Raw genomic sequence first — 144,179 nt, 5'->3', positions numbered from 1 at the left:
CATGGTGCTGTTGTTGACCACCATGAGTTTGTCTCTCGCTTGAAACATGACCTGTCTGAAGCTGCACGAATTGCCCGGCTGAACAGTCGGACAGAACAGGCTCGACAGGCGAAGAACTACAACCGCAAAGCAAAAGGGTCACCCCTCACTGTTGGCGACAGAGTCTTGCTTGCAAATCGCGGCGAGAGAGGCAAGAGGAAAATTGCAGACAAATGGGAGTCCACAGTTTATGAAGTGGCATCTGTGAGGCCTGGAATCAATGTGTACAGCATCAAAGATCCTGCGACATCAAGAGAAAAAGTTGTTCATAGAAACCTCCTACTCCCTGTGAGTTTTCTCCCGATGGAAGGTGACGACGCCTTGGAGTCAAGCTGCTCTTCAGTTGCTGGAAGTGGACAATGTGATCCAGTGGTTCCTGTTGCTGTACAGGACGGTGTGGCAAAGACAATTGACTGGCTCCTACAAATGGATGATGCAAGTGATGGGGACACTACAGCCAGCCAACCCGATTGTTCTCTTGTTGTGGCTGTGAGCGCTCCGCCCTCGGAGACTGGAGTGACTGTGGTCCCACATACTGTGTGTGAGGTTTTGAATACCTCGGATCCTTCAGTTCAAGCTGCACAGTTGCCTTCCCCTGGTCCACCTGCTGGATGTGTGGTGTCCCAGGAAGTACCTTCCCAGCCTTCAGCAGAGGAAGCTCTACATATCCCCTCCCCTAAACAGGCAACTGACACACAGCTAGGTGCACTCACGCAGGACCATGTAGTTTGCGCACAGCCACCTCCACTTTGCACTAGGGCAGGTAGACCTGTAAAACCTCCAGTTCGACTCATTTGTGAAGTGAATGAACAGATTGTAGATGACTCAGTGTCATCAGTTGATTCTTTGGTTTCTTTTGTGAGGAACATGTTTTCTGGTTAGAATGCTGACTATTTTGAGTTTTTTTTTGCACTTAACTGAGGTATCTTACAGTTGCCTATGTCATAGAGCAGGGTTTACAAAATGAGAGGTGTACACGGCATCTTTTTGTGTCTATGTTGGTAGGGGGATTGGCCAATCCCTTGCTGACTTAATTCCAAGTGAAAAGTTTCTAACTGACTGAACTGGTTATGCTCTTATGACTACGCAATTGGAGTTTTGTCAATTGTATCTTTTTTTTTTTCTCTCATTCAATGTGCCCCAATTTAGTAGGATTTAAGGGGGGTGTATGTAACATAGTTGAAGAGGTTCAGGTTAAATCCCGCTAAATGGGAAAAGTCCGCCACCTGCTGTTATAAATGTGTACCTGCACTGAATATCCCCAAAGGACTATGAGGTAATCTAGACGCAAAGGACTATGGGTAATCCTGAACGTGACGGAGGATTTACTGAAGACAGAGCATGCGCAGTTGTCCGCAAGATGACCCATTCTTCCATGTTGTCCTTTGTCATAAATGCAGATGTGGAATAAACCTGCTGTTACCACAAGCCTGACCAGCCCCGAGAGATTCATTTAGCCAGGAGACATCTTCACAGAGGTTACACTCGGGTCATGTTCAATGGCGCCTTATGGATTGCTACCAAAGAGAGTAAAATAGGAGTCCCACAGGGCTCTGTTCTTGGCCCATTTCTCGTCAGTTTATATATTCATGACTTACCAGAACCATGTCTCGCAGCATATGTATCCGGTAGCTATTCTGTCAGCCAACTGTCAGCAGTTGCGATCAATAGCAGCACGGTTTGAAAACTCAAGTTTCAGACAACAACTGTGTTCGTACCTTTATTCCAGGACCCAGCCCTCCAGAGAAGTTATGAACTTACATTTAAATAGTTAATGGACAAAGCATTGAACACGTTTTAGAAGTAAAAACATGTGTTCTTCTGTTAGATTCACACCTAAAATGTGGTAAACATGTTCAATTAGTGAGCAAGGTAGCAAAAGTAACTGATTAGAGAATGTTTACCTTATTATGCAGCATGCATTCAATGTCATTTACACATTTAATTTATTGTAGTACCTCTTGATCACACACAGATACCAAAACAATGAAACACAGTTTCTAAAGAGAAATCAGTCATGAATGATCTGGTGCTTGTCAGTTATTGTGTCATTGTTGTGATTATTTCTGTCTTGTGCTATTTTGTATGTGATTTATAGTTGAGCTCTGTGTTTTGTAGAGGACGAATAATACTATGCCCAACATTAAATTAATAAACATCAGACAATTCTGTGAAATCCAATGTCCAATATGGACATAATTCTTCGGGATATGGGCTGTTCTATGTAAGGATAATGTTTCAGTGGGTTTCATCTGCCTAACACAACCTAACTCTGACAATATTTGTTTAGAAAACTTCAGAAGTTATGTTAATGCCAAAGAGCATTAAAAAAGAGCGAGAATGCTCTGAACGATGAAAAAAATATGAAAAGAAAACAGCACCTGACATCTGTGCTGCTACTGTGTAACACACATGGGTGTGAAGATACATGAAAGCCTTATTCAAATTGTGTGTCTATGCAAATGTGGACGTTAAGCTCATGTTAATGTATCTCTGCCATATTGGAAATCCATTCTTCCACTCTTACAGCTTGTTCTCTAACAAGCTCTGCTTTCATATTTTTCTACATTGCTTATGTGATGCATCTGGTGCACTGTAGCATGAACCACTGCTGATGATGATCGCTGCACTTGTTTGACCATGCATTTCAGTTATCTCTTTCATTTTGGTGTTGTGTTTTATTAGTACAGAACCCATTGAGACCTTTGCAATGTTGTTTTGTGGCAGAACACATGTGACACTGTCACAGCTAATTATTCACACCAGTCTGTCTCCAATGAGCTTATTCTTTATTGAACCAGAATTACAGTTTAATTAACGGTGCAGTATGAGGCTCAACTGTTTCCCTGTGGTTTTGGTTCTGTGTACTTAAGTCAGGCCTACACCATCCCATTCAGGATTATGTATTTATTTATTTTTTTAATATACTGAGTGCATGATGTTTGCATTGATCTTAGAAATACTGTATAATGGTGAGTGCCTCTGGTCCTGCAAGTCGGAGAATACAGGCATTATTTAGCCTGTGAGCTGAGAGCTGAATCTCCATTACATATCTCTCAAGATTATCAGCACCTATGGCAACGCAGAGGGACCTAGATAGTGTTGCTGAGTTAAGTAACACTGCCGAACAGATGTTGCTGGCAAACATTTTCACTGGAACAATTTATTTCCGGTAGAAAGTACGGTAGTTCCAATAAAACCTGTAAAGAGTGGATTTTCCATGGGAACCAAGGCATCATTTCTAGAAATGTTATTTTTCAATACTCCATCTGCCTTCAATATATTGGGGTGTCAAGCTGAAATCTCAGAGGCTGATACCTCAAAACCTGGCCAAATAAAAGCGAAATTACCTACATGGTAAGTGACTACAAAAAATATCTTTCTGTTATTTGATTGGAAAGACCCTTAAAGTATTGTTGTATGTGTTTGTATACTTAGTGAAAGAGGGGTGTGTAAAGCAATGCAATTCGCACATGCACTGCTGCTTTTTGATGTTAAAATAATTCTTGAAAAGTCCTCCTATTGTTGAATGTTGGTGGTTTGTTTTAGTCCAGCACCGATCACTACATAGCTGTAATTTCAATAGACTTATCATGGCACGATAGTGATAACTTTTGAATAATCCTGCTTCAGAAAGGTGAACATTTGCATAAAGTTGGATGTGGAAGGCTTATTACTAGTTTATGGTTCAAAACAGTGAATAGCTGTTTACAATTTTAATGAATGAGGATCCGACGTTTCACTATAATACATTTAATGTAAATGTCAAGCGCTCCACAGGAGCTGATCATGCCAGTAAAGACATTGAACTGGTCAGATATATGGGTTAATGAGACTGTCCTCATTAACACCGTCAAGTTGTTTCAGCAAATGGCCCAAAACATGTTCACAATTATATTATGACTTTTGTTTGATCGGATCAAAAGGAAATAGTGTGTTATTATAGAATGATAAAGTGTGCCGATGGAGGAGGTTGGTGTGCTTGTTTCCATTTTCTTGTCGTCAACAAATACTTTTTGTGACTAAACCTAACAACAGCTATTCAGAAAAACAGCGGCACCACTGCTTCTTCAGTGGCACCTGGTGAGCCCATCTTGTGACCACTGTTTCTCTGTCCTTATGCAGGTGTAGTTGCCCATTCTTAGCTAGCTAGCTATATATATATATATATATATATATATATATATATATATATATATATATATATATATATATATATATATATATATATATATATATATATATGGTTAAGACTCATCACTTTTGGCTTTTGCACATTTTCCATTTTTACAAAGATTGGACCAAAAACAACATTTTGTTCAAACCAAACAGCCAGATATTACTGTCTGTCTCCACTCATCCTAATGCTGTGTCATAATAACTTAGGTTCAAAATTTAACATAGTTCAATATTATCATGTGAAATATATGAGGCAGCCTTCCTGCCTGCATGTTGAAAGGTGCAAGAAAAACCTTTCTGAAAGGAAACGGGGGAAGAGAAAAGAGAGTTTATGGTATTTATTCCATAATCTCGAAGCACTGACTCCACATTATTTGACAGCTGAAAGTTTGCGGGCAGGCAGACAGATTGTCATTCTGAGACAATTTGTCACGCAGGGCCTGGCGGGTCTCCATTCAGCTTCACACACTCTGGCCCAATGCTTGCACCACTGACAGGATTGTCACAGCTCTGTTTAGTGATCAGATTGGTTGTACCCTCTACGGCCTCTTTTTCTCCGATCCACAATAACTGGCACCAGTTAAACCATTGGCTCTTAATCAAATGATCTGCTCTCTGAACGGATGTTTGTTTTCCTTCTTTTCCAACTTCAATGACATACGGAGACAGAGGTCCACATGCACGTAGCGTTTGAAACCAAACTGACCAAATCAGAATGTCACAGTTGCCGTGCACAGTGAGAGCAATCATTACCCTGAATAAAAGAAATGGTAAATGGACTGTACTTGTATAGCGCTTTACCACATTCACACACATGCGTACAGTGAGCAGGGGCTACCTTGCAAGGTGCCACCTGCCCATCAGGACCATCTAATCATTCATACAACGTCCACACACCGTGTGACAGCTACGGGAGCAATTGTAGGGTTAAGTGTCTTGCCCAAGGACAGATCTCCACTGGATGGATTGTTATCTGGTATGGACATTCTCACTCTTCTTTTAGGTCAGAGCGTTTTTGATTTAAAAAAAAGCCTACCTTGTGTGGCTGTACACTACATTGATGAGAGGCGTGAGACTGAACCAAAACAGTGAAAACAAAATGATGAGCCGAAACACACTAAAATAATTGAGTGGAGTAATGTCTCCCTGAGCAGAAAATGAAGTTACTCTCCGTCTTTGTGTGTTGTTTTCAGAGCTTCTCCTTGCTTTGCTGACAAAGTGCATTTTCATATATAATGGTGGTCGACAATACAATTTGGATCACTTTCAAATATTTGCCATTCGTTGCATTTTACACAAATAGTTGTAGTGGAAAAAAAGCATATACATTTAGAGAGGGCTCGTAAGGATTTCAGGAAGTTAGTGAACAAAGAAGATGTAATATTGATTTAATTTGTCTCTTCACTCATGTAAAACTCCATCGGGATTTGTTGCCTCCTGGTTCCTCCCACTCCTTCTGTGATCCAGGCAGTCAGGTAACTGGATCGAGCAGCTTGTTGGCTTGGGATTCTTCAGGTCTGATTTTATTATCCAATTGTTTTATCTCCTTCTTCTTGGACCACAACTCCTGACAGTACGTCTGAACAAATGATACATCCATTTTTGAAGTATGCTCACCTTTGCATCATTCATGATCTTAAATCAAACTGAGAGCTAAATGCCTGATTCATTGTCAGACAACCATTTCCATCCGGCCTGTGCCATTTTGACAATACGACACATTTCTCAAAAATATCAATGTGTGTGAAAGGAAGTCTGAATTATATCAAACTAGCAGTGGTTGCCATCAAATGCACAGTGTGTTACTGGAAAACCACAGTGTAGGTTGTTTTTTCCTCTCTCCATTTCATTCCCGTTCTTTCTCTCTCTTCCTGTCTCTCACTTCAGAAAATGAGCTGTTATAAATGAACTGTGTTGGCATCCATGGGGAAATATACAGACAAAGAGGGTGTGACTGTTCAACTTCAAGGATTGTATAACGTCACTGTTCCAAAGGATTTTTTCTTGCCATTGAATAGAGGAAAGTTAGATTGCTTGTATGGGATTTCAAACCTGTTCTCATCATAACGCTTCCCATACTGATGCTTGTCCAGGACCCTTGGCGTCACTTTCTAACGCAGTGGGTAGCCCAGCGCCGCAAACTATGGTCGCAGTAAACACGTGGTTAACACTGTGAATTCATAGCACTTTGTTTGGAAGGAAAGATGATGGGTTGGGTTACAATTACTAGGTTTGTAAAGTGAAAGTTAACTTTGTGAACACAAAGACAGACAGCACTGTGTTGCTTTCACACAGGACAAGAACAGGTGTCTCCAGGGTGAGAGTTCTGTGTTTGTTCGACCCATTGGCCTTTATTCTAGGTCATCACACTCCCGGAGCATTAACTCTGCGTGTCGAATGATAACGTGGATAGTTTACATTGTAGTAACTTTAAAGACAGGTGTGTCTCAAACAAACGCTAAAGGGTGCCTTGGCGTCGGTATCTGATGCAGTCGGAATAAGATAGCCTTGGATTTTTTACTTCTTAATATTTCTTTTTTCTACATAGATCAAATTAATGGGTATGAAAATGTGAGGATGAGATACAAAAAAGAAAATATCACACACACACACAGCGTTGTTCTAGGCATCAGGGTAATGTGATGTGGAATGCAGCACAAACCCACAGCACTGTTGTAGCTCCATCACAAATGGATGAACTGCAGCATTTTACATGATGCAGGAATCTGTTGCATGACATACGGTGAGATAATCTCTGTGAAGACAATATGATGCTGCTCACTCTTATCTAAATGACCATAATGCTTGTGTTTTGGCCCATTTACTTTGTTGCTTTTCATGTTACAAGTCTAATGGCTTTGAAAAATATGGTCCATAATAGTGTACGGTACAGTATTTGATCAGTGGAGCAAAGAAATATGTATGATCCTGGACCTTGTGAGGATTTTTTGTTCTTTATATCTTTAGGAAAGAGAAATTTATTTGCAATGTTAAATATGTTTAATAATTGACTTCAACCTTGAATAGATCAGAGATCTGATACCTCAAATGGGTTTGCAACAGGAATGTACTTAGCTACTGGGTCTCTGATGCACTTCTTCAAACCATTCTCCTTAAAAAATATCCTCACTTATTCAAATATTGTCTAACATTTTGAATGAGATATAAATATTGTTCACCCACAGTCTTTCCCATTTAAATGCTGTTCATTAATCGCACAGATGTTGCTGGGAGGTGATTGGACAGGATGGTGGGCGTCCAGGATCCCTTGTGTGAACTGCAAAGGAAAGATGGAGGCTTTGGTTAAATAGTGTAAACGGTAAACATGTCCAATCTTATGACACCACTTCAATCCTTAACCAACAGATCCCTGACATTGAAAATGCTTTAGTTTAGTAGGAATATTGTAGGAAAACAAAAAATAAGAGCCAACGTTTGTAGATGTGTTCAGTATGAACCATCATAGGCTATAGTGGGGCTGTCATTCAAATTTGAAAGTCACATGATCCCCAAAGTTATAGAGGGGAACATGAATGCCCAAATGTATCAAATTCAATCTCAAAACAAATATCAAATAGCTGTTGAAACCTCTCCATTAAAAACCTAAAATGTCAAACTCTTGGTGACAGAAGCGAAAAAAGAAGTCAGGATATCATCCAAGTCTTTTAATTTCTTTTCAAAATATTGTGCCGATCCATCAAGCAGATGTTGAGATATTTCACCAAAGTCACTATAGGTTGCATCCTCTGGGCAACATCAACATCCATGCCAAATTTCACAGGAATTGTTCCAATAGTTTTTGAGATCATACCAGTTCAGTAAAAGCCAACAGTGTCTGGTGGCGCAAGAGGAAAAGTCAGGGGATCGTCAGGGGATCACCGAAAGTAGGATTCATCCTCTGGCAACTGTAAATGTCTTTACAAAATTGGCCTTTAATCCATCCTGTAGGTTTTTCAGATATCTCTGTCTGGACCAGAGTGGTAGACCGACCGACTGACAATGCCATTCCTAGAGTGATGGATAAAAGCGTGATCCAGGTAGAATTGTGTTTCTTTCTAAATGTGTTTGCCTGTCAAATTAGTCATGTACAGTACAAACAATTGTAAGGGACCAGGGTTGTTCTATACTGTAGCAGAAATGCATGTTTACAAGTTCATCGAACGAACACAGGACTTTCACCCAGGAGACAGCTGTTTGCGTCCCGTGTGAAGTCAAAGTCAACTAATTGAAGTTGCGTAAGTGGGCCACATTACGTTACATTCTTGATTCATGTAACATAATCTAATTTACGTATTTTACCTAACCCAGAAGGGGGTTAGGTAAAAGGCACGCTCATGATTGTTAAACTCTTCTTCACAGAAGTTATTACTGTACTCTTTTCTGGTAAACTTGATAAAAAAAAAAGTTTGCTTTTAAAAGTCAATACCGGTAAATGCTTTCAAATGTTTTTACAAGTCTTGATGGACAGCATTTTGATTAATGTTCTGAAAAAGCACTCCTTATTAGTAAATAAAAAATGACATGCACGTTAATCTGGTTCCTAACATTTAAAACTGCAGCCTGTTACAAGAATCAGAGGCTTAAGGGATTGTGGCACTATTCAGCCATCAAAGCCTGAATTCAGAGCCGTTTTGCAGGCTTATTATGCAGGAGCACCATCACAGGAAGACAAATGGAGGAGTTAATGATGTCACTCCCTCCAAGAAACAAATGTATGATGTCATGTTGTGATGGATTTCCTTTGGTGGACCTGGTTCAGGTGATTTGTGATTGTTGTAAGTGCCAGAGAGGAGACAGAAAGGCAGCCAGGCTTTCCAATGGAATTGTTGTGGATTTCCATCATGGCCTCAATTTTACCTCAACATTGATCTCAGTAGTCTGCTGTGCTACGAGAGCAACATATTTGAAGCTTCTCTTCATATCATTAATTCAGTACAGCACTGTGAACGAAGAACATGGGCTAGAATCATATGGCATCAAAGCAATGCCCTCCTCAAAAGGTGACAAGACATTTGCGTAATTCAGCTGGAAGCTACAATACTTCTCCGTGCCCGGAGTGCATAAATATCCACGGCCATCAGCTTTACCAAACTGACTGTTGACCCACAGCATGTGGGTTCAAAGCTCCGCTCCGCGTGACCAGGATGTCTACTGAATACGTGCCTGCCTACTTAGTGTCAGATGAAAATTAATAGACACAGATGTACTCCACAGCTTAGGATAATCACATAGCCCTCGGGGCAGCGGGGAAAGAAAACCTCAGTCTAAATATCTCATTAATTCAAATTCAGGGAGGTCACGGCGAGGTTTTGCCTTTGCGACACTGACATTTTAATCAGAAGTCCGCCAAAGTCTCCATTAATAGAATAATGGAGATTATGACAGCGGGCATTGTGTGATAATACCTTTGCACATCGGGAGAGAGGCATTCGCTGTTTCCGTTCTCTTCTGGAATCCACCTGTGAGATACTTTGCTGATACCGAGGAGATATTTTTCCCTGCATGTGAGGGGTCCCCCAGGTCCTGCTAAATGACACACTTATACATTTGATCTGTAAAGGAGGTGTGTTGCACAGACAGGTAGTGTGATTCAATAATCCAGATTCTTTATGGGGACCACTTTTATTTTGATCTCTCTCTCTCTCTCTCTGTGCAGAAACACAGTGTTCAGTGTCTTACTTCCATAGAGTGCCGCTCACTAACAGCATAACGGCTGTTGATACAATTTGTTGCAACACAGGGTATGAGAGGCATGTAAAACAACATTATTAGGATTAGTTTGTGGCATTTTTAATTCATGATAAATTTCACAGTTTCAAAAGTAATTAGCGAGGACTGCTTAGCGACTGCAGCAACCTTTACTGATGGGAACAGATTCAAAAGCTGTAACTATAACAGAAGACCAGGAATAAATGAAGCCATTCTCCGTGTTTCATCTACGAGCTGCAAAGTCAATACCTAAATACACAAATAGGTTTCCTGCAAAGCTTAAAAACCAATGAGAATCAGGTGAAATTCGGCTTCACAGAGCGTGAACCGTGGTGGTTTTCTGAGTACATGCATTGTCTAGTGCTGGCGTGTGTGTGCTGACGCGCGTGCAGAGGCGTGTGTGTTTTTAATTAACTGCTTTAAACACACTCGTGCTGACTTTGTGAATTGGACCTAAGGTGCATAAAGGAGAAGATGTGTCTCGCATACATCCAAATAGAGTCAGCGCAGATAAGACGGAGATTAGAATAAAATTCATTTTGCTATCGCGGATGGATTATCCCAGCAGGAGACCCGGAGGTGTCTGTTGCCTCCGGGTCTCCGGGTTAACCTTTAGAATGATAATTAATTTAAAAGACACAATAACTTTGCTAATGCTGGCCCTTAAGTAAAATAAAAATATATAAACAAGAATAATTCATTTTACAAAAGTCAATGAGTATAGCATGATAATACAGTACACTGGTATATTTAAAAGTACCTTTTTTTCTTTTAAAGCTTCCTGTCTCTCTTGAGTCTGACTGCCTACAGTCAGGACCGGTGATTGGAGAAGCTGTCTGACCTCATTAGGTTGTGCTGAGTCAACGTGTTCTACAGTATGAGGAGAATCAGCAATCCAGGTAAAAGAAAGGGATATATCGGGTTGTAGCTTTCAAATTATATTGAATCTATTTGACAATATGAAGGAGTAATTGTTTTATAAAAACTTCAAGGAAAACAAATCATTTGAACGACACAATCCTGACACCATGAATGAAAGCCTTTGTTTTGTAGGTCTTTGAACAATCTGGCAGCCAGAGATTCTTAATGTTGTCAATCGGTTGACAAAATAATCTCGTCACAGATCTACAATGGATGGTGCTTTGCATCATTTCACATTATCTTCAGGAAACTGCTCCTTCCAACGTCAGGGACGCACTTTGAAGCTCAGCTTTGAAGCCAACGTAAACGAGAAGTTCTTTAAATGCTCAGAAAAAAAATGGTAATTTGAAGATAAACAATTCCATGAAGGCACCATCTGCTAAGGACGATTATGTGACATGACTGAAAGCTCCAGAACGGCTCATCTATAGGCCTTGTGGTGAGAGTATTCTGTCAGCATTAATAAATTGGTTTATGAAATATATAAACATATGTTCAATTCTGCTTTGGACACAATGTGGCTATATTTTCATTCCAACTAAACCACATTAGCGACTTCAACTTTACATTGTGTTACTGCTAGAATATCTAGTATGAAGACTGAGCAACATTCAGTCAGACGAGGGAAAGAAATTCTGTTCATTGATTGATTCAATTGGTAATACAGACACTCAATAATAGGGTTTCAAAAGTTCACATACACAGCTTAACCTTAAGAAGACCTTAACTGGAGTGAAGCCAGTAGTCAAGTTCCTGTGAGCATGTAAACATTATTTCCCTCAGCAGGTAAACAACAACTCACACAAATAGATATTTTCTTTCCATTGACCGACTCCAACACACAACATCCAGACTTATACAGTATTTTAAACTCTTCAAAGCAGATTATAATGTGGCAGCAAAAGGAATAAGTCTGGAATAAGTCATTAAAGCCCAGCTGCAGGCAAAAGCATTTTCATAAATCAATGCATTGTCGGAGGTTATTGATTACAAATGTTAAAATCGGATGAAGAGTCTCTCGCAGATATCGTGCTGAATTTAAAACGTGAACAGAAATAGAGGTGAGAGATGATATGGCTTCTATTCATAGAGCAGCTCTACAGTAGCTTGTCATTTTGAAAAATATGGACTGTAATAGCTGCTGAACTGAGAAGCCTATAAAAGTTCCCTCCTAAAAGTTGTAAATTATTGACATCATGATATGAAATGTAATTTAACAAGACTAGGAATCTAAAGCTGCAATGCTGGTGGTATGTTACAATGTTCAAGACAACACAAAGGTATTACACAGAACTAAATGCTGATTTTAGGCTATTTTAAGCAGAAAGCCTTGGTAGGGGTCAACAACAGCATGCAGCTCAAAAATCACACATCGAGAAGCGTCGTTGGAAATTTAAAGCTGCACAAAAAGTGGTGAGTTGAGGCTATAGTGTGGCCTGCTACCCTGTGGCACAAGGTAATAATTCAACTTTGCAAACATCATCGAGCTCTTGACACAATCTGCGTGGCAAAGGAATCTTTCATTGGTAGCGGTAGAGTCCGTCCTACTCCCTGTTTACTGTGTTTTCCCTGATGGGGGCCCTATATGCAAGACTATTAAGTCACTATAGTGAATAGAGTTTACCCCCTAGTTTACAGGGTCACAGTTCGACACAGGAGCAATATGGTTCATCCTCTGGGGTCCATGGATATTCACAGCATATTTAATGGGAACACATCCATTCATTTTTTAAATACTGTGCCTTGTCGTGGACCAAATGTCAGCAGGAACAATACTTATTCTTTCCAAATTCATTTTTTCTACTCAATTGAGAGTTATCAAACCCACCAACCAATATCATGATGCTTACAATTAAGTGTGGAACTCTCATTTCCCATTAGCTTGACATTTGGTGATTGAGTATAGAGCTGTTTGGATCCTATTTGCCCCTTAGCCCAAGGCAACGTAACACAAAACCCATTCGACTGCGCCTCTTCCTACCTTTTGTCGTTTACATTGATCTCTGAAGTGGCAACCTGGTGTGTCGGAATGGAAGGAAATAGCTCGCTCCTAAGCAGGGCACATATTTTGATATTGATTGCAGCCTATCGTCGCTTTTCGAGGAGATTAGCTAAATTACCCTCCCCATAATTGGGACTTGCACTTAAGTAGAACTCCACTGTGAGGGAAGATTTAAAATTCCATTAGTGCCAATGACAGCTCGGCAGTGGGTTTAAGACGGGTCTCGTCTGATCAGCGTCCAAAATGTTCAAGGTAATTGATGATGAAACAATGAGCCTGCCACTGCAGGGTGATTGATACCAGTGACTCTCTAATTACAGAGCAGCGCCCATTTGAGAGGCACTCGCACTTTGCACCTCTCAATGTAGGGAAATATCTACCCTTTTCCTCTCGATTCAAAGAATAAATGATAAGGGGTTCATCATTTTCATTTACAGTGAACGTATGTTGTCTTATCACATAATGGCTTCTGAGTCATCATTACACGTAGTTTCTTTGAATTTCCACCCCCGCTATTCACTATAATGAGATCGACTTTGAGCTTATTGTATAAGAAATACAGGAAATCATTTTTTAACTGCTCCTTATACAGTATATATATATATATATATATATATATATATATATATATATATATATATATATATATATATATATATATATATATATATATATGGTTCCCTCCTCAATTCAACTCTTATCAACAAGGACATCAGACAAGTAAACTAATACAAAACAATGGGCTCCATAAATAAATAAAACTCAAATTAATTCATTGGAAATATGCAAAGCTTTATACTTTTCTTTCACCTCAAACTTTAGTGAAATATAAGTCTCTGCTATAGAGCACAGTAATGGTTCCAAACGGGTTCTTCTTAAAGGGCTGAGGTTCTTCCCACACCCTTTTGCTTTTAAAGAACCCTTTTTTGAAGACATTTTTTCAAGGGTTCTTGCATGACTAAGAATTCCATTAATGAACCCTTTCTATGAGTTCTTCATGAGTTCTTCAATGAGTTCTTCAAGGACTGTTGATGGCATGGGTGTTAATGGAGCACCTAACAAGCCCACACACTCCTAAATACTGTGATTGGTGTGTTTGCTCTGCACCACATCTGCTTGAATAAAACTAACTTTCTTTATAAAACTACAACAGTGTGAAAAATATGGGTCAACCTTATGCTGTGGAGACCTACTTCAGCCTCACTGTATTACGTATTAAAGCAGTCGTTAAATCATTTTAGCATGCAAGCTAAAGCTAACAAAATTAGCTGGCTGACACCATTTAAGTTTAGTTAAGTTGACATTAAAAAGGAGACATTAAATCACAAACATCGAAATGACGAGTAAAGTCTCGAGACTAAGATGATTTGAGACATGCACATGACGATGAATATGATGTTGTAAAGATAGAGGCATAAAGGTGTAGTGGAGTTTGTTTAGCGGGTAGTTGCTGGTTTGATAAATGAGCGATTAAAAATGATCTTTCAGTGTGAATCATAGAGACAAGACCACAAAGTGAACCACGCTGAGATATCACATTTCCCTAATGACTTGAGTTTGTCAAGCAGCATCTCTGCAAACCTTTATGAAAAATGTGAACATTTATTAATTTCCTTTTATTACAAGGCTCCACTCGGTGATTACAATGTGATCACCTATTAAATTCAAACTTCCCAGTTATTGTTTGCTCCTACAACACACGCTTGATGATATTCTATCATCTCTAAAGGATAATAAATTGTTTCAAAGAGAGAAATTCGTATTCCAGATACGACAGCCACAACATCTTCGTCCCCCTCTGTTCGCCATCTCCGTCTGCCTTCTTCACCACCTCGAGAAAACAAGGTCTCATCTGCTGCTTTATTTCACACTTCACTTGTCATATTCTACACCGAGCAGGACCTGCGACTCATCAGAGCCCCACGCCGGCTCGAGAAATGTTATGCAAATGTTCCAGTGGTCTGTGAAAAGTGGAGAGGAGGGGAAACATGAGCAGAACCACCACCCACTCCCTGCATTCGTTGGTCTTTTTAAAGGGCAAATGATTTCCTATAGCCGTAATGAAAAATCTTCAGCTAAGTGAATTTGAGTTTCTGGAATGGAAAATACCAGCAGGCCAGCAAGGTGAAGTGAGAAACAAAGAAGTTAAATCAACCCCAGCTATGGAAATAAAAGAAAGAAAACTGAAGTGAAATAAGGTCTGTCTGTACGACCTGAGAAGTAAATGAAATTAATTAGATAAATAATGAATATATTTTTCTGCAAAAAAACATTTCTCCCCGACTGCCCTGGTGAACTCCGTTTCACCCCAATGTCTCTATATGCCCCGTTTTAAAATCAACCGTTGCACAACTTTAACCACTTTTGCGTCAATAAAATATTGACAGTAAGAGCAAACTGCGTGATTAAATATGTACGGGTGAAGTGTTGCGCATGGTGTGAGGTTAACATTGTGTCAGGGAGTACTGATGAGGGCCTGAGAGACCAGTGCATGCCACGACATCCTGATGCGCCTGCCTGAATATGTGTTTCAGAGGAAGATTTGTATCACCTGCGACATGATATTACACATAAATGTCACTCCATGCCATATGTGATGTCACTTAGTGCCTGTCCTTTGTTCCCAGTTGATATTGTGCTGGTTAACAGCGCTTCTCTTGTGCTCTGAGACACTTGCCACTGTACTGATCTGATCCTTTTTATGCCCTTGGCATCCAGACACCGGGAAATGAGAGTAAATTGAATCAGCGGGGTGAGTGACAGAGGCATTATGGTCCGAGGGCTGGCCGTCAGCAGCCAAACTCCCAACAGAAGGAAAGGAAGGAAAGAAGATGAATCACAGGGGCTTGGCAGCCCTAAGGTGTAAGGATGTAAATTAATTCCAGTACATTGTATGAAAATATACATATAATGCGCTCTGAAACGTAAAAGCAATCAAATTGTATTGACACAATTTGAAACTTGCTGAAAAAAGCGAAATTTCCCCTTTACAGTGAATAATGTCATCCATAAATCCACCTAGAAATCATCTTCAAAACCACAATGATACAGGTGATCACAGTGCTAACAGTCACCACTAGTGGCTTAAGAAGAATGAGCATTAAAAACAACTTTTAATATAACAGTATTGCCAATAAAATAAAGCATTGATAGCATGTTAATAATACACATAAGGTTATATTGTGTAAATAATTCACACTTCTCTACAGTTACGGTTGCAGACTCTCTCTCTCTCCACCTCCATACACTTGCATTTGTTTGTAATTCATTCGTCAAAAAAAGAGAGATAAAAAGCATGGTGAACACAGTTAAAGATGAATTTGACTGTTAGCATTATTATCAGTCTCGCATTTTCTATAAATACCACGACAATATCATTGTTGTGAATCCTTCCATCCACAACAAACATATAGTGAATACATGATGTGGTGACAGCCCTAAACACATGTGTGTAAACCTCTGAAAGATTTCCTTGCGATAAGACTGATTTCACTGTACTGGGAAGGGGAAGCGAAAGAAACAGAGGATATCATCCAAAGGTTAGCTATAAATTCACTTTTCCCTGGGGACACAACTGCCAAGGCCATTCAGCACCACGGCCCGGAGTATTTCTCACCTCTCAAGCAAATGAGCACCGTGTCATCTTACATCTGGATGTGATGGCTTTTATTTTCTCATCGGCCCCATCCGGCAGTCAGAATCGACACTCTGAGTAAAGCAGTTCATCCGTGCAGCGTCACAGGATCTGCTGTGTAGCCTACAAGGGTAAATGACAAAGAGAATAAAAACAATTCACACATTTGATGGGGACTCATGCTCTCCGAGGGTGTTGCTTGGGCTTTGTTTACTTCTTATTTTAATAAGAAAAAATGTGTTTCCATTTTTTAGTTGTTGTAGTAACACACACACACACACACACACACACCTCACTTTTAGGAGAACTACTGTTCAAGCTCATAATACTTTAGGTATTCCAACTATCAAAACAAAACATTGGATTGGCTTGTAAGGAATGGTTGTTATTTATCATAGCGCTTTACTTTATTTGTTTTGGCTCAGATTTGAAAGGAAATGCCAATAACTTTGTAACGTCATGCAGAACAAAGCAACACCACTTTACCACAGTTTTTCACTTTGGTATTTGAAGGGAAGATTAGAAGCTATTTCTCACTGATGACTTTCACATGCATGTGTTAATATAGCAGGTTACCAAACATACATTTATAAATATTTAAAAAGGTGCAATCATTATAATCCATGTATCCACAAAATGACCATAATACAGAAGGAACAGCAGATACAGCAACTAGTTGAACGTAGCTAACTCGTGTTTGGGCCTAAATGGACATTCTTTTTTGGTATTTTATTATTTATAATAATGCTGTGTGTTTCGCACAATGCTAATCATGTTTAGTTTAGCATGTTACAATGTTACAATGATAATCCATCCAGTGGATGACGAGACATGACAATCTGATGAAAGTGGCGGACAAACAACTGAAAAACAGAACTCTCCGTGTTATAACAACTTAATTCACAACCACATGAGCATCTTATCAGCAGCAAAAGTAAAATATCACTTTTAATGGTCAATGTGTTTTTCATTGCAATGTGGTTTCCTTCTCTGCTCATATATCCATCACTCCATTATATATTTACATTGAAAATAGTTGTTTGCTGCTATATTAATGCTCTGAATTTCAAATTGAGCACCTCGTCTACACAACATGTAATCACAGCTGGAACTTATTTAGCAAATGACTACCAAAGCTACCTCAGTAATTCAAGCAGCATGATGTACTTAATATGTAACTTAAGAGACATATTAGCAGTGACAAGCTATAAGTTGCACTATTTACAGGCCAGCAGGAGTCCTGATTCAGACTCATCTTTCGTGTGTTGGTGTACCTGTAAATAAGCAGAATGTGTGTCTGTCTGTGCCCTCTGCCAATGACTACGCCTGCGCAGTAATCTTGCAGTGAAAAATGCTGGAATGGAACGACTTGTACAATGTTGAGTCTTGGCTGCAGAACATGATCTTCTCAGAACTTTCCACTGCAGCCGCCTTGATCAGCAGCTTAGTTGTAGAGGGGAAAGAAATTCACAGCAAACTTTAATAAATTGCATTTTAGCGTCTGTCAGAGGACTTTACAGCTTCACTGGCTTCACTGTTGTGGTTCACTGCTCTTCTCGCGTTATTTTGTTTTCAGCATTAAAAGCTCTAAAATCCTACAGTACACTGCCCATGACCAAACTTAGCATTGTTAAAAGAATTGTGATAAAAACATCATAACAGCGTACCCTTTGCATTTTGTGTCGCATCACTCGATTTATTACGTTCTGGATCTGGTTTACGACGTCTTCTTGGTAAACATGACATGATAATAAAAACATTTTGATCACCAGCTGAATAGCTTCTCAGGTTTCCTGACTGCTACACCACGTCACCCTTCCTGGAGCTGCTGTTTTTTCAGTGCGGTTGACGTTATTGTTGCGTGTGACATTATCTTGTTGCGTGCCACTAAGCCCTCGTAAGTTGATTTGTCAACACATTGTAACGTGCCAAACATAAAAGCATGAAGCCTGCGATGACATGTATGAGATGGCCAAGGGGGACATTAAGTCGCCCGTCTATTAATTGTTGACTGTTGTCTGGAGGCTGACATCATGAAAGAGAGAGCTGGTGCACACGGCTTGCCAACCACGACCCAACTGAATAAAGTGCATTTGATTGGAAAAGAGGAGGCTTTAGGTAACATTCAGTGTGATACGGAAAGCAGTGACATGTCACAGTTGTACTGCATCACACAGGGAAAAAAGGGCTGATCTCTAAATGCTTTTGATTGAAGCCAAACAGACTAGAGTAGTCACACAGGGTCAATGTGACGCACTTATGAGACATTCAAGCCGAATTCAATCCATTACTCACGATTTACATAATTGATCAGACTGTCTGCAGGCTGTATTAATGGAAAGTGACAGTTGTAAAGATGAGAGCTTTGACAGGGCGACGCGGAGAGTTCTAAAAGTCAAGCTGCTGATTTAACACGCAGGGTTTTTGGCCCCAGAGTCGGATGGTGTCGAGGCCCTCGGAGGGTCTTAACGAGCAAATCGAGTTCGGTCAATCACCACCTGTACCCCATCAAACAAGACGATTTCAGCCTCAGAGCGAGCGCCGGCGTCGTTTGTCTACCCGAGACGACTGGGATTATATGGGCCATATTTATCATCAGTGACAAATGTAAGGGATGTGGTCTGCCTGTCACAGCGGGAGACACTTTGCCGAAGTCAGACCAAACAAGCGCTACGCTTTAGCCTCGCTTGGACTGTCAGCGATTCGCATTTCACCATTAATAATCCATGACAAACAAAGTGGTTACACATGCCACAAAAGCCCAATAAACCTGTCATGATTTCATCAGTTTACAGTTTACCATCCTGTCTTGTGTTTCTGTCAGACTCCCTGACTCCCGGCTGTGGTTTATATTTGATTTTAAATGACAATCAAATCAAATATCATCACAGGGTGTTTTATTTTGCCTTTACCTACATCAGGAGACACAAACGCCGACATGCAAACGCGCTCTGACAGCAGCAGTGGTACTGAACGGGTGTTGGTGGAAGAGGGAGACCTTTGATGGCTAATTAGCGCAGGCAGCTGTCAGAACAGTACGGGCAGAGATTTGAAAGTTTTCATACTACGGTTATATTTATGCTTTCACGGCTCGCTTTGTTCTCTCGGGGATTATTGGGTTGCCGCTGGAGAGGAGGAGAAGAGGAGAGGGGAACATCAGATTTCCTGTTGCCGCGCTGGATGTGACCACATTAATTATAGATCTTGGGAAGCAGCAGTTACTTTCAATCGGCATATTTTTAGAATATCAGAGGCTGATTTATTTGTCTAATCAAGACGACAGGTGTCAGCTCGGTTCGGGAAAAAAAATACTGAAAGCTGCTTAAAGTTGTCAGACATTTTGAGCGAGCTGAGGTGTGAGGCGTTTATTCGTGAATTCTTGCCTGAGGCTAAAAGGTGCAGGTGAAGACCTCAAAGTGCATCTTTTATAAAGGATTTAAAGTTGCTATATATATTTAAACATAGAGTATAGTCCGCAACCTAAATACCTCTCCACCGGTCATGACCAGGCCTGGACAGAAGTCTAAAGTACTAGTAAAATATACTAGAAGTGATATGAAAATAAAAACTTGCTACTTCTTTAATATGCAAATGTGTTCCGCAGTAACAGTGAGTACAAATCCCCAGCACAGAACCCCCCCCCCCCCCCCCCCCCCATCAAAGCAAGATGGAAATTGTCCCACAGAGGAAAAAGCTCAAGAACATTCTCTCCTACCTGTTTTATTTTTTCATTAGCCGGGTATCCTTAATGTCTTTTAATTATTAAATCATGAATATCCAGCTGGGGTGGAAAGAGGATCTGAATAAAGTTAACTCATCTTCATGTGCACGGCTCAGTTTAATCCAGTAGAGAGTGGTGCGCAGAGTCCACCGCAGTAAAACCACATGAGATAAAAGAGTCGGAACCAAAGTTTGAGCGCTGTGGTGAGTGCTTTGATACAAATTATTTGTATTCAGATTTTTAATCAGTCCTCCCTTGCATATTATATTGTTATATATATTGTTTGGTTAAATGTTGCTTAAAACCTCGGTATTCCTAGGGTCCCCTTTTAAGGGGACCCTAGGAATACCGAGGGTGAAGACATCTACTTATTGCATGAGGTGTGATGTCCCCCTCTGCCTCACCCCCAAAAACAACTGCTTCTACCTGTGGCACATTGGGCAATAACTCCCCCCCCCCCCCCCCCCCCCCAAGACCTTCAGGGATACTAGAGTGCATTGACGGCTCAGTATCGTGTAAATAGTTTTTTGTTTTTTTGTAGTTTTTTGGTTTTTACACGTAGTTTTTTTGGTTTTTACACGTTTGTTTCAAATGTTTACTGTAAAAATAAATGTTTCATTTGGATTCAGTTGAGTTGTGTGCTATTTTGAATGGGAAAATATATATTATATTTTTTTCCAAAAAAAGCCAGAAATTGCTGCATTTGGATGTATTTAACACCAGTAGTAATTTATAAGTGAAATATGTAGTTTAGTACATGAGGAAATTCAAATGGCACACATGGTGCCCAAATGCACATTTTGGAAATCTCGCCTAAATTTTCTGTACTAAAACATCTCATTTTGTTCTGCTTCACTTTATCAAAGTAAAACTTTGCAGAGAGACTGTTCACATATATGTGCTATGATTTGGGAGATGTTTTAGGCTGGGGGCTGCATCATTTCAATGAAATAATAACAATAAAGGGGCTTTTTTTTCAGGCGAACCTGAAACTTTTCAATTTGAGCTGTGTGCCATGTTCATTTACTCTTAACCAGTAACTTATACACTGATATTTACACAGCTGAACAAACCTCACAAGTATTATTATTGCAACACACCAATTATTCAAATAGACCTTGTGCTTGCAAAGATGCACTCTTTTGAGTATGGGTATGCAATTTTCGAGCAGAGGCCTAAAAATAGGGCTAGGGCTTAAAGGAGTTGAGATGTAAAGTAAAATCTGGTGATGTTGATCATATAGAGCCTTTTACTTCTTAATATAATGAACGTTTTCCACTTTTAGCTCTTTTTTTTTTAGCTCTTAGTGATTTTGTCCATGTCCAGTACATCCTCAGCAGACCCTTTTGCAAATTTTTACAAATTTTACAAATCTAAAATTTTACAAATCTACTCAGCCATATTTACAGTGAGGATACTCTCACTGCTACAGAGGGTGACAGCGTTGTGTTCACTATTTGTTTTTTTTCTCAGAGCTCCAGCATGTTAAAGCACTTATCAGGGATTTTAGAGCACTTGTGACTGTCTGAGTGCTCTGAAGTGCTTCCGAGTACTTTTGGGAGAGTACTGAGGCTGTTTTCCCTTTCAGTGGGTTAAACACTGCATATAGGTCTCTAACCAAACACAGGGCCCCAATATGGGAAGGACCCGTAAGGAGCCTGCAATTAAAAGTTACGAGATATTCTTGAATTGCTATTCAACATAAAATAAAATATCAATGCTGTGAGTACATCATAAAAGCTGACTCTCGATGGCCCTCCCCTGATGAAAGGTGCCCATGGTTTATCCTAATTAACCCCAGTAGACTGGGATCAAAATAGATTGCATTGTGGGTAATGTAGGCACCAGGTTTTGATAAAGAACAAGAAAGCACAGAAAAAAGGAAATCTCTGGTTCGGTTTTGATCCCATTATTTTCAACTGTCCAGTACACGAGTACGATGCTAAATCAGTGCAGCACTCTTGAAGCGGGTAAGAGGCCCACTAAGACTGCAAATGCACAGGGCGTAGATTTTTGCACAACACCCCTTCTTGTCAGAGTCACTTTTCACACACTAACCAGCAGAGGAAGTCTCGGAATAATATTAATACAAACACACATACATGTTCTACTTGTGTAGAAGCACATATATGCTTGGTGAAGATGTAGATTTAGGTCTGGTATGGGTAAAAACGCTCAGGGAAGTCATTTTTCTGGTTTTTCAATTCCACATTAATGCGCCATTTCGGGCAGACATTTCAATCAATTTGTATATTTAAACTGTATTTCCATCTGGACTTCTGAAAGAATGACAAATAAAATGTCGGTATGGAAAGCACAGTAAGCCACAGTCATTTAAGAAAGGGAAGTCAGTCTCCAAAGTAAAATCTTCATGTCGATTCTCATTAGATAAACAAGTATCAAGTGTGCTTACTCTCAGACACCGGTTGCCAGTCTATTCATAGCGTATCCATGAGATAGAGCTGTGTGACTAATGGATGAGAGAGCACCTCAACTGTCTGTGGATGCGCTTTATGAGGCAGTGCTGAGGGACTCTCCCATTCTCACATGGCGCTTCAGAAGCGATGAGGCCATTAGGACTTGGCAGAGAACATGATACATCCTAACTCTAATTTGTTTAGTCCAGGGATTAAATTAACTCATCTAAGAGCTCATTTGCAAAGGAGAAGAAGATGTCTCTCTCTCTCTCTCTCTCGCCCTCGCCCTCTCTGGTGTTTTCTGGCGTCACCTTGGGTGGAATTTCCTCTCAATGTGGTGCAAAATGATCAATACCCTGAGCAGCGTAAAATGGCAGGTGACATCCTCTGAAGGGGAGATGTGATAATGGATCCCACACCACGTCTGATACCAGCGGCACGTCAGCAGCCTCTTCCTCCGATCTCTCCTGCGGTCTGCTCGAGGTGTATCATATCAGCTGATTGTTTTCAATGTGACTTTGATTGATATCAGATCCACGCTGTTGTCTCTTTTACAGACCAGAAGCCGGCTCTCATGGAGTATCAGTTACCGGCGAGTCGCCACATTTGCTGCGACTGGACTTTGGTACATGTGATGGCACCGCGATACCCCACATCTGCTCCATCTGCTCGTCCTGGATGTGTCACGTTCTGTTGATCAACGGGAGTGAACAGAATCACTCAGCTTTGACAGATCAATACAGCCCTGGAATGTGCCCTGCCGTGTGACAGCTCAAGTCGCTGTTTCTCTCTATTATACACTTTCATGTCTTTGCTTTCTCTACAAACGTCTGTAACTGGCTCTGCTGAGGCTTGATTTGCTTCAATGACGTAATGGATAAGGCCACTGCTAGTGCTGTGATTGTAGACTATTTTGAAAAAAGGGGAATACAGTTAATGGCTTCAGGAAACTTGGAGTCGATCACAATTCACTGCGAAATGGAGCACAAGTTGAAGAAAGATACTGCAAAATATGTGCCTTTTTTAAGACCAAATCTTAAAAGCAATTTCGCAACTCAATGTAAAAGGTGTTTACTGACAGCGAGAGCTTAGTCTGTGTTTGCTGCCCATAGATGTTGATGCTGTGCACCGTTAATGGGCGCCAGCATGGTGCTGGTTACCAGCTACGTCTGTGCAGAGCCACCTTTTATCGTTCTGCTTTCTCAGCCCAATGTCCCCAGAGATTGTGTTCAGTGCCGTCGCATGAAGTGTTGTGTGCCGTGTGTGGCGAGGCAGCATTTACGGACGTGTTGGTTGAGGTCAACACGTTTTTTTTTCAGCCCTGTTGTCCCGATTACGTTCAGAAAACGAAGGTTAGGTTAAGGGAAAAAAGGAAAATGTGAATCAGTTGGCTTAATTTAAAGCAGCACTCGGTAATACATTTTGACTGAAGCTGAGCCAATGGTGAAGGAGCAGGGCTGAGAGAGGGAAGCGGAGTGTCTCTCTGTCATAGTGACTCATTGGCAGCGGGTCGCCACATCACAGAGGCCGCCTGGATATTTTGTGCTGCTCAGAAAACTTTACATATTGACACACTTTTCAAATTTTCAAATTTCATACAACCCAAAAGTGGGTTAACACTCTCACAGTTGATTGGTGAAGTTAAGTCTGGCCTACATTTGGATCATGTCCCACAGTAAATGTAAACCAGTTTGTATTTTAATTATAACCCCAAAATGTCACAACTGTAATGGACTTTACCTGTACTCCTTATCTACCGAACCAAAATGCTTTACAAATTGCCTCACACACACACACACACACACACACCGGTTGGTATGATGTCTTTTGGTTTAAATAACCATGGAAGTGCCGTTAATTAATGAAGTGCTCAAATTACATGACAAAAACATCAGCACTGACTTCTTGTTTGTTGGAACCATTCTTCTCCCCTCCCCGGTGATTTAATGGGTATATCTTATTATGGCTATGTGCTATTTTCGGTATGTTTTGCTGCAAATGCTGGATGAGATTGGCCTGCTTGTGGACTTGTGGACAGGAGGAGCAAAGGGTCAAACCGCCACGTCTACAATTTGCGGCGACCCTGTCTCTACCTCCTGTATCGTGTCCTGTTTTGTGGTTTAACAAGCAACCACCCAACGGTTCGATTAGCATCTGTAACTGCTCCAGCTGTGCAGAAGTCCCGACCTCAGCTGCACACTTCATACATCTCTCAACTCTGAGCAGTCGGACCAGTATCGCCACTGAACGCAGGGAGCCACGAACAAGTCGACACCCAAATGTCATCGTAACAAAGTAAAGTTTTACTGGAATTAGTCACTGATTGAATTGTAATCCCTGATGCTGCTCTTTAGTGGAAAAAGTGATCACATTACTACTAAGTGATGCCAACACTAAACCTAGACGGAGGGCTTTGTGGTACATATTGCATTGGTTGATATGGTGTTACACACTTGAGATAGAAAATGCTGATACATATCAACTCAGCTGTTTCCATGGAAACGTCACTACTCTGTTCCCAAACTGGAAGCAACTGAAGATTGCTGGAGATTGACATCAGGTTGGTGTTCTTTCAGGACAGATGTAGTGATGTATACTGTAGGGAAGGAATATGTAGACAGTGTAAAGACAGTGACAGCACTGTTCAAGGTTTAATGCACTGAAGGGGAAGAAGCAGCTGATTATGAACAGGTAATCCATGTTTACAGGTTATGCTCAAACCACGATGCTCCATATTTAAGAGCAACGTAGCTCCTCGTATCTACACGCTACTGAAACCAATTAGGCAACCACGACAATCATTTTTGCAAAGAACATGCCACACTGTGTCCCTGTACTGTATAGCTGCAGTGTATGCAAAAGCGTCAATGATGATACAAGCATGTGATTCACAGGTGACACATGTATTTCTGTCACATTGCTGCCCGCTGATGTACTCTTCTGGTCAACTGAACTACACATGTCCCCGCTTTGCATCAGCGTTTCTGTAGAAAAAGCACAAGTGGCGCATCAGCCTAATGCTATTCAGCTAGAGGCAATCACAGAATGAGCAATGCTGACTAAGCCAATGCATTGTTACCAACCGCATTTGGGTTCTTTTCATAAACATACAAAATACCCGTTCTTTTACTGGTGGGAGAATGTAAGAGGGGAAAGAAGTAACTCAGGTATTAGGGCGCATATATATATATCGCAGCATGTTAAAATGAACAACCATGGTCAACGAAAACATGCTGTGATTCTTATCAAAGGGAAATGCAGGCAATTTTTGTAGAGGCAGCCGTTTTTTTTTGTCAGCTCCATTTGCTAGATTTCCATCATACCCCCCCCTGCTGTTCCAACAGCCCCCGCTCGCATCGGCCGGCAGGAAATAGGCTTTCAATGCTTTCTAGATGACTTCCTGAAAGAAATGAATCTCTCACGGAGAATGAGAACAATGAATCATGAAACGCTGGATGGGATGTGCCTGACCCATGCTATTCATACAACCTGTGCCGTCGCAGAGAGCCATGTATGAAATTGAAGGTTGTGATCACAGGGCTGGAAAGAGCCATGGAAAGGAGGGGGATACAAATCGGTTTTCTTAGTGCTCATATAATCATTTGATTTAGGCTATGCAGACCATAGTGCGCTTCAGTCAGGATAAATCTTGCATTCTGCAACTGTACGATAGATTATATATTTGTCTTACACACTCATGATGTCCTGTATTTCTTCTGGGAACAGTGACATTTTCAATCACAGCCATTTGACAACTCTTTGGGGCTGCGTAGAATTGAAGAATTGATATTAAACTTTACCTGCAGAATATATGCCTTGAGTGTTCCCGAACCCAACATTCCTCAGGGAGGAATAATACAATGAGCAGACTACTTCCAATGAGCACAGCCACTTTACGGCAGGAAAAGTGTCTTAACAACATCATAACCCCACAGAGAAAAGAATCCACCAATGAGAGTGAATACAGTTGTATCGTGCCGGAAGAATGCCAGGGCCCAGAGCTATTCAGCCTTTTGACAGGCTGCCTCTCTGCCTCACATTAGCCTCAGCAGGACGGCCAAAAAAAGCAAGTTGAGAAAAAAAAAAAGTTGCTTGCGCCATTTTAAATAACGAGTCCGACTGCAGCCCTCCAGCTGCTGCTGCAATCCTGACATGAAGGAGTCAACTTGAGCACTTACAAATCTTTCTAATCCCTTTCAACATAGAGCAGCATTTGCCAGACCCCTGCTCCTCCAGGGTCTTAGAGGGAGCGAGAGAGAGAATGTGTGTGTGTGTGTGTGTGTGTGTGTGTGTGTGTGTGTGTGTGTGTGTGTGTGCGTGTGTGTGTGCATAGGTCTGTCAGTTAGGGTACGTTAGGACGTACGAAGGACTTTTGAGAGGCACTAGGAGAGATGAAGCACAGCGGCTGCTCAGTGTGAAACTCCACACTGTGCTGTGGAGTTATCGTTTACCCTATGGATGTCTGGCTGGCTTACCGCCTGTGTGTTACCAAAGGCTGTGAGCTGCAAGATCAAGTAATTACTGAACACTGTCAAAGGCTCCTGAGTGTGTGTGTGTGTGCGCGCGTGTCATGTCGCACGTTTTCATTGAAGTGAACGACTTCGGTGTTGATTTGGCTGTGTATAATCACATTGAGCGCAGTGGCAGGGGTGCCTATCTGACACCCAGCGCCGACTGCAGTGTTCCGGGTCACCGAGCGCTGCTTACGAATCATTGATTTTGTTGTACGACAGCGAAAGACACAAGGCAAGGCTTCGCCTCATCACGGACATTCCCAGTGAGGCACCGACAAACCACCGGGGGGGCCACCGTGAAGTGTCAAAGGAGCCCAATTATGTTTTTGTAATAAGCCAGTGTTGCCAGGACAATCGCAGGACACCTCCCCCCCCCCCCCCCCCCCGCCCCCCGGGGACCATCAACGCTCGCTAATTCTACCGGAGTCGCCAATTCCAATCTTCACTGCGTTATTTTCATCTTGAGATTATTGGAATGGGTAATGAGATGATTGATCGAGGAGAACTGCCATTCTGACAGATTACTGACACGGACACAGCTGGCTGCCTGTCAGAGGGAGATGGCTGAATGATATATGAGGCGCCTCGCTCAAAACAAAGCAAAAAGCGCCCACATGTGCAAGGTGATACTGTAGCCCTCTCGCAAGTATCGGTGTTCACTCATTAGCCGAGCATGCCAAGCATATCCATGTGACCTTTTTGCCTCACGACTGTTGATCTCATCCACGCATTTGTTTTGCTCCTCCGAAAAAAAGCTTGACAGTGAAGTTAAAGCAAAGGAAGTGCCTCTGCTACTCAGTAAGCAGCCATATAGCAGAGGATAAATGCACCTCAACATCGAATCGCAGTCTATTCCCTCCCTTATTCCAATGAATGCAGCGCAGCAGAGTGATAATGAAATGCAAGAATACTCCCACACATACGACCTCATAGCTCATTTTAAGCAGGGACACAGTCATTAGAGGGAGACCACTCTATAGAGCTGCACTCCATTAAAGGTTAGCACTGTAGATAGCTGCTGCTGGGTGATAATACAAGATAGTGTCTTATAATTTGTTTGTGATGTAAAAACACTATGCCCAATTTGCAATGTGGGGTAATATAACAACTGCAACAAAAAAAACTGAAAACACTGAACACTTTGTGTCCACCCCATTTGTTAAATGTTTAAGAATGAGAAAATCTATTGGGGGAAAAAAAATCAAAAATCCATAAAATACTACCAGTATGATCCGATTGATGCCGAGGGACAAGTGGTATTGATTGATTTAAGTCTCTTTATCATGCGTATCGATTGGGTTTCAGTGGGCTGCGGATTACAGCCACATGTCCATACTCTCGCTTTCAGTGAGGAGAAAGAACAAAGTGTCGCTTCAGGTTATGAAATATGAGGATCTATTGAATTTGAAAAATAAATGCTTTCGAAAATATTGCTCTACAAAGCTAAATTGACGGGCTTCTCAAATGGTCATTATTTATGGAGAGGGGGGGGGGACGAGCCGGAGAAGGTGACATGGCTCATCCCGTTCAGCATTTTTCATGCAACAAGATACAATACGGCGGCGAGCCTGTCTCCACACAAAAGACTGGGCTAAGAGACAAAGTGCATGTGGCAATATGCGTGAAGAAAGCGGGATCAATAAGCAATCTAGGGAGCAGAGAGGGTCAGGTTGAGCATGGGGAGGTTATCATACACTGCACCTCAACTCGGATAATGGAGGACCACTATGTGTTGGGCTCTGCTTTAAGACACACTGCGGGTTTGGGTGATACTATACAAAGTGGAAAGGGCTTTTTTCATGGCTTGCACAAGAGTAACCACGCAGAGGTTCATTACACCTGGAGCAGATTACCTTTCAAGTGCTAGAACAAACACACAACTTGACACACTGCTCGTGTGTGTGTGTGTGTGTGTGTGTGTTACTTTCCAACGAAGCCAAGCCAGCTGTTTTTTCTCATTTTGCAGTCTTAATGCTAAGCTAGGAACATCGACTCCCCTTCCCTTGCTTTACAGTTAATACATAGACTCAATCTCCTCTTTTAACTCCGTGCAAGAATCAAAATATCATAATAATAATAAGATAGTAATCATTAAAGTCATATTCATAGCTACAGTATGGAGTGACTTTATCCTGCTTTATCTTTTCTATTTTGAAGCAGGTGTGTAAATATGGACAATTCAGGCAGTGTGGTTGTCCTCATGTGTTATCAGAAGTCATATTTAGAAAATGTATAATCTCAATAAAATCACGTTGTCACCTTTACAATTGCATTGAAAGGTTCGCAACACATCTCCATCATGGTTTATTATTATAAAGTAATAATATATAACAAATGATATTCTTATTCCACAAACTATGAATTCTAAAAAATATATATATTCTATGAAATAAACACTATCTTGTTTTCTTTGGTAATTGTATCATGTACAGATATAGAGTGATGATTGCTGGGTAAAATGTCTGTTGATGTTGTCCAATATCAAGTCTCTATTTGATCATGTGACAAGACCATACCATACGTCTGATCAAATCTCTCAAGACTGAAGAGCTGAGCACATCTGCAAGGCGAGCCAGCTGAGCACATCTGCAAGGCGAGCCAGCTGAGCACATCTGCAAGGCGAGCCAGCAGTCCTGTCTTTCAAACATAGCAGCGGCAGAAGGAAAAGACCAGAGAAAACCACAGAGGGCGGAGGTAGCAAAGCTCTCTGGATGAGATTCCTTTGGCTTTTTGTTTTTTTTACAAATAGCGTTTGCGCTTCATAGCTAGAAAGCAGCCTGCACTAGGACCCATCATAACAGCATGGGAGCTTTTACAGCAATGCTTTCTGATCAAACTCTCTTTGCATATTTTAGTGTGCTGTGTTTGAACAAGAGATCCTCCAAATGAAGGAGAAGAGAAGTGTTTGCCGTTTGGCTGCTATGTTTGCTAATACACGAATGCACGAGTTACATTGGAACATCAACATGCAAACGGTTTTATTACAGCTTCGGGGGAAACATGATGCAGTCGCATCAACTAATTAACTGCACCAACTAAACGAACTTGGGCTTACTGCTGTATCGAGACTTGTGGATGTCCACAATGTCAGCAGTCTGAGGCTGGGAGGTTTGTAATGCTTCTGCAAAGTAAGTATTATATCATTAACCCGGGACATTTCTCACACTTGTTTGTGAATGACAACATGGTCTTCATTAAGCCACAGTATTTACTCTATAGTGTGCCCAATTAAATGGCAAAAACAAACAAACCTATGCAGTTGTAAACTCATTATACCATATCCCATAAAATAAGAAAATATGAGCAAGAAATGAGTCAAATAAGAAGTGACCTAGATCTGAATGGTGTGTTCCCTATTGAAGCAGGCTGGTTGAAAACATTCACACATTCGCAAATAAATGCAAAGCTTGAATTAGTCATGCAGATGATGACCCACATCAATGGAGTCTCTTGCAGTGTGGTGTGGTTGTTGGAAACTGGGTTTGTAAATCACATCGCACAGGGACCCATTATGATGCTGATCAATGAGTAAACCAGATTCTCTTGTCATGGTTCGTCACTACAAGCAACTCCTTTGTTCATCTGTGGCAGTGTTCATGTAAAATATCTGTTGTAGCAGATGTAATGTGCTGAAAGATAATCTTAAACACTGTTTATTGTAGCCTCAGCTTCATCGCCATGCGTTTGAGTAAACACAAGTATGAGAATTACGTCCGGCTACGAGCTGAATCGCCATCACATGAAAAGCTTGGTCCACAGAGGACCCCCATGGCCTGCCCTGTTCTGACCCTGTCACCAGCAGCTCATAGTTTCTACTTGTACAGTAAACGAGAAATGTCAACATTTCATTGTCAGATTGGCATTAATACTCGCCAGAAAATAAAGCGTTTTCCCTCTGGACTCCTCCTGAGCGCTTCATCACACCTGCATGTGCATTCACACACAAGATGGAGCATTTGATGATCAAACAGGCAATTTAACGTTTTAAGGGATGAGCCCTGTTGAATTTTATGTTCACTGGACTAAAAAAGGTTTGTTAAATGTCTCCATTTAAAATGTGTGCTGAGATGCCGACTCGTATTCACTGACTGATGCACTAAATGACAGTTTACTCCTTTGTTTTATTTACACAAAGCCCCAAAAATAATAGAGATGTAGAAGGAGAGTCATTGGCATTCTAACCCCTTATAGAGCCCGGCTTAGCGGTTCTGCTTTAACAAAGATCTCAGCAGGCCGGCTCCTGACACAGCAGGGACAACTCTGCAGCAGCGACAGGATGAACATGAGCACAAATGCAGTTTCAGCCTAAAATTCCCTTTCTTCGAAAAGCTCGCTCCACCTGAATGATATTTTCATAACTGTTCTGCATCACCTCATTGCTATCAATCACTCTGTGTTGTGTATATATATATATATATATATATATATATATATATATATATATATATATATATATATATATCAGTGTTTAAAAAGCACCTATTATGAAGAATATTATGGGAGAATCTGCCTGCAGGATGTCTTCTGATATTGTTCTGCACTATTTTTCCAAATCCGTAAAGACCGAAACAAACAATAAATGTATCCGACTAACAAACAGTGTACGCGTATCCAAAACCTGATATATTTCCCTCCTCTGCATCATACAGCTCCATTGTTATCCAAAAAAAAACATAATGAGCCACATTATTGCACTTAGTGACATGTTCCTGTCGTACACACTGGTGCAACAAAGACGCATCAGTTCTAAAAAAAAAGGAGTGAAAGTACCCGACAAACACGATTCACTGCTGTTTGAGTGTGTTCTCCAGAAGTGCCCACCTGTTGTCACCAATTACAGAGACATTCACGAGCCCCTCGGGATAGATTGTAATAAATGGGGATTTCTGACTTTTCATCGAGTGCCATCATCAAAACAAACTATTTTTCCAACACAGAACACAATAGGAAATACTTTGTACATCCATTCGGATATGCAGTTGAACTCAACAACCAGATTTGTAGCAGGTGTACGATATGTTTAAGCTGCTTTAAGTAACACAGCAGCCTTAATAACTCACTTAGTTAATTGAAACTGGTAAAAGATCAATAAAGCTCCTGGTCCCTCTCCCTTAATTCTCCAGTATTAATTAATCGATACTCACTTTGAAGGTGTTTTTTTTCTTCTGTATCTCGTCAATTAAAAACGTTGAAGCAGTAAAAAGGGTTCTAAACTAGATGAAGGAAACAATCGAATTAAGCCACAAGGATCTTAATCAGAATTCCAAACAGTGAGGCCTCTTGCAGTGGATTGACTACAAATTCATATCACGGTGTCATCGTCAGCTGAATCCGTCAGTGTCGCCCCACGCCGTTGTGGCTTCAGCAGCTTTCGACTGGTTTCACAGTCAGAATTTAAATGACATGTTAAGGGTCCCGGACAAAGCGGCACTGCCCCTCAAATTGTTCCACAGTGGCTGAAAGCGCAGGGACATGAGGCAAATGGCTTTCAGTGCATCATAACCTTGACCGCAGCGGCTGCTCTGCTTTGAGCTTTGGCCATTGATGTGCTCTTGGGCCCCTTTGTGCCAGTATTACCCCTCCATGTCGTCCTGCCATCACAGTGCAGAAAGCCCGGTGGCCAAAAAATAATAAAATGAAATGTCAAATCAAAGAGAGGACGGGGAATGGTCTGTACCACAGGGCTTACATTTTTTTGAGTCAAATGGAAAAGTCTATTTGCTGCCACCATTCTCTGTGTTGGGTGGATATACTGCAAATTGAGTCAATGAAATATGGAATGAGCTAAATTGCCACAAAGCTACTCAGTGAGATGTTCATCCTGTGGCAATAATTGTGATCTTAAAGTGCTGTATCAGGAATTTTAACATGAATAAGGAAGTTAAACATGTTGGGACGATGGCATTATTACTGTAACTCTTACAGCATCTATACTTCATCTTTCAATGCGTAGACTAGTAACACAATAACAGACACTACATGCTGAAACACCACTCATGTAGCAAAGAATACCATTCCTCAGTAATTAAAAAAACACTTCAATCTTTATTTATTCATCATGAATATTCAATACATCAACCTGTTCCTAATACCGCTGTGTCGGATCACAGGGAGCTGCACTGGGTCAGATGCAGGCTGAACCCGAGCGTAGCGGCTTGTCTATCGCAGCTGTAACACACATATGGACATAAGAAACATGATCACACTAATGCACCACTGTGCCAAAGTCATAAATACATATATTTCCCTTTTGAATGTACTGCTGTGATAACAGCTTATTAATTGGTGTTTTTTCACAATTTCCACTGAGATGTATCCTGTGATGTTTTTGACCACTATTAGTTGTACAAAGCAATGTTTTTAAAAGTGGGCAACCCGCCCCCCCTCCCCCGTTTTTACATAGCAAACGAGGAGCCATGTGCACGAGCCACTCAATACACATTCCTGTTGATGGTTTCACACTATTCCGCTGAGTGACAGTTGGCAGTGACAGCAAAGGAAGAAGACAGCGAAGCAAACATTGATGTTAACAATGTAGGATTTAAAACAATAAAAAGATCTTTTACTCACCTATTTGTGATCTGCACGTAAGCGCTGCTTGGTTAAGTGTACCAGGCCCTAGATGTATTGAGGTCTTATCTAAGATAACTTGGTAGAATTATGTGCTGCAATCCCTCAACAGCACAATGAAGTGTCTAGAGTTTGTGAAAACCCAATAATTCCAGATTGGTGGGTGAAACCAGTCTTGAAACCAGCCAAATATGTTAAAGGCTTTTGCCGTGGCATTGTGCACCCATGGCCACCGCTCTGACCAAAGTAATCATGTCACTGAGTCAGTGTCATTGATCTCAACTGTTATCGAGTCATGTTGCGCAATCAAGAAACAAATCAATAAACATTATCTTTCATAAAAGACTTGAATAAAATGCACGTTATTAGAGAAACGTTCCCCTCCAGCATGATGCAGAGACCTTCTGTCGTGAGGCAGATTTCGATGCATGTTGGCGCAGCTCTCTTCGCTCATGCAGCAACATTATCAGCATTCCATGGATCAAGCCGTTATGCAGCCTCTTGAGAGTCCAGATGCTGCAGGGGGGGGACCTCCGTTGACCTCCCAGCAGACCTGGGACCAGTGTACTGTGGGGCTGCAATGATCATCCTAGGGCCCTTTTAGATGAGGTGTGCATAACGGGGAGGTTTCTCTCACTGAAGGATGAATCAATGTGGCATGAAGAAGAGAATTTCCACCCCATTTCCCCCCCTGATTACCCCACCACATACAGCTCCTTAATAGCTTGTTGTGTGTCATAAATCTCTTTTTACCACCACAGTATCACAGATGTATTACAGTGTGTGCCTTACATATTAAACCAAAAGGTGTCATTGGGATCTGGTGATGGTGGCATGTTGAGACAGTACTGTAAGGATTCTGGCAACGTGTATCATTTGTCAGGATGTCGGGGACATCTTAGCCAGCGCACGGAGCCATGGTGTGCAGCCGGCCTGCTTATCTTCAAACAGCTCTCTGGCTTACGATAAAGCTGTCCCTGTATGGGAGGATGAGAAGGATGCTGCTTCTCTCACCTGGCAGGTGGGACATACTACTGTGGATGTCCAAGTCCACAGGCAGTCCAGACAGCACAGACCGTGGGTGTGCAGGGGCTCAGGGTTCACTAGGATCTGATCAGGTAACAGTGGAAATCATGTTAATCTAATTTAGTTATTAGATTTATAACCATTCATCAACAGAAATTGACTAAACTTGCATATATACCGACATATGTTTGCAGTTGTTTTCTTGCAGTTGGAAGTAATACGTTCTAAACATAGTATTGACATATTATTATCGTTTGGAATTGTGTTTTTGACCACCTGATGACTTTGTGTTCAGTGTTCACTCTCCTTATAGCTCTAGTTTTGGTCTCCACCAACTCCTGAGAAATATCTGACTCTTCAGCGGCTTCATGCTTCACTCTGCTCATCAGTTATTAACTGTGTCTGCGTGCTGCTTGGAGCTGGGCAGGTGGTGTACAGCGGGTTTATGTGAGCTCGTTGCACTGAACAGCAAAGCGTCAGTATTGAATGAACAGGCACACGGAAACCAAACCCTCAACCACACACGGCGGTGCAATGATAACGCTGGAAAGGGAAATAGATGAAAAAATGAATCCTCTCTCTCTCTCCGTCCCCCTTTCTGACTCTCTTCCCTCAGAAAATGACTACAACTAGGACAACCATCAGCCATCTCCCCCAATAAATACTTTAGGACCCCACAGCTGGCAAAATATAGAAACACCCTCGATAGTTGGAGGCCTCAAAGCAAACCATGTGTGATGATCTCTGTCCATTACTGTCTCATGAGTCACAACCACTGGAAGGGGCAACAGGTTGATATTGTTCTTTAAATTGTCATGGGAAGGGAAAACATTTTAAATATAGTTAGAATATAAATATATAGATCTACCGGTAATACACTGACTGTGGATAAGTACTTCATACGATCCACTTCAAATACTTGGCACTATCCCTTTATCTGTTCCTATAGCAACCACTAGTACAGCACGATGTCATCTGAAAGTAATGCAGCAACATTGATAAATCACTCGCTGTACTGATTGGTTAGGACAAAACAAAATCAAATTACCATCCAAACACTTAAAATGAATGAACAAAATTACACAAAATGAGTATCAGGCTTGTCAGAATCAACTTTTAAGCAAACTTTTCATAACACCTCTAGTCTGTGGTGCGCTGCAAACAGCTTGCGTCACAGTATGGTAAGTAATTCCTTGATAAATAGTGCAAAGACGTTGAGCGGATACAAGCCTTTCCTGCGAGCGGAATGCTGCATGCATCTATCTTAGAAGCTTGTCCTTGCAAGCTGAGAACGCCCAGCTATGGTTTGCTTCCAAAAAACTGCCATGTTTACACCAATCACAGTCCAGCTTCTCCAAAAAAAGTCAGTTTTCTGTGTGCCGGTTGTACATTATTGTTGAATAATCGACATATATTTGCACAGCGGACCGTGATTAGCTTCCATTTATGCTGTCACACATCACGCCTGGCACCAGCTCTGATTTCAGGGAGGTGTGGAGAAGCCTTCAATCTTCAGCAGAGAGATGTGGAAAATTGCACATATTTAGAAACATCCAAGAAAAGAAGAAAAAACATTTGGAGTCGAGGGGGGTCTTTGAGGCAAAGTCAAAGCTTTGAGCGAAAAAACAAAAAGGTATCAATTAAAACACTTTGCAGATCTGAAATAAATGACAGCAGCAGTGTATTGATCTTGCCTGTGAAGTTATTCTACATGAGATATCTGGCGAGCGTGGTTCTGTAAGCTTAAGCGGTGTTTCCACCGGGCCTCGGCATGGAAGCACCGTCTCACAAACCCTCTCGGACTCATAATTTAGCTGATGGTGTCAGGATCCAGGATCCCTGTCTGACCTGACGCCTCCCATGGCCACACCCTTGAGTGTGCACAGCTGAGGACACTCCAGCTGATCACCTCCTGCTGCCTGACACACCAGACTCAGGGCCCACTAATGAGGCTGCTGGCACTACATAAGCTCTGGCCCTGCAGTCTGGGGTTGTCAGGTCGTACCGTCTTTCACCCGCGTCAACCCCGTGGCGTCCTCTGCCCTCCTTGTGTGTACGGATTACACTCCGCCGCTCTGCCCTCCTTGTGTGACACGGACTACTCTCGCCGTCAAGCTGCCAGCCCTCCGGTGTCGAGCCACGGGCCTCACACCGTCGCTCTGCCACTCTGGTGTCGGACCACGGGCTCCACACCTTCACACATTTGAAATAAAACCTGTTCATAGTAACTTCTGTCTCCTGTGGTCTTGCGTTTGGGTCCTACCTGCGAACTCCCACATAACAGATGGGGTCCAGAGGGAAATGTTTATTTGTGAGAAAGGATAAGAAGCCGACTATGTTTCAACCTTCAATTCAATCTAAATTGAGATTGATGCAACACTTGGGGTGCCTCGGTGTAGCAGCGGAGGAGCAAATGGCCATATTCAGACTATTCAGCACAGGTGTGTTTGCAGAACGTACTGTAATTCGCTTTACAGTCAAGCAATTACTGATGAAAGGTGTGCTATCCTGTTGTCCTCATATGTCATCTTCTTTCAGAGGGAGACGTGCAAAATCTGTACTGCACGCAGAACTCCAGCTACATTATTTGGCGATGGGATTTTTCTTTGCTGTCAGAGCCACATATGCAAATGTGACAGAAATGTACCAACTGGTCATGAAGAGCAGTGGGAGAGCTCTACGCATTAGTCATCCTTGCAGCATGAACCGCAGTGACAGAACCACGAATTAATGGTTTAAAAAAAGATTCAGGAGTGATTTCCATCCAGCTCTCCTCCACCTAATCAGTTTATAATAGTGTCTTCGTCCTCCGGGATGGTAATGTCTCCTCTCACATGTCTGCTTGCTCTGTCATTAAGCCCTTGCAGGAGTTGAAGTGGATTATAGGTGTTTTGTAGAAATTGTGTTTTTTTTTCTGTACGGACCATAAATAAGACAAAAAAAGGAGCGAGTGTACAAACACCCTTGTGTGCTGACTGTGTCTGACACTTATTTGAATGCAGACTTCATCCACCGGCCTTTTCTCTCCAGACAAATTGGGCGAATCACACCAACAATCTATGGTTAACAATGTAACTTCAGCTCGCTCACATGTTTTCATTTGTAGCCAATTATGTTCACCTTTGTCGAGCTTATGTTGTCAACTGCCAGCAATAATATGTCCGTTACAGTGTTGTAACCGGGCAGCATTTACAAAAATGATACTGCTGGCAACAGCAAGGGGAGTGGGCATAATAGTTGTAATATATCTGAAACATGATATTCTTTACTCTTCATGGTGAATATACTACGGAGCCAATGGGCTTGGTGTTTAACACCGGAGTCAAACACCCCTGTAACCAGCAAAGAAGACCGCTTACATGATCGAACACTATTTCAACAATCGCACAATTCATGCCGATATCCAGATAAATGTTCATAATCACCCCCGTTTTTAAGCATGTGTGCTGCTTGGCAGCTGTTCTGTGAAATGTCGCTGAATAACTACAATGCTTATTTGTTATCAGTTAATCGTGACATAAAGACAACAACAAACAATAAAGAACGTGAGGCCGTGATCTAACAGCACGACACAGAGCGTGCCATCACCACTATCACTTCCTCATCTGACCCACACCGGAGTGGCTTTCAGAAGATTCAAAGTAAAAGAAAAAATGAAATAAAAGTTGGTCCTGAAGCTAATCCAGTATTTTGCAGACTGGCTTTGATAATCCTATCGTCACAAGTTTAGTCAGTAAATCAGAGACAACGGTTTGTAATGTAATAAGATAAGAGTTTGTAAATCTATTCAACATAATCCCCAGAAATGGCATAAACCAGTGATGAAATAAATCTCCCACAAAACCCAATAGTTGCTTTCCCACCGTCTATAAATGATTGTGTTGCATGTGTTTATAAATTGACAACACATTCTAGTTCCTGTCCCCGTGGACTTGTTTTTATCCATTTTCTCTTGCAGGAGGAAATGCATTTAGTTTCACAGCTGAAATGTAGAGTCGATAACATCACAGAGTAAAATCCTTGTGTCCTGCTGCTGAGTTGAATCCTTGAATTATACTGTCCACATCTTAAGACTTTGCCCAGAGGTCAGAGAAGTGTAAACCACAATTGGTAAATAAATGGGAAATATGTAAATGACAGTGACTTCAGAGCAGCGTAGGATGTCTTTTGAGGGCATCATTTATTTTCTTTATTCACAGGATATTGCTAAACCGACACTAATATAAATGTCACTTTGACATATTTGTTATAGACGGGCTGTGTGAGAATTGCATATACAGTAGATGCAATGACAGGTTGTGCATATAGACCATTGGCTGGATAATTCCAGTGTTCACGCCGTTACATTCTCCCCACATGAAAAGAATGGATTGAGAAAGCAGCCGTTGTCGGGGTGACTCTGAGTTCATTCGTACCTTTGCTATGGAAATGAAGTCACTGCGACGCTTGATATTTGTTTTCCAAGCCTCATTTAAAAAAAGGTGTCTGAGCAATAACTTGTTTATCACAATAGCAATTCAATTCTGTGTTTGTCATAGACCGCTGCACTGACACGGTTTATTTAAATCAACAAAAATACATCACCCCCCCATCCCCACACATGCAGTGAGTACAATAATCATGCTCTGTAGACTCCATGGAAAAAAACATTGACAGTTAAGCAGAGTAATAAATCAATTTGAGTCAAACATCTATTCCAGTTTGATGTTTCATTGATTGTTGGTTTCGGTGGATCCATGTCGTTCACAAAGACAAATGTTTCCCAGTTATTGCCTGACTGTCCTGAACAACAGCAGATTTTTCTTTTTGAAAGGTGTGCAGGATTATGATGCATGTTGTCACTGGTCTATATTGATCCAGCACATACTTAACCTGTAAACCTAATAATCAATACGGCAAGAAGCAGCCGATGTTTGTACCTGGTATGAACGACTGTGTTTGTTTGTAGCATTTATAAAAACAGTATAAACAATTATTAAATGGTTCATAAGACACCGTATTGAAGTCATAAATAGACATAAGTACATTTCAAAGTGTTCGTTACATGAAACATGTATTTATTTTATTTAAATCGGTCCATACAGCCGTTACTGAATGGTGGATAACAGTATGATATGTACTGTGTATCGATATAAATCATTCACAGACAAGTTGAAAATGTTTCACAAATATTTTCAAATTTAATGAAGACATTTTGATATCAAATTAATTAATTTGGCCCAAATAAAATGAATACATACGATTCACTTGCTAGCAGGGAGCTTTCAGACACATAATACTTAAAGCAATAACATCAACACTAAAGTAACGGACGTTAGTGATTTATTTTGAGCACATCAGGTCAGAGATGCTGAAAACAAGAAATCACTCTTTCACTTAGTTTCTCGAGCGCTCTCCAGATATGATGGAAGAGATCCTCTGAAGCTCGAGTCTCATGCTGGAACTTCTACCTCTGTTCAAACCATGAGCAAACTGATGTGAGGCTGATCATCTACATCGAGTACGTCCAGACCAAAATGCCTCACGTCAACACTGTCTGTCAGAGCAAACCATTCAGACAGTTTCCTCATTCTCCTCCATTACAACAAATCATTCACAGCTGACATATTTGACACGGGAGACAAGCTGATCAATCAACCAGTTGGCTAGAGAGTAGAACAAGAACACATTTCAGCTCTGCTGGCCTCGCGTGCCTTCACTGGTGCAGACTGGACTTCCACGACCTCTGACCCCTGGCAAGTCACAGGGTTTTGATCCCACCGTCAGCCAGCGGCAGCACAGCTGTAGCAGCAGAGGGAGGCGTCCTCGGGCCCCAATTAGACTCGTGAGTCCCAGCCGGCCCGCCGCGGCAGCCCTGCCCCAGGGAGCCCAGGCCTGACACTGATGCGGCTGTACAGCTGCTGAAGGGGAGGGCAGCGGGAGGTGCTACCTTTGAGGCAATGCCAATAAGTGGTTTGAAAATGTATGGCACCCCTGTCAAACTTTCTTCATTTCACGGTGCTATGGCAACCGACTTGGTGCTTGTGGCATGGTTGGCGGTAAGAGAAAAGGAGGGTAGCATTTGTTCTCTTTGTCTTGGTCTTACTTACACACACACACACACACACTCACACACACACACACACACACACACACACACACACACACACACACACACACACACACACACACACACACACACACACACACACAATTCACATGTCAGTGACTGTGGTTGTTCCAGTGAGATGATGTTGTAAATCCCAAAAACAAACAATACTGTTATGGATAAAGAAGGCTAAATTAAAAGCGACATCATTGCCTCTTATATAAAAAAATAAAGTGTGGCTCAACTCCTACAAATGAAAAGTAGGGCACTCAAATGTGTGCATACAGTAAACAGCAAAACAATAAAAGCGATATTTCACGAATCACGTTATTAATCAATAAAAAAGGGAAGGCTACATAAATGTGTCACGACAAGCTGCAGCTTACAGGCTTTAAATGTAACTTCAATTGACCTTTAGAAGCAGCAGCACGGTTTAAACGTTTCACATTCAGTTCAACAGTTTATATACTCAGTCAAGCTCACTATACTTTCAAGTATACACAGTTAAGAGGAGAGCAGTGGATGATTCCTGGGTGACTTCAGCTTGTTTTACTGGGCACACTGTCCAACTATCCTACAAAAAATGACTCCTTGCTTTTCTTTCCGTTTTCCTACAGAAGCCAGCAACACATGTCTATTTCTTGTATACGTTTCCACAAACATACCACCACTCTTTGTCCAATGTTGCTTTCATTTACAACAAAATAACGACAAGACCTGGAAGGCTTTTCCAGCATTCCCCAGACGACTTCAGTCCCTGCATGAGCTATAGCTACATCCAGAGGCTAACAAGATTAGCATCGCTAACGGACCACAACTGACCCACTGCCACAGCTGTCTAGGTGGAACTCTTAAAATGTAGAATAGATCTGTCCATCTGTCTTTCTATGCTGTGCACTGAATGTATATCAACATGTTCACATTGTCGAACATAAAAACGCAGACTTGGCTGACAGCGCCATCTCAACTTATGTTAATGAGCATCTCCCTTGTTGATTTGTGGCCAGCAGCCTGGTCGTGCGAGGGAGTGAGAATCTGTGCTGTCAATTAGCCAACGTGAAAGTCGGCCGGTAGGGACAGCTTGTAGCCCCGCCGCTCATCGACCAAATATAGTCCCACCAATGCTGCCTCTCCATCAGCTGCTTTTAACTGCTTGTTTAAAGCACATCAAATCCTCTCTGCATTTATGACAAACAGTTGGTTCAAAGCAAAACGTGCTCTGATTTAAGGAGGCAGCACGTGAGGGTGGCCTGCCCCGCCGTCATGCGTCCACGAGAGGTTTCTGATCAATACAAAATGACTGCGTAATTGTTTGGCCTGGAGCTGAGGTTTGTGTTTTGGAGCGGGTCACAAGATGCAGAAGATCCTCCAGAGTTGTGCAAATCATGGAGGGAAAGATCGATGAAAGGAACATGCTAACAGGGGATCTGTGTTTGAGTGGTGAAGGCCATGTGTTCACTGATTTAAGAGAAAATAGCTTTCCTATTCTATACACATCACAAAAGACAGCTAGCCTATATACTTGCTGCATCACTGTGCATTTTCTTCATCATAGGTGTTTATAACAGCCTTTATCCATCTTCAGTCTAAATAGTAAAACAAATGAAAATAATCTTAATTTTAAGCTTCATTCTTTTAAAATCCATTTCTTAATCTGTGTAACTTTGCCCATGTGACAGCTTTGAAGGCATATTTGCCAAAAAGCATTCCACAAAGCATCAAACCCTGCTCGCCTCCCAGTCCAGTGAAGGAGGGAGAACAAATGAAAGGGTGGAGGTCAAACATGAGAGAATTTAGATGTCATTTACCAAACAAAATAATAAGATGTGAACAATTAGTACATCAGCGGTGTATGTGAGTGCCGGGATGAGTGAAAAATAAGGTATCAAGGTGTTTGCGTGCTAAAAGAAAAGCCAAAGCAACCTAAGACCATGTGGGAGCGGAGAGGCATGACGCAGACTGAACTTGCAGCTTTAAAGGCTTGAGAGCTCATCAGCCCAGGTGAGCTAGCTCACTAACGACCCGCACTGCTAGCCGCAATATGTATATATTTGCAGTATTACAAACTGGGTGTCTGGTGACATTCACAGAAAAAATGTTGTTCCTCATAACATGACATGCAGCAGCAAAAAGCTGCACAAAATTCTGAAAACTTGAAGCTCGTGTATCAACAAATGCACTCCAGACTGCTAAGCAATTTCATAGTTTGCACTCAAAAAGAAATTGCCACTTTAAAGATTACAAATGCCACATTCATCACAGTGCTCTTCAGATCTCTCTGTGCGTTTGACCTTTATCTGACAGCAATCAGTGCTGACCTGTTCAGACTGTTACAAAGATTGCTGTCATGACCTCGATGTAAAAGTGGTTTATTCCCACGTGAGACCAACATGTAAATGACTGTCACATTTACGTAACAAGGTGCATGTCTGAAAGGGGCTTTTTGCCTATTGATTTGAGCGGAGGATGATTGACAGGAGGCGGGACCTAAAATTACCACAGAAAATGTTAGGTATCGCTTGAAAGGGTTATTTTGGAGGAAATCAAAAAATAACTCAGAGAGAAGGAAACAGGAAGGAAAAGTAAGACGATCCCCTTCGTCCCATCTCCTGTGGTGTTCTTGAATCACACCATGAGCTTCTTTGAGAGTGAGAACTGGAGAGCCTCATGCTCATGTTGTGAAGCCAGTTTTCAAAATGTCGTTGTTGCGCTTCCCATTCACAGTGATGGATTACTACCGATTGCATTTGACGTCTCCAGTTGCTTTGTGTGCTGTTAGGAAGTGAATAGGAGCGAATAAGCCGAAGGCATTTGGAAAAGTTAAAGAAGTTTTTACTCCAAGAGCATGCGTGTGGAGGCTGCCGGCTGGGAGAAAATAAAATAAAAAACAGGAGAAACTGAAATTAGGATCGAGCCGTCCTTTACAAAAGACAGTAACACAGCGTACCCTTGAGCATCGCTAGGGGAAGACATTCCAAGAAGCCCAGTTTGGTTTCCTGTGAAGAATTGCTTGGATAAAGACAAACAATGCTAATTCCACTAGCTCGTGTACGAACGTGACCCTGCTGGAACTCCAGGGGAGGATTTCTTGTCTGGGGTACCCGAGAGATGTGATCATTTTCCCCAAGTGATTTATTAAATGGGGCCGGCTATAGAAAAGTGTGGGACTGTGATTGGGGGGGGGAGGCCCGCTATCATTGTCCCTCGGGATGTGTTCACACTCAGCTATGTGACAAATTAACATCAAAAAGCGCCTCTTGTTTCTAGAAGCGAGGAGGGAAACTTCCTTGTGGTTGATTTATGTCCTCTCACCGCTCCCACAGACGGCAGCCACCCTGACCATTTAGACAGCTCTCGCATTAAACGGAGCCATTTCATTAAATGTAAAACCAAATCACCTCATTGCGTTTGCCCTAAATATGACCCACCGTAACATGCACTGATCTCTCAGGATGACCTAAAATCAGTACTGTCCCTGAACGCATCCTTTGTAGAGATGGGGGCTGAAGCTGCTGCAACAATGTAAAGCGATTGTCTTTGTATGTGGGTGGGAAGCCAGTGGGGGGTGACATATTCAATTATATAATATTTAGAAGTATTATTCCTGATGCAGGGGTTCCAAACATGTGGGGCATACGATAGATCTTATCGTTGCATGTTTATAAGTTAAAGAAAAGTAAATCGTCCAAAGCTAAATCAACAAATCTTCAAAATTATGCGGGAAAAAATACATAATTAAGTTTGATTAGGTTAAGGCACAGAAACACCTTGGTTATGTTTAGCACTCTAAAATAATATTTGCCACATACAGTCAAATTCTCGCCAAAGCCAGTTGAGAGGAGAGCGAAAACATCTTTTCCACCAAGAAAGGCCGTGAGTATTGTTCTTTGCTGAGATAATCTTCAATTCCGATGTAACTGATGATATTGCAGCATCTACGCTAACCTCTTCAGGAGCCACCATTGTTTGTTGTTTAGAATGAAATAAACACCGAGTCGCCTCTCTGTGTTGCCTCTCAAACATCTAAACCACACCTGATTGGTCCGTGCACACAAACGCATTAGTTGAAGCCTGCCAAGATGGATTTTTTGTGTGATTTGTGATCCCAAGATTCTCCCGTAATCTACGAATCCAGCTGACACACGCGGTAAACTCATCTTCTTGTTCCTCTTGCATTCAACCCCGCATAATGTGCATCTGAAGATGCAAAGGTCCCCATGCCCGCAGTAGAGGTATAGCAGCAATTTGCCTCATCTCGCCTGTGGTCAGACACTCAGGATTACATTTCTGCTGCTGTGAGACCAATCAACATGATCAGGCTGACCTCGAGCAACAAAGAGAATGCATGAGAGAATGACACTAGAAATAAAAATGGATGAAGGACAGTGAGCAGAACAGAGAGAGCAGTCTGAAACACAGGATGAAAGTACACAAAATCCTCCACGCCACTGTGGAAAAACAAAAAGGCACACAGATGGGCAATCCCAGAGGTCAAGAAGTCCATCTCTGTATCTTTATTTTGAGGGCACACGGAGAAGGAAGCGCTGACAGTTTCATCATCCCATCCAACACTGATGTAACGCTAAAGCTGAGTCGTGTTCACCCGGCTGCCCAGGTGATTGCCCCCGAAAACCTGAGACGAAATCAAACCAGCAGAGATGACTGACGCAGACAAAGATAGAAGCCATAGGTTCTGCTGGTACCACTCTCTGATAAGGCAGCCTGTATAATGGTGTTGTGAGTTATAACCAGCGGTTTTAACAACTGCTGATAAAACCAAATGACGCTTTATATCTTTTTATCAGCCATGATTTAGAAGATCTTTAATTTAAGTAATTGACAAAGGAATTTTAACAAAATCCTGATTGTCTGCAGTTGTAAATGTTAAGAAGCTGACAATATTCTACTGTACAAGTTATCAACAACACAACCCAACACACAAACATTGATCACTTGTGTCCAGTTATTCATCACATTAACCGTCTGCTCTTTGCAACATGAACAGCAGTATTACTGTGACTTTACACCAAATCCACACAAACACACAAACTCTTTTTCGGTTCTTTTACTTCCCTACTTAACTGATTGACATTTTCATTCATTTTACTTTATTAGTTGTCACGACTTTCCTTTTCTTAATCTTCTCGATTATTTGAATACCTGTTCTTTTGGCCCTTTTCCAGAGGGTAAGATGTCAAACGGTCTCTTCTGATTAATGTCACGTGTCATTTCTTTCCAACCTGGCAACCCATAAGCATTCTTTGTAATGGCTCATAACTGATATATGAAGCGAAGGATGAGAAAGCATTTTTAATATGCATTATAGTTGTGCATTTAGAATAACGCACAAGCTAAATGTGTTGCACCTTTTGACGGTGTCTTTGCACTTTACAATATACCTCTTCCTAATATCAATATGTCACACATTCACATATTCTTGCAAGATTTTGGCCAGGCAATTTGGGGTAAATCTGAGCTTCAGTGTCTTGCACAAGGACACTTCAACACGTGGACAGGAGGAGCCGGGGGTGGAACCACCAACCGATGAATGGATGCCCTGCTCTCCCCTCCCATCATCAACTCCTTGGCTCGGCATTAAACCACTCGCACTAATTAACTGTCACCTTCAGAATGACTGAGCAAAATCACAGCATGACTTTGCCAATAACAGAGAGCTGCAGTCATATGTTTACGCTGCAGTTTTACTGCACATTGCATGTTTTCACGTCGTACATTACAAGTGCTCTCTGTCGTTACGCTATGATGTTGTTGCACCTCTGGAAGAACACTGCGCATTAGCGTGATAAGTCTATCATTTTTGACTTACAGTAATAAAGTAAATACACTACAATTAAAGCACTGTGAAGCGTAATCACACTTTTCCTCTGGAATAAGAGGCAGCGCATTGATTCTCCATTATTCACCGTGTTCCTCGGCAGAGTTAAGGTGTTTTAAATGCCCAACACGCTCAGCTTACCAGGAAGCAAATACCATTGAGAAGGTCAATGTTCAATGAGTGGAAATGGGTGTTAAAGTAAACAGTGTAGGTGATGGGCTTTTAACCTTCCTCATATTGGTGTCTCTGCAATATCCCCGTACCCTACGAGTCTATTCACATTGTGCCCGCAAATATAACAGCATAAGTTCTGTGTTATTTCATTCTGAGCACTCTCTCTCTCTCTGCTTATATTGCTTCCATCTCCGCGCGTGTATCGTGAAAGAAAAAACAATTGCTTTAATCTCCCGGCCCTGCTAGCACTGTTGGTTTACAGAGAATATTTGCGCTGAGGGCTCTCCCCCACGCTGCTGGAATGGAAAGCCAACAATACAGTAGAGGTGGGACCGGATATCATCTGAACGCATCAGTTTATGAACCGGGCTGACCAGCAGAGAAGCCAACAACTGCTGCAGCCTCACACTGGGTTTATTGGGGAAGAATGCCCTGAAAGAAAAAAAAGAAAAAAAGGAAATACATTTGTTTGTTATGCACTAACACGCACACACACACACACACACACACACACACACACACACACACACACACACACACACACACACACACACACACACACACACACGCACACACACCACACACACACACCTTTATGGGTCTTGAGGACTGCACAGTCCTTTTAAAGATTCTGGCCTCAGTCCATTTTTTCAGCGCTGATGAATAAAGAAAAATTAGATTAGAAATGATTTGTCTGCAATGGTCGGTGTCGGGTGTAATTGATCCAGTGAGGCTGAACGCGCGGCTCAGTGCGATATTACGGCTGCTTTTACCTGTTGAAAAACAGCAGCTGCTTCTTGTCTGGCTTTGTTTTTGTTTATATCTGTGTATGTATTGATGGGAGGGGCCATGAACAGATGGATTTTAATCTCAAATTTCACAGAGCTAAGAGACAACTTCAAAGTGGATCAGCCTGAAGGATGGAAACGGGGGGGGGGGAGGGGGGGGAAAGAAGCTCAAGGATTAAAGAAAGGCAGCATTTACATGAGGGGAGAGATGCATCCAAGGCAGCGGCGGAGGGAAACATACAATATTTAAAAGGTTGGAGACGGAGACAGCCTTTGCAACACAGTTATTTGATCTGAAACTATTATTTCAAGGGTGTATCAAGGTAAACAATATCCCTGCAGTGGTGGAGTTTAAGTTAGAAAAACAAGCCGACCGCCAATACTCAGAGCTTTCCCCTCTGAGTTATTAAAACTACATTTAGTTCAGACTTCTTCACAGAGCGTCGGTCCTCAACAGTCGGGACGTGGAAATTGCCTCCGTGATTTGTTCCCCAACATGACACAGTGCAGCGTTCATATGTACTGACTTTGAAGTGTGGTATCAAAGGGAGAGAAGCTTCACATTCAGAACTGCACAAACACAACGCATTGGGAAAACTTCATCAGTAGGATATCTACAAACTACTAACTTATTGAATCAGTGATAACTGCGTAACAGCACTTGAAAATTTCACCTCTTGTTCATTGATTCAAATGGTAATCACAAAAATAAGCACGAGCATGAGAAAGACGTTTATTGGGTATGTTGTAATTGAAAAGGTTTCCATTGCTCAACATAATGCCGGTACATTCTCTGTGTTGCTGCTACTGTGTAACGATTGATCCTTCATAATCTGAGGTTCCAGAGATGAAGGAGCACCTCAACATTGATCAGGGTGTTTTGATCTCAGTAAGATGAGGAGCCCTCCAGTTAATGACAGAACTAAAGGCAGGAGACAGCCAGTTTAGACCCTGGACATGATTAAGAGGAATACAGGTGGATAAGCACACTTTACACAATCAAAAAGCCATTGTTATAAAAAAATTATATACACAACTGACCAAAATCAGTTATAAATAGGGTATGCAATATTGAAAGTTGCTGGTAGTCGTGAACTATCTCTTCCTGTATTTGCTTTGAATGGAACTTTAAAATGTCTGACTTTGGCAGTTTGTAGACACTCTCCCTCCTGACCACACAAATGTGACCTGAGGACATTGAGGAAAAAAAAGTGCCGAAAGCGACACATGAACTGCAACAATTCATAATAGACCAATTGTCTAATTTTCCAACGACGCTTACGTCAGATAAGCCTCTCGTGAAGCCACCTCAGAGGGGGAATCAGCCCCCGGAGGTGATGAGCCCGAGATGCAAGCTTCAGGTCGCCGTGTTATTGTCTGAGGCTTGGCCCGAAGCGCCGGAGAGAATCACTTCCTCTAATGGAAAACTATTGTCAGCCACTGAGGACATACAACTGTGTGGAATACGGATCAGCCTATCTGGACTTATGCACAAGGCAGAATGGAGCTCTCTATCCGTTAGAGAGCTATTTTGGAATTGTAATATCCACTGAAGTCGATTCTGATTAAGCAATACATCTGGAATAGACTGTACTCTAGTGTGGGGCTGGCTGGTGCTTTCCAGTTCCGTGGTAATGCATACAGAAAACCAAAAAACAGCATAAAAGGAGGAAAGAAAGCTACATTTTCTATTGTACTGCCCCATATTGTAATTCTGGGAACAGGACTAAACATCTAAAGCTGTCATCATGCAACAATGTAACAATAAGGCACTTGGTGAATTATTTATTCATTGGAGTGGATGAGATATTGGTTAATGAGCACAACATTATGAGATTAGAAGTGTCTTTGCTATAAATATGGCATACCCTTAGCATACTGCATTATTGATTTACTCATCCTCCCTAGTGGGCATTGTCTCATGTAAATGGTGGACACATCCTCTCAACAACAGTCTAAATCAAGAGAGACGCAGGGCAGGTTCAGAGTCAGTTTAGAGTGTGTGTGTGTGTGTCAAATGTATACAGAACCGGGGAAGCTCTCAAGGAAATGTTCTCAGACAGATCGTCCCAGAGGATGAGGAACTCCATTTGCCTCACGGGTTCCCGCCGCTCCTTCCTTTCACGGAGAACGACGACCTGTGATACACGCGTTATCTTTTTCCGCCTTTTTCTGCATCTCAACAGGTCACTCTATCTCGTCCCCCGCTGAATTCACCTCAGTCCAGACCGTGAAAATGTGAAAGTCCGTCGAGGAGATCCTTTGTGATGTCGCTTGACACCGTGTGGGCTTGAATATGTGGACGGAAGCTCGAGTGCGGTTGGTCAAATCTATTAAGAGAGGAAAGGAGAGAGAGACGAACAATATGAGCTTCAAAAAAAAGACAAAAGCACGGTGTGTCATTTTCAAAGTGCAGCAACAGGGACACCCCGTTGTGATTGAGATGACGCAGAGTGCTCTTATACACTAATTGCAGAGGTACAAAGTGAGGCAGGGAGTCCAGCAGAACAGCCATCCCCCTGGGGGGGGGGGGGGGGGGGGGGGGGGGGGGTTGTGAAAGGGTATAACAGGAGAGCTGAGGGTCGAGCCTCCAAACTATAGGGCCAATTCGGAAGGATTCTTTTGAGACCTCATGCTTTCAGAATATTTGAATGTTTTGCATGCAACACACCATCATGAACATGTGACAGGTAATGCAGAAAACAACATACCTTTAGCACCCATGAGATAATTGGACGGGTGGCCTGGTCTAGCCGGGCAATCGGCCTAAAAAAGGAGCATAAAAACACCATGACCATGCAAGTTCACAACATAAACACATTTTACAACTAATATTATGAAAACAAATGCCAAGACACAACACATTTTATGTTTCAATTATTGTAGCAGAGGATATATTTGATCAAAGTCTTAGGATAAAGTTATTTCACTATACAGTTCGTTGAAATATTACTGCGATTTATCATACTTTTTTACAGTTTTTTGTTACAGATATCTAATTATTCCCAGGTTTGCGGCTAGATTACGGACTTAACAGAGACAGGAAAACATGTTACATTTAAGTTTAGAGAGGGTTTATGTTCAACTACGTTAGGGGAGAGGTTAAACTGGGTCAGGTTGTTTACCTTGTGGGACGGAGGTCTTTTTAAACAGCTACTGCCATCCTCTCTCTGCGGAGGTCAGCTGGGGCTCATTTAGAGTCTCTTTAATGGACGGGGCAAAGGCAGGCTCTTTAAACGACTGGGAGAGGGTCACATGACCGAAGGAGAACAGAAAGAGCAAAACAAGAAGAGAGAGCAATCCCACCCCCTGCACTGAACCCGACAGGGCCTAGAGGTGAAGGAGGCTCTGGTGCAGCGCTGCCGGCCGCTTCTGTCGGGGTAAACACTCACAGAGTTAATGTGTGTTTACTGATGACGCTCGACGCGATCAGCCGTTCGCTTCACATCGAATTATGTGAACAAACAGAGCGGATTGGGTTTCAGGAGTGGCAAAGTCGTTATCGCTAAATCCTCTACATCTCGGTTGGAGAGATTTCCAGCAAAATGCATCACATGGCGCTGAAATACCAACAGGAGACGGTTCTTATGTGCAAGGCCACAAACTGCCATTTGCTGTTTGTGCTCTTTGTAAGCAGTTTTTTCGGGGTAATGCCATCTTGCTACCACTTCGGATTTTATGCCACGGCATGTGTTGTTTTTCCCTTACTTAGTTATGAGGATATACATTGTGTTTAAATTCATTGCAGGCCTCTACCTATTGGGTAGAAATCCCCAACGTGTCCAGCTCTTTTCATTTGGGTTAGTTTAAATTATGAGTGGTATTTATGAGTCCATAATTATTCTCTCGAACACAAGTGGTTTCTTTCAAAATGTTTATTGAGCATCAACAAAGAAGAAAATATTAAAGGGCTTACATAAGCTGAAAATCATAATCGTTGAACAGATCTCGAGATGGACATGATCACAAATTCACCAGCATGTGATGTAGCATCTTAAAATTGATTAGTATGCCTACAAAGTCATCTTGTATCAAATCAAAAAATTACATCAAAATTACTTATGGTGAGCATCTTAAAAAAATCACAAAAAATGAAAAAGCCTGTGGATTGTTTTGCTGCTCTGGTTGTTTCGGTGTACAGGAAGTATGAGTGGCTATTTATACATGTTGGTGTGCATAAGGTATGAGTGACTATTTATATATGTATTTCATTTTGGGGGGGGGGGCATAATTATGAACAACTACATGGGCTTTTCAGAATAAAACAGCTGACATATCCACAGATGCACACAATGCTTTTATAAGCCCTTTAACACTAATTAACTATTAATTTACAAAAAGGAGGAAACAGCAAAGCATTGTGTATACAGTATGACCTTTTCTCTTTTTTTCAGTTTGTAAACGTTTCATTTACAAGGGACACAATTTCACCCGTTACCCCTCAGAAAAATAATATCTACAATAGACTGCACTTCCCTAGAACTAAGCTACGACATTTTAAAGTGACCAACCACGCAGATCAATGTTATCTGAATAGAGGGTCATACATTAAGTTGCACTGGCAGCTGTGTTTAGTTGTTGTATTGACAGCCGATAGTGAATCATCACCAAGTGAAGTAGCTTGGTGCAATGTCATTCTTCACAATCACAAAGCTGAGAGAGAAACTTAATGGGCTGTGGAGTCTTTCTTAATCTCAACGTCCAGTCACTTTCTCCTGGAGGAGAGGGTAGATTACCGGAATTGCTTTACACATTTTACCCAGTGGGAGCCTGTTTTTATAGTCAGGGGGATGCCATTTTTGGAAACTCATTCAGTGTCTCACGATCACCATTTCTTTTGTGTTATTTAGCTGTTTAGTTTTCAATTCTAAAAAGGGGGGAGCGTCCATAAAAAATCCATTACTTGGGTTGAAACAGCCACGAGGACTCAGGTGCAGGTTGTATAAACAGTTCAATATCTGGTGTACGGCTGATCTCTGTACACTCCCTTGGTTGTCCGTGCTGGCGGTGCCTTGGCACGATTGTTTGTCCACTCTTCCAGTCCTGGTTAATAAGAAAAGAGCAGAAACAGATGGGGGGACAGAGGCGTTATTTTTAAATCATGTATTCGTAACAACCCCGATGCAAGTCTTTCAAGCTGTACACAAACTGTAAAAATGCACCCTCCGATGAACATGCAGCTGGAAGTTGTGAACACTTTGATCTTTGGTATCGTTGGTGCTCGTCTCAGAACAAAAGCACCGTTTCAAGCCGGGAACACAAACGGTGACTCACGCCAAGAAGCTTGACAACCTGGAAGGATGCGTCTCAGATAATTGAATGTGAGGATCAAATCGCTACTTGAAAAGGACCCGTTTAGTGGCTCCCAGCAAAAAAAAGGTCACAATTACCATTAGCCCAAATCAGCCCCTGTTCACCCCCCTGGTACTGTCAATGTGAAAGCGCCACTATCGATGGCACCCTTTGTCCGATCTTCAGCCAGCGCTGATACTTCCCCAGAGCGGAGGCTCACAAAGGGTTGTTTTTTTTTCCGCGTACAGGCTCTCTGTTGGCAGCACATAGCCAATACCCCTTAATTAAACCTGTCTCCCTTTCACTGACAGTCACTTTGAAGAAATAGACCAAGGTAACCTTGTGTTTCGAAAACAAGGGTGCACTTCAACGCTGTTTATCCGTTTCCTTTGAACCGCCGCCCTCTCTCTGTGTGACCCAAGGGGCAGCGCTTTTCATTTCATGTGGAAACACGCAGCGCTCGAATGAGTTGAAGGTGCTCAGTTCTTCTACTTGGTTATGACTTTCGAAAACACATTCAAATCTCTAAAAGCATGAGATGAACAATACATTCAATAATGCGGAAGAGATTTATGATGATGAATATGTTATCCATTTGCAGTCACAAAAAAGTCTCTAAGTAAAAACAATACAAAATAATATGAATCAGTTTTTATATCAATTATATTACATTAAAAAAATCTTGGATTTTATTTAAAGCTTGTAGCTCAGCAGATATAAATATACCAACTCATCCAACACAATCCAAATCAACACTGTAATCCTACATCTGCATCTACAACATCATTGACATTGTCAAACTATATTTTGTTTTAAATAATTAAATCGGTCACCTGAACCTGAATCTAGATACATGTTTCATACAGTTCATCTTGTATTTTCTACAAATACACTATTGGAGGTAGATCAACCCTCAGCTCGGCCTGCTGCGCCGAACTCCAGTTAGCTCTGCTATCATTCAGGTGCGCTCTGCAGCAAATATGTCCTTGGCCCACTTTGTACTGTACCTTGTTGAAGGTCGACACTATTGTTGAAAATTAGAGGCGTAAACTGTGTCTGACTTCTGTGGGAACTGGAGTCATTCACAGCTCGTTCCAGACACGATAATCAGCCTCTACAGCAGAGACAAGTCATTGGGAGTGGCCTTAAACAGAGTTAGTCTGTTCAGCTGACATTAAGCAGGCACACAGCATCCGTTTGGGTTGAAAACAGGGCCTGAACTTGTGAAACTATATAGTTTAAATAGGTTAAACATTGTGCTAGCTGGTGACAGGATTACAGGGATCAACCAATATCCGCCCTGTATTGGCTTTAGCGGAGGACAATGAACGTAATGATGTGAAAGAAAATACAAAGACATATCTTCATGTCAGCATCCTAATATACTGTGCTAATGAGGTGCTGGCTATGACTGTTTTAATACCTTTTTTATTTGCTTCCTAAACACACACACACACACACACACACACACACACACACACACAGACACGCATGCAAATACAAGAGCAGTGAAATTGAGGGCTGACCGCTCGTACCATGGAGTCATATGGAGCTAGCGCGGAAGTCTAGACCGCCGCTTTGAGTGCCAACAAATATTCATTAAAACAGAATATTGGGTGGTTAAAAGCACGTGTCAAAATAACAAGTTTGTCATGTTGGTGTAATTGTTTAATTATATAGGCTATATAAGGCAAATTAGTATTAATACTGTAAAATAAGTGTACAAGTTATATCACCAGGAAGTTAAGGTCTTCCCGTCCGCAGGCCCAGAGGCCCACTGCGAGCTCAAGACATCCCAATCAGCTGAAAGAGGCCTGCGATCGATCTTGGAAAAACTTCTGAAGGAACCTCTTCCACATGGGTTCTAACAGGCAACTACACAGACTGACTAACTTTGAATCCTACACGCCCTCAGAGCTCTGCCATGTCTGCCTCTGCCCGCCTCGTGCTGAAGGTGCTGCTCAAGTAGCCTGACTATAAAGGAAAAGAGACTTTTACAGCTGAGTGCATGTTTCGGCTCCTCGTGTTGTATACCCCGAGACAAGACCTGACAGGATGCTAAATAATTAGATTTCCCACAATGCCAAAATGCAGGGGTGTATTCCAGAGAGGTCTCCTTCAAAATAAACATCCATTTTTATGAATGTCAGAAAATCAGCTGGCAAAAGAAGCCATTATGACCCACTGCAGCCAAAGGGGGGGGGGGGGGCGAGAGGCAGAGAGAGACAGAGAGAGACAGAGAGAGAGAGAAAGAGAGAGCGAGAGAGAGCGAGAGACAGAGAGAAAACCGACTCAAGCTGAGTTCGCCTCAAGGGAGCCGACAATGTCAGAAGAAAGAGCTAAAAGAAGCTGTTAACAGAACGAGTGACTTAATGATCACGTGTCATCCGACAATGCTCAAAAACGTCAGAGAGCTGAAAGAGAGACACTCTGTCCGGCTTCACTTCTCTCCTTCCCGTCAGAACCCTCAGGTGAAAGTGCATTCATGTTTGTTCAATAAGTTGATGTTCGATGACACACTAATTAAAGGTAGGGTTTGTCATTTTCTTCAAAAATGATATGGATATTATTTTTTATTTTTTTATGTTGTGACAATTGACAGAAGGTATATTGGAGAAAGAAAGGTCTGCAACTCACCATACGAATCATACGACTCCTCACTTTGTCCGTATTCGTAGTAGTCATCTGAGCTGTAAACAGACAAAGCAGAAAGGTGAATATCAGAATATGAAACAAGAAAACAACGCGTTCTGTGTCGATGTAACTTATGGCAGAACATCAAAGTAACATTTATCATGACAAATACCATCATTTCTGCAGTGGCAATGAAGAAAAACACACGGAAAGACGTTTCTATATACTAAAGGCAGCTTTCAATCACTCAGAAGTTCTGCCACATTTGTGGCTTTACAAGGCAATTGCCTCCAACGTACTTCTGCACAAACTTCCAGTTCCATATCACTGCATATGGAGATCTATGAGAGGTGGCAACTTTAATGAAAAATAAAAAGATGGGGAGGCGAGTTGCAGAGCGGGTTCATTCTTCGCTTATTTATTTATTTTTTATTTGCGGTCGCCGTCGAGATGCTGACAGAACAATCCTGCGTCGGTATCATTCAGTAACCGCGCTATCATTCAAGAGAGGTAATTCATCATAAGGCTGCCACTGAGCCGACACCAGCCATCACAGCTGGGTCCTCTCCGCCCTGCCTGTCAGTCAGTCTGTCAGCGACAGCAGCACCTCTCTGCTCGCCGGATTAGGGAGCTGAAGGCACCATCGAAAACCCCCGACACACCACATCAACACCGCCCAACTGCTGAGGGCAAAGAGGTGACAGTGATGACACGCCGCGGTGGAAGTAACGGAGTACATTTCACTCCAGTTACCGCGATAGAGTAGCCTTTTTTTTTGTTTTTGCGGTGTGATCTTAAAAAGCCCAACTGAGGTCTGAGAGGTTGAGACACTCCACTCCTCCAATTACACCACAGTTTGCACTCCAGGAAATCAATCTCTACTAACTCTGTCTGCTATTAAGTCTGCTCTGACTGAGCAGTATCTGCTTCATAAAAAGAAGCTGCGCAGTGATTACACCTTTTCCTAATCATTGTCGTCATTTTCATTTTCATTCATAATTCGCTGTCAAACTGAACTTCTCAGTGTCACCTCTGATTCTGAGAGGTGCTACTATCACTGTGACTGTGTGGTGCCGTTAACCCTTAAAGGTGTTTTGAGGATAACCAGAGTAATGGCGACATTTGAGAACTTTGTTTTTGGTTTGTTGAAAATGTAAATATGGCGTGATCCCCACATACACAACCGTATTCACCTGCATTGTGTTGGCATTGAGAAAGAAACAAAAACACATTTACGTTACATTTTCTGCATTACTAAATACCAGAGAAAGAAAGTGAGGAAATATGTCTTCTTGTATTGTATTCTGATAACGCCCCTCTGATAATGTTTGATTGTTTTCTGCAGTCATTTCTTGGTACGCATGGACAGGACAACAGTCTAAATTGAGGACAGCGAGAGGAATCGTTTGAAGAGTACTGCGGCGGCTCAATGAGACATGAAACAAGCTCCCTACAGAGGCTTGAGCCTCAAGTCAGGCTGAGCATCAATTGTACACAGTTCATAATTCAACTACAAACAATGCTAAGCCAGCAGCAGCAAACAAGGCTTCCCGGCCGTGCTAACGTAGTCTCCGTCCAAGAAGCGAGGCCAGCTGCTCTGGGCGAGAGGCTTCCAGTCAGCTCTTGCGGGAGAGGAGCCACCATGCGCTCTGCCACGGGTGTCAAGTCGCTGCCGTGGCAGCTGAGTGCATGTTTCGGCTCGTCGTGTTGTGTAACCCGAGACAAGACCTGACAGGATGCTAAATAATTAGATTTCCCACAATGCCAAAATGCAGGGGTGTATTCCAGAGAGGTCTCCTTCAAAAAAAACATCCATTTTTATGAATGTCAGAAAATCAATTTGCCACAATTCACAGGTGCCTATAGACATATTAGGAAGCGTGTGAAATATCGGGCAATCTCGGGCTTTACTGTCCGACTCTGGGTCATATATTCAACAATAAAAAATAGCATCCAAATAAAACAAACAAGGTTGCTGCACAGCAATGCTCGCACTATGTCAGAGGCTTGCTTACATGCTGTCCAGCTTTTTTCACTGCATTCATTTTCACTGTTTACCTCACAAAAAAAACTGCTTAAAAGAACAGCTCTTTTGACTTAACTCTTGAGGTTTCTCTGTTGCTGAAGGCAGAGAGGACCAATAATAGTCCGTCGCTGTGCTGAGAGCTGCCACTGCAGACCTTCTCTCTTCACAAAGGAGACGAGTGCAGCAAAAGCTGCTCGGCGCCTCTAATTTCTGAGGTGACATTTTATCAATAACGCTACACAACTTCTCTCTGTAGTTACTTTCTCTTCTCAATTACAGAGACACATCCCGAAGGTCAAAGATTCCGGTAAAATCCTGCTTTGTGTGGCCAAAGGTTGGACAGCCCCTGCTGTCCTTCAGCACATTCATCATCAACCAGCAGTGTGCGCTGCACACATCAAGAATTTGAGCATGCCAACTGAAAAAGAGCTTTATTTTTTAATGCCAGAACACAGATAACACATGCAGTGTAAAGTACGGTACTATCACAGAAAGGGACTCTAGGGGAGAACATCTATATTTGTTATTTGGCAATTTAAGTAGAGGAGCAGTTGCTTTGTAGATCATTATTATCCCCGCCAGGAGAATCGTGATCAACGCTTGTGTGTGCGTGGGACCGTGCGTGAGCGAATGTGCACCTCTGTGTCTGTCCACGGCTGATCTTGCATTTTGCTGCAGTGATGACACCGCTTGTATTGCTAACAGCTAACTGCTACACATGCAGACAGCTTGGTTAGTTTAATTGTTTTTTTGTTTTGGAAAGATTGCATGACTTCAAGCCGATTGCCTGCATACACGCTGCTTGTTTTGTTCAAATATGAAGTTAACGCACAGCTTGATGTAGGCATGCTCCATACAAAGCTGTATCATCATGTACAGGAAACATTGAAGGCACATCCTCCAGCCACTGGCTTTATTTGAAGTTTTCAGGTTCCTTTAATTAAGCAATTAATGCCTCGTACATTCGACATTCATCATCATTGACTCCGAATCACAGCGTCTCCTTGTCAGAAGTGCACAGCTGGTTGCATGAACACAAACATGAGCTCGGGTGACTGGCGTGGTTAGATCTCACTCCAGACGTAGCCCTGTCATAGGTGTGAAAATGCTCTGGCTTTCTAAATAGGTCAGCCGCTGATTTGACATTCATTAGCAGAAGGCGTCCGCTGGTTTCCCCAAACTTCATCCGTCTAAAGCGCAGGCGTGGACCACGAGAGGCAAACACAACAGAGGAGGGTCGTCTCTTTCATCAGGCGCCTGATTCCAGATCTACTTTTCCACAGGTAAAGACACTGCCTCTCCAGAGTATCTGTCATCTCTGCAAATGCTTCGTCTTAAGCACTGGTGTTGCCGTTCCTGGGCAACACGAAACAGATGGCGGTGTTAAATCTGAATGATGTAGTACACGTCCCTCGTGGACTTTGTTTTCTTACATCGCCATTACTCTTCCCGTCCTCTGTGATAAATTTGATGAAATCTAGAAGTGCATTACGAGGGGCTGCAGAGGTAATAGGCTACAGCGTCGGCGTGATGTGGAAGGAAGCGGCTGTTCTTCTATTAGCCTATTTAATGCACATTGTACACTTTAACTTAACTTGTTGAGAGTGCACTTTACTTGAATGGGAGACGCGGTTGTACTGTGAATCCTTCAGCAAAAATACTTCCCTGTGTAACAGTGCTTTTCATATTTTCTTTGCACAAGATTGAAAAAAGTAAAATGTGGATGAAAATGTCCCACTGAATGCTCGGAATACGCCGACTCAGCGGTGATTTCTACAGACAACAATGCAATGTAAAAATGGCTGAAAAAAAAAAAAAGTAGCACTTCCCTTTTTTTTCAAACATTTAGTCTGAAATGAAACTCACATAATTCCAAATGGAAATCCTCTTTATGGATGCACTGGTGATTGCTCAATGTGGTGGCTGATTGCAAAGCTATCTCCAATGCTGACCCCCTGCTGTAGTCACAAAGAGTGAAAGAATGGCCTACAGCAAAGATCTGCCTCTACAAATGAGTCTTATCTCTGCTTTTAACAGACCTTACTTTCCTCTTTCTTTTTTTCTGGGGGGGGGGGGGGGGGTAAAACATAAAGTCCTTCTTCAGGGAAAATACTGCGTCTTGGAAACATGTTTGAGTTGTTACACTGTGACCATCTGGCATCTGTGAAAGACGTTATGTCTTGTTGAAGGAACATTACATTTACAATTTATAATACACCTTTTGTCTCCAGACAGAGTGAGAGGTGTAAATCCCGCCCTCCCTTCCCTCAGATGGTCTAATTCCCGCCACAGCACCTGTCACTCATCCAGACAAGCCGTCTACCTTGAAAGCAGCACCCAGGTACCCAGCAACTGTGGAGCGCCGTAGGCATTCCAGAGGCAGACAGCTAACACAACCAATCTGTTCGCAGAGAAAAACACAATCCGGATATTCCCATTGTACTAAATGGGTGTTGTCTGCCTCAGGGCCCCGACACAACAAGCACACCTCAAAGAAGTAGCATCGACTACGGCAAGCTGATCATCCGCTGCAGGTGAACGCAACACAAAGACTGTAGGGGACACAACAAGTCGCTGCTATGCATCTGCAATCAGACACCCAGCATTTACTGACATTAGCATTTAGCTCACTACTGTGCCTAATACAACTGGAGCTTTGTGTGCGTATGTGTTGCTGATTTCAAAACGACTGACTTCAGTCGTTTTGGGGCTCTTTCAAGGAATTTGATTCTAAGCTGCTACATGATGAAACTCTTCTCCTCTGTTGCCCATCTCTTGTACTAAGAGGTACAGCCATTCCTCAAGGGGGTGTGACTGCCCTTTAAAACACTGTCACACAGCGTTCCTCGTGCCCTCGGGCCTCCGGGATCCAGCCTACGATGTGGCGTACCAAAGCGAGATGCCAGGGAAGGTGCGAGGTGTCAGCAGCCGGCTGTCTCTGAGGTGTCAGGTATGAAATAACGCTTTGATCGCACCCCGAGCTGCGAGAGACGACCACGCCGTGACCTCTCCAAAGCGTCCGGCCAGGGCCGTGCCACAGCTGTCATCCCTCTTATTTCCCTGCAGAGACGTCACCTTCGCTCTGCTGATGAAATTAAAGACGCTCTCCACACAAGCAGCCTCCTTGACCTTAGCACTCGATTGGTGCTGCAGCTTCCGATAACTCTCCTGAGATGAAACTCTCTGCTGCTTCTCCGGGACAAAAACAAGATGATGGCTCGGTGCTCTGTGTTGGATAAACACGGTAACGGGACGCTGTGATCTGGGAGCTGGCGGACCCGACTGCCACGGCTGTCACGCTGCGGTAACGTTCCACAAGGTTCCCCCAGGCGTCAGCTCTCTTCTGAAAGATGTAAATGTCGCTAAATGTCTTCACGGCGTCTGAAAAGAGCTTTTTAGCTGAAGTCGCATGTCTTTTGGTTGTGAGCGACAAATTCTCCCTTCAAATTGAATTATGTCTAAACGACTCAATTCTGGCTGTCCTGTGTGTACAGTGTAGGGACACAGGTTGTCTTCTCTTTGTCAGTGGTTACTGTGTTTTTCCTCTGTTGGCGGTAATGTGCAGTAAAATCCAGTACCATTCAGTACCACTGCCCAACAGTGACAGTAGCATACAATAGATGTATAATAAAGTAAAACATTACAGCCAGTATGTGTGTTTGCCTTATGCAACTATATCATTGAAAAAATGATGCGATTCACAGTTTTTCTTGGCTGTAATTCAGAAAAATATATCTAATTGTTGACTTTAAAAACACCTGTCTGACAGCTTTGGTACGACTTACAGAATGTCTCTGCTCAAACTCTAATCTCACTCTCAGGGCGTCAAATACCAATGCTTTGTAGCGCCTCTCTGAGTCTGATACCAGCACATAAGGCACCGTTTATCGTCTGTATGAGATGCACTGGGCATTAAACTGACTCCAAAGTAAACCCATCTGTGTCATTATTTAACACAGAGACACAGACATAGCATCCTCCCTATGATTGACACCTGAAGAAGACAAGGCAAAACGTTGGTAAATCATTGAATTCGTTTTTGCATCATGTGTGCGACTGTATTCGTTTACACATCAATGGGTCAAACCGACACAGGACTTTTAAGTCAGAGGGCCGGCGTTCGTGTCCCATCTTTCATCAGAAGTTGAGTGATCTTCCCTGACGAAGTTATGTCACAGGACTCGATGCCACCGAGTCACATTACGTAACATCCGTAGCTTGTGTTACATTGCAAGCGTACTTCATTTAAGCCAAACCATGTTTTTACGAACTAACACGACCGCTTCAGGGTCAAGATGATGTGCAAAAGCCTGCCACCGGTGGCAAAATATGACGAGTAGGGATGTGATCTTGTTGTGAAACGAAGGATCTGCCTTAATATTTGCTTTTAATTATTGATAGTTAAGCACATTTTGCTGAGAAGAATACTTTTGACCATTTTACTTCGTCAACTGTCCCGTACTTCTTTCATGCTCGGCACCATGTGGGCTCTCTGACTACTGGTAGTGCTGTGGTGGGTGTCTGTTTCTATCTCGTTCATGTTTTTAAGTCCCGCAAATCCCGTTGCCAAGGGTCTCAAAAATATTTGTTTGCCAATTATGATAATCAATTATCACAATCTTCTGATGGCGGACCAACTAATTCATAGAGTCCTCTCTATGGTGATGCTGTGTCCAATGTGGAACGTGAGGACAAACCCACATTACCTCGGATAGCAAGATAGCTGTGTTTAATCACGAGTAGCTAAATGTATTTCATGTTTTATGGACACATATTTCAAGATAATTAAGGCATCAGTGAATCCACTGATGCAGCATAACAATCTTTTTATGAGCAAAAGCCTTTTTTAAACCCTCCTCTTCCTTTCCCTTCCTGTTCACAAATGGCAGGCCTGTTTCTAACATAAGCCACCGGGGTAATACCATGACAGAGAGACTGTAAATTGTTCTGCTTGTTATCCTCCGGCAGCTGAAATCCTGCCACGCAGTCGGAGCTCAGATTGGTGACTGGGAGCTCCTTAGGCGCGAGAAACATTGTTAGGAGACTTCTAGTCCACATTCACGCACAAACACACTCACCGGCACACTCTCCTCGAGGCCCTGCTGCAGCTGGGACCTGCTATGGCTTTTCCTCGGGCTCGGGGTGAAAATAATGCACCGTTGTCCATCAAAAAGCTAAATAGGCTTGTGACTGTGAAGAGGGAACTATGGCGGGACGGGATTGTGTTCCAGTATTGATTGCAGAAGCTAAAAAGCAATAATTAAAAGGTACTAAATGGATAACCCGTCTATTATGTACATCATTTCTTATGTTCTGACTGTAGGAGCAAACAAAGGGAAAACAAAGAGAACATGCCAAACAATACATCTTGTATTTTCAGACAAATTCAAAGGTTGGTCAAATGACAAATATTGCATGAAGCTTATGTTGTACAGATGCACAATGTCAGCCGGCAGTACCACTAACTTTTAAACTAAATCCAGGACGCAGAAATAAGAGAAGAAGTAAGTGAATCAGCTGTCTCTGGAGGCAAAGGCTTCCATGTCTGGGCCCTATTAGCTGCTTTGTTTCCCACCAGATAACAGACATGAAAATCTCTCGGAGTCGACCCAGCCTCCAGCCTTCATATGATGGACTTCAGCCACCCGCCACCTTTACCGAGACACCCCCACCATTATTCACGAGGATGCTTATAAAACAAAAAGCTGCAGATTCCTGAGGCGGACCTGCGTTTCCCCCAGCGAGCACAACCACCGACACTTCAAGATACAACCCTCAGTGTGGTAGAGAGGAAGAGGAGTGTGTGTGTGTGTGTGTGTGTGATCTGGCCCCAGAAAAAGAGATCGCACAAAAGATGGATGAAGCCTGGATGACATACATCCTGACACCTCAACAAAAGACAACATCGACCACCGTGCTCCACAAAAGCCAAAGGACAGAATAATGTTATTTTTTTTTTCTCTGTCTGTTTTCATCTTTTCCAGCTGCTGCCAATACAATCCAATTTTTTTTGACAGACTAAATGTTGCAACTTCACATTTTCTTTGAAGTGGCACAGACATAAATGTCGCACATTGTGTGCTGATGAAACAGAGTTGGCACCAACACACCGAAGAGAAAGCCTTTGACTCTGTGCGGCTTGTAGAGTGTTATCGCTCCCTGGATATAAGAAAATCAATATTTTGCATTTAGCTGTGTTTAACTCTTTGTTAAATGGAGCAACGCATCACTAAGGCTGTTTATTTTGCGTCGACATAAAATGACATTGAGCAAAATACACCTTTAGCTATATATTTAGAGGGTGATGAAAACAAAGGATACTATGTTTAACGTAATGTGCTGGCACGTCGCTGAGTCTGGTGCGGTTGGTTTATTCCCAAAACAAAGTTAGAGATTTTGCCGTGCACCCAACCTTTTCGACTCTTCTAAATGTACCGCATCGGTTTTTAAGTGGAATTCAAGGTGAAAGTTATCTTTTTATGAGTTGATCTTAAAAGACAACTTAAAGGTCAGTTAAAACATTTCACACTTCACAAAGTACTTCATTAACGCAGACTGTTCTTTCCCGTTTCAAGCAGGGCAGAAAATGAGCATAAATGACTCCTAACAGCTCAAGCACCATTATCCAGCTGTTCGCAAATCTCAAGTTTACCGCATGTTCTCCCACATTTACTCCAGCCCAAATGGCCAGACTGCAGCGGATGTTCTTCCCTCAGATGCTGCTCATCAATTTGTATGAATATAACTCATATTATTTTTATTCAGTGCTCTCACTCAAGCTGTAAGGAGTCCTGCCATTGTCATGTTTTTGCTCTGGTATGGACTCTAAAGGGTACTATGATGATAACGCAGTTCAATTGGAGTCATTTATTCTTCATTAGTGCACTCAGTTTACGAGGTACACCTATCTAAAGATAATGCATTCTAATACAACGCACCTGCAATAACTTCCCCTTCCAGAAGCTTATTGTGTTCAGTTGTTGTTGAAACTGTTTCTGAGAGGTGTTGGTTGAACTTCATGTTCATTTGGGAGGATTTTTCTCGTGCTGCTGTTGAGTTGAGTTGAATTGCGTGAAGAGGTGTTTCTGGTAATCAGCCTACCCTCATTGATGGAAACAGGGTGTTGTTACAATCATTAAAAAGCAATATGTGCTTACGTGCAGTAGCTAGAGCAGCATTGAAGTGCTAATGCGAGTTAATAATGTGCTGACCTACTCTACTTATGTTAGCTCCACAGGTTTGTACGTATAAATGTAACGTTTTAGAAACGCTTATCTCCTTCCAACCTCTCCCGGTAACGAGTATCACCATGACCAGCTCCAAATCCACGAAACAAGCTTAGACGTGAGGGAAATCTGGAAACCATTGCATTGAGAGTCTACAGAGCAGAGCTGGATACTTGTCCGGACCTGGACGATGCGACGCTATGATTGGCCAGTCTGTGTTCAAGGGGCGGGACTTGGCAAAAGGTCACAAAAGCCTTAAAGAAAGGGGGATGTGGCAATAAGAGCAGAACTCACTTTTGTCCTTGATTGCTGTAGTTGTTGTCATACGATTCATATCCTTGGTCATCATAAGTCGTTCCGTAGTCCTCGTCATATTCCTGAAGTAACACAGACAAAATGCAATCAGTTAGACGTGGTGCAGATGTGGTACAGATGTGGTGCAACCTGTTGTAGAGCGATGAGGTTGAGAAGGCATGTGTTGGATAAGAGCTGCTGTGTGCTGCACCGTTTGGTTAAATGACTTCAGAACAATTTCAGCATCATTTTACCAAACCATTGTATTCTACTTTGGACATTTTCTTCACCATCAAATGCTTACGGGGTAGTACGTTTCTACAACACATTGCAATACACGGAAGCCTTCAACTGAGCACAGATGTAGGTCAAACTGCTTGATGTGCTGCTGTTGGTATAACAGCCCATATGCAGCACCATTAAAAGCAGCCTGACTGACAGTGGGATGCAAAGAGTCTCACCGTGGCAACGTTTCAACACCACCTCAAAGGATGAGCCTTGAACATCTGTTTGTGTTCCAGCAATCTGCCCCGTCCCCCCTCTGCACTCCACCCAGGCTCCCGCCAAGAGGAACATCAAAGCGAACCAGTGCCGCACCCGTCCTAATTTGGGATAAATGGGACTTATGTTCCACAAAAGGCGTCGACCCCTAGCGACACATCTCTCATCCCCCCGCACACTTCTTGGCTAATTCCATCTGCCCCTGATTTGCATGCTTGAAATGAATGTCTGTGAGATTTAGCACCAGAAGAAAATGCTCATCACGTCCATATTATTATTGAGGCCCTAATTCCTGATTAGAAACATGCATTTGCCAAATGACAGCATTTGAATTGACTCTTTCATCTTTAATCCTCCAGCAACGAAGTACATGTGAAGATGTGAAGTAGAACTCCTCTCAACAAAGAGGCCCGGATGTTGTAATACATCAATGCTTTGTGGGTAAAACACAGCACATGTTTTATTTCACTATGGGGGAAAAACCTGGCAGGTACATTTTAGGGATCACTTTCATACGCTCAAACCTCTCCTTGGTCATCCCTTTGGGTGGCTTTCAAGAGTTGTTAGTATTTCCTTTGTTGTTTGCATGTGAGTGGGAGGTTTGTTTGTTTTTGTGGAAAAACTCCATCTATTTGTCTAGAGGTAGCTCAAGGGGAATTTAAATCCCTCCTCGCGTTTGTAACTCTGCAGTTACGGGAGCTTTTCCAAAGTCAGCAATTCCCCATGCTAATGCAAGGACTAAGTTTAGTCACCAACTGTACGTTTGAAAATATTAAACCCCTTGAACGTTTTTATAATCGGCAGGAAAAGTAGTACTGAAAAAATGTGCAATTTTCTCCAAAGGGATGTAATTAATAAAAACACTTATTAACAGGCAGATTAACTTTGATTTGCTCTTTCCAATCCGAACCTTTTACTGCTCAATGGAACATCAAGGAGGATTGTGGACGGGATTTCTGGAGGGAAGAGGCTCGAACAAGGCAATCTAAAAAACAATAGGCGGAGGAATTATGAAACTTTGAAACACGCAGTAGTAATGCTGCTTGTAGTCATAGAATAATACATATCTAAAAAAATCATGTTACTGCTCAACTTAATGCAATCAAGCTGTACAATAAAAACTACCATTGTGAAGGTAAAAGTTTATACTTCATTACTCTGAAGGGTGGGCTAACTAAACACATGTATGCATTTGTGTGTAAAGGTTGTGTGCACAGGGATATCACACCTAGAGGTACATTAAATATATTTACACATACACTGCACAGTAACAGTTCTGGATTCAAAATGTTTCATTCAAGTGACATTTTCCCACATATATACAGGATGGGCATCAGATTACCATCAGCTGTACTTTATCTATGCATTTTGAATACTTTAGCATTTCAAAGTGTTGAAAATACCCAGTGCAACGTACACTGTCTGCGCAAAGCCACAGCTTAAGTTTTTGAAGCTAGGAAATGTCACCTCATTTGAAATTGAAATGACGTCTTTGTTTTTGTCAGAAACACGCATGTTTTTGTCACAAAACTCTAGGGATCATCTATATTTCACTATATTTAAATCTAATAGTCTCTGTTATAACTATTGCAGAGTGGAATAAATGAGCAGGGTTATGAATATAGAATGATAAGAATCTCGACAGGAGCAAAAGCATGCAGCTGTGATCGTGCAGGCCGCCTCAGTTGCCAAGTAAAATATTTTCTTTGAGTGTAAAAACACGAGGACAGTCAAAAAAAGGCTTAATTAATTCAATTTCCTTCTGCATAAGAAATAACTAATTAAATGTGTTTTTCACACATTTCTGATGTTCCTATGTTCAGGAGGCGGCAAGGAGACAATTAAGGTGTTAATGCAATTTAAAATCTAGTTTTCCAAACTATCAGAAACCTGCAGCTCTGATACTCTTGGTACTCAAGGATTACGCAGGGCAGAAATGTTATTATTGTTAATATGTTTCTATTCCTGTCGTAACTTCAAAAATCTCTGGTTAATTACTTTATATAATTCATACTGTACACATGATATAAAGATAAGCTGTTGGAACCTTATTTGTCTTAATTGAGTTTATGCTTTGTGACCTATGACCTACTCAACAGTGAAGCTGTACTTGTCACAGTACTCAAGTGAAATCACCAACAGTTGATGTTGCCAGGAGAACCACCGCGAGTCACTCAATTAAAAAATGTTCATCCCCTCAACCAGCAAAATCAATGAGAGAAAATCTCTGCACATTTGACAATTTGGCCAGGTGATCATCAGGTGACCAAAATGAAAAAAGGTTCATCCTCTGGGGAGCATGAACGTGAAGTAATTAATGACAATCTGACATTGTGAAAAATTGTGAAGTGTGGCATGAAAGTTGGAGTAGAGGACATTGGGGGGGGGGGGGGGGGTTGGTTAAACATTGAAATGAATCCTCTGGGACCATGAATATCAAATACTAATTCCACAGAAACCCACCCAAGTAGATATCTAGGTAGCAAGGAAGTGTGAAAATGTTTACTGAAGTTTTGGGGAACTGTTCTCTTGGTGGTTAAAACACATTTCATTATAAGTAGCTGCTGAAATATCTGGACTAAAGCATCCTTCTCACATTACTGACATCAGCATTGTTCTGGGCCAACTGAACCTGAACAGATATCAGGCTGAACACAGCAGAACAGGCACTAGATACCCTGCTTAGTTTTCAGCACGAGCCATGTGCCATTAGTGCTAAGTGAGTCCTCCTCTCGTCTCAAAGACAACTCTCTCAAGGTGCTGTCCACTCACATTGGACTACACTGCCTGGCATTAAGGACCATATTAAACTTTAACAATGCCATGTTAGTTCCATTTGTTAGAGCAGCTACTCTTTAATTGAGTTACAAGCAAGCTGAGAGCAGACACATGCTCTGTTTATAAATCACACTGGCACATTGAAAATGGCTCTTTTCTTTGGTGTCTGACACAAAGAACAACAGCTTTAAAATGGGAAGCGGTCGGTGATGGTGGTGTGAGTGAAGCTATTTTAACATCTGATGTGTTTGTATTGATATACCATTTACCCAAAATATCTTGGAGAGCACAATAGCACGACAATACTGCGACAGCGCTGTGTTTCCAACACTAAACAGGATTAGTGTGACAGCGAGAGGTTGGGGGGGGGCAGCTCCTAAGTGAGTCTTTCATTTGTATGCCAGTGGATGGCTGAGAGGCGTGTTGTTAAAAGATAAGGACTGGCCTCTGAGGCCACTGCAGACTAACAGAGGGCCTGGCACTGCATGTTACAACAGCGGTATCACAGCCGCTCCACTGTGCTCTACAATACCAGTGTAACAGATAGGAAGCCACTGTCACCCAGAGCAGGCTTGTCAGGCGCTGGATTTGTTCCCTGCACACTGTACTGAATCCAAATGGGTTTAGCAACACGCTGTACTCACATTATGAACTTTGCCGACAACCGCGAATGCTGCGTGGCCCGCGTTTAAACCCGTATGGTGTCACAAATGCAAAACAGCAAAGCGAGAACATTAAGCAAATCAAAAGAAGAAGAAAAGCCCTGTTCTTCCCGGATGACTTCAGCACAATACCATCTGGTCAAAGACAAAAGTCTTGTCTCTGCACAGCTGTGCCACACATTCCTCCTATAACGTCTTAGCAATAAAAGCAAAATAAGACCACGTGATGTTGCTCAAAGAAAACAAAGAACGCAGTATCTGTAACCCTCGGTCATCCGTCTTGCTCTCAAAATTTCTCAAAGCTACGTGTCATTTATTCTGCTCTTCCTGCCAGCATATTTCAGAACGCTGACAAGGCTGGAATTTGCTGAAGCTTTTTCCGCTGCAGGGGAAGAAATACGACTCAAGCTATCAGATTGAGGACGGCAAAAAAGTTGGCCCATGCATCAAGTTGAAGTATCACAAACCTGTGCACACTTGACAAATGTCGTAGCGTTCCTCAGTCTTACTTTACCACCTTTTGTTTTTGATCTTTTGGCTACGTTTTAAATAAAGCTTATTCACACCTGTCAAGTAGTATCAGGGGCATCAGGGGCTTTTTGTAGTGAGGTGGTTCTATGAAGGGATTCTACAAAACCATCATGTGAGATATTCATAATGTATTGTCGTTGTTTTACTCCAACTGTTATAACAGTAATGTAAGAGTCTACAGCCACTCTGTAACGTCAGCATGCTAACATGCTCCCAATGACAGTGTTACACTGATGCTGAGCAGGTGAAATGTTTCACATCTTCATTTAGCGTGTTAGCATGCTAACATTTGCCGATTAGCCCTAAGCTGGAAGTACAGCCCAGGCTGAATGACATGCCATTCGTTTTGCAGGTGTTTGCTCATAAACCAAAGTATTCTACAGAGTTAAAATATGACCTACTGGTGGCAGGGGACCGCCAGAGTCATTGTAATTCACCCTCTGCTTGCCATGAATACCTCTACAAAATTTCATTGCCATATTTCTTGGAGATGTTTAAAAGTATTTCACTGCATAGTTGAAAAATGTAAGCTGCTGGTGGCGCTACATGACACATTAAGATTCATCCTCTGGGCACCATGAATATTTGTACCACTTTTCATGGCAAATCACCAAGTGGTGGGCTGACCCACCAAGCAACATTGCCATCTCATACTGCTGGCATTGCTAATACAATTGTGAGAATAAAAAATGAGATGTGCATAGATGTGCCTGTAATGTGTGGAAATCGAAGCAATTATTACAAATCACAGGTTGTGTCCCACGTGGATGGGTTTCAATCGTCTCTTCATGACTGGTCTCGCCTGCCACAGCAGTTGGATGCAGCTTCTTTATGACTATATCTGAAATATTTTCCATATAGAACATGATTCAATTAACAATGCCTGGCTCTGAAAAGGACTGGACATGCGGAGAGGGGGATGCTTTTTTTTAATGCCACAACACTCAGCGAGGACCCACAGTGCTGTGAACGGATTACTGTATCTGGAGGATTTAACATAAACGACACCAACCCACGTGCATTGCACATTTCTTTGTCTTCTCACCCAGGAGAATTAAGCTTCTGTGTGAACAAAAACAAACACACTTACATACAGCTCGAGATTTAAGCATGAAACTGAAGTTCTGCTACCTCAATTAGCCTCCTTCATGCTGGCAGAGATGATATAGAACAAAAAAAGACGACATGCAGCCTCGTTTCTGTCATGAGAATTACATCATGTCTAATTGTTCTCCAACGGGATTAGCAGCAGGTAAGAAAGAGCTCTCAATGCACCTAATGAATTACATGAAATGAGATTTGGCTGCAATCATAGTAACCATTCAAGACTGATGGGCCTGCCTGCAGGACCGGATCACGGGATAATAGCATTTCTGTGATTTTGACTTGGTAACAATTGGATTTGGAGTCATTTGATGCGGATACAAACAGCTTTAACAGAGGGAGATTATGTCGAACAAAAAACATCCAGACAAAGATACTGTGTATCCATGCGTCATCATGACAAATGCACCAAAAGGTAACCTAGGTCTGGTGCTTTCAACGTGAACAAGAGAGACGAAGACAACGCCTCCAGCTGAACAAATGTTTTGGCCCGTGGCAATGCCTCGCAGCAAAAAGAGAACGATGGCAACATGCATAAGATTCAAATGTAAAAAAAAAAAAAAAACTTGCTTGGCATTTCATTGATGAACACAAGAGCCTATTTGTCAGAGCCTGATGGAGAACACTTGTCCTGGGATGGTGATGTATTCTGATGATACAGAGTCAAACTCATTCAGCTTCTAATTTGCAGCGATGTGGTTAGATTCATCATCCGGCAGATGTTGGGGGTCTTTTTTTCTCCACCCGAACACACAGGTGCGGGTGTCGGGGGACGCGGTTTACAACTGTGACAATGATGGGAAACAGCTGGTGCAGGAGTCATTCTCTACGACCTCCACGCATTTAAATTGCAACCTCCGAATAAACCTGTCAGATGTGGTTAGGTATGGGCTGCTGGGGCAATTTCCCAACGCAGGCCACCTCCTCGCTCCTTCTATCTGCTAAATATGCGGTGTTGATGCTGAAGTCCCTGGGGAACTTGCCTTGACAGTGCGGCGGGGGACTCTCTTGGCAAATGCACAAAGAGTCGACTCTAAGCCTAATATATTCATCTCTGGCAGCTGTTGATATTACAGACAGGTTCCCATAAGACTGTGCAGGTAAGCTAAAAGAACAAACCGCAATAATTCACACTCTGCTAACTCCTCATGTCGACAACACAAAAAACTTAATATGGCGGCGAACGACTCCTACAGGCTGATGTTTAAGCAGCTGTGCATATTTTGTGCTGAAATGGACATCTTTAGTTCACCCAACTGATGAAACAACATACTTTCTCACATGTCATGGTATGAAGTGATGCCACCCCAATACAATGGAGATAGGTGCAATTCCATCTGTGATGCTGACACCATTGAAATGAATACGTTTGAGAAAAGAACAGTCTCCCTGCTATTGTGGATAATTCAAAAATATTGCAGATAAGCTGTTTTCATTGGTTAGTACTACTTTCTAGAGGTGTACCGAGATGTCATTATCTGTGTCTCTGTGTCCAACCAACAACGCAATATGTCTCAAAGTGACTGAACATGGGTGTCGTTTATACGGGAGGTTGTGTTAAATCCGGCAAATGTCGTATTTTCCAACCTAATATTCATTGGCAGTGCACTTTCTGTAGCTTCAAAGCATCAAATTGATTTCATATTGGTAGATAATTAATGACGAAATATATTTCTACATCATCATACTCTCTCTTTTTTATGAACCCCACCTCCTACAGAACAACCACAGAATATTGCGATCACGTTTCAATAATGCAAATGAAATGACGAGTGAACTCAAACTCCTATGCGAGGATCTTATCTTGTGATATCGGATATCAGTCTGATGCCGACTCAACAAGCAGGATTGGGTGTCTTGTCAATAGGCTGATCTGGTATCAGATACCATTATTTATAATAAATAACAATTCAGCACATTTACATCGTTTTACAAAGTTAAGAACGCAATGTTTAAGCCAAGCGAGATGTTGCCTTGCACATAAAAGAATGCTCTCAGTCACTTCCACACAGTCAGGCATACAGCTTATTGGTTAAACACTGGTGTCTGATCGGTAAGCTGTATCGGCTGACACCTGAATCACAGGTAGCGACCACTGCTGCAGCAGCTCTGCCGTATTGATTTCATCCTGAAACGTATGCATTGTTGAGTCCTAATTATACGTCTTAACACTGTGGATAATAAAGGGGCACAGATTGTTTAGTCTATAAGAATGCCACAAAAGAATGAAAAATGGCTTGCACAAGCTCCCACAGCCCAAAAACAAGTTCTGATTTGCTTGTTTCGTCAGATATCCAGACATAAAACACAGAAAAGCAGCAGATTCCCACAACTGAAACACTGGATTAAGGTGTTTGTTTGTTATACTCACATATTCGCCATATGTGTCCTGAACTATGGGAGGAGCCGGCCGGTACCCAGCGGTTGGCGGGGCCCCTCTGGCTCTCTGAACCCCCCTCCCTCTGGAAGACGGAGCCCGGATGGGTGGGGCTCCTCTGGGTGCTGCTCCCCGGGGCACCGCTGCATGCAGTGGAGGAACTCCTCCTCGAGTCCTGACAAACGACACAAAACATCCGCTCAGGATTCGAGGAAAGAGCACAAAGTTAAATGCATTTCCGATCTCCCTTTTCTGAGGGGAGTGTGATGAGTTCTGTGAATTATTGGAGGGAGAAATAAATGTGTGTACATAGATGGGATGGATCAGGTAACATGCAGTATATCCTCTTTCTACACATGTTGATTTTGAAGCATTAAAAGATACTGTTACAAGTATAGTATTATCTATCATAAATATGAGACGCCAATGCACCCCAGGTCTTTATGATGAGGCGCTGTAATTTATTATGTTTGCAGTCAAGCTGCCTCGTCTACTTTCACTCCGGTTCGTGATTTCCGACATCCTCCGGAATGACTTGATAAAACCACAGCGGTGCATCTGATACATTCAGCGGCAGGTTACATGTGTAGGTGGAGAGACTGAGGAAAAGTGAGGGTGGAGGGCAAGTACCTCCAGTCGAGAAAAAGTGAGTCACGTCCATTACTCAAAACACAGCACGTCTTATGGCTGAATTGCTTTCCTGTCTGTTCAGTAAAAGGCAGATGACAAAACGGTGATGGACGTGTTCTTGTCTTGAAATGAAGCCCAACATTTTGACTGTGGGGAAGTGGAACACTAACCCAATTTTCCCCATTAATGTTTTACATACTGTGGTGCCAGTTTGGGGGTTTGGTTTTACCTTAACTGTTTCGGTAAACAGACATAATTCCCATCAAGCTCTGCTGCAAAATAGCGAGACACTGATGTATGTGCAGCCATGCAGATGAACTAACACAGAACCCAGAGTCTAAACTGCACTGTAATCATGATGGAAGCAGAGTCAAGCTGCTCTGTTGGAAACCAAAGGCAGCCTGACCTTGTGGTTTGGTAATGTGTTGTTTGAGCTTTTTACACCGACTGAGCTTCCTTTTAAAAGCCGTCAACTGATCTGAAGCAGCAGCAGAAAACCACCAAGGTCGCTTTTGTGATTATATTTCTGTGCTTTTTTCTTTTTTTTCGTTATTATTGGCAAAACATCACAGATTTGGGTCAGGAGGAGAAAAAAAAAGAAGGGAAGTCTCTCTTAATTCCCTGACTAAAGGGGAGGATGTTTACTTGATAGAAATGTGGACCACCCCTCAAGCGCAGCACTGAGAGTTGGTTCCTCTTTAATTCACTTCCAGCAACAGCGGCAATGAAAGACAAAGAGGAATATGTGAAAGCTACAATGAGTCACTCCAGAGCAGCGGCAACAATCAAAATCACATGTGAGTGAGAATATGTAGAGAAGTGACTTCCTGGTCAGGAGCCTATAGGACGTCCGTCTTATCACACAGGCATGCTAAATTGTAATTAGAGTGTCATTTAAAACGTAGCCAATGATATTGCGACTCAGAGCAATACAAACAGCCCGTCTCGGTGACCTTGTTTATCTGAGAATCTGATGAAAGAAGCGTTTTCTTTTGTAAACACAAAGAACTAACAACACGGCTCTTTGTGTTTGACGCAGAGAGACTTAACGTTTTCTAATGGCCACGAGTATTTTTTATTTGTAGTCTTGTGAGGTCTCAGAGGAGCTGGAATTAGTTTGTGTTCACAGGGAGCGTAGACGGGAGAGCATCTCCTGGAGACCATTTGCATAGACATAAAGGCTTTCATGCAAATGTGGCATTGCATCACTACCAAGCACTATTTACTATCATTTCTGTTTTTCTATTAAAGCTACTTGCTCACTTAATGGCCCCTCCGACCTATTTCAGCACACATGAACACTAGTCTCAGCTAAAATATGGCAGCATAGAAGAAACTATTATATTCACCAAATGTAAACTGCCTAAATCACAGTGTGTCAGTGAGAGTCCCTTGCCTCAGAAGCTCCAAATTAATTGATGTCACCTAAAACCAGTTCAATCAGGAGGCAGTTTAATGGCATCAAGTGCTGATGATGAGTAGATATGTACAGTATATCAGTGGCGGGCCGTGCATTTTATACCTGGGCTTCTGTGCTGTCCTACTGAGCTACGGTTATTTGTTTCTATTGGTGTAATAACACACATATTCGCATTAAACCGTTTGGTAAATAACCCCGCGACGACGGGATGCTTCGTCATTAACAGACGAGTCAGAATCAATGTAATTAACACAATGATAAGAACCAGTCACATAAAATATCAAGCATGACAAATCAATCCAGCAACACTGCAGCGCTAGAGCGCGAGCCATTCGTATTATTCATAAAAACAACACGATACACAAATGAACAGTTACTGCAGATGTAAAAAACAGCGGCCGGCGTCCGTTCGTAGCGCGTTCTGATAAATCTTATAAGTCCGTTCTTATAAATAGGTGTCAATTAATATGGATTATCCAGTATTGAATAATAGGCAAGGAGTAAAACATATGAATGGATGGAAGCCAAGAGGTGTGGCTGGGAATAAGTGATCATGAAAGAAAATGGGAGAGAACGAGTGAGATCGTCCCTTTGATTGAATTTTCTCCAAACTTTATTGACTGCGTCGTCCAGAGAACGCAGCACTCGCCAGCGGCAGAGCAGATGTTTTGTCTCTCTTGTACGGTTGGTTTCTTTTTGTGCACAGAAACCAGCCTGGCACGTTCAGTAGATAAGCAGCCATTTGCACAGGGCAACTTTACATGAAAGCAGCAGTGCTTTGGTCTTCTTTGTAGTTCCTGCTGAGGTCGGCGCATAGTCAGCAGGGCTCATTTGTCTGCATTCTGAAAAAAAGCTATTTGCTGCCATTCATTCTTGTAGAATATGAGACACAAGTTCAACAGGGAGAGATAAGCTATCACATTAAACAGGACACCTTTGTTTGGCTTCTTCATCTGAATGACGTTGTATCAGTATGTGCCTGTACATCATGACACACTGTGCCTGCTGCCAGTGAGCCAACAGCTCGAAATGATGAAACAGGTTGTTTGTCAGTGCCTTCCAAAATGACCCATTCAACCATATAGGTAAGGCAAACAAAACGTCTTCGGATCAGATTGTGGACATTGTTAAAATAAATCACCACAGCATTATCTGTTTGGTAGGTAATTGGAAAAAAAAGAATAATGGTCTCCATTGTCGCAATTTGGCCCAATTTAAACAATCTATTTTGAAGCCCATGGTATAAAGTGCATGGCACATTGATGGCGTGTCCAACTCCCAAGGGGCAAAGAGGTTGTATGTGGTCTCTTAATTACCAAACCAATCAGTGTGTCATCTCCCATTCCCTTTGAAAGGCAATTGGTTATTTTAACAGCAGTGAAAATATCGTTGAATATTTGTTGTTGTCCAATGACAGGGGGGGGGGGGGTGGTGAATTAATGCTGCTCTGGCATAATGTGAAGGGAGTGAGAGTGTGCAGCCATCCCACCACTGGTTATGTTGAATTATGTGTAATTTGTGCCTATTATTAATTTGTCAAAAAGATTGGAATATTAGAATTGTATGAAAAACATGCATTTAGTTTCTCATATAAAGTTTGAGCACTGTCACAGTAAACGTCGTGTGGTCTAGATCAATACGTTATCCTTTATTTTATAGAACATAATGAACTCAAACATCCTGCCAATTATTGAGCATATGAGCTCAGTACCAGGATCAGTCCAGAAGCCGACTGTGTGTTGGGATGCTGGCCTCGTAAATCAGTGTTGAAACATGCACTTTGCAGCCAACATGTGCACTGACAATCTAGTACACTGAGCAAATCTGGCCAAGTTCTCAAGACATTACAAAGCTGTAATGTGACATCAATGTCTTGCATTCATAAAACAACACAAAAGGACGACGTTGTCGGTTCCAAACAGAGGCAGTCGTAAATGTTCTGTAACTCTAAATGGCACCATTAACTGGATACTGTACAAATACTGCCTTCCAGAAGCTCCTGAACTGTAAATAATACCCGTTCCCCAGCTGCACCAAAGTGCACATATACACAACAACTTGCATACACATGTGCACACACTTGGAGGCAGGTTACCTTGGAGGCCCTGGAACAGGTGTCCCTCTTCCACGGGCAGCTGACTTGCCCCTCACCGATGGCACCTTGGCATCCTCCGAGCCACCATTCAGGTATGTGAGCTCCTGCAGCTGGGCCTGTCTGATCTCATCATTGTAATCCTGCACACAGAGAGGCAAGCGTGATCACGCACAAACACACCGACAGCAATAGACTCGCTTTCAATTACGCCGTATTAAATTCCGTCCTCAATCTCCAGGGCTACAACCCCGGGAATATCGAATTAATGTACTTCATAGTACTGCCGTGACCGCTGTTCCTGAGGCTGCAAAGCATTTCAGATCGCCCGTTGATAAATCCTCACGACCCCGTTTGCCTTCACCTTCTCACACGGTTGCTTTTTGCCACTAACTTAAAATAGACACTTAACGAGGAAATAGGTCTTTAATCATAAAAACGATGATATGATTGTCATGTGTCCGCTCTATCGATAAATATGTTTTATGGCGACGGTGGGAAGAGGTAACACGGAGGGGTTTGGGGGAGGAGTCTGCTGATAATTAATGGGGAGATGTAAATCATCATAGCTCTCAGCACTGGAGAGATCATCCATAATGAATGGAGGGAGAGTAAATAAGCTCCCTCCTGCATGCTGCTGCCAAGAAGAGTTTGGCCCATGCAGAACTCCCCTCCTGCGCTCTTTTATTCCTGTTGTACCCACGACTTTCCATTCAGCATCGCACACACGGATCTCCAGACGCTTTATACAAACACTTCGCCGTGAAGAAAGAAAGTGAAGGCCAGAGAAAGTGTGTGTATGTGGAGAAAGAAGGGAACCTACTGGTATCAGAAACTTCTTGATCTCCTCCAGAGCGTGACCCATCCTGGCGTAGGCCTCAGCCGGTGGGGCGAACACCTCGATGAGGACGTGCAGGTCTTCATTCAGGTGGTGGTATTTGGACTCGTTGCTCTGCCGTAGCTCTTCTTCCTGATGGTCCAATAAAAACGAGCAAAAAAACCAGTTTGTATCATATATACCGTCTCGGGAACGAGCACGAGTTAGCTGTCACAGTCAGCAACATTTATCTTGTTTTTCTTCTTCTGTATTTTGTCAAGGATTTACTGCAGGGAGTTTTCACACAAAGAGGTTTGATGCTTCGGTGCTGGAGAGTTAAAAAAAAGACAGACAGGATATATTTACGTGGGTTCCTTTAAACGTATATATTCGCAAACAGGGAATCCCTACAATCTTTTCTGCCGCGTCTTGTCACATTTAACTGATTACCTTTGTCGTCACACAGCCGCCTGTCCTTGTAACAAATGCACGGATAAAGTATGTGCTCTCATGCACTTAATCATGATCTCTTATTGCATCTTTCTCATCGATGTGAGCTCTGCTAAAATAAATTAAGCACCGTTGGGAGGCAAGAATATATTTGATAGAGTGAAATGAGTTATTTTAACAATGGTTTTTTTTTTTAAAGAAAAGAACATCCTTAATGTGGTCGAAGATATGTTCACATTAGTCGTGTCAAGAGTAGTGAAATGTGATTCTGCAACAATTGACTAATGTAGCAAATGACTTATTTAATGATCTACAACAGTGAAAAGAAAAACATATTTGGCATTCGAATGTCTAAAGAAAGAGACTGAGAATTGATTCATGGGAAATGAAGTGAACAAAGACCTCAGCAATCACCACACTGCACCAAAGAGACTAATCAAAAGTAAGGATCTAAAGGATGATTCACTTAAAAACAAGATAATATTCCTAAAATAAATAGATGGGATTAATGGAACCCTCCCTTCTACAAACAATGCCAAATACATTTTAGGAGAAAACGTAATTTGGAACGGCTACAGATGCTGTGTCGAGGATTGACCCCCGTGACTTTCATTGATCCCCTAGCCTTTCCTTTTGCACCACCGCATGTCAACATGTTCCATTTATCAGTGAAATATCTCTACTTCTACAACATGGATTGAGGCTAGTGTTGGTAAAGTCATTCATGTCCTTCGGGGGATGAATTGTAATGCCTTTGGTAAACCCCTGACGTTTGACGGATTACCGTGCAGTTTGGTTTTGACCTTAGTGAAGTGGGAAACATGTGACTTTGTATCGGGCGCCATCATTGGTCGAATTTTGACCAATACTTTGGTGTATCAATCTGACATTTTGCTTCCCTTTACTACGATTACAGCCTCACAGATCTACAAGTATGGCTGAGGCTGATGGGGGATGTCATGAAAAGAAGATCAAGGGGATGCTCAGGAAAAAGTCAGGGGGCAACCAAAGTTGTTCGGGTACATCCTCTGGGGACCACATATGTCTGTCGAAAAGTTTCATGACAACCCATCCAACATTTGCTGAGTTATCTCAGTCTAGAGCAAAGTGATGAACTGACGAACCAACATGGAGCCGCACTGCTGGCACGGCAGAACGCGTCATTCGGACAGAGGACATTATGTTTGGAACCAGCCGTCTATAGCTGATCCTTGGTGCCCTGATTTCAAAATACTCTCTTGATTACGAGTTCCACAAAACATAATGTGGATACCAAGATGCCGATCAGCTGGTCAGGTCAGACATGTTGTGGCTGTCACCGCCAATGAAGTCTGTTCAAAACAACTGCTGCACCAGACTTGCATTTCGAATGACATCGTTATTTTCATGCATTGCATTAAACAACTCAAACTCAGTAGTATCTCACTTCACTAGATGGAGAAAGTGTCAAGTAGTTACAACATCAATCCAATCACCTGTCGATGCCACAGAGGGCGTCAACATGTCGAAGTTACAGATTATTTAGCCTTAAACAGGTGTTGTTATACAATAAAAGAGCATGTATTTGTTGTTTAGTTACTGTATAAACCACTAAAAGTTGAGCAAATGCCATAACGTTTGTCTGCAGAAGCACATGTAATTTAGACTGCAACAGAAAAATATACCCTGAAACAGTGAGGGGTTGCACAGGCCGTTCAGGCCCGACAGAAGCAGGCCAGTATAATGTTATTGATGGCAAGAAATAGGACAGTAAAAACCCCAATGTCTCCCACCACATCACACAAAGGAAACAACAGGTTTGGTCGTCCCAGTTTCTTGTTTTCAACAAAAAAAAAAAAGAGAAAGTCTTCTCCGGGGCCTCTCTCCAGCGGCTGCAGCTTCCTCCTCACTTTCTCCCTCTGCAGCACTATGCAAGCCAGTGTCTCTGATGTCACCTAATTATAAATAACCTTCTTTTAAGAGTGCCTGTGGTATGTTAATGATATGTTAATTTCCTCGATAAATCTGCGCTTTTACGAGCAGAGGGTTCCTTAGCGCATGGCACCAGCGCTGACGGAGCTGCAGGAGCTGCAGGAGCTGCCGGTGTCGAGCGGGGAGTGTAAGCACGGCGTTAGAGAGAGACGACTGCTTGCAGACCTGGCTCTCTCTTTCCCTTTCATGTGCTCCTTGGCTTATTTGCATGAAGAAAAAAAAAGATTTAAAAAAACAATCACGATTAATAACAGACGACCAAGCATGTGTCATCTGAGGAATTTCTTCTATTTAATATAAAATATTTGTTCTTTTACTCCGTCTTTCCATCTATAAGGTCTATTCGACATGTGCAGCAATCTGTATGTGTGACCAAATCATTTGCATATGATATTATGATAGCAGTTTTCATACACGAGGACTCCTCCCCCAGCGCTGATAAGAAGCATCAGTGATCCAGCAGAGTCCTATAGCAGCTAAGCAGCCCACGGTGGGAGATTACAGCTGTCTGTTTTTCATATCTACTGGCAGAATCTTCCTCCCACTTTCTTCCCCTGTAAATCTGCTTATGAAAAGCCGTTCGCCCTGGAAACAGAGGGCCAGAACGCTGTGGACGCAGGCGCTCCGGCAGACGCAGAGAATAGTGTCGAGCTCGGAGCGTTCACATTCAAGCGAAATTCAGGAGAAATGTTGGAAAAATGGGTCAAGTTCTAACAATCTGGGATATGAACTGCACAGCTTTGATCATCAACACTGATGCTTACAATCTGAAGAAATCCACCAGCTTGTCCTCACCAGTCCCAAGAGAGGTGGTGCTGTTTTTGCTCTTTACTGGCCTCCCTTCACTGGTTACCAGTAACATACAGAATTGGTTTATATATCCTTTCATTTGTCTTTAAAGCACTGAATGGACCGAAACCAGTTTATATGTCCAATCTCCTCAACCGCAGCTTTTCTGAAATGGTGATCGAGCCTTTGATGTCTACAGAGCTACGACCACTGTTCAACGGTAAATGGACTGTACTTGTAAAGTACTTTCACACTCTTTGTCATCATTCACCCATTCACACACTGATGGCAGGGGCTAGGTGCCCCCTGCCATCGGACTATTCAGACTAGGCACAGTTACGGGAGCAATTTTGGGGTTAAGTGTCTTGCTCAAGGACACGTCGACATGCGACTAGCGGCGCTTGGGATCGAACCGCCGATCCTCTGATTGAAGGACGGCCCTGCTCTCCACTTAGCCACAGTTACATCATTTAATCCAAATAAATCACACATGCACAAAGGCAGGCGTACAATCCTACATAGTCTGCTGTACACGGCTTTGGCAAATCTAACTAACACCACCAGCACCTTCAGGGAAGATGACAATGCAATCCTGAGAAAGGAAAAGAGAAGACGGCGCCCCCACCAGAATGCTTGAGTTTGCAAAAGACGACGGGACAGAGACAGAGCAACAAGAGCGATTAAGACACAGGCAATGACGAAACAATAAAACAATGAGGAAAAATAACAACTGAAGAGCTACTGACAATGTCAATCGATTGACTTAGTGCGCCTGTAAACCGGTGAGCATAATAAAATATCACCCTGAACTTTATACCGTAATTTAAAGGCTTGTTAGGGTGGTTTAAATGATATCATTCCTAGCTCGTCAAATAATAATAGACTCAAATGAAATGTATTCGCAAGCTAGGTTCATTCTTTTGGTGCCGGACTTCTTACACATACAGAGCAGTCCTCTCAGTCAACGAAGGTTTTTCAGCTCGCAATTAAACCCGATGCAGGACCAAAAGTGAATGAAAGTAATTGTTATGTCTATCCGGAAAATTAAAGTGGGACTACAAGTCCCAGGGAGGAAAATGGATGAGTTAATCACGGCGCTAACGAGGAGGGGGGCGCGGAAACGCCGCTGCCTTTACGTCATCCTGCTCTGAAAGCGGCGGGACAACCGAGGTGCCACAACCAGACGGCGGGGACTCTGACTCCGACAGCTCGGTGCCTTTCAGCCTCTCCGCCCTCCCATTCTTGTCGACGCAAGATCAAGCAAATATTTGAGCAATTATCTCAGCTCTTTGCAGCGCCGCCGCCAAATGTAAGAGCTTTAAAGGGAAAGTACTGAACATTGCACAGTTTCACGACATGTCCACGATACTGTATTTTTCTGAGCAGCAAGAAATGCATTTGCACCTGATGTCTTCCGCAGGGCGGCGTGTGTTTCATCGTTGTGCATAGAAACAGTGCCTCACATGGTGCCTCGGGAATGGAAAGACAGCTTTGTTTCACTTTGACTTGAAAAAGTCTTGAAAGTAGATCTGTCTCTTTGCTCTGCAGTGAACCAGCCCCATGACCTACACCAGGAATTTCAAGTGCTACAAAATATGATGACAAATGCTGCGCAGCTGAAAACCGAAAGTCAGCAACCGGCTGAAGATAAAGCAGTAGTTTTGTAGCGAAGGTGTATCCTTCTTCCCTCCTCCTAAAAAAAAGAGGAAGCAGCGCCGCGCGGAGCGTCCCCGACAGGAAGCTGTCAGTCATAAATCCTGCAGTGGGCTGGCGCAGACCGGTAAGGGCTGCCGAGGTCAGCACATCTCCGTGACAGATCTTTTCTTCGGGTACTCGAGAGGGGTTGGACCATCAAAGCCGACACAGTAATCAAACAGAATGTGCTGTATGATAGCGCCACTCATCGCCACCAACAAATCAACCCTGACAAACAGAAGGAAAGATGCAGACAGGCCAAGAGAACAAGAGGAGTGCATTTATTCTCTGCTAGCCAGTCCAGTCTGCAATCAATTATGCTGCTAAAGAGCCGCCGTTGGAGACATTTATATCCTTTTCTGATGACATGAGTTTGAAATTGAAAGTCTTTTCATAAAATCCATCCTTTTTTGCCACACAGTTTTCATTCAGGTTCAAATCATTATGACGCATTCTTTTTATTATCTTGGGACCGAGCGTATATGAAAACAAAGCCATAAAGTCAGAGTGTTGTCATTTGTGCAGTCTGCAGTCTGTACTTTGTTTACTATGAGAGAACAGGCTTTGAACGTGTCAGGCGTGTTTGGTGATCCCCAAGATCCTTCCCGTTTCCACACACTTTTGAATTTTGTTTTTCAAAGCTGCATGTGACCCACGAGCTGTCAATCAACTGTAGTATGGTGATCTGCTCACAGCTTTAAATTATTCAATTCAAATAGAGCTAAAGTTAAAGTGAAGAGTACAGAAATCTAAATGATAGAAGTTTCAGATTTCAACAAAGATATGGCTTTAGGAAATGACACTTAACAAAACAAATAAAGCAATACAAATATGATGAATACATTATAGTCCAGTAAAAAATCAGATGCAACAATTTTGAAAGTCTCCTATAAAGGTTAATAACTAAAGCAATTATTTGTGCAAAAACTGTAAACAAATAAATAAAATCACTGGTTTCAGACTCTAAAATGTGAATATTTTCTTGTTCACTCAATTTTCTATGACAGCAAACTGAATATTCGACATTTAAATGACCAAACAATGAATCTAATTCCTTGTTAACAGTTTTCATGATTTATTAATGGAGCATGGTTATAAATCAGATGCAACTTCATATGTATGGTCCAAAGCAACCTGGAAAGTTAATGTTTTGGATATTTGAGGACAGCTGGAACAAGAGTCACTTTGTGTCAACGCATTAGTTTGTCAGATAATCCAAATGTTTAGTTGGATTTTCATTGGACCTCTTGCATGAAAATTCTATTCTATTGCATTTCTAAACTTTAAAGGTAACTTCTACCTTCACTTTGAACCGTGTGGAAGACTAACAGCAGCAGGCCAAAGTAAAATGATGTGGAGGTAGAAGAGTGAAAGGAAAAGAAATTCAATAACAGTCAAGAAGAAGAAGAAGAAAGAAGAAAGAAAGAAAGGTAGGTCAGGGGCGTTACCTTTTCTTTGTCTCTCATGGATCCTTTTCCGAGAATTGACATCTTTGTGAGAGTGTCCTCCTGTAGTCTCTTTAACGAGTTCCCGCGTGGCCCGAGGAGTTTGCCGACAAAGTTAAACTGCAACAGAGAGTGAGAGCGCGGATCAGTCAGAATCTGTGTGTTTGAGATAAAGTGCAAAGACATGTCTTCTGCTCAAGCAGCGACTGAAGCCAATGGAAACTTATCAGCAGTGTCTTCCTGTCGCGTCTTGGTAGGATCAGTGTGGAAGCATTGCTGCGAGACGTCTTATCCCAGGTTCACTCTGTTCACCTTTTCATGGCTCATGGCTTTATAGTGCAGGAAGATGCCCGGCGATTGACTCAGGTAAGGAAGGCTTCGCATTAAATAAGCTTTCAATTCACAAGTATGTGCAGTGGACAGCTGTGTTTCAGAAGTAGGGAGGACACAACGAAATCAGAGGTTCTTCAACCCCAAAAAAGAATCCTATTTCCTGCATTTACACACATTCATATCCTTCTTACATGTTTCATTTTGTTTCATTTTGTTAAAATTCACTGTCATCATCTTTCCAACAAGGGGTAGAGTCCTTTAGGTTTTTACTGTCACCAACCGAGGCACCAACTTGTAACAGACAAAAAGACTATGAATAGAATAAAATGTGCAATACAGTTAAGTAACATGAATAAACATATCTACTGCATCCATTCTAGTGTATTGTTTCGGAAAGATAGACTGTGAATAAAAGCATGGATTAAATGCCTGCAGTCCGCCCCAACAGCCTCCACTGGTGACGTGGAGACGTCTGCACCTGCTTGTTGCCTGAGTCCAGGGCGAAGAAAACTCTCCTGTTCCTAGAATTGAATTACCCGGAGTCCAACGACTAAAGGTGATGAACTCTTCTCTTCCCTCTGAATTTTGGCAGCTGGACACTTTTTTTTTATTTGACTGATTTAGTCAAAGCGGGGTGAGGGATGGGGAGCAGACCATAATCTACATCCCCAGTGGAAATGATGCCCTTGCAAAGTGTTTTTCCTGTGTAATTTCTAGGGCATGTGCAATACGTCTCATTCATCAGATTACTTCACAATATGCAGCCAGCCTACATGTGTTTTGTCATGTCATAGACAGATGACAGTAAACACATGATGGGAAACATATGGAACAACATTTCCTGGCCAGATGTTGCAATTCATGCACTATGCTTTGACCCCTATAGGCCATATTATTCAATGGTCACAGACAACAACACAAATGGTCAAAATTGATGCAGCAGCCAAGATATCCTGAGTTTTAGCACCAAGGTCAAGCTTCTGGAGACTTCCCACAATGCAACAGTTTATGCTGATTTATGCAGATTATTTTATGAAATCAGAACTTTACTGATATCAGTTGAAAACATTCCCTGAATCTGTCGAACTGCATGTTCCTGAATGTTTGAATATAAATGTGCAACATTATCATAATGCGCATGTTTGAGCTAACATTGAACTTGAGCGCCTCTGGCGTGTCTCCATCTATCAAAGGCTTCCTGCCTTAGATTACTTCACAAGGTCAAGGTTTTATATAAAAAAAACCCCAAAATGTTATGCATTACTGTGTCGAGGTACGTTGTGCGCAGACACCCGTCAAAGTCGTACCTCCTTTACACGGGCTAAACGCAATTCCACCAGCAGCTGGAGATGATCAGGGAGACAAAAGGAGAGCGATGCTTTTCTCCCCCTCCCCATGTTTTCCTTTACCAGTGAGTTATACAGCTGTCTCCCTCAACTATCTAGGTCATCAATTAGCTAGCAGGAGGTAAAAAGAAAAAGGTTCTACGCCGCACCTATATCTCTCCTGCCTTTTGTTCAGGAACCAAGTGCTTATTAGGGGGCTCCTGCCAATTCCTGGGTGAGGGATTTGGGATTTGAGAGGCGAGCTTTAGTGATTCGCTCGAATGCAGTAAGTGACTGTTGGTTTTCATTCTGGCCGGGCTGAACTCCAGCAGCTCTCAGCTACTGTATGTTCCTTCAACTTTTATAATTACCCCAAGTCCTGTGGCTGGATGTGATCTTACAAGGGCCTATTCCACCCGTGCCTCTGAAAGAACCGTGTCCCACTGTGCTAATTCCAACCCTGGACTCAATGGGCAAGGTAGCCTCCTGCAAAGCTCTAACCTTGACTTAATGAATATGTAAGACATGTCCACCTTCACATTAGAGTGTGTGGACTTTGATAACTTCCATCCTGTGTACGCCACCTGAAACATTTCAATGCCTCCACTTCTTCAATTTGCACACCAAATTAACTCCATATGTGGGACACGAATTGTTGGTTTAGGAAAATTCCATTTGAAAGTTATCAAAGCAAACACTGCCTCTAATGCATTCAAATTTAAGGTTCATCAAAGGAGACGGCGCTAGCACCGGGGCAAACAGAGGTTGTCAGGAAATTGTTTTAAATGTGCTGAGTTTAACCGATGTCATCCATCATTTCCACCTGGATAGAGCCTTGGTCACTGAGCATGTGCCATCTCTTGAACAATGATTTGCAGGGCCAGATCACAAAGCCGACTTCTCGCCGCGCTACTCCAGCTCTTTGCGTATCCGTTCCATCCTCCTGACAGGTTGTGCATCGCACGCGGTGTCCAGGACGTTAGTGTGGATGTCCCGGTCCTCCGTCTACCAACAGTGTTACACTGATGGATAAAAACAATGCTTGAGCAAGGAGAAACGCTGGCGTTCTGATCAAGAACAAACCGCTACTGCGTTGCTTTCAATATTTGAGTGTCGGAGACATATCGACTGCATGGGCACACACGGGCATCAGGCAGAGAGCAGAAAAGGAGCAAATTCACAGAAATGAGACTGTGCAACAGCACACTGCAGCATTAAAATGTGCTCACCAACCGATCTATCAGAACAGCCTGAGAAACTCCTCCTCTGACATCGCCTGAAAACATACTTTTAATTCCCAAAGATTTGATTCATTTCAGAATGTGTTTGAATTGTTGTCAGATTTCGTAAACAATGTTTACTTACAAAGCATGTCCTGCAGGATCGTTTTCAATTGAATCGTTCCGTCCTGGCCGAGTTTCAACTGTTTTGGTCCAGCTTATTACATAAACTCGTTACGTTCTTTTGTACTTTGATTCGGGCATGAAAGGCTCGATGACTATCTCCAAGATGTTGGAAAAGATTCAAAGTGTCGGACCTCTTTGCAGTCACTATTCCACCTCATGCTTTGCACATTGGATATCCATCTTCTACAACATGTTTTAACACGTAAACTGAGTGTTTCCTGTCTGTTAATTCATGTTCCTAAATTTTTTATTCATATTTGGGGGAGGTGCACGATATGAACCCATGGCTTCTTGATCTCTCCTGCCACACCTGTTTCATCAAATGATCTCTTATTATCTTAATACCGCTAAAAACGTGACGGCCCGGATTATCGACTGAGCAAAGCGGGAAAATGCCTCAGATTCCCAAAGGGCCCCCACAAGCTCCAATTCTGCAATTTGATTTGTAGTGATTTAGATTCAGAGCATGTTGAAAGGCACAATTTAAAATAGCTGACATGGTACGGGCCTCAATCAGGTTTTCACCATATTACTTGATCTGTCTGGCTCCTAAATGCAGAGGTCAAATCCCACGTATGTTCCCGTTTGTATGTGCTTACTGTAATAAAGTTTACATATCATGCAGATTTGCTTCGCATTAGTTTGAGTAACGCCAGTAAATGTCACAGTGAAGTCTAAATCTGGACATTGGGACGCGTCACCGCCCAGTCGATGCGTTTGCAGAGGCACAATCCTCCCAATATGAGAGTCTTACCCGAACACATAACTGTAATCCCTGCTGTTTATCAGAAATCAAAATCTGTCTGACTCCTACTGTGATTGATGCGCTGGGGGTTAGCTAATGCTTTAGTTATCACAAGGGATTATGTGATTTACAATAAAACCTGCCTGGGCTCCTGCACTGGCTCGTGCCATTAAACTGTGTGAGGGGATTGTGCTGCTGCTGCTGCTGCTGTCTATAATCACCACAATAAAAGCTGATGTGTTTAATCACAGGTTGTGGCCTGCTGCTCTGTTGTGGTGTTAGTTGCACACAACAAAAATAGAAAAAAGAAAATAAATATGACTGAATATGTAAAACTGAATTGGAATTGTTGCACCATATTCAGCTGAAACAAAAAAATAGTCATGCGTATGATTGAAAAGACAGCGGACACAAGTAGAGAAAGGATGTATGATTAATCGCACTAAACATGAAGGGGGTGCAGGGGGAGGGTGGCCGAGGGGAGGGGGGGGGGGGGGGGGGCAGCACATCTGAGATCTTTTCATCATTTGCTGAATGTAATACTGCGAGCCCGGCGAAAGGTGGGCTCACAGAGAGCCAGCGCAGAGTGATTGTGCTGAGGACAGCAGGACGGGAGCTACAGCAGAAGGATGGATCACCGCTCCCAGCACAGAGAAGAGCCACAGTCTGAACTGGAAATAAACCAGTGGGACTCCTTACGCCTCGCTCATGGCCTGCGGTGCTTTCTGCCAAAAGACACTCTCTGAGAGAGGGCCCACGGATCGGGCAAAATGCACAGATGAGCGCTGATAGCGCATCCTTGTTCAGAAGGAGGGGTATTTTTAGCTGCCGGGTAGGTGTGACATTATGTGTCATACTGGTTAAATCATGATTTAAAATCTTAGGCTCTCTGTTTATGGCGCCAATGTTTCAATTCTATCTTGTTTTGTCGTAAAATAACAATACAAAAAGCTACTGTGTGGGCTTCTACAAAGCAATGGGCCTCATTCACCAAATTTATTCTTAAGAAGATTTATTACATGTTCTAAAACCGCAAAATCCCTTTGTTCTCGAAAATTGAAAACGTGCGCCGGTTGATCCTAATTAGCAGGTAAATGCCCCGCCCATGCCCATAACAGGGCATCAGACTTCAAGGCCGTGTTCACGCACAGAAATTGAAAAGAAAAATTGAGAGGATTACAATAAACTCAAGCCTAGAGAGGCTGGAACACCAGACTGGAGACAAAAACAAGCTGTCTCATTTAGTAGCAGCAATAAGCCGATACAGGATCAATCACTGATGATTGGATGGTTTGCTTCCCAAATCAAATAAGAAGAACGCTCTCCTTCAGTGAACGAGGCCAATTGTTTGCTGCGGAGCTTCCACTATTGCAGTGTCCATTACACAACAGAACTACACCATACAGCACTTCAATCTCAGAAAGTTGAAAAAATGCATCATTGTTGGGTGTTAAAAAATCATCGCTGAGGAACAGCTCCGTCTCGTCCCGGAGAATCGACAGCCTGGAACTTGCTGCGTGGCGTCCTTGCCCGCTGCATTCTGATAAAAAGCGGAGTTTGCGGAGGACGGATCTAACCTCTCTGCACCTGCTGCTAAATGGATATTTGGAAAATGTCTTCAATGCCAGGAGCCCAAAGGTGATGCTCGCAGCTCAGGAGGAAACCCATTCAAGTCAGACCGATCACTCTTGCCATTGCTACCTGTCAGATAGAACAAATTGAATTTGTCTTCCTTCGGTGGCTTGTTGGAGCTCTAAACAGCGCATTAGTACGACTACTTATCAAAGCTGTCAACGCAAATCTGTTTAGCTGTGAACCTCGGAGACTTGGAACAGCCTCCGGATGACACTACGTGCAAACATCCACAGCCCTCAGGGTCTCTTCATCAGAGTGCACGTCAAGATCTGGTGATGTAATGACTCTCTTTCTCAGAGTAAATGCAAAACAAGTCAACTTAGATTTGGTGATTAGCAGGTAAAAAGACATTCCGTCCACTATCGGGTGAGTTTGGTTTTTAAAAATCAACTTTATAACTGTTGCTTCGACAGCCTTTCAATGACTGTATTGAATTCGGAAGCAGGTCCTGACTAAACACGGATATATAGCCACTGAAATGTGTTGAAGACAATGTCTATGAGCTGCCATCTGAAGATCTTTATCGAACAAGATGCAGATATACTTTACCAGACTAGTACCATGGAAAAGCATATGAATGTGAACATGTAACATGGATGTTGCTAGATTAGAATCAGGACTATGTGGTCACTGTGGTTACTTGTTGTTTTTACTCCCTGCATGTTAAACCGACAGACTGACAGGCATGATTTGAACATGCATGTCGTTCAAATTCTAGTGTCATTGTGCAGAAAAGCATGTTTTGGGGCAAATTAAACCCAAATGCACCTCTAGAGCTTCATTGGTTCAGTGTTCCTTGTATCCACACGCTGCAGGTTACCGCTGTCCTTCCCCCTGGAGGGCTGAGGTGAAAACTTGAGTGATGTTCCCATCTAAGCGTGGCCCTCTCACTTTTTAACACCAACCTCCCCATCGTGCTCCCGGCGGGAAATCCCTGTCATGCACCGAGCGCAAGGCTCCAATAAACGCTGCTGCCGGTGAAGGCTCCTCGCGCTGGGTGAGGCCGAAGTGCTCTCGAATGTGGCAACGGTGTTATCGCTCAAAGCGGCTTCACGTGGAGGTCATCGCGAAGCCGGCTGTCTAGCACCCAATACATGTGACTTATGTGCTGCATTGCAATCGCACTCCCACCCTTCAAGCTATTCATTTTCATGACAAAAAAGAGACCACTAGAACTTGAAAAACACCTTAAAAAGGGTCGTAAGAAATCCACTGCACACTCGAGAAAAATAAAATCTATTGTGAGATAATTCCTTTGAATCATATATTCATAAATATTCATTGACAAATTAATATTAGACATCAATGCATCATTGAACAAGGTCAGTATAATAGAGAGGTGTGTGTATGAGTATGCAGTCTAAATGTTCAGAAACATTTCCTGCATGGGGTCCTGTGTGAACGGGAGCAGGCGTTGATATCCAGGCCGACCTCCACCTCGCGCGTGAAAAGGCGCAAGATCGAAATGCACCTGAGCGTAGCGCATGTGTGAAAAGTGAAAATCACAAATGGCGCGAGAAAGGTCATCCCAGTAATTTACCGGGAGCCGTGTGTGAAAGAGGCTTCACAGTCGTAACATTTCAAAAGCGTAAAACAATTCTGAAGAAGGACAGGAAGTAACTTCCCTAATACAGTCCTACCCTACTTTTAATGTTTTAATGAATGTTCTTAATTGTTTTTAAATCTCTTTTTCTTTTGCCTTGTGTTTTGATGCTTTTAATGGTTTTATGTGAAGCACTTTGAATTACCTTGTTGTTGAAATGTGCGATACAAATAAACTTGCCTTGCCTTGCCTTACCCCAGTTCTGTCAGCCGACATCCTCCAGATATGCTACATCTGCTAACCTAAAGCGTCAACAAAAAGTTTCAAGTGGCTCTTGTGAGGAATCTAAATCAAACCCGGAGCTGCTGTAGTTGGCTTCATTATCTATAAATATCACAATCTAAAATTCTCTCTCTATGCACTTGACATTCTGGGAGAAGTCTCTGGCAGTGGTGCTACAGCACTTACTTTAGGAAACTGCTTGACTGGTATTAAAATTTTCTGGCCCAGTTTCATGTTCTTGTTGATGACGACGTCGATGAACTTCTCCTCGTCCTTGTCCTCGTCTTTCTGGATTTTTTCAATCTCTGAAAAAGAAGGAAAAGTAATGAGTCGGGGGTTTGACCAGCAGCAAATATAAAAGACTCTAAAATGACTGTAGCGACAACGAACATGACCATGATCAACCAGTGGAACAGTTCAACATGTTGGCTTGTAACAACTTCAAACACAGGTTTTGTAATCTCTGTAAAGGAACAATGGTACCAAACATGGCAACCTCGCTGTGACTACCACACCCAGCGAATAGCTCCAACACATTTCAAAAGGCCCAAACGGTTGTCTTCAAATGCAATGCTTCAAAACAGAGAAAGGTATTTGATAACCTGGAACCTGTTAATGTTTAAAAGACTGAAACAGGAAACCAATTATCATAACCGTTGTTGATACATTTGTATATGTGTTGGTCTGCAGATTGAACCCTTTTAGGCACAGTAAGCAAAGGACACTAGATCCCTTCAGCATCATTCGTCTAACCTTTTGGCTCAGTCTCGATCACAATAACGCTTTTCAATTTGAGCAGAAATGCCAATTTACGTAAACAGAAAAATAATAATGGCGAGGACACTGGAGCGTGCACCTCCGGGCGACCAGAAAATGTTGTCTGTCACAGTTCTTCTCGTGGGAGAGGTAGACTCTGATGCATTTGGAGACGTAACCTTGACCGTTTAATCAGATGGATAACATCTGTGTTTCAGTGCCAGGGAAATGGTTTTGCAGCGAGGGCAAGCTGAGAGGTGCGCGGAGGTTACGACAAAGACTCCAAGCTGGAAGCCCAGCAGGGGAAAGGGTGAGGCAGAGGGCAAATCCAGTCACAGATTTATTCCTGGTGTTCAAAACTAATGTTGAATGGAAAGAAGAAGAAAACAAGATTAAAAACAGAGAGGTCGGGATCCTTTAGCTGTACAGTTCACATTTTAATCGCGATTTCTTTATTTTTGATTGGTTCAGATTCAGATGTGATGGTGAAATAAACCCTTTTTCAATCTGAAAACATGACAAACTCAAACATGTTCACATCCCACGACCAGATATACCACGTACCCATTTTTTCAATGACACCAGATCAGACACAAGCTGAGCGTATCAGCACTGTAAACTGGAAACTATTAAGGCAAACGGTGATTTCTCAACAAAGCTCGGCAGCAATACTGCGGAATGTAATTAAAACCTTTTGATATGAGTGTTAACGAGGATGAAAGAGGTACCAGTGAGATGGAGATATCTTTAAGCTTCGGTTTATCCCAAGGGGGGCAGAGAGTGCACACGTTCTGAGAAAAGAAAAAATTAATATTAATGCATCGCCTAGCAACATGCCAAGACAGAGTTTCCTCCTTCCACCAGGCGTTGTCCTCAAAACATTCCGGCTCTGATGTATTGAGAGATTGTGAGTGAGATTGTGTTTCAACTTCAAATCATTCAATGGGGGTTTTTTCTCAAAGCTTACAGAACCATTTTTTTCCGACTTGCCTGCGAAGAAAAGTCCAGATAAACGCAGACGGTGCACGGCAATCAATCGGTATATATCTGTGAAACAATATATAGGGCAAGTGTCCTCCAGAGAACGGAGACCAGAGAGTCAAACAGAACTGAAGAAAGAATCTGCAAATTTAATATTTCATTGAGTCATTTCATTTGGGTCTCTGCGCAGCCGAGACATATTGGCTTTAAAAGCTGAATTTCATATTTCTGCATAGCTTCACAGGCCGACTATGTTGCTGAATGGTAATCCCAGATCAGAACAATTAACTTGGTGACTCCAAAAGTAACGTAATACCGGGGTTGTGTTGAACTGTGATTATCCTTTCAGCAAAAAACACGAACAATATCTGCCTCTCTTGTTTCAGTGGGATCAGTGCATCAACTATATCAACATTACAACCTTTGCACACATTAAAAATATACTTCGTCTATAAAATGCGCCCCTCTGGGTGACAACATCCAACAACCGTACACCATCCCAGCTGTCTGCCCTTCTATTAGAAATGGATTCACTTAAAAGCAGCTCTGTGATTTAGGCCTCTCCATTTAAAATTCATAAGCTGGGTAGATTTTGTGGGATTATGCATGACTTCAGCTACGTGCTGGAGAGTCGCGTTGGGGAATGGGGACTGAGGCAATTGGGTCATTAAGTCTCCCAATTTCGTGTTGAGGGCCGCGATACATCACGAGTACAGTATCTGCACACCGGGTGCATCCCTTGTTACAGAACGTAAGGGAGAGTCACATGTACAGTAATAGGATCATGTGTCAATGCGTTGGACATTATTCTGATCTGTAATGCACTCGGAATAAATGTCTACCGCTTTACTGCAGTGCTTTGTTATTTTTCTTTTAATAGATTGTTAAGCTGCACACTATTTAGTTTGTTTTAATATAAATCGGCATGTTTCATCTGCAAGATTCTGACTCCCTTCACATTAAAGTCAGTGAGCCTCTTTTGTGTGAAACCCTCCGCTCTATAAACCCTTTAACCTTTGTACTGTAATTGTCATATTAAAACTTGTTCTTTAAGCTTTAACCAAATTGATGACAAAGGATGCAAACTATGGAAACTAAATTGACTCTAAATTAGACCAGCAATTGACACAAATAATTTCTTTACCTAAACCGTAGCCCGTTTACCTAGCTTAGCATGAATACTAGACGCTAAGGGAAACAGCTCGCGTGATTTTATTCACAGTTCAAAAATACACTGACCAACATCTCTAAAATTGTACCGTTTGCTTCGTCTGAGTAACAAAAACCAAAAGGTTTGAAGTGACATTTGGGGATTTTAGGCTGTTCTTCTGCAGCTGTTTCCCCCTTGCTACCAGAATTTATGCTAAGCTAAGCCAACCGTCTCCTTTCTCTAGCTCCATATGCATCGCACAGATATGTGAGTGGTATCAATCTTGTCATCGAAATCTTGGCAAAGAATTTGATAAACATAGCATCAAAATGTTGAACCGTTTCCTTTAATGTCAATGAAACAGGTCCGGAAAATTCAGTCAGTGCGTGGAGGATAACCCAAATGCACTGGGTGGAAAGCAGAGAACGCCAGTCTATCAATGGACACTATTGGCATTACTGCTTCACATTGCAATATAAGGCCGTGTTTACTTTCCACTTGAATCATAGTTTTTATTTCCCATAACTGATTACCAATCACATCGAAGTGTTGCTTTAATTTAAATGTGAAAAATAGCATTGGGTAAGCAGCTTTCTAATATCTAATAAAGCGATGTGGGTGCTCTGAGTGGTGGTGCCACTTTGGTAAACAATATGTGTGAAGTTCCCAGCGAACAAATATAATGAGAAGTACATTCTCCCTGGTGTCTGACCTGATTCAAACACTAATTATTCAAGACCTCACAGATTCTTTGAATGTTCGAGGGAATTCTGACACCGGATTGTGTCTCACACTTTGAATTCGACACAGACGTTGGATCGTAGATCTTATGACCCATTTGCTATGCTGTGAGCGGCGGGTGTGGATGAGACCATGGCGGCATGGAAAGCAATGGAAGCCCAACCTGTGCTTCCTTTCACAGAGGGCGAGGAACCTTATAACCCCGCACCTTGCTTCAATTTAGCAGAACTGTGCTTCAGAATTAATTGTACATAAAACTGTGTTCCACGCCACATTTTTTTTTATGTTCGTGGCTCAACCTACAGGTATTTATGTTACTGTGATATTTATCGAAGTGCGGCGCCCCAGGGCAATGTACGTATCTCACAGAAACCTTTAGCTGCAGTAAATACCAACTGTCAGCTGTTACAGCCGCCTTTGTGTACGATTAAGGACTATGCTTTGGGCTACAATTATAGGTGAAGCATTTGACATTCCAATTAAACAAACTGTTACATTGTGTTTGATGTTAAGTGTTGAGAAGCATTTCTTAATTCTGCTCGCATTCTTAGTCACAAAACAGCAGAAACACATTGCATTAATTTGTATTTTATGGATGTTATTATAATTTGCACCGCTATTCATTTCCGCTCAGCACGGACAGGATGCACCTGCATAGAAGAGCTGAGCTCACAGTATGTTTCCTTCTGTAAATAATGTAATTGAAAATCAGGAGACAGTGAGTTTCTCTTTGGCTTCAACAAGCTGAGGCAATAAACATATATCTTGTCTAAATGCACAATGGTAGTTGGCAGCTTTCCGCCACTTCCTTTATGCGACTGATGCCGTATGTGGCCGTCTGCGGCAGACAGACTCATTATTTTGTTGTTTTGCAATTACGGGTCAAATGAATGAAATGCTCAAACAGGAATGCCACATCATTATTCTCATTTTCCAGCTTCTATCCAGCATAACGTGCTTATATGAACGCAATCAAAAGGACATTGAAGTCACTCGGAAAGTTGAAATATTCAAACTAAAATGGCAGAAAATTCCAGATGGAAGCTCATTTAATATTGAATTGAGTGAGCATGTGTTGTACTGCTTATTAATTAAAGAGGAACATGTTATTTCTTATTCATCTTATCTTTTTAAAGTCACATGGAAAAAATAAAAAATGTAAACCTAGTTTTTTAGGGTTTTTACTCTGCAAATTCACATCAAATACTTGTTCTTGCTAAATAAATAGCGATCTGTATTTTAGCACTGCCACATTTAAAATCCTTAGACATTCTAGGTATAACACAGAGCAACCAAGTCTCTATCCATGTATAAATACTAATCCACACTGTCTTGACATACGGGATCAAAATTGAAAATGTCCGAGTCTCAATAAATTTGGACAAACGGTGTTACTTTGGAGATGTTTTATGTTTTTGCTTCCGCCCATAAAGACTGCACTCGACTGACAGACCGCTGAGGGGTTCAGGCAGTATGGTCAGTGCCAGAAACAGTTTGCCCCACACACATTTCATGTGCGCTGCCAGTGTGACCACACGCAGTTAGCGTGAATCATGGTGTCAAGGCTTTGACCCTTGAGAAAGAAACACTAACGCTGAAAAAATATATATATATATATATATCGCCTCGACTCGCTCCTGTCCTGAAATCTCAATTTCACTCTGGCTTCTCCGTTGCCTTGACAAGGTCAGGCTGGCAGCAGGAATTCGTCTCGCCCCCTAATCTGGAGATTACATTCTCGGTGGCCGGGCAAGGCCCTCCCCTCCCTCCTTCCCCTTTCCTTTCTGCCTCTCTCCCTGAAACCCTGCCAGCCTGGCTCTCTACTGCGAGGTAACGAGCTTACAGTGTAGAGATAATGTCCACGGATTAAGACACAGAACCCCTCGAGTGGTGCCTCTTTCATTTCAGTATCCGGCCTGTGAAGCATCATAAATACATCCAACCAGTGAGGGACTCCGTTCTATGGATCTCCGAGGAAGTCCAACCCTGTCCTCTTATGGAAGCGTATGGCAGCAGATGATCTTAATCCCCCCAAACTAATGGCGAAAGCATTAGACAAATATAAAAGAAATCATGGGATCTCTAGGAATGCTCTTGTCACTCTCGGGGTGAGTCACAAATTTCAAATGGTTGAGTAAGAACATTAAAGTTCCTTCAAGATCCCCTTGGGTGGTGGGGTTGTTCAAAGTGCTGAAGCTTGTTTTTAAGGCCTTTAAGGGTTCAACTCGCCTTAAAGATGCCAGAACTGCTACAGGCTCCATCCTTCGTGTGACAGCATTCCATCTACCTCAGGCCTGCGTTGTTTGCTTATCGTTAAGATAGTTGCAGGGTGCATTTAAAGACTTGCTTGCACGGAGATTATCAAAGTGTTCTCAACCTGCCAGAGGATTTTGCTTTACAAATTTGTCCTCATCCATGAAATCCTGAGCAGCTGCATTAAACAGCAAAGCGTAATAGATGGAGGTTTTATAGGGCAAGGCATCAACAGTACGTGTCTTGCAAGTATCCGGAGTTGTGCCTGTTGCAATAATGTGACATTGATATTGGGGTCACATGTGGTTTAAAATTGAACAAGTGGGAATTAAAAAAATCACAGCCCGTTGTCATTCCCATGGCGTCAAATACTGATGCTTTGATCACGCCCCTCGGCATCTGATACCGACGACAAGTAACTACAGACAACATGCTTAGAGAGTGTGATGACTTTGGATTAAGACCAACAGAAAAAAACACATACAGTGGGAGGGGGGGAAGGAGGGGAGGTAAATAGACTCAGCAAACACGGGACTTTCAACCAGGAGTCCGGTGTTCGTGTCCTAAAGTGTTGAGAGACGTTTAAAGGCAGGATCGGTTAATGTTGAGAAACTAGCAAGCAGCACAAGCTCCAAAAGATGCTAAATCTAGCAAGAGAGTCGCCAACATCGACAGCCAGTCCCCTTCAGGCCTCCATCCAAAGCCACGCCCCCAAAATGATAATTATGAACATAAACAACCAACATGGCTATTGTTGGTGCTGACAGCTGTGAAGCTAGCAGCTTGTGGAAGACCCAAGACACGAGCAATGAGGCAGAATATGGGCAAGCAGGTCGGTAGCCCGTCAAATCAGGGCAGTCAGGTTTTTTCTTTCTTTTTGTCAGAGTATTTAACAAGTTTCCAGGATTTCTCTGCCTGCATTACAAAAGCTATGTGCATTCTCTCGTCATACTGGTCCTTTAAAAGCATAAGCGTTTGTATTTATATTCAGCGAGCAGTCGACAGAGGCAGACACAGGAAGGTTCAGAAGAATCCACGAGACATGAAAGTAAGTGTTTGTCTGGGCCCACCTCATGCTCCTCAGATGATGAAGAAGTGCAATGCAAATATTGCGTCATGTATGAGCTCTTACTTCATCTTTGATCAAGCAGACTTTTTGGCAGTTGGGGACACTTTTGCTGAGCTGTTAAAAAAACATTTAAAATGTCCATTAATGCATATTTAGAGGAGAAAACTAATTCTACTGATCATTAAATAAATAACTTGACCTCGGCATCCCAGCAACTCACAACAGAAGTGTTAGGTGTGTTAATGAATATTATGACACGCTCTGTATAACTTGCTGACTGCGAATCAGAGCATTCAAAACTGTAGCCTAAAAACTGCTGAATATGCAATGAGTTTGATCCTTAAGCCTCCTGTAATATTCCCACATGCATAATTAACAATGTTTCTCATAATAACATGTGTTTTTGCACAATGGATTAGAAATCAAACTGCTCTGTTGTCTTAAAATCACCAGACGTGTATTTTTGTGGCTGCTCTTTGACAGATCCATGAGGGTTTCCATGCTGTGAGTATTTTACTGGAGAAGGTGTTGAGTAAAACATCAACATGGCAGGATGCTGGTTCCCGAAAGACGCGCCGTATCCTCAGCGAGCCTTGAGCGAAACCCTGTCCACTGTAAAGTCTGTCTTAAGTTCGACATTTGTTGAATCTTGTTCAAAAAGTTAGTTTTCTTCAGGGATACCATGTTTTTCACGAGGCATCTTTTATTTATTTCAATAATTAAGTTTGGTGAAACTTAATTATTCCTATGTCTTTTCTTGGCCTAGTTTGTTTTTGGGAAAAGAAGTCAATTGAAATCGTGAAGCTGATGTTGGTGTTGAGGTGAAGAGCCTCGCTACCAGGAAGTGAAAACATACAAGAACGCAAGTTGAAATGGGCACTTCCTGAAAAAACTGTGCATCTTCAATGGCGATGTCACAAAGTCCAATTTATTAAGTCACCCGAAATTGTTCAAAATGCCTGCTCCACAACTAATAGCCCATCGGTTCACACACTGGATTGGCTCACATGCTTCAAACACAACATGATTTATTTTCTAAATCTGTTTCCATTGCAGTTTGTTGCATTTTGTTTTTATCGATTATTTAATGTGTCAAAGGGGAAATGTATCAAATTAGGAATACAATCTGGTGTAGTGCAGTGAGGACTCTGCCCTGTTCTGCCACCTATTGCAGATACTTTTTTAATCCTCCAGATACAAAGAACGTATGCAGGCGAGTATGTGAAGAAGTGTGCTGAGGTTGTAACGGCCCGTCTATACATGTCGATCCGCTTTATTTCAAGCCTAATGCAGAGTGACCCACTGCGTCTATAATGATGGTGAAACCTTGCGATACATATTAAAGAGGAGGCTCAATAAATCAATAAATAACACATGTAATGAGAACATTATTGCAGGGTCTTTACACGTATCTGCGGTCAAGGATGAGCCTCCATTATAACAGAAGAGGACCACATGACTGGCTGAGATCTGATCCTTAATAAAAGGCCTGTGTGATCCCGATGCATTGAACTAACACTAGAAGACACCCACTTAGTGTTCTGTGCTCAGATTACATCTTAGATGAATCACCATCTTTGTTTAGCAATCTGCAGTGCCGGTGCAGCCTGTGATGCTTTCTCTTCATTAGGCTGTCCGCAGACCGGTGAGTGGACAACAAAACACCGAGCCCCAGTGGACCAATGCCCCCGAATGAACAGCTGGGAAAGAAAAAGGATGGAAAGATAAATCCTTTCACACATGAGTGAATTAACAACAAATCATCCATCTGGTCACACCCCAACCTTTAGTATAAACCTGGACATTAACATGAAAGGACCACAGCAAGGCCACTTCATCCCAGAATTAACACGAGCCGATGTTTATCGGTTCGACATCCCTTTGCCTAATGAAGTTTCCCATAAAAGTGTCATTAGGCTGTGAAAGGGTGTTGGGGGAGGGGGGGAGGGGAGATTCGAGGATGAAAATGAAAACTGCGCCGCTTAATGTACATCATTATCTGGGCCTCATCTCAGGGTGCATTATCAAAATACACTGAATCATCATAACCAGACCTCCTTCATTTTTTATTTCAATTACTCATCGCGTGTCAATTAAAACTGCAGACAAATGCACGAAAAGCGCGTAAGTGCCTGTTAAAAGCATTCAGCGGTGGGTTGGACGTACGTACACACACACACTCCGTCTCACATTCTGGTAAATAGAGAAATTCATTTCCACACTAAGTCAGCGCGCATTAGAGAGGCATTAAAGTGTGGTTATGATATCATCACATGCATATTATTTTCTAAAATCTTCCAGCGCGGCGTTAAGCAAACGCACCGCTTGTCCTCTGAAGCTCGGTCGGCCTCCTGCTCCTAGCTGAGCCAAATCAATTAGATTGCAGTTTGTCATCTTTGCATGGTAGTAGTGAGCATCGAGCAAATCCGACAACAAAAAGATCAATCTCGCAAATGAAATAAAGCGCTTGATGTTCTCCAGCGGAGATGCACTCATGTCTACACAGTGTTTGGCAACAACGGCGAGGCGCTGGCAAAGACTCCCTGGATCAGCTCTACGAATACATCCTCTGTTGTTTTATTACCAGAGATTATCTGACAGTTTTGTATTTGAGATTAATGGGCGATGCCGCTGAGCGCATGATCACACGTTGGATGCAGACGCCTGAATCTGTCCCGTCTTTCCAACTTTCTTCCATTACAGGTTGCTCATTGTGTTTCCTAACGAAACATGAACGTGGATCCATGTCAGCTCCTCAAAGAGGCGGAAACACTTCCGCTCATTTTCAGTCAAACCATCGGGAGTTTGGGGTTCAGTGTCTTGCACGAAAGGCGCTTTGACGTGTGGAAAAGAGGAGCTGGGCATCAACCCTTCAACCAGTGGACGTTCAGTGGATTGTTAGCTTATTAGTGAGAAAGCTTGTTTCGAAAAAGGTAAATTCCTAAAGGAGATTGATAAAACACTGCGACACCGCTTCCTGCTCTTAAGCTGTTACAGTCATTTATCTTCCAGCCTCCACTGAGACAGCAGAAATAGCTTCTGTCTGTTAGCATTAGTTGGTGCACACATGCTGGATTCTTCACATACGCATGACAAGAGTATTGCATCGTGCGAAAAATGTTAACTCATCGTACGCTCTTTCAGAAAGCCAAAAGATCTTTGAATTCATTTTCACTTTTGAGAGTCTGAGGCTGCGATTAAGTGTTGCTTTGAGCAGAATGTTGGCGAGATGATTGCGATGACTCTGCTAACACGCTGATATCTCACTCTGGACCAAAGTGATGAACCAAACAACCCAACAACAGACATTGTCATCCCTAGAAGCTAAGCTGCTAGCATGGCTAAAACACCCGAGTAGAACACATATGAATGGTAACGATCCAACACTTGAAATTTACACTTTGTTTTAAATAATAATTTCAGAATTCAGAATTTTCTTAAGAGATCCTCTACAGTAAAAACAGGAAGGAAGCCAAATCAGATAAAACATCTTGCTGCAACACTTTAGTCAAGATGATGTGAAAATGGATGAATGAAAAGAAAGTTTGCGTTTTTTTTAAATGTATACATTTTGATTGTGAAATTACACTCCGTTTTCACCAAATCCTGTTTAAATAATAAATAAACCGTTCCTTTTACTTCTTATTATGAATGCAGTAGAATTGTGCAGGTGTTTATAAAAGGCACGCTCACTGTGATGTTAATAAATTGCAGATGATTTTAGTATTCAGGAGGTTTTCAAATGACTGTCAGAAGTCGCAGCCAAGCTTACAATAACGTAGTCAAATAGTCGCTCGTGTCAATGGGACTGTTTACTTTACTTCGCCTGCTCACATCCTCAAAGCACCTTACATTAACTCAAGAGTCCCATTAAAGATAAGGGCATCCGTTCTGTAATGGCTTGTGAAGAATGCATAATTGCTCCGAACAAAATACTACTCATGTATTTGACTTTGACCCGTTCGTGTGCAGAAAGTAGCTGCTTGGGAAAGACTTCAATGGAAGAAATGTAAAAGAAGACATGAGATCTAACAGAACATGTCTTGATTAAACAGGAGTCAGACATTTTTTGGAGCGTAGAGGATCCCGGTCTTCCTGCTCAGGGAGTCCATGACGAGCTTTACAGTTGTGAGGGAGGTCCTAATGAGTCTCAGAGGGCTGTGAGGAGGGAAGAGTGACTCCACACCGCCTCAACAGAGCTGCTTAGGCCAGCTGCACGGATCAAATATGTCCTATGAGGGAAGAAAACTTGGTCACCTGAATATTTCAATGCCGCTAAGGCTCCAAAACGTGTGCTCCTTATTTGTGGTTGCTTGTGATTTATTTATATATATATCTTTTTTTTTTGTGGTCTGGGGAACCGAATCTTATTCTGCTGTTGCACTTAAGTTTCAAGCATTGGCTGAAAATGTAAAATGTCATAACTGGCATGTGGAAGATGTCACGATCTAAGCTCTCAGATACACAGCGGGACAAATCTCAGGCGCTCAGTTTATAGACGCTCGCTGAACGAAAAATGTTTTGACCGTGAACTCGACTCCGCAGGGCAAGGGAAAACCAACAGCTCTATTTTGTGTTTGTTGAACAGACTCCATTTCTTTTTCCTGTTGCCCTGTGACAGGTTGTCCCAACTGAGGAGGAGGAGATCATTACGCTCTTCAATGCCTGAGCATCTGTCTATCAATGTCTTCTTTTTTGCTCTTAATTAAGAAGACATTATTTATTTGTACTTAGCTTCATTGTTGAAGCTTGACACATAAAAGGACAAAACATTTTTCTTTTTTCCTGTTTGAAATGACCCACAGTGTCACCCTCACTCGAATCACCGGATTTATAACGTATGTGCAGAAACTCTCTAATGAGTTTGGGAACTAATTAAATAGTTAATGTGATATTTTCCACATTTCTTTTGCCGAACCTCCATTACATGACTGTCAAAAGTTTAATTACAAAAAGGAGATTAAAATGATTTCACACTGATCAAATATTAATACAGCGAGTCCGATCATTTCTCTTGGCGCTCATAGTTCTTCATAATAAGTTGTATGGGATACGTTTTCTGGCTATGTCATTTGTCTGGAGGATGAAGCTTTGGTCTGAAGGTTTTCAATCTTCTCAGTGGTTACTTGTGTGCATGACCACCTCTCAACCGATGGCATTCTGGGATCTTTTCTCCTTGCAGGACCGAGAGAATTACATTCCTTCACATATGTACTCCTCGGACAAGGTTTGGACAACACAGCGAAAGGTACTTCAGCGCCGACTCAGTGTCCCATGGCGGCAGATAGAGTTACAGTAAGAGATATCCTTGAATGGACAAGAGATTGATACCCACTGAACTCCTGTTTCCAAGCACACACACACTGAAAGCATTCTTCACTTTTCTGTGCAGCTTTCACTTGGAAATTGACACACCGGTGCTAAATTTAGCAGAAAGAGTCGGAGTGGTGGACTGTCACCAGGACAGGAAACCAAAGAGATTTCATCCAAAGTGTGTGTGGGGGGGGGGGGGGGCATGGTTTTCATCTGAGGTAGCTAATTAGGAAATATATACCCATGAATGGTTAATTCTAGAGTGGAACCACGATGTAGTTCAGGAGCTGAATTATTTTTTCTCTTGGCGTTATCATGATCTGACTACATTATAATTGTTACAATGTGTTCGTCTGGTTGTTGCGCAGCTAGCTAGCTAACTTTGGCAGCTAATGGTAAAAAAAAGACCACAGCCATGTTACCCATTATCTTTCCAATGATCAGACCACAAACAATGACAGATATAGAGCATTCGTTCAGATATTTATGTTCTGTCTTTACCTATGACTCATTTTAAACACCACATATTGAGCTCTTTATTGAGGTAATTCCACAGACTGCCCCGGTGCAGTACGTGTAGCAATCCACCACTGAAAATAGTCCCCCGCAAATGCACTAGCTGTTTCAGAAACCTTCTTATCCTATTCTAAAAACTGTATTTGTGACCCTTTTTTAAAAAAAAGATTTACATCTTCAATCGGAAACAAATGGGTTTCGTGCCACATACAAGGTAGAGAAGATGTATATTCCCGCAGAACACACACAGATCACACCTTCTGGTTAGTGGCCTGCAAGGCAGCATGTGTATAATGCATCGCTTAACATTCAATATTTGTATGGTTTCTCTCTCTGCTGTTGTTAGCGGTTAGATCAGCTGCTGATTATATGATGAGGCATGAATTATAAAATGTAGGGAAGCTTTTAGTGCACAGTGTTGGTACACAGCGAGTCTGGAGAGGCAGATCATGACAGAAAGAGAGATGTTGATAGAGGGGTGGGAGGTGGAGGGGTGGTTAGCAGGAGGCAGCTGGGGCTGGCTGTGCTGAACGGGCAGCGGCCAGGCTGATGGATTACACCGGCTCTCTCCTGGGTAAACGGACACCGCCACCCCTCCCCTTTTAACAATGTCTCAGCCTGTATCGCCATTGAAATGTCTCCAAAGATGGAGGTGAACATGCAGCTGAGGCACTTAATCTGAGAGGCTACATTTCTACCACAAGCATTGGATTCGAGAGACCCCTGCAAAAGACCTTTTCTAAACAAATCTGATATCAATTTCGCAGAAATGACTTGTGGACCAATACCAATATCATCTGCGAGCCAGGAGCAGTGCTGAAAAGCAAGACAATCCGGCCGCTCATCGATTCAGTCAAGACTAATTGCCGGGAAAGGAGCCCATATTGTTTTCATACACATTTCCTCTCTCATTGTCATTTGCAGTGGAGCTACGAGTGGAGCGACTCCTCTGCCGTGGCTTGGCGTGTGGTTTTACAGGTTATGACACCGGGGATCATCATCGCTTCTCCGAGTATGAATGAAGCATTTTAGGGCAACACAAGCCACTTCATCGAGGTCTTTGCTAAAAGGTCACACTGCTTACGAGTGTACTCTGACTAAATAAATAATGAGAGAGGGGAACGTGCGAGAGCAAAGCAGCGCAAATTAAACACACACATGCTCTTTCACGTTCCCTCTCATAGTGAGTGTCTCTGTCGAGGGGCTGTCCTCGTGTTTCACGGCTACGAACTGAGTCCTCAGTAAGCCCTTGACATTTTCTAAACTACTTCATCATTGGAGCAAGGAAATCCCACAGCCATGCCCCCTGTGCTGGATGGCGGAGACACAAATTAGAGTGAAAGTCACAGGAGCTGTAATCTCTTCTTTTTTTTTTTACAGTTAAAGACTAATAACTGAAACGAGATATAAAAATACAAAACAAAGTATCTAATTGTTAATTCCTTCGAAGTGTGTCTCGAGGCAAAAGCTGTAACATTACAGATGAAGCAATTATGGCTGTAAATAATTGCGACATCATTGGCATAACATGTAGGTCATTTTTATAGACCGTTTATATGAAAAATACTCTTAATGGCCGGCAAGTGTCCATTAACACTGTACTGGGACATCTCAATAATAGTCATTCAAATGATGTCTAAACCAAATATATTTAACAACTTAAGTTGTTTTTGCTTTATTTGTCGTTCTCTGCTTAAGTAGGGCTGCAGTTGATCACAATGAATGGTGGGTTAGCTTTAATTAATAAAAGCTAAATTACTTTTTTGTTCTCCAACTCATGAGGAAAATATGAGTCTCTTTGGCTGCTAAATGCTCCACTATGTTCATCTGTCTGCTGAAACTAAACACTGAGATGAAACTGACTTTAAAACTCACTAAAGTTGAGGAAAGCTGCAGATTCATGTGATAATCCCTCTTTAGGTTCATCACTATGAATGATCCCTTTCTAGGAATCTATACCGATACCAGTATCGGAAACACCACCGATACTGCCGCAAATGCTAGATCCAGTATCTGCGGGTATACGCGTGTCTATGCACTGATCCGATATCACATAATCATAACAACAACAACAACAACACGTGTCACTGTAGCTGCCTGAAACGCACATCCTGCCAGAACGGTCCTACACACCTGGGGTTGAACACTCCCTGATAATGCTACATTGTGAACAACAAATATCTGTTGAAACCGGCAGAAGGAAAGCTATAAGGTTAGCTGTATGGGCTGAATAACAGCGCTAACGTTAACCGAGGTTGCATTGAGTTACATTGTGATGCATTCATGCGCAATTCAGTAAAAATGATTATTGTGCGACGGTAAATTATTCAAATGTAATCTTGTAAAAAATTATGTTATTGGAAAGAGAAACTTGAATAAATAGTTTGAAGATTCATTGTTTCTAAGAAATATAACAGATAATAAGAGAAGGATTTTATTTGCATTTTTTTGTACGCACCAGTATCGAAGCATCTGTGTACAATACTGTGTTGGAGCGACCCAAACGGATGGCATCATTGATTCATTAATCAGCAGTCCTTGAAAACAGCCCTTGCTACTTCGATAGAACAGTCTCCAGTAGGTCACGATATCAGATTAACCTTTTAAAAGCAGGTGGGGAGACACGAACAGAACCTCCGTATATTCTGCCACTATTCTAAGTATTTAATCAATTGTGAGTGCTTAGCCTCGCTTCTGGCTCTTGCTGTAGGAACGATCGTGTCGGCCTGCTGAATCCGTGTTCGCTGAGTCACCCGGCGTGCGCTGCCAAGCACTCACTATGGTCCCCAGGAAGCACATCAAACCTGGGATTTTATGAAAGAGGATACTGCAGAGAACCGCAGTGGGGAGTCGGCTTGGTGGCCAGATTAAGGGGAAGAGAATGAGGAAAGGCAATAAAAAGAAAATGCGCCTTTGTGAGCCTCATTGTGCTTGGTCAAAGCCCGAAGCGGAGGCAGCGCTTGTCCTGCCACATATACCTCTATCGTCTGGTAGCCTGAAGCCACAAGTTGCTTGTGGGCTTGAACTTGCAAGGAAACCTGCAATTAATCATCCTAGAAGGGGCTTAACAAGGAGAGTTGTTCACCACCTTCATTAAAGATATTGAATTACTGAGCGTATCTTTTTTTTCATTTGTGCAGTGGATTTGTCTTCCCTTATCCTACTCCATAGCAGGCGATATGTGTGATCAAGTAGCAAGAAGACTGATGGAAAAGAATGACTCAGTGTTACTGGACTGGCCTGTGGGCAGAGATTAAGGAAATGAAAAAAGAGTTCACGGAGTTATTCATGCCGCATCTCCCGGTCTCATTATCGACCGCACACCAGAGGGGATGACACTCTGACTCTCAGCACCTGCTTCCTTCACAGCCGCACCGACTTTACCATGACTCCGAACAATATCACCACGGAGGGAATTAGAGCTGTAAGTGAAGGATGAATTTTGAATGAATGAATTTTATTTATATCGCGCTTTTTCACAGACAGTAGTATCACTAAGTGCTTAACAGAGCAGACATTTAAAAGCATAAAAAAACACAATGTGACCCAAGGGTCAATAAATTATCTACACAGAGAAAATTAAAAAATTTAATAAAAAATAATAAAAAATAAAATAAAAATGTAAAACATATTTTAAGAGCAGGTCTTGGACATGGGTTTACTTTTACACAAACGCCAGCCTAAACAGGAGGCAGGAGAGCAGTGGCGGGAGAGGAAAGCTATAACGGCAGTATACTCGGTAGAATTATTTCGCTCTGTTGACTGACAGCTTGACTGTTGAGTGGAAAAAACCCGCAGTGGACGGGAGTGGATGTGGCCTTTGTGCCTCGCAAAGTTAATTTTGGGTTTGTTTTCACATTGTTCAAAACTAAGAAAGACACGACAGTGGATGCAGATGCATTATGGGAAACACAATTACCACATTTTCGCATGAGCTCTCTGAGAGAAGGAACAGTAAATTATTCGCAAAAAGCAGTGGAGTGTGCTTGCCTCTGTTAAATACACACTGCACAAAAGAGTGACACAATGACACGCATGGCTCTTGGCAGCACGCATTATTTTCTTTTCACCGTTTTCCCTCAGTCATTTTTTTGGCAAACAGACACATTCAAATGTATATTTAACTCGGGTGGGCGGTTAGCTTTTGTACAGGCCACTGTGGTTTAAGATTGAGCCGCTGCGCCAACTCCTCCACACCCCTGAAAGCTTTCTCCCCCGGCATCTGCAGCTTCAAAATGCACATAAACACTCCAGGTATAGCTGTGTGTTGAGGGGTGGCATTCATTCTGCAGATTGGAGTTTTTTGTTCTGAAAACATTTTTCAGAGGCAGAGCTGCTCTGGAGGCAGATGGTTGGGTTAACTCTAATTGTTCTGAGCGAGGGGGGGGGGGGGAGCAATGCTTTTGTGCAGTTATATGAGCAGCAAACTTAAATGGCAGTGAAAGAACTTTTATCAGAATATGAATAAAAGTGCATCGACTTTTTTTGTTTTGTTTTCATTTATACATGAGCTGTATGCAGTGTGAGCATATGGAGCGCAGTCACGTCTTCTTCAGCGTGCATTCAGTAAACTTCACGATGTCACGGTGCACTAAGCCAGCCTCGTCTGCTGATGAGTAAAGAACGGCATGTGCGTCCTAGCCCCACATAAGCAAATAAGCAACGGCGCCATCCAGAGAGCTTTGCGTGGCTGTTTTCTCGGATACTTGTGATGATTTCTAGCTGCACCAAATCAATATTTGTAGATTAATAATGGATTAAATGACGCTTCATGTGCTGGGATAAGGCGAAACATAACATTCTGGTTAATTTGTCGCAGAGTGTGGAGTAAGAATGTTATTTATTTAAACAGACTAAAGGAGAGAAGGAGTGAGGGAGGTTTAGGCTGCGCTAATCAATATTTGTAGTTTCATAATGGATCAAATGGCATTCATAATATACTGGTGAATGTGTTGTACAGTGTGAAGTAAGGTTAAACTAAAGGGGGAAATGAGGAGTGGGGAGGTTGAAGCTGCAATATTCAATATTTGTACACTAACAACAGATTAAATGATTACAAGTGAAGCAAAAAAGGGCTGCTCGCACTCAGCGTGTACAATCAATAATGCCCAAAGTGCCATGATGTCCAATAATTTGACCGTTTTGTTCAGTTACTATTCGTTGATGGTTTTTAGAGTGCGCTGTTTCATTGTAATACATATCCGGAGATCCTCTCTGCATGGATACACACAGATTTCTATCATTCTGTCTTGAGCCAAGAGACGCAGAAATCAGCTGGCTTCACTCAAACTGAGCAAACTCCATCCGCTGATGAAGAGCATGGGATGCAGTTGAAAGTTCCAGAAAAAAAGCCAGTAAATGGACTTTGAGCTGAGATCATTTTGCCATCAAAACAGCACTATAACATTCACAAAGGGAATCACAGATCAGCGCACGCAGTATAGGTCCAGAGGATGAACTCCGAGGACGTACACAAGTGCAGGATTGTGGAGAAACTTCCTCTCACTGCTCCTGGAGTAGTTTCTCATGTTGCCTAGATACTGTATCGCTCATTTGAACTCGGAGGTCAACTGGCGAACGTGGACAACTGTTTATTTTTCAGCTAGCAGCTTGAGCTTGAAACATGAGCTCACCTCTTGCCTTTTCATCTGGGCTTTGGCATCTTCGATTTCATTTGAACCAAACTAAATTCCAATGTCTGCCTCCAGAGCACTTCAGCCTCCGAGAAATAAAACAGTTAAGGCGTTCAAGAATGTATTCTTTCTCCAAAGCAGAAGCATTGTACTGACTTCATAAGGCAAAGGTGACCACAACTCTCCCCCCCCCCTTGCAAAGTCCAGTATGAATGATATGGTGGGCTGTGGATCAGCATCTGGGCCAATCCTGCCAAACAGCAATGTGGCAGAATGTGCAGGCTGACACAGACCTCCACCGCCCATGGCTGCAGCCGCAGCCAGGCTGTCAGGAAGATGAAAATATGCCTGGCTTCATTTAGTGCTGTGGCGATCCTGGGGAGAAAAGGGGCAGGTAGAGCTAATGGACTACTCGAGGACACAGTGGGGATGTCGACTCAGCAACGCCGCCGGCTGTCTCTTCCGGACGCGCCATTTTTACGACAATCTCTCCGAGGCCACAGCGGGCATAAGGGAGGGCCCCGGGAGGGCCCCGGGAGTCATCACTTCCATGCCCAGATTTCTGCAGGATTTACTGGAAACAAAATCAATTTTCAGGGAATTTCAGATTATTGTAGAAGCAGCCGTGTTGCCATAAATGATGAGGGCTGCTCTTTTGTACACTGCAAAAAAACAACATTTAGTCCAGGATAAAAATACACTCATGACATTGTCTCAGTATGTGTCTTTCTCGTGTTAGGACTCAATCAAACGACTCGTCAAGGTGAAGTTATTCTAGTCCGAGCGCGTGAATGTAGTCACCTGCATACACGCATGTGTTTGCGTGCTCATTCATGTAATCACACGTTTCTGCCGTGAAACCCAGAACCAGATCTATCATGAGCTGTCAGTCTCGCAGAGCAATAAGAGAGATACAGCAGCTGCGCTGATTGACAGAGAGGAAATTGAAGTGTCACATGAAACATGTTAACCATATTTTTCTGGGTGTTGTCACCCACTGGCACGTCGCTTCACTCAAGCAACCAGCGTGGGGAAAAACAACAACAGGAGGACAAATTCAAGGGGAGGAAAAAGCGAAATAATAAGGATTGTTTCCTCAATTATTGAGCATCTTAACCGACATCGCTGTTTAAGACCGGCACTGTAGCTCTGGGCGTATTGTCCGACGGTAATCTTTGACAGCGTTGTCAATGTCAGACCCGCGACGTGAGACGTCTGAGGGAAAAAAAAGACTTTGCAAATAAGAAGAAAAAAAAGAATCTGTGAAGGGTTATGCATTCTCTTCAGGATGACGGCTCACAGTGCAACACATTGAAGACGTGGCTCGATGTCATCTGAAAGAGACGATCCGTTCTCACACCGCGGCAGAGCCATGTGGAATGTCTCGGTGCATCACCACCCACTGCACATCGTTAGCATGGCAGTTCAAATGTATCGGAGGCAGCTGTCCGCCGCTGTCGTCAAGTTCACCCAGTTCCGGTCCGAGATGGGTGCTTATTAAAGCCCGTCCGAATTAAATTGCACCTCGCAATTGTTAATGGCTTATTTTGAATCTGCGCAAAAACATCTGGACTGTTGTTGTGCTGTGACAATGGAAGATAATGGGAACTGTGTTTGCTTGAGACTTGGCAGGGAAAACTGTCCGTTAAATGGCCGCCGTGAAAGCGAAAACACACCTTTTAAGCACACATGCCAACTGTGGGCAGGCGATAATGGGATGGAATCTCAGCAGCTAAAGGTCATCCATGTGTTATGTCTTTAACTATGCTGCTGGTGGAGAAGATCTCCCAACCCTGCTCACTTAAAATTGCACAAATAACCTAATAAATATATAAATAAAAAAAACATATTCTTGAGTCTTAAAGACACTTTTCTAAATTGTTTTTTTATGAAGATCAAGACCACACAACCTCTACATCCTCCGACTCATTCACTTAATAGAATTCACCTCAACACCAGTAGGAATAGACAAGCACAAAAGCTATTGTGTGGTTACCTCAAGTCATTGTTTGAGTATCTGGGCTGGAGTCGCTCATTTGAAGACACTGTGTCAAGTGGTACAATTGAAAACAGTTGTTGATCAGGAGCCAGAAAGCTGCTTCTAAATACAATTATGCTGCTCTGCAGTGCCAGAGCCATCATTACACAGTTGTGCAAAAAAAACATTGTGCTTTGTTGTAATTGTGGTGTTTGTCACTCTGCTTCCAGAGCTTTAAACAAATACAATACGTGAGCAAAACAACGACACTGTGCAGCAGCCTACACAGCCTACGCTGAATAAAACATGGTTCTGCCTGTTGGTGCTCTCCCTCCCCACCTTTTAGCACCGCTGCTGGCTTTACGTTCAGGAAATACAATGCCGAGTCTCGCCATTTCCAGCTCTGACTAGCCGAGAGCAATGTGGACAGAATTCAACGTTTACACGTGCAGACCTGCGACCGCAAAGCATTTAACACGTGATGAGAAAAGTTATGCCTTTCACTGAAAAGGAGTCTGAAGCCAAGTGCTGAATCAGTTTCACATCCAGGGAACCTTAACGTGCACTTGAAGAGGAAACAACTGGTCACAAAACAAATTTCACTTTAAATAAACAGAGCATTGCTTTCACTTACATGCTAATGTACGAGTCTTTGCTTCAAAATAAGACTTTTTCTTCACCTGAATTTTGGTGGATTTTCGTTTCGCGCGTCAGTGTAGGAAGAGCTTGATGTGATTTGCAGCACTAACGCAAATTGTAAACGCAAGTATCTCAGTTGATCACGCTCATATAATTGTGGGAAGCCCAAATCGTGATCGTGATTAATATTCGAATAACTGTGGAGCACATTTAATTCATTGAGCAATGAATCGGTTATTGTTGAATGACTACTTGATGGACTGAATCAATGGTTTCAGCTGGAAAGATGATCACAAACCCTTATCATTGTATTGATGGGAATGCATCATCCCATTACATGTGATTCGTGGTATTTTATTTTGTTTTAATGTTACTAATATTTTCATGGCATTGGGACAGTTGTTTTTTTCTTTGCATTTTTTTGTAATAGAACAATGTTTACGTTCATCTTGTCAGATTTCATTGTAGCCAAAATAATTGCCGATAAAAAAATTGAAATATCATCAGCAAAATAGAAATTCATCTTTCACTTTGTTTCATTGTGAGTTTTGTGTCTTTTGTTTTGGCAAATGAATTACACTCAAAATATCAGTGTAGGAAGGCGGAGAGAGTCTTTCACCATAATTGTATAAAAGTGTGATTTTAAGAAGAGCTGGATTATTTACACGTGTTGAATTACATGTATTATAAGCATGCCATCAATATTCCACGTTTTTTAAATGTCAAGGTTATCATTAAGACCGATATATGTCTCAACGCCCCGAAATCCAGCGTGTTATATCATGTCCACCCTCACTAAGATCCTGTGGGGTTGACAGGTGGTGTTTTTAACCATTACAAACTAAATAAAGGCTTTTTATTTTCCTTTTTTTTCTTGCTCAGCCCTGATGTGTTTGACACTCCTGATCCAAACAATCTACTGTATTGTGCACTGCGTTGAGTTGTAGATACGGTCAGAATTCAGCCAATTCAATGCAGCTTTTGTTTCCCCACTACAGAAACAATAAATAGCTTGTTAACAGTTCTACCGGTTGCTGCACTTTGGTAACTGCAACAAGACTCCTGCTGCCCTTCGCTCCTGAACCTGGTCCCAGCAGATGTCTTACAGTGCATTGCTCAGAGGAGAGAGAACCAGACATGCACATCTCATTAATTATGTCTCAGTTGAAATATCAGTCCAGACCTCCCAGCCATTTGACTAAGGCAGAGGTAATGAAACCCCGCGCAATGAAGCTAAACGAGACAGCGTGGGGATGGAGGGCCGGGGTTGCCAGGTTGGGGCAGAGCTAAATCTGAAGCTACAGCCGGAGCTGAGGGTAAATCAATTTGAGGCTGAAGTTTGTGGCTGTAGGGCCGGGTGGGTTAGGCTATAGGGTTTTCAAAGGAAAACACCGTGGCTTTGGTTTCCAAAATCCTATAAGACACTCCGATTAGAAAGTCCTCGCCCCAACTCAGGCAGCGCAAGGAAGTCTGCTGCTGCTTGAAATGGGCTGAATAGTTGGAAACAACAAACCAGCGGTCTGCTCCCCCAATGCAGACAGCCGTATCATATCAGCATGTACAGTATTTAAAGCACCGGAGAGAAAGCTTCGTCAATAAATAGTTCCAAAATGTAAAGCATTGAGAAGGTCACGGTCAATTAGATGGATAAAGTAACAGCGATGACATTCACGTTGTCCCAAAAGATGAGGATCCGACCCCCCGAGGGACCGAGGGACAGATAGACTGGAGACTCATCCTCAGGAAGTCAATGACCGATGCCAGCAGAGACAACAATATTTTTGCCTTTGTGCAAATTGAAGAAACATAACCATAAAATTTGCAAGCGGCAGATCAATACAGCTCAGACGCGGCCAAGTCCTGAGAAACGTATCCAGGGGAAAGCATTCGATAACTCCGATCAGAGACGGACCGGTAGCCTGCTATTAATCTTCCATTACCGGCCACAGGTCAGTGGCCATTGTGAACGAGCTCGAGACGTTCAGTGACAGATACGGCCATTAAAGCTTGCGCTGATGTGTACACCTGGCAATCGGACAGATTTCTCCTGGTGTTATTGGTGCAATCAGGACCATTTATCAGATGTGGTCCATTAGAGCGGTCACGTTACAAAGGGCGGCACCGCAGCCCTCTCCTTTCACCGACGCGACTCCATATACTGTATCACCGGCAGACAGGCAAACATCTTTCGTGTTTCATCTCGTATTGCTTACATGACAGATCATTGATCGTGTGAGTTGGATTTCCAACATAGAAAGAATTTTGTATGTATCTGTAATAATAAAGTATTGTAACCTAAAAAAAATGCTTAGTTCGGCACAGGAGAAGAGTTTCTTTGTTTCATTTCAGGACAGGCCTGGGAGTACGCTTAAAAGTAATGTTCCCATCATGCACAGCAGCATCTCTGGAGATGTCCCTTAAATATGGGACCACTCAGTCATGACGAGAGGAACCCATGTCAGAATGAAATGGGTCATACGATACTTTAAATAAATATGATAATGAGGCAGACTCTCCAGATTGCCAGGGGCGTTATTTGTGTTACGTGGAGAGAACAGTAGGTAGATTGGAACTTAATAATACTTCTACAGTGGAGACGGCGCCAGACTGGAAAGTGGTCCGCAAGAGCTTCAATGTGATCATGTAATGCAGTGGTCCTCATACAACGGTTCGCATGATATCTTATGAAAGGTCACTCATTGTTCGTGGGTTTTCCTACGAAAGCCAGCAACACGTGTCAATTTACGCTCGTTGCACGTATACAGGCTTTTCAAAATAAACTTCCGCCTTCACAAGAGAATCAGGAAGTTGTGTTTTGGCAACAAAACGACTTATTTAGGTTTAGGAAAAGATCGTTGTTTGGGTTCAAATAACTTCAGAGGTTCCATTACTGACATACGCAAGTGACGTCAGCGTGGACTTCTAGTTTCACATGGGGATCGAACAGCGGCCTCCTGGCTGACAGATTGATGTTTGTTGGAAAAAATTGCCATTTCAAACAGTATCATAATATAAATAGAAAGCTATACAAAGTTGAGACAGTATCGCGGGAAACGTGTCCTAGAAGAGGACGTGAAAGATTTAGACGCTTAAATGAACCCCAGACCTTCGTTTCTGCATCCTGTGAATCGAAAGAAAAGGGAAAACAGATTTGGATATCTGCAGAAGGCCCTTCGCTGCTGCTAACTGGTTATGAGGTTGTGAGAAAAACAACACAGGAGTAACTGTAAGGGAAGAGGCTTTAAACGATTTCCTTGTGATGAATGGAAGGGGGCTCCTGTAGTCGGGCTCTTCCCTCTCAGCAGGGGTCGGAATTATCTCTCACTAGGCGACCTCGGGAGCTCAGTTGGGGTAATGTACTTCTGACATAGAGATAGATCTATGACACAGAAAGTGCAATTTGTCCTCCAGCGCTGTGGAGTCCCCGGGCTCAAAGGCAACGTGTAAGGGAGTAAAAGGAGCGATGAGTCAAGTGTTTGGAGGGATGTCACTTTACATGAGGGTTAGATACATAAATTAGTGAGCCCCGATATTTGGCTTTGGTTACACGTCACATATTGATCGGTGATGTGATCCCGGAGCCTCCTCCATGGCCGGAGCGCAGCTGAACCAGTCGATTGAGGGCTGCAGTTAAATGACATTTTCATATATTCTCGTTCGCTAAATGAAGTCTTCTGTTAGCGACCTCGTGTGACTTACAGTTTTGAGTCTTAAGATGTTTTTTCTACCCTGAAAAAAATGACACCAAACATATAAACCTGACAAATGATTAAGATTGTTATTAATTGTTGCATCATTTCTAAAGCTCACGGCAGCATACAAATGAATAAAACCGGTCGGGAGTCCTCCTCCTTCGTTTCTGTGTCTGAGCAGATGCTCCAGTGAATATAAGGCATGCAGCACGCTCCCCTGTGTTTGTGTTTTGTTTTGTAAATCAATGCACTTTCCCTCATTGATTCTGAATACAATGCTCCTTGTGCATGCAGCTGTTTCATTGATGTTACAAGGCTACAGGCTCTTTGCTCATGCAGGCCACCTGCTCTGGCATTTTCTCCATCAGCTGTGGAATTGCAGTAATACCGTTATTTCAACCTGCTCCTTTGCCCTCAGCCGTTGTGCATGACTGTCAGTGCGGGACCTCTGAGGCTCACTAGACCCCCAAAAAAAGCCCCCCCCCCCGCTTCCCGTCACTGGCATGTAATCCGCTCCCTCGCGAGTCTCCCTGGGTCCTGTGTTCTTATCAGCTCCTCCAGGATGAGAGGCTGTCAATACAACGACCACAGAGAAAGAAAAGCGTTTCTTCCCCCTACTTCTCATATCAACGCGGCCCATCTTCACACAGAACCGCCGCTGGTCAGACAGCAATTAAAACCTCAGCCCTCCGGTGGAGGAGTCGGTGCGAGTGAAAACCACAGATCTATAAACTTGATTTCTATCCGTTCACCTCCTGCAGCCTCCCATCGACACGACCAGCTCGAGAGGCGTCGACTGTGTGGACGGCATGCTCGCTGTAATTACAATCATCTTTTCCAGAGATGCATTACATATGACAGAAAGGAATTGAGCTGTGATACTGGAGTTTTATAAATATCTCTCGGAGACAGAGCCACTGTGCACTGCGAAAAAAAATACATCTAGCCTGTTATTGAGTATCAGAAGATGGAGTTATTTGTTTAAGATACTTACAGGACCAGGCTGGCGATGGAAACCAAAACCCTTCACTCTTCTAACAAATATGGTCTGCCAAAATCTTGGATCTTCATTGTAGTCCAAAAACTATTGAAACACATCAACGAGCCACACGGTTGCATTGGGTAACACGATCCGTCATTACCACGAACACACACACACACTGTAGGTTTTTTAAAGTCGACCTTAAATACACTGAGCTGCTGCTGTAAATACTGACTAGTGCGCCAAATGTGTATTAATCCACAGCTAAAAATAGTCCCCAACAAATGCACGATTTACCCTGTTTTAGTCATGTTCTCTAAAGCGTTTAAGGAAAATGCTGAGTCCTTCTTAAAGAGGGAAATGTATATGTACGTATAAGTTGACCAGTTTAAACAGATATGCTTGTTTAATAGGAACCAATGAGCGTGAGGCTACAGGGAAGTTGAAATTACCGAGAGACAGACTGAGATCATTTTTTATTTATTTTAATTGTACTAAGGTTCAATCGTAGTGAGGACAGTATAGAATAATGTCAGCCTCATCATTCAACAGGTGGTTCACTTTAGAATCAATTTAAAATGACATATAATGGTAAATGCCATTTTACAAAATATAAATCTGTCAAATGTGACATTTATAAAAGTCAGTGTTGTTCAATGAATTAAAATGAAGCAGCTGCTTCATCTGGTTTTGTTGAACACTGACATTATTTCTAGGTAAGACGTGATAAAAGGAAAACTACACATTCATATTAAATACGAAATGGATAAACTGTATTTCCAAAGTCCCTCTATCACAAATGCCTCTTTCTTCGGTATTAAGCAGCAGACAAATAACTAAGAAACTACATCCCCCATATCATGACCCAGATATTTTCCGCTTGCAGAACAGCTGTCGCTTTCAAATAAAGGTGTGAACTTTTCAATTAAAACTGCTTTTGTGAGAGCCATGCATTCCTCACAGTATGCCGCAAGGCCTTTTGTTTTGTCGGGGATATACACCAAAAAAATAAAACAATAAAGACTCCATAAAAGCTCCAAACATTTTCTGCGGGCTAATGATGGCCGCGGAGCGAGACAGAGATTTAACAAGCGGACAGGCAGAGATCCACTTCCAGGTCAAACTTTAACAAGCATCTTATTGGGCAAACCCCGGGTCAAACGTTAACAAGGAGCGCTGCCAAATGGCACCGTGAAGGAGCCCATATGGGCCATCGGTTGGAGAGTCGAACAGACAGCAGCAACACAACAGAATGAATTCATTACCAAGGAGAGAGTGGATAATTGTGCTTGTTATGAGGGCCGTATCTGATATGACCCCATGTTTATGGTTTGCCTATAAGACTTAATGAATGTTTTACAGTCCAATTGCAACAGCAGTGACATGTTAAAGCTGACAAAAAAAACGATATACATGCTGCATCTGGTCGCTGAGCTCTATTAATGGACATTCAGCAAGTGGACCACATAATGGGCTTTACAGCGTTTCCTACTTTGAATGACTTTGTTGGCATGGCATTTAATGGCAAAAAGGGCACAAGAAACAGCGGGAGATGTCCCTAAAAACTCTGAACACAATTAAGCTTCAATATCGGGCTCTAAGAAGACACAGAGAAGCAAGCGGCCCAGCAGGACACGAGGAGAGGTCTCTTGGAACTGGTGGTAAATGAGCATCCATCCCTCCTCATCTCTCGGTGCTCCTCTCCAAAAACCCAGAAAATGCACTGAACATATATCTGCTGGTATCCACCCCTCGCTCATTAGATATTGATGCCCACCGCCACCAAAGCCTCTGCTTCTTTTTCTGTTTTCAAAAGGTGAGCACGACAGCTCTGCTAAATCACTGTGATCTCCTTTGAAAAGGTATAGATATCTTTTTTTTTATATTTCATGGTTTTATGATGAGGACCCCAAGTTTTGCATTAATTCATATAATATCCAGCTCCATATAAAGGTGGTAGTCGTGTAGCCAATGCTACACGTGTTCATTACATCACTGTCATTTTGCTTTTTTTTTTTGTGACTAAAAATACACACCTGCAGCAAAAGCTCAACCAGGGAGGACAAACATCCATTTAACGTTAAAGATCAAAATAAGCACTTTACAGAAAATAAGTGTGAAAATCTTTTCTTGGTGTTTCTGTGACATCGGTGTTGTTTCCTGCCGACATGTATGCAGACCTTTTTCTGGACACAGTCAGCCAAGCTGTGCATGAAGCAGTTGTGTCAGCGTTTGATTATAGAGTGATGGCCGCACTGATACAGACAGCAGCCTGCTGCACAACACAGGAGCCGCACAACAACCCACATTAGCTTTCCTCCCTAAACGCACGTCTTGTCCTGCAGCTCGGCACGTTGAACGAGCCACCGAGCGAACAGCCACCGCTAACGTCAATGTGCCGGCTGACGTTAGACAGCTAAATATTTGTGGTGGTCCTTATTCTTCAATTCCACCAACAACACGCTGTAGGTGTAACGCCGACCCACTGGCATCCCGCCAGCTGCTGTCAATCAAACACAGACACGCCCCTGCCAGCCAGCTCACATGAAAATGGGCATTTCTATTAATAACACATGAAGGGATGACAAAGTGTGATTGCAGTTGGATTTTAATGCACCAAAGAAGATCAATGCTGTTACTAATGAAAGAATGATTCAACGTTTGGGAATGTTTTGTTTTTCTCCCATTACATCAAAATTACACTTACAATGTATCTATGACAGAAAAACACTGGATCTGTGTTATTTGTGTATTATTTCTAACAGGATTTGTTTTACAATGTTGTCCATGACACACAGTGTGTAAATGTCCTGTTCTCTTAGTTTCTTTCTTCGCTGTGCTATAACAAGACTCCTTCGGAGACGAGTGCTGTTTATCTCAGCACATCGTCCCTATTAAAATACGGAATAAAACAATCAAGAACAGACTTCTACTGACAACAGAACGAGTCCAAAATAACAGCTTAGTACGGGGGTATTAAACCAGACTTTTTACGTAGTCGATGCAGATGACAGAGGAGCACCGAGGACAGGGCCAGGACTCGTCGGGCTGTAACATCTGCTGCTCAGTGCAGTCAACTACATCGAAACTGCAAGTGTCTCCGACTGAATCGGAGGCATTTTCTCGCTTCTGAGATAATGCCGGAGGGGCATAAATACGTTTAACCTCGCAACTAAATTTAACGTCTTCGCCTGCACGATTGCTACATTCGGAAGGAGGAAGAAGCCCAGCCCTTGAACTTCGCCCACTGACTGCAGAGCGTTTGAAACACTATAGTTTGAGGCTTTTGTTGTTTGAGCATTTGATATCTGATGCTAAGCGTGAGACTCAAAGGAGACCGTAGACATAATGGGCACATTAATTCTCCAAACATCAGGGGCAGCGAGAGATGGAGAGCCGGCTAAACTGTACAAATTCCCTAAACAACCCTCCCCCCCAAAAGAAACACTGAGGTTATGATCTTCAACCTTGGCTATTTTTTTCCATGTCACAGTGAGGTTTGAGGGGAGCTCTGAATCATAATATTTCACCGAACACAGTATTTGCTGAGAGTGTAGGTGACTTACACCATCTGTTTATAAAGCAACAGGCTCAGGCAGACACTCTGCCAGAAAAAAAAGGCACAAGGTCCCCGGGCTTATCTTGGTGGAGGTGTGCTGCTGCTCCTCGGCGGCGGCGGCGAGGTGGAACGATAAACATAATTAAATTGAGTCGGATTACACAAAATGGATCGGATCAGTTGGGAAGGCGGAGAAGCTAATCCAGTGCAATCCACTCTATAGAGGTGCCAGCCACACAAAACGACATAAATAAAGAGGAGGGAAAGGGAAGCGGTGGCTGTCGCGGGGGGGATCAAGGCGGGGGCACGGAGAGGACCCCTCCAAGTGGAAAAACAGCTCCAAAGTCAAATATCAACTCGAAGAGCAAAGTTTAGTGCAGAAACATGGGCTGGAAACGTACTTCTCATTCTCTGCTGAATTTCAGATAAAACACTCGAATCGTAGAGAATGTTGCTGGACGTGTGAAGAGCGTGAAATGTGTTTGTGGGCTTTATTGTAGTTATGGGCTTTCGTGTAAAAAATATAACAAGCAATGAATTTGCACCAATGCCATCGTTAGAGAAGGTGGGAGATCGCACTTGTCTTCCATCGCAGCATTAATTACAGTCAATGGAGGAAGAGTAGTGACAATCATTGTGGCTTTCCCCCGGTTTTAATTAAAGAAGATGAGGTTTCCTGTATGAAAGCAGGGGTCAGCAGTAGCCTGGAAGTTTCTGTTTTCTTTTAAGTCATCTGAACTTTTTTTATTTATCCCTAAGTCATCTGTGACAGCACTCCCATATAGCCACTTTTTTCCCATTTCAACTCCCATTCCATTCCGCTGCTCCATTTTTTGTTCCTCCCCTCAGATTGCATTTTCCCTTTTGTAAGTGACTTTGGTACAATCCCCTAACAAATAACCTTTCCCTGGGGAAAGAGACTCTTACTTTCTCTGCAGCCCTGCCAACCCACTCCTCCCCTCTCTGTCTTTTCCATCCTCCCTTTGTCTCTCAGCCTCAGGCACAGTAAACAGATTGCTACAGTCTGGGGGTTTGCTTTTTGCTTTTCAAACTAATCCAGTGTAATCCCGGTCTGTCTGCGTCCCGCGTTGGGCAGCGCTGCGGAGCAAATTATCTTCCGATAAAATGAGGATCAATGGATATATCAGTGATGCGGGGAAGGCTACGGCAGAGGATATATTGTTGAGTGGTGATGACATGGGCTCCTCTCAATAGCCTTCCTGTCCTCTTACCGAATGAAACGTGCCTAAAGTATAAAAACAAATGCAAGTAGTGGAAAGATGGCATTTAACGTAAATTCGTAGTGTCAACGTCAATCTCGAAACCAGAACCAAAACCTTGTCTGGTTATAGAGATGTTTACAAAAATTGCAAGTTTTTTTATTGTTGTGTGGCTGGTTTTGACTCCATGTAACAATTGAGGAAGAAGTATCAAAAAAGTCTATTGGTCTATTGGCACATGTATCAAAAACAATAAAGCCAGCCGTGCTGAAGACCCAGCAGCACACGTCTCTGAATGATCACCTTGCCAGGGATGCAGAATATCAGCTTTCAGCATACACCGGCCTGAACAGGTGCACTTTGCATTATTTGGCTGCCCGCTTTTAATTGAGTCTCCTCTTGGACAAGCAGACAGCTCAAGGCAGGCCCTGAGCAATGTATGGATGCTTGTGCACATGTGTGGGATTTGAAATGTGAATGCAGCATTGGAATTTGACAGCGTCGACATTAAATCAACAAGTCGAGCCCAGGGCGAGCTTTGTGCCAGGTGGAGCTGCAGGAAAGGAACCAACAGATGGAGAGGAGTGAACGCAATTAATAACTTCTGGTTTTGTGGTGTGACTTTCGTGGCCAGGGTTTCAGCAGAAAGCAGTGTGGGAATGTTATTGATGTAAAACTACCGTTGGAAGCCGTCTCAAGATGCTCTGGTTTTCACTGTGAAGCATCGGTCAGTATGCTATCTGGACTCTAAAACAGTATCTCGGTTTGAGAAATTACAATTCTTGTTCTAGAATCATTCTTTTTGTTTCACACAATATGCTGTACTTGCCAGTGCATTAATGCTTGATATTGCAGAGTTTTTTTTCTTCTTCTTTCAGACCATTTCCTATTCACACTGCGAGCGACAAAAGCAACAAAACTACCATGCATGGCCAGCTACATTGTGGTCGACGATGACTGCATAATGGCTTCCTCCCAGCACTGCTGTAATATAAGTGATTATTTCTCATTGGGAGCTACTGTCTGTTTGTTTGCATGCAGAGGAACACGAATGACTCGTGTTAATATTCCAGGTTTGACATCTTAACTCCACTAAAGGCTATCGAGTGCTGTATCTGAGTGGGGGAAAGAGCTAAATCACAGCAACATTGGCTCATTATTGCTGTAACGAGTGAGAACATGCGTCTGGCATTAGCAGTGGAATCAATAAAGGCACGTGACCCGTCGCGTCTGTTAACGAGATGCTGTTAGCTTTTATAACGGGGATCTGCCCGTGTTAGTCCTGGCCTACATTTCGGCCCCTGGATTCCAGTGGGAGCTGCAGCAAAGCAGAGACAGAGCTCTGCAAACACACACAGCGCCACCCGGCAGCCGACCACTGCTCGTCTGAATGCAAAGCGGGTTGGCTGGAGCTCCCCCCGCCCCACCCCCCCCATCTGCCCTCTTACAGTTCACTTGCAAGTTCATTACATCTGCGGGTCAAATAACCGGTCGGCTCTCGGCCTCCGACAGGGTCGGGGCTGCGGCTGCGCCTCCACCTCACTGCGCGGCTCAGCATGTCAGCCGGCCGCAGATCCACAGATCATTATCGCTATCAAGCACTGTTTCCCCAACAAAACGATATCACTGCCTTTGATCCTGCGCCAAAGCTTATTCCTGTTCACTTCTGGCCATTCGAACCCAGGAACTTCTCCCACTCGAGGCAAAACTGAAGCGCGGCTAAAAATACCCCTCTGTTTTGTTGATGAGATGGAAATGTATGAATTAACAATCGGGCATCATGTCTGAAATGAGGAGACTTTCCCCCACCTGCTCAGTCTGTGCAGATAATGTATGTTTTGTTGTTGTTGTTGTTAATCTTTTTCTTTGCGGGTAAGCTAGCCGAGGACGTTAATTCAATGCAAACATTGTGCCGGGCTCCTGCTGTGGAATATCCAATTAAAAAGCACTGGATACATAGAGTGCATGTGCAGCACTGAGGTTCCAACGTTCAAACTGGGCCAGAGGTCCTGAAAGATTCAGAGTGGGCTGCTCTGCGGCCACACGCTGAACAAACAGAATACATCTGGTGCAGGCAGGAACTTTACTTTTTAACGTGCTATTGTTGACACAACTTCAGCCATACTGTTACGCAATGTGGATTACATTCTGATGATAAAAGTGTGATAATCAGAAAAATCTGATTAATGGCTTTTTACATTCTGTCTGAATGATGTGGGAGTGAAACTGAGAGAAACAAATCAACAACGTCGTGTACAACAGCGTTAAGTATAACAGCGTTACATGAAAAGCATTGAGTCAACGTTACTTTTAGTTTCACACAGGACACAAACAGCGGTCGCCTGGGTGAAAGTCCTTGTTTTTGTCACAGTTCAGTTTCTTCTCTCCTGCCACTCTATCGCTCACTCACCTAATCAGCACATTCAGGGCACCTGTTAGTCACACCCACCTCATCAGCTCAATCACTCTCACTTGCTCACTCTGCGGCACCTACTATTTACACCCCAATCTCACACACACACACACACACACTCACTGCCAGATCGTTCTCCGCATTATGCCAGACTTTCCCGTGGTTACCCTCCGACTGTATACCCGTTGCTGACCCTCCCTGTTTGGACTTCTCTGCCTTGCCTCTGCCCCGGTAAATCGGCATAGCCTTCTGCCCACGAGAATAGCCTCTGGTTTCTGTCTGCCTTCTCCCCTGATGGCTTGGCCTTCAGCGAGTGGATTTGTTCACGTGAGCTGATCCGAGACTGTTTGCCTGGTGTCTCTTCTGCCTGGAATAAAGCTTCGTTCAACTATTCCGTGTGTCCGTCGTACTGCTTCTGGGTCCTTACCACACCCGTTACAGTTTAGTTTGTTTCCCAATGCTTCACGTTAACGTTTCCTTCTATGTAACACAACTAGTTTAGATATGTTTTACAATATTTCAGATATCTTTGGGATTGGTTTTTTGATGAAGTCTTCATTGTGTACTTCTTAAATGTGTGAATTGTTGAAAACAAACTTGTTTGAATGTATTTAAACTAATCTGAACACAACCAACAAAGCCTAATCCTAACATGTGTTGTAGTTTAACTGTAGTTTTACCACCGCTCATGTAATTGTAAGGCTGTTGAATCTGACAAATGTCTTCGTTTTATGCACAACTCTTCCACACATTCCACTCTTTGGTGTTGGAACTTTCAGTAGTTTCATCCATTTTGCATTCGCGAAGACAACAACAGAAGCATCAGGGCGACAGGGACGGTTTGAGATTGATTTTTGTTTTGTTATTCCAAAACTAGAATGGTAATTTGAATTTTAAATGAACTAACTGCACAAAAGTTTTTTTTCTGTGTTCCCAAGGTCAAGAATGAACTTAAAATAAGGCGGCCCTTGTACCCCCACGTGCAGTAGCACCGATATAATGTACATAACAGATGCACTTCATGCCGTCCGACTAGTCTTCATACCTAGAAGCCCTTCATTAGCATGCTGTTGAGGATTTTTCCTTCCATGTAGGCTGCTCGTCCTGCTTGTCTCTTATTTTGGCTTAAGATATTTCTCCAGCTCCAAGTGTCTGCTGCAGACTGTATGAGGCTTGTCACAGGGGCAGAAATATGGTCCTTGTGGGATAGGAGCTCCACGAATGGCCCAAACTTATCAAAGCAGCCCCCGTCCCCGAGCTTCGAACACAATGCTCCCCTAATTTCTCCTGAATGGAAGTCTCTGCAGACCTGGAGTAATCTCGTATTCGCCGTCTGCACACAGTAACTCTAGTTACTCTAGCTCTGTTCCCTGCATCCCCTGCCAATTGCATAATCAAGTCCAGAACTCATCAGCAAGATGGCAGAAGAAGTGCTCTATTAAGCTGCATCGTGTCCCATCTGTTGTGTAAGAGAGAGATAACAGTATTTACTGTTTTGGAGTTGTGGCAGACTGTTTCGGCCAAATTTTGTGCACCGCAGAGCTCTGCTTACTTCATAAAATGTCACGGATTAATTCTGTGTCCAACTGCAATTTTTTTTTTGCCCCCACCAGAAATATCACAAACGAACTTTATTGGAAGGTTTACACCAAGAACTTGCGTTCGTTGAAACTATTGGAATTGAAACACAGGGGGAAACATTTCGTCCTATATTCTTGTTTGTGCTTCTCCGGCCTTATGTTCAAAGTATTCCATCGATTTTATTACATTTTGGGGAATGGCAAATATTTGCAATAACTCTACATACCGAGTGCAGTGTGGGTAAAGAACTTTAGGAGAGTTGCTGTCAAGAAAGTGGGTGGTGGGAAGGAAACTTTGCAAAAGCGTATTCAGTGCTCCGGTCTTTTTCTCATTGAGGCGAATATGTGTTCTTAGAAGATGAGAAAAAAAAAGACTAACCCAGATTTGAGTAAGGAAACCAGCTGATAAGAAAAAGTGCTGAGTAAAACACAGCATTATCTTCCTCATGGACTGGAATGGATTTACCTTACTGTTCGTGAATCAGCTCACTGCAAGATGCATTAACCTCCGGTCCGTCCTTTCACACAAGACTTCAATCTGCACCTCATATCGTCGAGGCCATTACCTCCATTGCACCAACACACACTGAAGGAGTGAAGAATCATTTCATTTTTCACATCACTATCAAAGGACATGATATGGACCTACTGTATGATGGTTGGCTCTTACCTATTTAATTCTAATACTACAGTACCTTATAGTTTTATAGTTATGAGTATAGGCCATCTGAGGAAAGAGCAGGAGTGTTGAACTCCTTAATGTCAGGAACTCCCAACAATTTCAAAAAGTAATTCATTTGACCTCAAAACCCAAACAAATATGATTCAATCTGACAGAGTGGAAGGTTTTTGCATCTGTGATGAGATGAAATGATTCAGTTATTCATTCAATTAATCAATTAGTCGATCGACAGAAGATTAATCAACTATTTTCATCATCGATTAGGCTGATGTTTGGGTTATTTATTAAGCAAAGATGCCAAATATTTCGAAGTGCAAGCTCAGCAATTGTGAGGATTTTCTTATTTTTTCCTATAATTGTAAACTAATTATTGTAAACTGAATGTCTTTGAACTGGTCGGACGACTAAAGGCGCTTTATAAATGCAAGTCTATATGTTTCACTCCGTCCTAGACTTCATAGTTAACCAATCAATTCATGAAAACAATCAACTGTGTATTGGTGTTGCAGGTTCAGAACGTGAGAGAATATCCAGATTCAGTTTGTCACCAATCTAAACTCCAGAAAGTAAATACATTAAAATCAAGCCATGCCTCACTTTGCAGGGGCCCCTTTGGAACCATTTTAAGGAACCCTTGAGGAGCCAAGTTTGGAAGGCATGGGCTAGAAGGGACATGGCTGTCTGAGTGAAAGAAAACAGCTCGGTGCATCTGGGGGGTCAATAGAATTAGTTACAGTGTAGCAGGACTGTTTACAGACTAGTGCTCCTTGTCTGCTCCCCTTAAAGCCAACAACAGTGTGCCAGACTCTCTAGACAAAGCCCATGAGTGGTACTTAAGGATGCACTTGGATGCTATAACAGTGCACTTCCCCACATGAGGGGATCCACGGGGCTGCGTCTGAAGAAGTGCAAAAATCCTGACGGCTTCAAAGCAGAGGGCTGTGCAACGGATTAATTAAAGCGTCTACGAGTGCTGCCGCCGCTGCTGCTCCATCCGTTCAAAATTCCATTTCAGTCACGTCCACTTCTTCAAAGGAGGAAACACATGTACATTTGAATAACAGTGTGATTATCCCCCCCCCCTACCCGCTCGTGCCACAGCTTACACATGTCTGCACGGGATAGAGAGGACTGCAAACTGGGATGTTAGGTGGTTTTAGTGTTCCACTGCCACTTCCATCCCTAGACTGTTGGCTGTGATTTCATGTCATGCCGTCTGAAATTAGCTGCAATTTCTGTGCAAATATTAACTTTTCCATCGGTTACAAAAGATGTTCAGCATCATGCCAGATTAAAAACAGCAACAAAAGCCTCATTTGGAGGTAAAGGGTTCCTCTTTCATGGTCTCATCTCTCAAACGTGTCCACTTGAAATAAATAGTTTGTTCATCTCTGGGCTGTTCCTACTTCAGTCACACCTGCTTGTTTTTTTGGCTATGACAGGCTTGCTGCATGACAACTTGGCAAAGCAGCCACGCTGTTAAAAGGACCTCGCTATTTTGGTGTGACCAAACAGGAAATTGTAAGTCGACCCAAAAACCTCTTATTTATAACTTGAAGTCGGCGGGCTGGTGGAGTCATAGCCTGCAGCCCAACACCAAGCGTTAAACGTGAACCGTGTGTTATGGACTCAAACTGTTTCCACGCAGCTGAACTGTTTACTTCAGTTGTTAAACACCGACATTTACCTTGATCCAGTAGCCGCAGGGAGTGCCGAAAAGACGGATCCAGCGTGTCCTTCTCTGCCATAAGCTCCGGCAAGTACTTTTCGTTCTCCATCTCGTGCAGGGCTTCGGGCTCCAAGTAATCGACTCAAATGTGATTCAAGTCAATAATAAAAGCAAAACTTGTTAGACGTCCACACGGCTCCAAGTTAGGGCTCCGCCGGATATTTCTGTGAAGCAAACTCACGGGGCGATATTGTCATTCGCACTCGCGCTACAAGAGCATTTCTCAGTCCTCGCGGCACACACGCGCGCACAAACAAACACGCAGAATAAATGAATTAAATGTGACCGGGAGGTTTTATCCCAACGAAGTATTGTTCAGCCAGCAGAGCCCCGATATACATCACAGCCGGTGTGAGGTTCCCTCTCCTCTCTGCGTGGACAGACTCTCTGAAGCTCGCGCTCGCTGCATCCAGTGCCGGAGTGAGGAAGCGGCGGCTATTGGTCGCCGTGCGCGACACGCAGCCCGTGAAAGGGGGCGGGGCAACACTACGGAACTGTCCGCGGTGCTGAATCCCACTATTACCATATCGTTAAGCTATCATAAACTTACCATGAACAAGGGCGGCGATTCAGAGACACCGAGCTCGGGGATAGTGCCTGCAGTTGATGAGCCAGCATTCAAACTAACGTGTTTGTAATGTTAATATTCCACAGAATCTCTACGGCTGCGCATCTCATTGGAGCGCGCATGACTTTGTAAAGAAGCTACACAATAAGACAAGAGCATATGCTATTTGGATGATTCATGCAAGGACCAATTACATCACAGGTGTGACGGTGAGCCAGATTAAAAGAACTGTTGTACATTATGGTAGCTTTTATTATATTTTAGACAAAGACCCAGAAACCAACCAGTACTCCGATACTGGCAAACTACCTGACGGGGGCAGAGCCACACTTTGTAAACATTCGGGGCTCAGCCCAGACCAAGGGAGGTCCAGGAGCATGCACCCCAGGAAAGATTTTTTAAGACGGCTATATGAGCTATTTGTCCAAGCAATTTAAAAATGAAATGCCAGATCACGTAGAGTCTACGTTATATTTTGAATCAAATTGTTCTCCAACTTTTGTTCATTAAACTGTTACTCCTGCATGCCTAACATCCACCCTCTGGTTCCCCCTCAGTTAAACACTGTTAGCACTGTTGGCACCGTTTAAGTATTGAGAACCTTTAAGTTGCGTGACATAAATATAGGTAGGAATTCGGCGTACACATGTTCATGATTAGTGATGCTGCATCACTAATCATGAAACCTATTTAACTTGGAGTAGAGTTCACAAAATGAATGATTAGCTAGAAAGTCTGCATTTGCATGTGAGCAGCATTACAACATACCTATTATACATACAACGTACCTTGATGGTGCAGATTGCCAAATAAATTTTGGAAGTTAATTGCCAAAAACCAACTCACAGGGAATGTCGGGTTTTTTTGGGCCCTGGATCAATGTGTCACATGTGACCAGCTGTCCCAAAATATCTACGCAGATGCATGTAAATAGTGGTACAGTTGACCCGTCGTATTTCAAATAAGATGGTAAGTAACTGGAACATCTCAAGAGGCAACATAATTGCCTCTTTCATTAAAGTAATTGATTAGGACCGCATGACTCCTTAGGTTCCTTCTCCTTGTTAGGACAACCTGTCAATAGTTCTCAGGAAATCCATTCACCTTCTCATAGGTCAAGCAATGCGTTTCTCCCGGGCATGTTTATGAATTAATTAAATTAGACAACCCTGTTGTTGAGAAAACACATGCCGCAACAAAAAGCAGAGAGAAACTTGGCGAGTCTCCAGTTTTGCAACAGATAACAGACACTGACACTAGTGTCATTAAAAGGCAGATGCAAGAGTTTATCCAGAGAGCAGATATCCAAAGCTACAGCCGCAAATCTACTTTATCAGACAGCCGCAGCCTTTCAGATCCTGGAAGCACACAATAAACTCTAAAGTGTCTTTGTGAGGAATTTGGGGTGTTTAAAGGCTGGGGGAAACAGGATTTGTATACAAGCTTCATTTCTGTAAGAAAATGTGGAAAAAAAGATAAGGATTCTGTCAATATTTGTGGAGGATGCTGAGGCAGCCTCAGGTGGGCGGCTATCTGTAGGCTGATCAGCACTGGTTATATAATTGAGATGAACATTTCTATTTCAATAACTTGGAGAAAATGTGACCTAGAGGCTAAAACCGAGATGGGTTTATGTATATTCATCAACGTTCTATTCTACGTGAACTTTGGAATGTGCTATTGGTTATTTTGTGGCTTGATTTGTGCTCTAGAATAATCGCCCTCGGCATGAATGATGTTCCATTTTTATGTATGCACACATACATATAAATAGTGTGCATGGAAAACAATGGCTGGAAATGTGCACACCTTGCTTGTTGAGGTCTGCAGTTTGGGGGGTCTTCAGTCATGTCGATGCAAGGGCAGAATGGAGACGGCGTGTTATTTGTAAAGCTATGGTTTTTTTTAAATAATTGATACATGATAAGTGATGCACCTGGTAATGTTGTAAGATCCTTCAAATTGCAGCCATGCAGAGAAGACATGTTTATTCATGTAACTTCCTGTCAAATGCATGTTTAGCTGAGTGCTTTTTCTTTGTTTCCGCAGATTCTTTCCAGACTCTCGTTTATGATTCACCGCAAAGATAAACGCATAATGAATCAGCTTGCTTTTTAATCTCTCCACGAGACCATTAAAAAAGCGGCTCAAATGCGCTAATCCCCAATTCAGAAGAGCGACTTATTTATAGATATGCCTGCCATCTGTTGTGTGCCGTCATCACAAACAAAACCTCACATTGTCATTGATGTTTGAATCAAAGTCGCATGCCGATACGTCTTCCTCGAGACGTTTGTTTTCAGAGGGAATTCGCTAAGTGATGGCAATACATCAATCGCGGTGAAATCATGGTGTACGGGGCAACATTTTTTATATATAAGTCACAGCCGGACACAAGGGCAGCAGCACCGGTGTAAACAAAGCCGTGAGAAATGTTGCGTCAGGTGGGTGTAAGGAATGAAGAACAGTGGGCTATTACATTGACAAAGTGTTATTTTGATCATTAGAGAATGGCTGCCCCCTTTCTCGCCCCTCAGCCTGTCCCAGCCCACTAAATATGATGCTGACCTCCACGTAGAACCACACAGCCGGTGCAGCGCCCCGGGGTGTCATATATGGTATGTACAGCCATGCTATTATGCCTGCACACTTCTGCATTCAGAGTGAATGTTTCTCCCTCTCTTAACAAGAGGCAGGGATCTACCAAGTCTTCCACGCGACTTGTTGTAAATCCCGACTGATTTCAATGCAAACATTTGTCCTGTCGGCTTCCAGTCTTCGTAAATTCTCTTCTCAGCGAGAGGATGTCGTTGGGGTGCTGTCACCTGAGGAGTTAGACCTTCATGTGTCACAGAGAGAACATCAACTGGGATTCCCTTCGCCGTGTTTCTGCTTTGTTGTGGCGGGATTACAGTGGCAAATCAGGAGCACTTTGAACACCTTAAATAAGTGGATTCCTCCCGTCACCACATTCCGGCGCTAGGAGAGTGGCAACACTGCCTCCCTGTGACCATGTCATCATATTCAAGAAGACAGAAAGAGTTCATATGAGAAAATGAGGCTTTTTTACAAGTAGAATCCTATTGGAAAAGAAGGGGGTTGGAAATAAAACACTGTTGGAAACTGAAAGTTGGCGACCAGTTCATTATCATAAAGCGATGCAGTAAATGGTGCAGTTTGTGTTCAGCTATGCCGGTAAAAGCCTCATTATAGTGATTCAAACGTGTTTTCTTTTCCCGTGTGTCAATCCACGATTGCAGATATTTGGGGAAAATACTTTTAATGGGTCACAACGAAATGAGAACAGTGTTTAAAGAGGTCCACAAATAAAGGAGACCATGTTTTCATGTCATTGTGTTGCCCTTTTGTCTTCATTTACCCTCTGTTAACTCGTGTTTAAAAGCTTTTACAAACCTTGTGCTCGCCATCTGAAAGAAAAATGCCAAAAAGCCCTGATGATGCTAAATTGCATTTTCTCTTGTACTTTGCAAATACTTTCAGTAATCTGCAATAAAAGTGGAATGAAACACAGTCTCCTGTCTTCCAAAGTATTTTGAACTAAGCTTTTCTTTCATGATATTGTTTTCCTCCTCCTGCAGCCTATAACAATGCTGCTTCAGTCACTAAAGGCACCTTATTGTGGCTACTAAATGGAGCGCTCACACCCATTAAACGGCCATTCAACAGAATTATATTGCCAGCGCCAATCTATCAGGTACATTGATCACGCATCGTCGGCTGTGAAGTGCAGACGCTGGTCTCCTCTCCTGGAAGTGTTGTGCAAAAGAAACCAAATGAGAAACTGTCAGCAGTGCACAGGTAAACAAATCAATGGCACCCAGCAGTGCTCCCAAGGTCGAGCCACACACACACACACACACACTCAGCATCAACCCCCCTAACAAACCTGAGGTTGGATCCGCAGCCAAAGCTTACCATGTAAAGGGTGCTGTCAAGATTTGACTTTCAGCAGATGAACAGGGTTCGAATGGGATTACTTTCCATTGCTTTACCTTATTAAAGTATCATTTTAACATTTTTGGGAAATATGCTGATGTGCTTTCTTGTTGAGAGATGGATGAGAATATTGATGACGCTACAGCCAGCAGCCGGCTAATGAAACTAAAGTAGGGGGAAAAGAAAGCCTGGCTCCTACCAGCACCTCTAACCCTCACTTATTAGCTGTCTGAGCAGGACAATTTATTGGGCATTTTTGCATTTTGACTCTTCGTTTTTATAGGGATTAAATAAACAAGACATGATACGTTTCTTCGTGAGCTTTAGCGGAGCTGGTAGGCAGATTGTGTTACCTCCACACAGAGCCAGGTTAGTTGTTTTCCCCTGTTTCAATGTTTGTGCCAAGCCGACTGTTGGCGGTAGCTTCATGTTCAGCAAACAGCCACGAGAGTGATATCAATTTCATTTAACTCTGGGCAAGAAAGCTACTAAATATATTTTCCAAAATGTCGAACATTCCCTTTAAATGCCAGAACACGTCTGTTTTAACCATCTTGTGGGAACATTAATCGGTTTACACAGTCACATTGTGTGCAACCGCCTTCCTACCCGGACAAATGCATAACGTTAATCATTACATTTTAGGGTGAAGATTGTTTAGGTGAAGATTTGTTAAAAAAGTTCAGGTTAGGGTGATTGTTAGGATTTGGCTGGTAGTGGTTATGCTGAGGGTAACTGTCCGGGAAATGCATGTAAGTCAATGTGGTGAACCCAAAAGTTATAAAAACACAAATGTGTGCATGCATGAGCGCTGTCTTACAACTAAAATAAGTGGCATTGCACTGCTCTGGAACAATACATATCATGACAAGTAATGTGAAAGCACAATCGATAACTGAGTAAGATTCAGAAATTTCAGAAATAATACACTGACACGTTCCATTAGGCTTTGCGTTGTGTCAGATTATCACACCGACTGCACGAACGCTGTGTTTTTAGCCTTCTCAACGATGTGAACATGACAGGATACCTAATGATAGTCATTTTAGCAAACTGTGCCTGATGTCACCAGGGTTGCACCAGACGGATCCTTTAATTCCTAACAGTGTCTACAACATGAAGACAGTGACTCAGTTTGCATGTGTTTGTTGGTCTCTAATGAGTAAGAGCTTAATTAATAGAGCAGCCTGAAGTAGCCCACGATGTGTAGTGACTGAGTGTGTGGTGAGAGTTATCGTCGTGCACCTACATACTGGAGAGAGGCACAAGGTCAACAGCAGTAATTATTCTGTGGGAAGCGTGTTGGGCTTCAGTGGGTGATTTCATTTCCTGTCATTAGCCACAGCGATTAAGCACAAAAACAACGATAGCATCGGCAGCCACCACAATGCCCCAGGCTGTTCTCCAGTAGTCTCTCTGCGTCGCATTGCACGGGTTAACCCTCCAGTTGTCTTTAACCCTTTCCCTGCTTGCCTCAATTTGCAAATGATGATTATGGTTAGATGAAATCTCATCATGAGAAACCTTCATTCAATTTGACTTTATTACTGACTAATAACAGTATAATCTGTTGCCATTTCATCACATTCCAGATACCGGGCCTCCAAAAACACAGGAGGAGATGTGTTTTACAAACGCAATTTGATTTGACTGAAACAAACAGAAAGGTACCAGCTGCACTTGAATAGAAAATCAACACAAAATCACAACACTGGGTGACCCGCTGCTACAGAGACTGAAAGGTGATCTCTAGTTCGGGAGAAGACTTTGCACCAAAGATGGAGACAAAATAATGAAAGAGGATCTCACACGCTGACTATAATTGAGATGTATCCATTAGAGCAGCACCCATATGCCCAGATATCCAGCATGTGTGCTCTCACAATCATCCCTTTCAAATGATCACGTCAGCTGTTAATGGAGCATTACGGGCCGTGACATCTGAAATTAAGAGATGAACTGCCAGAGTGTCTGAGGAACATATTTAAACATTTAACTTTCTCAAAGAAAATGGAAAGAAAAAGCACATGTTCAGTCACAGTACTATATGATCAGATGCGAAATGCTTATTATAACGTATGTATTGACCATCAACCCAGTTGCCATAAAATACATTAAATGTAGTCGTTTCAGAACCAGAAATACATGCAATGAATATGTTTTATGTCAACATTTTATCATGCGTGCAGAAACACACATTAACACGTTGACACTGTTAAACGATTGGTTAGGAGGCAACAAAGTGACTTGGTTAAGGTTAGAAAAGACATCTTGGTTGATGTGAAAATAATAACGACTTGATGTAACAACCGTAGCAACGTGACTAGCGTGAATAAATAACAAACGCACGTAGCAGCCTTTCTTACGTAACATAACAAGCGGAGCAACGTTACGTAACAAGACTAAAGGGACGATTTCATTGGTTCACACGTGACACAAACAGCGGTTACCATGGGTGAAAGTCCTGTGCTTGTTTGACCTATCAACTACTTGTTCTACTCTTTATTGTACCATGTCACTTTCAATAACGTTATCATGATTATACCATTTGTCTTTCAATACAAACGCTCTACATGAGCTCTGACCGAGTGTTTTCCCGGCGACTGGGATGTGACAAGTGACACAACGCGGGAAAGAAATGTGTGAAAAAGTTGTTAACGTGCAGAATGGAACCAACATTATATAAATTCTGGTTTACTTATGTGTGTGTTTAACGGAAGAAAGTAATGTACAAAGTAACATAAATGAAAGGAAGATTGGATTGAGTTTTGCGAGTCATTAGGCGCTATGATGGCAGATCGAAGATGGCGCTGAGAGGAAGGGGCTGAGAAGAGGATTTACCCACCCAGTCTCAACAACTGATCTGTGGGGATGAAGAAGACTGTTTGCCAAATCCTCCATCTCCCTTTATACCATGCCAGCGCTGCCTCATCAACCTTGGGAGCAAGAAAATGGCATACTTCTCATTCTGGGGGGCGAGGTGCACAAACAACGCAGGTTGTGGGATGTCTGAATTCTGAAGAGGGAATTGAAAAACAAAGACTGTTCAGCAGAGAATTCGCGACACATCGTCTGTCTAAAGCATATCGTCTGGATAATGCAAACCTGACTAGAGGCAAAATATGGATTGCAATGTTCACCACTAAGGTTTCCTTAAGTGGCAGGTCGGCGTAGTGGTTTGAGAGTTTGTGCTGTGACAATCTCCAGGAATGTCAATATCCATCAAAAGCAAAGTTCACTTGCTGCAAGCATGTTGGATAATAAGAGTCAGTTGCTGTAAAAATGTCCTGACGATAACGCTTGAGGAGCACATCATTATTCAGCAGCACTAGTATGAGGAATTAATAACAATTCTCAAGTTACCGTGCAACCACTACATACGTATATACATAGTTTAAACATCTGTTTTTATGACTGGGTTTCATCTTTCCTAAATGGAGGTTAGTAGGTGTGTGATCCAGGCAGGACATTATTTTCACCCTTTTGTCTAATGGCAGTTGTCGAAGAAGCACTGATATCTTTTAATTTGGTAAAACTTTGAAGCCACGGTGTAAAAATAAACTGTTAAAGGCAACATTTTCTTTAAAAGTAAAGTAAATATGTAATTACTGCTATAACTTATAAAGTTGATTTGTCCCTTTTCATCGTCATTGGGGGTTTCTTTGCAGATGTTTTGGTCTTATTGTAGTCGTCCAGTGTCAAAAACATCTCTTCACCTTCCCTCCTATTACATTTAAGTGGCTGTTCTACTCATTTTCAGTAACCAGTGTATCGTTAGCTTGACAGCATGGTGGAATTAGCAAGCTAACGTTAGCTATAGCTAACTAGACAGCCGCTAAGTGAGGAAAAAGTAAAGAACTCGACGCTTCATCTACGCACTCACGTTGACCCTACGAGTCACATCTCTCACAAAACTAGTAATCTAATTCATTGTTAATATAACTATGTTGATTAATGTCCTGTTGTTCTTTTTCCACTTACATTTTCTTGATGTTAACGTATTCCAAAAAACTTGTTATATTTGATCCAAAACATGAAACTCTACTTGATGTGTGACGGAGACAAGACACATGAAACGACATTCTTCACCTCTTGTGCATAATACATATCTTCACACATATTTCTTGATATTTTTGAAAACGTTGGGATCTTTATTGGAATTGGAATTACCACAATTTATGCATTACCAGCTTACTGTATATGTACCTTTCAGTACTGCTTTTATTTCAATTTCCAGAAGTTTGAATGAGGACGATGATACTTTTTTTATTAATTTGTAATCGAGTAAAACACCTCAACGGGTTAGTACATTTTTTGAAAATAAAATGACTGAAAGGCATTCTCAGTAAGAATTGATTCTTGCATACTGATCTGCACTTAGGACTGAAAACTGTAGTTAGAATTCTGGTCATTTTAATTCCCTGAAATGCTAAAATGTTAAACCGATTTGTAATTTGGGATTTTGCCTTTTACGAGCAATGACAACTCTCCAAATATGTTACCTTTGTTTAATTGCAGTTATTCTCTGCATTGATGTAATTATGGACGTAACAACTTAACCAAGGTTTGCCTCCACATCCTGAACGAATGAGCTAATTGAGAACGTGAGTGTGAGGTGAAGAAGGAGTGTTGTTGTAAATGGTTGACTGTTGGAGCTTTACTGTTTATAGATGACGTCAATGAATTCTTGTCTTGACTTGAAACATTATTTATTTGGCGTAAACAAGCATTTTTTCATCTACATGACTACTGTTATGTACATAGAGGCTTCTATTTGTGTACACAGCATACCTACACAGCCAATGCAGTTCTGGCATCAGGAATTATCATGTTAAACACAAGGGGATGGGGATGAGATCAAGCAGCTTTACAGTCCTAGACAGTGAAAAGAAAGGTGAATAATTTATTTAACAACCATTGGAAATTAAACATCCCAAAGCACTAGGAGGGAATATCCCACAATGCACGGCTTCTCTTTTTCACAGTTGTACATCTTTTCTCAAGGAATGAAGTTTCATGTCCCGAGGCAATTACAGATGACAAGGAAGAGCTTTCAACTGGAAAACCTGCCTAAAGTAAGGATACAGTACATCAGGTGAAAGAAAGGACACACATTTATTCGATTTCTGGAATGAGGTGCAATGTTTGGGGGGAAATTAGTTTGCAAAATATCAAATAAAAAAGTAGAATATCACATTTATACTCCAGACTGAGCTTGTTATTTTAACATGGACAATCTATAAATCAAGGAAATTAATTTACACAAACCAGTTGAGGAAGCTGTAGAGCAACATGGAGGTTTCTACAATCCCTGCCAGAGCAAACCTCCATTAGCTCTAGTTAACTACAGCGGGGGGGAAAAGGATGGAAGTGCTGGGGGGAAAGGAGGGTAATTGGCTCCGACTCTCTCCCAACCAGCAAGCAGCCAGTGTGTGATTGTGCAGCGGTCGGCTGGTGCTGGGAAACATCCTTGTCAGCACAGGGATGAGAGCAGCTTATTACACAGGGAGCAGAGCTGAGTGGCAGGTCCAAAGAAAGGGATCGATAATTATCTTTTAAAGTGGGAATGCTCGAGACAAGCGGCGAAGCCCCAGGGTAATGGCGGATTGCTTGACAGTTTGGATACAGCGTTCTGTCAGCGACTGGAGCAAGGAATCCCGTTCCTTTTACACCTGCGAGACGTTCTCAACCTGAAAATTACCCTGGAGAAGAAGGTGTACTCTTGAAATCTATATCCTCGTGTGTAAAGCTGATGTGTCGGCACATCTCATGTCGATTTTATGCAAAATAATATTCAGCGACAATCATGTACAACCGACAAATGCTGATATTTCTCACAGGTAGGGTGCCAGGATGATTAAAACTGAATTGAAATTTGTATTTAGTTTTGCTCAGAAATCTTTATTTGTTTTGACTTTATTTGTTTTGACTTGTGTACTCGAAATTGTAATAGTCAGAAAAAGTTGTAGTGAGAAAGTTTGACTTAAAATGTTGACTGAATGAGTTGAAGTGATTCTCAGCCTGAGGTCAAATCTGAATAATCTTGCATAACAGCATAATGTCAAACTGTAAAAGCAGAGTTCACTAAGTTTTTTACGGAAAATTGCAATTTTTTTTAAAGGCAAATAAAATAGAGAAGAAACGCAGAAATCCATAAAAAAATCATGTTTTTGAGGTTTACAGGATGATCATATAAGAACACACAGTGAATCCAGGTTATATTCTAACAGCAGACATTGTAAACTCACAAGTATACTCAAAGATGTTACAATGCATACTGAACAAAACACTTGAATTCTGAGTGTACTGTTGATGCTGTTGTAATGTCCCACAATGCAATGCACAAGGGAAACGGAAGAGCTCAAAACAAGCTAACTGAAATAATAGTAAAACTAAGTTGAATTGCCAGACGTCTTCCAACGTCACAGTTTGACATCCATGAATGTATTGTATCATGTCATACAACAAGGTATAAATAGCATCGATGATTCGTTTTTTTATGTCGCGTGTACGAAGGAAGACTGCGCTACATTTCTGGTTCAATACTTTTGAAGTGAAGAGACCACCAGCAGTGGTTGGTGGACTTCCAGGATTTCTAAAGCTTGTGGTGCCAAACAAGACTTTTGTCTTAGCTCTGTTAATATGTTTTCCGTGATTCTGTCTTGATATTTCAGTCTCTCGTACAGCGTAACCGAATAAACAAACAATGTCTTTGTAAATATAATCAGATAATATATCCCTCCTGGCACTTTTGTCCCACAGCAGAGCATTTCTGAGCTCCTCCAGCGGCTGTCATGAGCTCCGTCTGGCTATACAGGGCCGGACGAGCGGTTTCTGCTCTCCATTAGGACTGTCAGCTCCACTGAACGACTCTCTTTAATCACTTCAAATATCATTACACACGAGGAATTTCAATCTCCTCCAGAGCACCGGAGAAGACAAAGGCACAACGAGTGAGGCCCTGCGAGAGCATTTGTGGGCTGGCAGCTGGAAACGGCCAGGAGCAAAGAATTGTGACGTGCACGACTGTTTTGGTGTGAAACAGCTAAATGGGAAGAGATGAAGGAATGTTAATTTTTTACCGTAAAATCACATTGAGTTGGACTGCTCCTGCTCCTATCGGCACAGTTCCCGTCCTTTGATTCATGATGTGCTCTTTGCATTCACATCACATCCTTTGAGCCATGATTTTGATGTGACCGAGTGATCCCTCATGACGGAACAGATCAAACACTCAATTTTCTGCTTGTCTGATATTTCAATGTCAAAACCATTTTCTGCGCTGACCACCCACTGGAATAACTATGTGTCCACACTGGTGTTTGCTGCAGAGGACCACTTTCTGTAAGTCCTGGTATCTCCTTCTTCCTTGTGTCACACTCCATCCTGTATTTACACACTTCCACGACGTGAACCCCAACCCAGGCACTCCCACAATCCCCACTGTCACACGGACTGCTTGCAATTGCTCTATTATTGGCCTTTGGCCCTCACTGAGGGCAACAGTCGTGAGGTTGAGGAGCTCACTGATGCGGTAGCTTTGCTCCAGGGGCTCATGAGCTCCAACATACACTCTTATTTATCCAGCAGCAGGGTGGAAAACTTGCACTGGTCTTTTTTCTTTTTTTTTTTAATTGGAGAGGTCAAAAGGAGGAGCGTGTGTGTAGAGGAGTCAGGAAGCTCCCTTGTTTTTATCAGCAACTTTGAAAATATGCTTTTACATTTTAACACAAAACATGAACTCTTTGCCTTGTAAGCAAATAATAGGCCAGCTTTTATTCCACACTGTATGTTATTACTTTGTCGGTGCACTACCCGGCCTCACTCGCAGCACGTCGAGTACGCAGCTCGGTCAGCTCGGCATCTGATACCGTCGCACCAAGGCACCCTTCAGTGTTTGTTTGAGACGCACCGGGGTCTAACTAACTCCAATGTAAAGCCATCCGTGTCATTGTGAGACGGTCAGAGCAACTGGTATTGTTTAAATGTTGAGAAAGTCCACATAAGTCCGGTGAGAGGGGAGGTTGGCCGGGTCAAACAAACACAGGACATTTACCCAGCAGACTGCTGTTCGTGTCCCGTGTGAAACCAAGACAGCGTTGACTTATTTGACTGTTGCTTTGTAACTTTAGAACTTTACTAACGGCACTTTGATAATAAGCGTATACATGACAAACTTACCATTTTTAACTCAAATCAAAAATATTTTCCTAAACCTAACTGGGTAGTTAGTTGGGAAGGTGAATAAGGCTGTAGCGGCTGTCGTTTATTGAACTGGGCGAGAATGCATTTTATCGCTTATAAATTCAAGTTTTGATTCATAGCAGTAAGAATACATTCAATCTTCTTTCAATTGTTCTGGCTTTGATTGAGAGCTACTGCAGTTTTTCAAATGATAAATGACTGACAATCATCCGTCCAAAGGCGGCCTGGGTTTTTCCTGTCACGAACCGGAGCTCGCAATATCTATTACCTCTGTCCTCTTCAACCTTTGAGGGACGAAGGCCCGTGTTTCTGTGTGAAAGGACATGGCTCCAGCATCAGGCGGCACATCCCTCTCTGTCTCTGCAGGGCCTGCTGGGACCTCTTAGGTGACAGCGTCACTCGAGCTGAGGTCGAGGGCTTCCTCCAGCCGGCTGCTTGGCTGCCTGCCTGCCCCTCTTCCTCCCGAGCTCAGTGGACATCGATCCCCCAGCAGCGACACCGTGTCCCAGGGAAGGGTAAGCAGATACACCTCGTTGCCTCCAACAATCATTCTGCCCCTGTAGGGACAGGTCGTGGTAAATTAATAGTGTGCTTGCAGCGACTAGATATTGTTAATGTATTTGCTATTGATGGAGTGAGATAACATGAGTAGCTTCAGCCTTACTTAACACAAAACATAAATCCTCCAAGGCCATGGAAGAGGAGAGGTATGGGCGGTGGATTATTTCTAGCTTTTAGCACAGACACATGCATTTTATTCATGTTTAACTTATTGATCTTCACATAATATCCACCATAAAACCAAAGTGTTGAATAGATTCAGAAACATTTCAGAAGATGTGGTTTCATTTAGGATTTTAGCTTTTGTTTTTGCAATTGAACAGCTAAGTGGCAAACACCATTTAGTGAGGAGAAGTGTGGCAATTTTCCACTCAAAATCATGGAATCTTTTTTATTGACTAGATTAAAAGCTTAAAAGCAAAAGTGACAATGAAAATGGTTCAAAATGGTACCTTCACTGTGTGATTGAATGTTTTAGCCTATTCATTATCCACATGATGTTTTCGAGAGGTGGTGAAATTGCCCCCCTGCTGTGTCTTTATTTGCATTTCAAAGTTCTTTCACTTGCTATTTTTTGAGTGCATAGATGTGTTTACACTGACAAGTATGCCAAAATGCAGTGCAGTGGTACCCGGACGGTATACTTATGAAAGGTTAAAAGGTTGAGTGTGGTGGCTGGACACTTCTCACCCTCAATGCTCTCCATCTTTTACGTAGCGGCAGGAGAGACGGACCATCAAACTTGTGAAAATGGTGCAGGTGGCAGCGCATTTTCCACCCAGCCTGAAAGAGGAGGCACACAAGCAAGTACAAATAAAATCATGTGAACAAGTGTCAAGTGAGCAAACAAGCCGACAGGTATTTTGGCGGGCGACAAGCTGTTGCAATTTGCCATTAAAAAGAAGAAGAATGTTGCAATCGCCATTTCCGGTAAATGAGCAAGTGAGAATTTGACCAAGTTAACCACCTGTTTACAGGACCACCTCACACCCACCGGATACATTTCATATTGCCGGTAAAAATAGCACAGAGTCATTCAGTTCATCAAAGGTTCACTTTACCGAAAGCTTGGGTCATAATCCACTTGATCCTTCACATATGCTACATATACGCCGTCTAAACCCACTTTGAACTTTTGGATTTGACAGGCTTTGGTGTGCTGTAAGGGGACTTATAAGACTGATCTATTTTAAACTTGCTCTCAGATGAAAGGAAAAGAGAGCTCCTGGTTGGTCCATCACTTACCAAGTTTGCCCCACAGATGGCTACATGCAAAGATCATTGTGTTGATTCTACTCATGCGTTATTCGTCCAATGATTAAAAAAACAAAATGTACCCAAACGTGTGCATGTTGAATCATGAGATTAAATGAGAAATTATAGATGATATAAGTATTTCACAGCCCTGTCTCCTATAAAATGATGTTCCCATACAAATAAAGTGAACTTCCAATTACATTTCAAGGGAAACTTCAAGTTGAACTTTTAAACATTTGCTTAACGTTGTAAATTGTAACAAAACAAACTAAAAACCTGTGATCGTTTTGATGACTTTTAGTTTCACACGGGCCACGTACAGCGATCTCCTTGGTGAAAGTCTTGTTTTTGTTTGACCCAACCATCCACTCTGACCTCCTCCTTGCAACCTTAATTTGAAACATACTTGTGATACGTCAAAAACCATCGTAATCCAGGACAAAATAAGTTCCTTTGAAGTTGAATTGACAATGCAGTTCTGTTGCATTTCAATCAATGTGGAAAACAATTGTGAGCACTAACTTGCACCACACATAGTTTAACTATCAACCAAACTGCAGCAATGAGTCTCAACACTTTACGCAGGCAGCCAGGAGTAATATCCACATACTAACAAGACATTAATCTATGTGACAGTATTGCATGAACATATCTGGCAAACCCAAAACCCACAACCAGTGTCTTTAATATGCTTTAAGATAAGATAATCCTTTATTCATCCCGCATTGATGTAAAGACAGCAGTGTGGATGGCAGTATGTATGCACATGACCTGGTATCACCAGCATGAGAGTCAAGTCAGGCTTACTGTCAATGATCTCAGCAGCGAGTGCATTTTTTTCCTTTCAACTTGCAGCGGTTTTCAGTGGAAAAGCTCTGATGCACCCGCTGTGCACAACCCACCCATGATCACCAAACAGCAGACACACAGAGTTAGCATCTAGCTATCTGGATCGCTGGCATTCCGCTTTGTATTATGCAAAATCTGAGTATGAGAAGGTGAAAGTTTTGTCTTTTCTGTCTCTCAGAGTGACAGTCCTGTGTTGTTCGCCAAAAAGCAGTACACATCAGAGTTGAAAAAGATACCGTTGAGAAGATTCCTTTTATACCAGCAACCAACTGTGC

At 42.5% G+C, this 144,179-nt stretch overlaps 1 protein-coding gene across 1 annotated transcript; it reads right to left on the bottom strand.

The window, feature by feature from the left end:
- Positions 1 to 52,497: 52,497 nt before the first annotated feature.
- Positions 52,498 to 128,556, bottom strand: khdrbs3 (KH domain containing, RNA binding, signal transduction associated 3; the record flags this gene model as incomplete). The annotated part of the gene is made up of 9 exons (XM_079288767.1): positions 52,498 to 52,661; positions 55,548 to 55,600; positions 65,091 to 65,173; positions 73,038 to 73,218; positions 77,189 to 77,328; positions 78,009 to 78,155; positions 84,356 to 84,472; positions 91,808 to 91,926; positions 128,466 to 128,556. 9 exons carry the CDS (start codon positions 128,554 to 128,556, stop codon positions 52,570 to 52,572), a joined length of 1,023 nt encoding a protein of 340 aa, XP_079144893.1. The 3' UTR covers positions 52,498 to 52,569.
- Between the last annotated feature and the right edge of the window lie 15,623 nt (positions 128,557 to 144,179).

The sequence above is a fragment of the Melanostigma gelatinosum genome (genome assembly GCF_949748355.1).
Source record: "Melanostigma gelatinosum genome assembly, chromosome: 17".
Classification (NCBI taxonomy): domain Eukaryota; kingdom Metazoa; phylum Chordata; class Actinopteri; order Perciformes; family Zoarcidae; genus Melanostigma; species Melanostigma gelatinosum.
This window is presented reverse-complemented; position numbering and strand designations above follow the sequence as displayed.